General features: G+C 40.6%; 1 protein-coding gene across 2 annotated transcripts; it reads left to right on the top strand.

The window, feature by feature from the left end:
- Positions 1-78779: 78779 nt before the first annotated feature.
- Positions 78780-141962, top strand: EGLN1 (egl-9 family hypoxia inducible factor 1). 2 transcript variants are annotated; one of them, XM_027531119.1, is made up of 5 exons: positions 78780-80047; positions 129610-129729; positions 135635-135771; positions 138336-138403; positions 139419-141962. In XM_027531119.1, the coding sequence occupies exons 1-5, from the start codon at positions 79175-79177 to the stop codon at positions 139481-139483; spliced, it is 1263 nt and encodes a 420-aa protein (XP_027386920.1). In that variant the 5' UTR covers positions 78780-79174; the 3' UTR covers positions 139484-141962. The 2 variants fall into 2 exon arrangements, with proteins under 2 accessions (XP_027386920.1, XP_027386923.1); XM_027531122.1 differs by lacking the exon at positions 138336-138403.
- Positions 141963-144179: the final 2217 nt, after the last annotated feature.

Raw genomic sequence — 144179 nt, 5'->3', positions numbered from 1 at the left:
TCTTGCTGCAGCAGGCAGGATCTAGCTCCCTGGCCAGGGATTGAACCCAGGTCCCCTGCATAGGGAGTGTGGTGTCTTAGCTACTGGACCACAGTCCCAGCCTTCCTCTTCTTACTTGAGGGAGAGGAAGATTTCTGCAAGAGCTTGTGAGACTGTTGACAAATACTGCTGCAGTCATTTTTGGAAAAGACAAGAATCTGTCACAGGCTCCATTTGATAAAGAAACAACTTGGCCGTTTTCAGGTTCCAAGCCATTACTAGGCATCTCTCTTCAGCTATAGTAGGTAAGATGGTCAGTTATCTCCATGATCAGTGTGGACAGGGTCATCTAACATTTATAGGGAGCTAAAGGGGAGGTTTTGATCATTCTTTCTAAATGAAGTAGCATCAAAGCCTAGATATGAAGCAGTTTTTGTCCAAGAGATCAGGGCTTGGCAAATTATCACCTGAGGGCCAAATCCAGCCCACAAACATGCTTCTGTAAATTAGAATTTCAAAATAAGGCATATATATATATATACATATGATTTTATTTATTTGTTCAATTTTGGCTGCTCTGCGTCTTTGTTGCAGGGTAAGGGCTTTCTCTAGTTGAGGAGAGTGGGGGCTACTCTCTAACTGCAGTACACCGGCTTCTCACTGTGGTCCTTCTCTTGTGGAGCACAGGCTGTAGAGTGCTGGCTTCAGGGAATCTTCCTGGACAAGTGATTGAACACATGTCCTCTGTTTGCTCAGATCGAACCCAATCCACCTGTAATGGCAGGTGGATTCTTAACTGCTGGACCACCAGGGAAGTCTTGTAAATAAAAATTTACTGGAATACAGCCATGCTTATTTTTTTACATACTACCCAAGGCTGTTTTCACATTACAATGGCACAGTTGAGTGGTTGCAATAGAGACTGTATGGCAAAGCCTACAATATTTTCTATGTGACCTTTACAGCAAAAGATTTCTGACTCCTGAGACAGAGTGCACACACCTCATCATAGGAACAGGGCAATGCACTTGCCTGTCTCGGATCTAAAAGGAGATTTTCCCAGGCTCCTTCAGTCTCATCTATTTGACTAAGGTGCACTGGGGGAAGGACTAGGAGGATGCTCTGCCTTTAAGGGGTGAGGGAATGGTGGACATCTTGGCCACCAAGTATACGGACGAAGCTAAACGGACCATGGGACAGAGGTAGAGGTCTATACAGATATTTCTTAAGATGATCTCAGGCTAGGTGGAGTCCTATCCACAGATTCCAGATCACTTGTTGTCACATCTAGTTACTGAGAGTAGGCAACAGAGTCAACAGAACAGCTTTTATTGGGTCTGGGGTTAGGCTGACACAGGAACAAATCAAAGAATCACCTCAGAAGACTTCTTTGTAGAGGGATTGGATGGTCAGGTCTTCCTGATCACTGTGCTTTAAGCATACCTATTTCTGGGCTTTTCTTTCTATCTTACACTGATTTTTTTTTTCATCTCCAGTAAAGTCTCTTTCAATAGCATAAAGAGGGAGTCATTTGTCATGGGCTCTCCCTTAATAATAGCAAGTTCATGGAAATAGCTTTTCATGGAAACTGTTTTATGAAAGCATCCTCCAATGTCTTGAATTCCCTGCCTGTAAATATGTTTCCTCTACACTGACGGTTTCTGTTCAGTCCTTATATTCTTTTTGAATAGGTTTCTTTTAAAGAACGTCCATCTACTCGGGGAAGTTCTCTAAGACCATCTATTTTTAGGGCTTTGTTTTTATTTCTAGTTGTGTTTTTGTTAACTGCAGTGGTCAAAAATTGCTATAATTTTTTGTTGTTCTCCTTGTTCATGCCAAGCTCACATCACATCACTTATTTTTTATTGTAGATGGTCTCTATCATCTTCAACTAATGTTGATGTAGGTTTGTAACAAGGAAGAGCAAATCTGCCTCCATATTCAATCCATTCCTTTTTTACTTTAACCTTTGGTGTTGCCTGTGCTTAGTCACGCTGGCTCTGCACCTTCTGTAAAGGAATGTTGCCTATAGCCTGAAATATACAGGAGAGCCTTTTTTCGGGGCTCTGACCTTGAAGAGTCCATTCACATAGAGATAAAAGGTGAAGAACAGAGAATAACATTTGTTGGAGGTTTATAGGAACGTGGTGACCTGACCTACATGGACAGCTGCAAGAACAAAGGATTCAGACACCAAAAAATTTGCAACAACTCTCCTTGCCCCCTCCCTCTCCTTGCCACTGAAAGTGCTTTGCCAAAATCCTTCAAGGAGTTTGAGGGGGCATGTGCCACCCACCTCCTTGCTTTACCCTGCAGTAAATCTTTGTCTCCTCCAGCGTTTCAGCTTGGCCTCACTATGCATCAGTCTCACAATCTTCCATTAGGTAATAATTTTAGCAAAGTCAGTCTAGGAGTCTGTGCCCATGGCAGGTCAATCTGTTGAGGTAGCTGCTTCTCTGAATCCCCCAGCAGTTGCCAAAGTTCGTTTCACTCTGGGTATCTCAGAGGGACTGTCCCTGAGAGGAGCCAGCAGCTGCATGGCATGAGGCTGTTTGGAGCCACAAAACACTGAGTTGTGGTCTATATTTAGAGTCATTTTAGGGTAAGGACCTCCAGCTTGAGCAAGCTGAGAATTCTCTCACCCTGTTTCGGCTCATCCCCTTGTGGGAAGTGAGCTATTTAGCCTGTTCTCCTTTGAGAGGTGGGCCACTCTGTTTGGAGGCCTCCATCTGGGAATGAAAGTGAAATTTTTAGACTACGTCTCCTCTTATTTTCTATCTGTGCAACCATAGCTTAATTTTTGTTTGTGATTCCTGTGTGTACCTGTGTTTTTTGTGCATATGTGTGTGTGTCAGGACTTGCATTGGCCAGTTGAAACTTCTTTGGTAACAGGGCTCATGTGCCACGACAGCAGGGTATCCTCCCCTGTTGCGTTGGGCTTTGCCTGTGGCAGAGCATTGGTTGGGATTTTCCCTTTTGGACTAGCCTTAGTCATTCATTCAGTTTCATCTCTAACAGGACATTGGTTAAGATTCTTCTCTTTTGGACTGACAGGGCACTGGTTGAGAATCTCCCTGTTGGGGCTACGGACCCTAAAAGACCAATGTGAGTTGTGTGCTTAATAATTGATAACACTGGTCGTGAATAATTAAGTATGGATAATCAGAGTTCTGTTCCATATTACAGTCCCCCTAGGGTGAGTTTTGCAAAATTGGGAGATCTTCAGCTATGCTCCCATAAATGAAAGAAAATAATATTTTTATTGTAACACTGTATGATCTCAGTATTCCCTGAGATCTGGAAAACAATAGCCCCTAATGGCTCTGCTATCCATTTCAAATATGATATCAAAGTGTGCCTTTGGGGCTTCCCTGGTGGCTCAGGGGTAAATAATCCACCTGCCAATGTAGGAGATCCAGATTCGATCTTTGATCTGAGAAGATCCTACGTTCTACAGAGCAATGAAGCCCATGTGCCGCAACTATTGAGTCTGTGCTCCAAAGCCCAGGAGCTTCAACTGCTGAACCCATGTGCTGAAATCACTGAAGCCCATGTGCCATAGAGCACGTGATCTGCAACAAGAGCAGCCACTTGGAATAGAAGCCTGCACACTGCAGCCAGAGGATCACTGCCACTCTGCAATGAGGCACAGCGAGAGGAAAGACCAGGCAGCAACGGAAATCTAGCACAGCCAAACACAAATAAACTTAGTTTTTTAAAAGTGGGCCTTTTGCAAAGTAGGCTTTTACACACGTATGTGTCAGTATCTGAGTCCAAATCCTATTCTCTCTTCCTGGTTTTGCTGAAAGTGAGACATGTGAATGTGAACAAACTATAAATATGTAATTGTCTGTTGCTGTTATTTCTTTAGTCTGAAGTGGATATTTGTGAACTGGAAAAAAAAAAGGGGGAAGTTTTTCTAAAATCTGAAGTGGAAAAACCAACAGATCTCTGGTTCTGTCTGTCTTTACATGGGAATTGACTTCTACTTCTAGGTATAGGGGAAGTTGGACAGAGCAGATTTCAGGTTCACATGATCTAGGAAATATTTATTAATAGTACTGAGCCATCTTTTGGTTTGATTAACATAGACATTTGTAAGCAAGGAAAATAATATGATGAAACTTTAAGTAAATGCAAATGAGATAAGAGCTTTTAGGTAAACTCTATAGGAATAATTATGTTTTGAAAACATCTATCTAAAATAGGCTCTCCAGATTTTGGTAACTTCAAACTAAACTAAATTGAGTGGTAGGACTTGATTGACTATCTGGGTCATTTCAAATAGGATAAAATATTGGAACATTAGCTGCTGGGTAGATCTAAGTTTACCTTCCTTTTCCTTGTTAAGAGAAGAAAACCAAAGCGTAAGTTTCCAATCAGCCTATGTGGGTATGACAAACAGTTCACAACGGCTTCCCTCCTAGTTTTCACTTGAAATTAAGGTTTTTGAGAGGGGAGGATTCTAATTTAAACATGTAATTAAAGCTACTAAAAGTAATAAAGGAAACATTTCAGTATACAGCAGGAGAGTAGGATAGGTGTTTTGAGCATGGTTTGGCTGAGATTAGATTAAACTTCACTAGGTAAACGGATTTTATTATTAAAAGTAGACTGGTGCAGGGCTAGATTTGGTTCTTCTCTGCTAAGAGAACAGGTATACTTAGAATGCCACTTGTGATAACAGATTGTGTGAACCTTCTTACCATTAAGTGATCTGTATTTGTTTTTAAATATCCACAGTGACCTATGATTCTATCTGCTAACTGCTGCTGCTAAGTCGCTTCAGTCGTGTCCGACTCTTCGCGACCCCATAGACTGCCGCCTACCAGGTTCCTCCATCCACGGGATTTTCCAGGCAAGAGTACTGGAGTGGGGTGCCATTGCCTTCTCCGTGATTATATCTAACCAAACGTTTTTGAAAACTTTTTATATTTTTGACAAGCTTTCTATCAAATTCTAATTAAAGTTCTTTTGACTTCAGCTAACTTTGGGTTGTTTCAGAGGGCCCATGAGGCATCTCAGAGAAGTGTTAAACTAGAATTGTTTGGTATATTGAATTACATGGGAAGCATTATCAAATGAGTGATAAGCCTCCTCAGAATATATGATATGGATAAATGTTATTAATATAGACAGTCTAGAAAGTTTCCAAAATTTAGATATGTCCTACTATAATGTCATAATTTTACCTGTTATCTTAAAATACTTTACGTCAGAGCAAATTGATTAAGCTTCTTTGTCAAAACATTGTAATCAGATCTTTAACTGTGCCTTTTTAAGTCTTTTATAGACTGATGCTTTGCAAAATTGCTTCAAGAAGATTCATGAAAAAGACTGTTTTTCTTTTAAATCATAATGCTAAACTGGGTAAGATGTTTAAAAAGTCTAGCAAAACCTAGGTTAATTACATAGGATTGAGTAAACTGATAAGTATGGTTATAATTTTTGTTTTATTTGAAATATTATTGGCTTTTAATCTATGTTTTTTAACTGAGCTCTTTACCAAATGTTTCTCTCCCTATCAATATTGAAAGTTGTTTTACTTCTGACTACACTGTTGCCCCAAATGTTCAGGATAGGAAGAAAATTCTCTTATGTGTTTGTCATAGAGCATAGCTACTCGTGAGGTATAACACCATTTGCTTTAAGACTGTTGCTCAAAGCACATGTACGTCTGCTTTGGCCACTGAGGAAGGGAATACATTTGAAAGCCAAAATGGAGTAGCTGTGGTTCAGACATCCAAGGGAAAACTGGGTGGCCATTGTGGTTGTGATTTTAGACAAGTTCCGTATTGCTGAGAACTTGAGTTTTCTGAGCTGTATCATACTCAGGGTTCCACCAGCTTTTCTCAAAGCAGTATCTGCTGGCAGCTGGTAGCTACAACCTTTGACCTCAAAGTCTCCTCTTGTAATTATTAAATTTTTAGACAATAAAATTACCTTAGATCAGATGTTAGCAGAAAAATAAAAGGAGACATGTAGTGGCCAACAGCTCCTGTTATGTAAATGTTAATACCATATCAGAATTTAAAGCCTATTTTTGTAGACAACTGGCTTCCTGGTGACAAGTCTCCCGAAGGTGCCAGGTCCTGACTGGCTTTCAGTTTTATTCTCCTGAATATCTCAGGGAATGAGGTCTTAATCATACAAGAATTGACTCCAGGGCTTAGAACTTGGTAATATTTCCAGTTCAGTGTCCATTCCCCAAATCAAACTAGGGCTATGCTCTATTTCAGCAGGAAGTAGCCAGAATAGTTTTTGTCCCGTTCCCTGAAATATTTGGTGAATGATGAGACAGGATTGAAGGTTGAAACCAAATTCCCCTAAAACTGAATTCCTCTGTCAAGTTTATGATTAATTTGTCTATTCAAAACATTATTCCCCTTCTTGTCCAACACCTGTTCTACTCAAGATTGAGGAGTATGAAAGAAAAGGAGAGAATTGGCTGCATATTAGATTTTTTACTTTAACCTTTGCTGGTCTGTTGCTGGCTCTGCATTTTTTGTAAAACAGTGTTGCCTATAGCCTAAAATATCCAGGATATCTTATTCTCAGGGCTGCAACCTTTAAGAGTCCACTCATATAGAGATGGAAAGTTGCAGGACAGAGTAACATTTGTCTTATTGGAGGTTCACAGGAACATTGTGACCTGACCTACACGGACAGTTGTAAGAACAAAGGATTCAGACCCCAAGAATTTTACAGCAACTAATCACGGCCCTTTCTTAGCTTGCCTTTAAAAGTGCTTTGCTGAAACCCTCTGAGGAGTTCAGGGTTTTGAGGACATAAGCCACCCATGTCCTTCCATGGTCCTGCAATAAACCTTTCTCTGTTCCAAACTCTGATGAATTGGTATTACTTGGCCTCACTGTATGCTGCATACATGAAATTGCATTCGATAACAGCTTCTGCACACAGGACATAAATCGTCTCTTTCCTGATCTCTTAGCCCTCGTTCCAAAGATATGCCTGATGCCCATTCACTGAATTACACCTCTCATTTTCTCTCTTGTTCTGCTGTATTTGCCACCTGATTCAGAATGATGTGGCTATTTCACTTCCATGATGCAATGATTAAAATATTTAATGTCATTCGCCTTGTAAACAAGAGCCCTTCTATGTCTAAGACTTCTGAATGTCTTGAGTTTGTCTTCTGAACTCCAGGCTGCTGCTTAATCCTCCAAACTCCTCTCCAGGCTTGTATTTCTACTTCAGTTAGAAGCAGGACTTTAAACTTTATCTTCTCTTTGTTGCCTCTACTTCATGAGGGATATTTTTATGTTTTTGAAAAAATTTCAGATTTCCATTTAAATACTTATAATACCTGTATAAATTTCTGTCTTCAATATTTTATCCCATTTCTTTACATAGTATTCTTTCTTCATTTTGATATGGTAGGTAGATACTTCAACATGTTTTCTCTGTCTTCTTCAAACCCAAAGATTATATCTTTAATCTCAATCCCTTCATTAGAGATACTTGTATTTTTGTTTATTGGTTTCTTCAAATATTTATTTACTGTTAGCATTCCATCTTTTAAAAAAATTGTTTGTTCTCCAGAATTTTAATCAAACCCACTGATCTTGACTTTCAAATATCCTGGAGTTTCAACTTTTTTTTCTCATCCGGTACATTCGTCTTTAAAGAACTGAAGTTCTTGTCCAGATTATTTCCCACATAGTTAGCTACAGTTTCTCTCTGGACGAAATTTGACTTTGGCATATGGTGTGCTTATGTGTGCCCAGTCACTCAGTTGTGTCTGACTCTCTGTGACCCTCTAGACTCTAGCCTGACAGGCTTCTTTGTCCAGGGGATTTCCCAGGCAAGAGTGCTGGAATGGTTGGCAATTTCTTCCTCCAGGAGATCTTCCTGACCCAAGGACCAAAAAACTGCATCTCCTGTGTCTCCTGCATTGGCAGCCAGATTTTTTTTTACCATTGAGCCACCTGGGAAACCCATATGGTGTATAGCATGACTTTAATCAGAAGGTAGGTTGAAGATCAGTGTATTCATGGCCTGTCTTACAGTCAACTTGTCAACATGAGATGTCTTTATTTTAAGCAGTGGTTTCATGGAATTACTTTTTATTTGTGGCTCAACTGGTAAAGAATCTGCCTGCAATGTGGGAGACCTGGGTTCCATCCTGAGTTTGGAAGATCCCCTGGAGAAGGGAAAGGCTACCCACTCCAGTATTCTGGCCTGGAGAATTCCATGGACTGTCTACTCCATGGGGTCGCAAAGAGTCAAGACACGACTGAGCAACTTTCACTTACCCCTTTTGAGGCAGAATAATCAGGTTATATTTAAGTTTCTTTGAGCTGATTGATTTTCTCTATCTATGAATTTCTTCAAGTCCTCATGATACACATTCAGTTCAGTCGCTCAATCCTGTCTAACTCTTTGCGACCCCATGGACTGCAGCACACCAGGCCAACCTATCCATCACCAACACCCAGAGTTTATTCAAACTCATCTTCATTGAGTCAGTGATGCCATCCAACCATCTCATCCTCTGTCGTCCCCTTCTCCTCCCACCTTCAATCTTTCCCAGCATCAGGGTCTTTTCAAATTAGTCAGCTCTTCCCATCAGGTGGCCTAAGTATTGGAGTTTCAGCTTCAACATCAGTCCTTCCAATGAGTATTCAGGACTGATTTCCTTTAAGATGGGCTGGTTGGATCTCCTTGCAGTCCAAGGGACTCTCAAGAGTCTTCTCCAACACCACAGTTCAAAGCATCAATTTTTCAGCACTCAGCTTTCTTTATAGTCCAACTCTCACATCCATACATGACTACAGGAAAAACCATAACCTTTGTTGACAAAGTAAATGTCTCTGCTTTTTAATATGCTGTCTAGGTTGGTCAGAACTTTCCTTCCAAGGGGTAAGCATCTTCTAATTTCAAGGCTGCAGTCACCATCTGCAGTGATTTTGGAGCCCCCCCCAAAAAAACTCTGCTACTGTTTCCACTGTTTCCCCATCTATTTGCCATGAAGTGATGGGACCAGATGCCATGATCTTCGTTTTCTGAATGTTGAGCTTTAAGCCAACTTTTTCACTCTCCACTTTCACTTTCATAAAGAGGCTTTTTAGTTCTTCTTCACTTTCTGCCGTAAGGGTGGTGTCCTCTGCATATTTGAAGTTATTCATATTTCTCCCGGCAATCTTGATTCCAGCTTGTGTTTTACCCAGCCCAGCATTTCTCATGATGTACTCCACATATAAGTTAAATAAGCAGGGTAACAATATACAGCCTTGACATACTCCTTTTCCTATTTGGAACAAGTTGTTCCATGTCCAGTTCTAACTGTTGCTTCCTGACCTGCATTCAGATTTCTCAGGAGGAAGGTCAAGTGGTCTGGTATTCCCATCTCTTTCAGAATTTTCCACAGTTTATTGTGATCCACACAGTCAGAGGCATTGGCGTAGTCAATAAAGCAAAAATAGATGTTTTTCTTGGAGTAGTTGAAGAAGTCACTCAGTCGTGTCCTACTCTTTGTGACCCCATGGACTGTTGCCCACTCCAGTACTCTTGCCTGGAACATCCTATGGATGGAGGAGCCCGGTAGGCTGCAGTCCATGGGGTCGCTAAGAGTCGGGCACGACTGAGTGACTTCACTTTCACTTTTCACTTTTATGCATTGGAGAAGGAAATGGCAACCCATTCCAGTGTTTTTGCCTGGAGAATTCCAGGGATGGGGGAGCCTGGTGGGCTGCCTTCTATGGGGTCACACAGAGTCAGACACGACTGAAGCGACTTAGCAGCAGCAGCAGCAGCAGATGTTTTTCTGGAACTCTCTTGCTTTTTCGATGATCCAGCAGATGTTGGCAATTTGATTTCTGGTTCCTCTGCCTTTTGTAAATCCAGCTTGAACACGTGGAAGTTCACGGTTCACATATTGTTGAAGCCTGGCTTGGAGAATTTTGAGCATTACTTTACTAGCGTGTGCTGCTGTTGCTGCTGCTAAGTCACTTCAGTCGTGTCTGATTCTGTGTGACCCCATAGACGGCAGCCCACCAGGCTCCCCCGTCCCTGGAATTCTCCAGGCAAGAACAATGGAGTGAGTTGCCATTTCCTTCTGATGAGTGCAATTGTGCGATAGTTTGAGCATTCTTTGGCATTGACTTTCTTTGGGATTGGAATGAAAACTGATGTTTTCAGTCCTGTGGCCATTGCTGAGTTTTCCAAATTTGCTGGCATATTGAGTGCAGCACTTTCACAGCATCATCTTTCAGGATTTGAAATAGCTCAACTGGAATTCCATCACCTCCACTAGCTTTGTTCGTAGTGATGCTTTCTAAGGCCCACTTGACTTCACATTCCAGGATGTCTGACTCTAGGTCAGTGATTACACCATCGTGATTATCTGGGTTGTGAAGAGCTTTTTTGTATAGTTCTTCTGTGTATTCTTGCCACCTCTTCTTAATATCTTCTGCTTCTGTTAGGTCCATACCATGACATACATAATAGAATTCTATGTTAGGCTTCTCAGTAAGGCTGAAGATTTCTGTTTTCCATGGGGTCCTCATTTTTTTGTATTGAACTGTAATGAAACTCTTATTTAAGTAATAGACATCTCTTTGTCTCTGTTTTCCTCTTTCAGGCAAAAAAAGTGAAGGGAATCCTAGGTAGAAGAAAGAATTAACCAAAGACACAGGCATGAGGGTTTCCCAGGTGGCACAGTGGTAAAGGATCCACCTGCCAATGCAGGAAACACAAAACACTCAGGTTTGATTCCTGGGGTGGAAAGATCCCCTGGAGTAGGAAATGGGAACCCACTCCAGTACTCTTGCCTGGGAAATCCCATGGACAGAGGAGCCTGGTGGGCTACAGTCCATGGGGTTGCGATGAGTCAGACACAACTGAGTGTGCACACTATAGCGTGAGGGAAGTGCACTTATTTGTGGAACTCCTATGGGTACAATGGAAGACGTGGTGGGAACTGGGGCTGGAAAAGCAAAGTAGAGCCAGTTTGTGGCGGGTCCAATATAACACCCAAGGAATCTGACTTGTCATGCTGAGTGAGGAACCACCTAAGTTTGTTTATTTGTTTAACCCGGGAGCAGTGTGTGGTTTCCACGTTGAGAAAGATAATCCTGTACTACTGGTTTTGGAAGGTGGATTGATAGTGAGAGATAGGTACTAGAAGCAGGGGCACAAGTCAGGAGATGATTACAGTAACACAGGGGAAAGTCAGCTGTGTCTCAGCTCACAGCATCCTGGAAATCGTGCATGTGTGCTCAGTCACATCTGACTCTCTACCACCCCATGGACTGTAGCCTACCAGGCTCCTCTGTTCATGGGATTTTCCAGACAAGAATACTGGAATGGGTTGCTATGTCTTCCTGCAGGGGACCTTCCAGCCCAGGGATCACACCGTTATTCCCTGCATCTCCTACACTGCAGGTGGATTCCTTACCTCTGTGCCATCAGAGGGGTCCCTATCCTTGAAACAATGAAGGGAAAACTCCAGTGACCCGCAGGAGTGTCCCCACATCAATACCAGTGAGGAGGAAGGGTGGCATGGGAAAGAACTGGGTGTGGATGGAACTCTCAGTAGCCTGACCAGTGTCTGCCTGTTCTTCAAGAGACTATCCTGACTGAACTTGATCTATCTGACCTTCCTGCCTGAACCAGAGTTCATTGATTTCTTTACTATCCTGCACTATTTCTTAAATCAGCATTACATTCATGCATGCCTATGTGCATGCTAAGTCACTTCAATCATGTCTCACTCTGTGCGACCCTATGGACTGTAGCCCTCCAGGCTCCTCTGTCCGTGGGATTCTCCAGGCAAGAATACTGGAGTGGGTTTCCATGGCCTCCTCCAAGGGATCTTCCCAACCCAGGGATGGAATCCATTTCTCTCAGGCCTCTTGCATTGGCAGGAGGGTTCTTTACCAGTAGCACCACCTGGGAAGCCCTGGATTTCTGGAGCTGACAACAGTTTCTTCCCAGTTTCTGCCTGTGCAGCCTGACATTACACCCCATACGAGACCCTGTACGAGTGGTGGTGGGGACACTCAGGAGGTGGCTTGAAGACCCTTTCATAGCTGTGACTGGGAGGGCTTACTTGACAACTAAAGAGATGTGGAGAGATAAACAACAAGAAAATAACCCAATGGCAGCTCTGATGTGTCCATCTCAGACAACAGCATGATTAGCAAAAATCTGAAATAAAGAGTAGACTGGGCTGAAAGCTGTTTGAAACTTCTGGAGTTCGAAGTGCCTGCAGGACATTAAGGTAGCTCTCTGGCAGAGAGCTGGAAGCACTGATAGTGTATTCTCCACTTGAGACTCTTCACCTGCAGCCAAATGCCCCCATGTCATGTCAGACAGTATGTAAAAGCCTAGCCAGAGGCTTCCTGTCTAAAATCCTTACAAAGGGTATGTGACACCCTCTGTTTTTCTTTATGGTCTTTCCAGCACCTCAACTCTTAATTTATATACCAGCTCTTACCTCCTTCCTTGATTTATAGACCTTGCTTATTTGTCAAATTTATCATCGTCTATCCCTAAAAATTGGTGATAATTAAAGTATGCCTATTCCACTCACTTCCAGGAAGTTGTGAGAATTAAGAAGATGAAAATTGCCTTAACTGTTTGTTTCACACACATAAATAATTTTATGAATATTTTTCTATAGGCTGGTGATAATCTTTTTGAAGTTTATCTTAAGTCATATTGCTTTCAGCATAATATTAAATTATTGGTTTGTGTTCAATGCTATATAAATGAAAGGGTATGACTATACCTTTTATTTGTATTTATTTATAGCCTGCCTCAATAGTTCAAATATGGCTCTGTGAATGCATTAAATTTGTGGGGCCAAAGCCAACATGAATCCTTCAAAGTTTATGCTGAAAGCCAAGAAAGAACATGAGATCTTTCCCATCTCAGCTCTGATGGGAAAGATAGAATTGAAATTCACTTAGGAAAGGTCATTCTGAGAGGATGTGTGCATGCTCAGTCCTCTGAGAGGGTGGAAGTACCACATCCAGAAAACCTTTCCGGGTCATTGCAAAGTGGGTGGGTGTGACTTTTCTATGAGCTTCAGGCACTGCATGTACATTTCATTTTATTTTAGCACTACTCACCTGTACTGTGACCACTCACCATACAAGCTCTAGCCCTTGCCTACTTCTTTGATTCCATTTTCCATTTCCTCCCCATATATTGTATATTTTACACTTGGCACTTTAGTAAGGGACTGACATGTTGTATGTGGTGTGACAAATACAAAGACTATTGGAATTGGGACTTTGGGGATTTTCAACTTTGTGTGTGTGTGTGTGTGTGTGTTTGTGTGTGTGTGTGAACAAAGATAATTTCACTTCTTCCTCTCCAATTTGTATGCCTCTTATGTCTTTTTCTTGCCTAACTTCTTTGGCTAGGATTTTCAGAACTATGATAAATAGAAGTGGCAAACATAGGCATTCCTGTCTTATTCGTGATCTGGTAAACTTTTCAGTCTTTCACTGTTGACTATGATTGATGCTGTGTTCATAAGATAATGTTCATTAACATAAGGGAAATCAGCATGATTATATGCAGATGGAATAAGGTTTATATATCTTCTGTTTATTCTGTTAAAAATATATAATAAAATTTACCATTTTAACCATTTTGAAATGGAACAACAGACTGGTTCCAAATTGGAAAAGGAGTGTCAAGACTATATATTGTAACCATGCTTTATTAACTTATATGCAGGGTACATCATATGAAATGCCAGGCTGGATAAAGCACAAGCTGGAATCAAGATTGATGGGAGAAATATCAATAACTTCAGATATGCAGACGACACCACTCTTAGGGGAGAAAACGAAGAACTAAACAGCCTCTTGATGAAAGTGAAAGAGGAGAGTGAAAAAGTTAGCATAAAACTCAACATTCAGAAAATAAAGATCATGGCATCTGGTCCCATCAATTCAGTTCAGTTCAGTCTCTCGGTGCTGTCTGACTCTTCGCAACACCATGGACCACAGCACACCAGGCCTCCCTGTCCATCACCAATTCCCAGAGTTTACTCAAACACATCTCCATTGAGTCGATGATGCCATCCAACCATCTCATCCTCTGTCATCTCCTTCTCCTCCTGCCTTCAATCTTTCCCAGAATCAGGGTCTTTTCAAATGAGTCAGCTCTTCCCATCAGGTGGCCAAACTACTGGACTTTCAGCTTCAACATCAGTCCTCCTAATGAACACTCAGAACTGATCTCCTGTAGGATGGACTGGTTGGTTCTCCTTGCCAGTCCAAGGGACTCTCAAGAGTCTTCTCCAACACCACAGTCCAAAGCATCAATTCTTTGGCACTCAGCTTTCTTTATAGTCCAACTCTCACATCCATACATGACTACAGGAAAAACCATAGCCTTGATGAGATGGACGCTTGTTGGCAAAGCAATGTCTCTGCTTTTGAATATGCTGTCTAGGTTGGTCAGAACTTTCCTTCCAAGGGGTAAGCGTCTTTTAATTTCATGGCTGCAGTCACCATCTGTAGTGATTTTGGAGCCCAAACAAAAAAAAGTCTGACACTGTTTCCACTGTTTCCCCATCTATTTGCCATGAAGTGATGGGACCAGATGCCATGATCTTCGTTTTCTGAATGTTGAGCTTTAAGCCAACTTTTTCACTCTCCACTTTCATTTTGATCAAGAGGCTTTTTAGTTCATCTTCACTTTCTGCCATAAGGGTGGTGTCATCTGCATATCTGAGGTTATTGCTATTACTCCTGGCAATCTTGAGTCCAGCTTGTGCTTCTTCCAGTCCAGCGTTTCTCATGATGTACTCTACATATAAGTTAAATAAACAGGTGACAATATACAGCCTTGATGTACTCCTTTTCCTATTTGGAACCAGTCTGTTGTTCCATGTCCAGTTCTAACTGTTGCTTCCTGACCTGCATACAGATTTCTCAAGAGGCAGGTCAGATGGTCTGGTATTCCCATCTCTTTCAGAATTTTCCACAGTTTGTTGTGATCCACACAGTCAAAGGCTTTGGCATAGTCAATAAAGCAGAAATAGATGTTTTTCTGGAACTCTCTTGCTTTTCCCATGATCCAGCACATGTTGGCAATTTGATCTCTGGTTCCTCTGCCTTTTCTAAAACCAGCTTGAACAACAGGAAGTTCACGGTTCACATATTGCTGAAGCCTGGCTTGGAGAATTTTGAGCATTACTTTACTAGCGTGTGAGATGAGTGCAATTGTGAATGTGAGCATTCTTTTGCATTGCCTTTCTTTAGATTGGAATGAAAACTGACCTTTTCCAGTCCTATGGCCACTGCTGAGTTTTCCAAATTTGCTGGCATACTGAGTGCAGCACTTTCATAGCATCATCTTTTAGTATTTGAAATAGCTCAACTGGAATTCCATCACCTCCACTAGCTTTGTTCATAGTGATGCTTCCTAATGCCCACTTGACTTCACATTCCAGGATGTCTGGCTGTAGGTCAGTGATCACACCAGTGTGATTATCTGGTCCTATCACTTCATGGCAAATAGATGGGGAAACAATGGAAACAGTGACAGACTTTATTTTCTTGGGCTCCAAAATCACTGCAGATGGTGACTGCAGCCATGAAAGTAAAAGATGATTGGTCCTTGGAAGAAAAGTTATGACCAACATAGACAGCATATTAAAAAGCAGAGACATTACTTTGCCAACATAGGTCCATCTAGTCAAAGCTGTGGTTTCTCCAGTAGTCATGTATGGATGTGAGAGTTGTACTATAAAGAAAGCTGAGTGCTGAAGAATTGATACTTTGGAATTGTGGTGTTGGAGAAGACTCTTGAGAGTCCCTTGGACTCTAAGGAGACATATACAGTCAATTCTAAAGGAAATCAGTCCTGAATATTCATTGAAAGGACTGATGCTGAAGCTGAAACTCCAGTACTTTGGCTACCTGATGTGAAGAACTGACTCACTGAAAAAGACCCTGATGCTGGGAAAGATCTAAGGCAGGAAGAGAAGGGACAACAGAGGATGAGATGGTTGGATGGCATCACCAACTTGATGGACATGAGTTTGAGCAAGCTTCAGGAGCTGGTGAGGGACAGAGAAGCCTGGTGTGCTGCAGTCCATGGGATTGCAAAGAGTCGGACACGACTGAGTGACTGAACTGAACTGAAATATACAATACAGTGGCATTAATTACATTCACAGTATTGTGCAACCATCACAACAATTTACAGAATTTTTCATCACTGCAAACAGAAACTTTGTACCCATTAAACAAATCCTGTCTATTTCCCCTCACCTGAGAGCCTGGGAACATTTAATCTACTTGTCTGTGGCCTATTCTAGATATTTAATATAAGTGGAGTCATACAATATTTGTCCTTTTGTGTCTGGCTTATTTCACTTAGCATAATGTTTTCAAGGTTCATCTATGTTACAGCATGTGCCAGTATTTCATTGCCTTTTATGGCTATATAATTCTCCACTATATGTATAAATTACATTTTCTTTTTTCATCTGTTGGACACAGTTTTGCTATTTTGAATGATGTTACTATGAACATTTCGGTATACAAATTCATTAGATAGCCCTTTTTGATTCTTTGCAAATATACCTAGAGGTAGTACTGCTGAATCATGTGGTAATTATGTGTTTAACTTTTTGGAGGAACCTCCAATCTATTTTCCACAGTGGCTGTGCCATATTGTATTCCCATCAGCAATGTATGAGGGTTCTTATTTATCCACAACCTCACCAATAGTTTACTTTTTTCTTTTTATTAGAGACATACTAGTGAGTGTGAAGTGGTGCTTTTCAGTTTGCATTTCTTTAATCACCAAGGATTTTGAGAAACTGTTCACATGCTTTTTGACCATGTGTACAGCTTCTTTGGAGAAATTAACCATTCAAATTTTTTGCCTAGTTTTTAATTGTTTGTCTTTTTATATTTCACTAATGTATAATGATGTTGAACATTTATCTTTTCATGTACTGTGTATATCTTCTTTGGAAATGTGGCTGTTAAAGTTTGTCCCCATTTTTTATTTGAGTTGTCCTTTTCAATTGAAATATAATTGATTTATACTGTTGTGCTACTTTCTGGTATATAGCAAAGTGATTCAGACAGATATAGATATATTCTTTTTCATATTCTTTTCCATTATGATTTATTACAGGATATTGAATATATTTTTCCTGTGCTATACAGTAGGATCCAAAGGATAATACAAAATGTATCCATTTTATACGCAGTAGTTTGTCTTCGGTGATTTACATCATACATATAGCAATGGACAATATATAGCACTCACTGTAGCACACACAAAAACACATTGTGTGTCTGTGTTTGTGTGTGTACACAGAAATGGCTATGGGAATCCCATACTACGTATATACATGCTGTAATTGAAGTCATCATACACTCCTATAATAGGATATACACATATATATCCCATTATATATATATTACATATGTACATATAATGTGTGTGTAGACCGGTAGCTGTATAGCATTGTACATGACTATATATACAATACTTACAGATGTATACACACACACACTATGCTGCTGCTGCTGCTTAGTCTCTTCAGTTGTGTCCGACTCTTTGCGACCCTATGAACTGCAGCCCACCAGGCTCCTCTGTCCTTGGGATTCTCTAGGCAAGAGTACGAGAGTGGGTTGCCATGCCCTTCTCAAGGGAATCTTGCTGATGGAGGGACTGAACTCTGGTCTCCTACACTGCTGGGAGAGTCTTAACTGCTGAACTGCCAGGGAAGCCCACACACACTCTATCTGTATCCATACAGTACGCACTACAGCAACACATGTCAGCTCCAACAGGGACGAAGTGTAAACATCGCATGTGAAAGTGTTAGTCACTCAGTTGTGTCCCACTCTGTGTGACCCCATGGACTAAAGCCGACCAGGCTCCTGCGTTCATGGAATTCTCCAGGCAAGAATACTGGAGTGGGTTGCCATTCCCTTCTTCAGGGGATCTTCCTGACCCAGGGATCAAACCCCAGTCTCCCGCATTGCAGGCAGATTCTTTACCATCTGAACCTCCAAGGAAGTAAACATCTTACATGCAGTTAAGTAATGCTGAAAATTCTCCAAGCCAGGCTTCAGCAATATGTGAACCATGAACTTCGTGGTGTTCAAGCTGGTTTTAGAAAAGGCAGAGGAACCAGAGATCAAATTGCCAACATGCGCTGGATCATGGAAAAAGCAAGAGAGTTCCAGAAAAACATCTATTTCTGCTTTAGTGACTATGCCAAAGCCTTTGACCGTGTGGATCACAATAAACTGTGGAAAATTCTGAAAGAGATGGGAATACCAGACCACCTGACTTGCCTCTTGAGAAATCTGTATGCAGGTCAGGAAGCAACAGTTAGAACTGGACATGGAACAACAGACTGGTTCCAAATAAGGAAAGGAGTTCGTCAAGGCTGTATATTGTCACCCTGTTTATTTAACTTATATGCAGAGTACATCATGAGAAATGCTGAACTGGAAGAAGCACAAGCTGGAATCAAGATTGCCAGGAGAAATCTCAATAACCTCAGATATGCAGATGACACCATCCTTATGGCAGAAAGTGAAGAGGAACTAAAAAGCCTCTTGCTGAAAGTGAAAGTGGAGAGTGAAAAAGTTGGCTTAAAGCTCAACATTCAGAAGACAAAGATCATGGCATCTGGTCCCATCACTTCATGGGAAATAGATGGGGAAACAGTGGGAACAGTGTCAGACTTTATTTTTCTGGGCTCCAAAATCACTGCAGATGGTGACTGCAGCCATGAAATTAAAAGACGCTTACTCCTTGGAAGAAAAGTTCTGACCAACCTAGACAGCATATTCAAAAGCAGAGTCATTACTTTGCCAACAAAGGTCCGTCTAGTCAAGGCTATGGTTTTTCCTGTGGTCAGGTATGGATGTGAGAGTTGGATTGTGAAGAAGGCTGAGCGCTGAAGAATTGATGCTTTTGAACTGTGGTGTTGGAGAAGACTCTTGAGAGTCCCTTGGACTGCAAGGAGATCCAACCAGTCCATTCTGAAGGAGATCAGCCCTGGGATTTCTTTGGAAGGAAAGATGCTAAAGCTGAAACTCCACTACTCTGGCCACCTCATGCAAAGAGTTGACTCATTGGAAAAGACTCTGATGCTGGGAGGGATTGGGGGCAGGAGGAGAAGGGGATGACAGAGGATGAGATGACTGGATGGCATCACTGTCCCTATGGACGTGAGTCTGAGTGAACTCCGGGAGTTGGTGATGGACAGGGAGGCCTGGCGTGCTGTGATTCATGGGGTCACAAAGAGTCGGACATGACTGAGCAACTGATCTGATGTGATCTGATCTGATAAAAGCAATAACTGAAAATAAGCATTACATAGTATGCCAAGGCTCTTTAACAAATGGACCATGATTAATTCTGAACAAAATCTTAATCACCAACAACAACCACATCCACAGCTGCTCTGTAGTACAAATTGTGGCTGCCCTCAAGAGATCACTTGCAATTTAATTCCCTCCCCTGCCTCTACTGTCACCCTAACATTCTGAGGTCACTGTTACTCATTCTTTTTATGAAGATTCCCTAGATCATTCTTATTGGCAAACATGTTTTTGCTCTCATCTTTCTGAAAATCCCTTGCCAGCTTCCACTACTCCCTTCAATTACTGCCCTATTTCTTTTCACTTCAGAGTGAAAATTCTATGCTGCTTCTCTCCAGTTCTCTCTTTCTACTCTCTCTTGAACCTACGACAATCAGGTGTGCATTGTGCCCAGTCCTAAACTGCTCTCCTCAGGGCACAGAATAATCGCCACTTTTTCAAAGCCCCTGGACACCCTCCAGTCTTTATCTTACTCCCCTATCAGCTACATTTGTCATGGGTGGTCACCTTCTCTTCCTTGAGTCACTTGAATTACTCAGCTCGCAGGACATTGCTTTCTCCTGGTCCTTTCCGCAATCTCCTGCCCAATCTTCTTCAGTCTTTTTTTTTTTTTTTTCAGTCCTCCTCATCTCTCTAACCTGTAAATGTAGGAGTTCCCTTAACCACAGTCCTTAGTCTTCTTGTTTTTAAAAAAATAATTTTTATTTATTTTCAGCTGTGCTGCATGGGCTTTTCTCTCATTGCAGTAGTGGGGCTTGCTCTCTAGTTATGGTGCATGGGCTTCTCAGCATGGTGGCTTCTCTTGTGGGGCACAGGCTCTAGGGCGTGTGGGCTTCAGTTGCTGTGGCATGTGGGCTCAGTAGATGCCTCTCCCAGGCTCTAGAGCATAGGCTTAATAGTTGTGGTGCACGGGCTTAGTTGCTCCATGACCTGTGGGATCTTTCCAGATCAGGGATTGAAGCCGAGTCTCCTGTACCAGCAGGCAAATTCTTTACCACTAAGCCACCAGGGAAACCCCTCTTCTCTTTCTTGTTTATACCCACTCACTTGGTGATTTTTGTTGAGTCTCATGTCTTTATATACCATCTATATGCAGGGGATTCCTAATTTATATCTCCAGCCTGGACCTCTCCCCAAGTTCTACCACAGTCCTTGATCCTCTTCTCTTTTTTCACCTTAAAAAAAATTGTTTTTGATTTATCTATTTTCAGCCATGTATGTCCAACTGTATGCTTGACATCACCATTTAGAGTAGTAATACATATATCAAACCTTACAAGTCTAAAATAGATCTCTTGATAGCTGCCCCCCCCAGAACAGCATCTCCAACAGTCCTCCTTACCTCAGCTCATGGCAACTCCATTCTACTAGTTGCTCATGTTAAAAAAAAAAAATGTTGATGTCATTTGAGGTGAACTCAGTGTACTCACTCTCTTTCTCTCATCTCAGGGCTGATCTGTCAGTAAATCCTGTCAGTTCCACCTAGAAAACAACTGGGACACTTCTCACAATCTCATATTCACCACCATGGCTCAGGCCACCACTCTCTCTAGCCCAGATGATTGCGACAGCCTCCCAGGTGTTTTCCCCATGTCTGCCCTTGCCTCCTACAGTCTTTTCCTGCTAAAATGTGAGTCAGACCTTATTACTCCTCTGTTGTAAACTCTCTATGACTTCTCATTGCATTCAGAATAAAAGCCAGAGTTCCTTATAACAACCACCAAGCCCTACACAATCCGGCTGCCTGTCATTGACATCTATGAGCTGATCTCCTATTAGTTTATCCCGTTTTCTCTACCCAGCTACACTGGCCTCCTCGAAACACCAGGCACAATTCTACCTGCTCTTTCCTCTTTCTGGGGTGCTCCTCATTAAATATCTGTATGTAAGCTCCTCACATACATAAATACATACATACATAAATACATAAATCCTTCCGAAGAAATGGAGTAGCCATCATGGTCAACAAAAGAGTCCATAATGCAGTGCTTGGATGCAATCTCAAAAACGACAGAATGATCTCTGTTCAAATCCCAGGCAAACCATTCAATATCACAGTAATCCAAGTCTATGCCCCAACCAGTAACGCTGAAGAAGCTGAAGTTGAACGGTTCTATGAAGACCTACAAGACCTTTTAGAACTAACACCCAAAAAAGATGTCCTTTTCATTATCGGGGAATGGAATGCAAAAGTAGGAAGTCAAGAAACACCTGGAGTAACAGGCAAATTTGGCCTTGGAATATGGAATGAAGCAGGGCAAAGACTAATAGAGTTTTGCCAAGAAAATGCACTGGTCATAGCAAACACCCTCTTCCAACAACACAAGAGAAGACTCTACACATGGACATCACCAGATGGTCAACACCAAAATCAGATTGATTGTCTTCTTTGCAGCCAAAGATGGAGAAGCTCTATACAGTCAACAAAAACAAGACCGGGAGCTGACTGTAGCTCAGATCATGAACTCCTTATTACCAAATTCAGACTGAAATTGAAGAAAGGAGGGAAAACCACTAGACCACTCAAGTATGACCTAAATCAAATCCCTTATGATTATACAGTGGAAGTGAGAAATAGATTTAAGGGCCTAGATCTGATAGATAGAGTGCCTGATGAACTATGGAATGAGGTTTGTGACATTTCACAGGAGACAGGGATCAGCACCATCCCCATAGAAAAGAAATGCAAAAAACCAAAATGGCTGTCTGGGGAGGCCTTACAAACAGCTGTGAAAAGAAGAGAAGCGAAAAGCAAAGGAGCAAAGGAAAGATATAAACATCTGAATGCAGAGTTCCAAAGAATAGCAAGAAGAGATAAAAAAAGCCTTTCCCAGCGATCAGTGCAAAGAAATAGAGGAAAACAACAGAATGGGAAAGACTAGAGATCTCTTCAAGAAAATTAGAGATACCAAGGGAACATTTCACGCAAAGATGGGCTCGATAAAGGACAGAAATGGTATGGACCTAACAGAAGCAGAAGATATTAAGAAGAGATGGCAAGAATACACAGAAGAACTGTACAAAAAAGATCTTCATGATCTAGATAATCATGATGGTGTGATCACTGACCTAGAGCCAGACATCCTGGCATGTGAGGTCAAGTGGGCTTTAGAAAGCATCACTATGAACAAAGCTAGTGGAGGTGATGGAATTCCAGTGGAGCTATTCCAAATCCTGAAAGATGATGCCATGAAAGTGTTGCACTCAATATGCCAGCAAATTTGGAAAACACAGCAGTGGCCACAGAACTAGAAAAGCTCAGTTTTTATTTCAATCCCAAAGAAAGGCAATACCAAAGAATGCTCAAACTACTGCACAATTGCCCTCATCTCCCATGCTAGTAAAGTAATGCTCCAAATTCTCCAAGCCAGGCTTCAGCAGTATGTGAACCGTGAACATCCTGATGTTCAAGCTGGTTTTAGAAAAGGCAGAGGAATCAGAGATCAAATTGCCAACATCCACTGGATCATGGAAAAAGCAAGAGAGTTCCAGAAAAACATCTATTTCTGCTTTAGTGACTATGCCAAAGCCTTTGACCGTGTGGATCACAACAAACTGTGGAAAATTCTGAAAGAGATGGGAATACCAGACCACCTGATCTGCCTCTTGAGAAATCTGTATGCAGGTCAGGAAGCAACAGTTAGAACTGAACATGGAACAACAGACTGGTTCCAAATAGGAAAAGGAGTACGTCAAGGCTGTATATTGTCACCCTGCTTATTTAACTTCTATGCAGAGTACATCATGAGAAAAGCTGGGCTGGAAGAAGCACAAGCTGGAATCAAGATTGCCGGGAGAAATATCAATAACCTCAGATATGCAGATGACACCACCCTTATGGCAGAAAGTGAAGAGGAACTAAAAAGCCTCTTGATCAAAATGAAAGTGGAGAGTGAAAAAGTTGGCTTAAAGCTCAACATTCAGAAAACGAAGATCATGGCATCTGGTCCCATCACTTCATGGGAATAGATGGGGAAACAGTGGAAACAGTGGCAGACTTTATTTTTGGGGGTTCCAAAATCACTGCAGATGGTGACTGCAGCCATGAAATTAAAAGACACTTACTCCTTGGAAGGAAAGTTATGGCCAACCTAGATAGCATATTGAAAAGCAGAGACATTACTTAGCCAACAAAGGTCCGTCTAATCAAGGCTATGGTTTTTCCTGTGGTCAGGTATGGATGTGAGAGTTGGACTGTGAAGAAGGCTGAGCGCTGAAGAATTGATGCTTTTGAACTGCGGTGTTGGAGAAGACTCTTGAGAGTCCCTTGGACTGCAAGGAGATCCAACCAGTCCATCCTGAAGGAGATCAGCCCTGGGATTTCTTTGGAAGGAAAGATGCTAAAGCTGAAACTCCACTACTCTGGCCACCTCATGCGAAGAGTTGACTCATTGGAAAAGACTCTGATGGTGGGAGGGATTGGGGGCAGGAGGAGAAGGGGATGACAGAGGATGAGATGGATGGCATCACTGACTCGATGGACGTGAGTCTGGGTGAACTCTGGGAGTTGGTGATGGACAGGGAGGCCTGGCATGCTGCGATTCATGGGGTCACAAAGAGTCGGACACGACTGAGCGATTGAACTCAACTAAACTCCTCACTCCTCTCCACCTCTGTTCACAAGTCACCTTCCAGCGATGACTTCCCTGACCATTCTATTCAACAATTCAATCTTCCTGAATATTTGTTTTACTTTTGTTTAGCACTATCAGAGTGTAACATGCCATAATTATATTTATCTCTTTCATTGCCTTTCTCACTATGAGTCACATACAAGTGAAGATCATTTTTCTGTTTTATTCACTACTGTATCCCTTGTGACTAGAACAACAGCACATGCTAGGCACACACAAAAATATTTACTGAATAAATGAAAGAAAAAGTAAATTTAAAAAACATTTCACATACATTCGAACCTTATATTAGCAAGTAGACCCACATGAGTGGGATTATAAAAATTATTGTAAAATATTCGTAAATATGTTTATCAAAACAATGACTACCCACACTACTGATTCCAGATCTAATTACACTTAAGGAGTAAAGTTAAATTATAAGTAATTGCTTTATGTTCTGCTTCAGAGCTTCTGAAACGTATAGCATTAGGATGTTGATATTACCTCCTAACCAATAAAATGATGTTGCTTCTTCATGTAAGTTAAACATAATTAGAATCTTTGCTGCTATGCTGCTTAGTCACTCAGTTGTGTCCCACTCTTTGCAATCCCATGGACTGTAGCCTTCCAGGCTCCCCTGTCCATGGGGTTTTTCAGAGAAATATACTGGAGTAGGTTGTCATTTCCTCCTCCAGGAGATCTTCCTGACCCAGGGATCAAACCCCACTCTCCTGTGTCTCCTGCATTGCAGGCAGATTCGTTACCACTGAGCCATTGGGAAAGCCCCAGTTAGAATGTTTAGCAGGCCAATTTTGATGAAGCTGATTTTTCTCTTCTAGTATCAGATTCACTTAATACAAAATGACATTATCTTTATAGATCATTTAAATTTTAAATGGATTACCTTTATAAGATATTTCTAAAACAAAGTCATTTCATCGTTACACCATTACTCATGGATTAGTCAAGATCCACTTGTTCAGTTTAGTTCACTCACTCAGTCGTGCCTGACTCTTTGTGACCCCACAGACTTTAGCACACCAGGCCTCCCTGTCCATCACCAACTGCCAGAGTTTACTCAAACTCATGTCCATTGAGTCGGTGATGCCATCCAACCATCTCATCCTCTGTCGTCCCCTTCTCCTCCCGCCTTCAATCTTTCCCAGCATCAGGGTCTTTTCAAATGAGTCAGCTCTTCCCATCAGGTGGCCAAAGTACTTGAGTTTTGGCTTCAACACCAGTCCTTCCAGGACTGATTTCCCTTAGGATGGACTGGTTGGATCTCCTTGCAGTCCAAGGGACTCTCAAGAGTCTTCTCCAAAACCACAGTTCAAAAGCATCAATTCTTCGGAGCTCAGCTTTCTTTATAGTCCAACTCTCACATCCATACGTGACTACTGGAAAAACCATAGCTTTGACTAGACAGACCTTTGTTGGCAAAGTAATGTCTCTGCTTTTTAATATGCTGTCTAGGTTGGTCAGAACTTTCCTTCCAAGGAGCAAGCGTCTTTTAATTTCATGGCTATAGTCACCATCTGCAGTGCTTTCAGAGCCCCCAAAAATAAAGTCTGACACTGTTTCCACTGTTTCCCCATCTATTTCCCATGAAGTGATGGGACCAGATGCCATGATCTTCGTTTTCTGAATGTTGAGCTTTAAGCCAGCTTTTTCACTCTCCTCTTTCACTTTCATCAAGACGCTCTTCAGTTCTTCTTCACTTTCTGCCATAAGAGTGGTGTCATCTGCTTATCTGAGATTACTGATATTTCTCTTGGCAATCTCAATTCCAGCTTGTGCTTTATCCAGCCCAGTGTTTCTCATGATGTACTCTGCATAGAAGTTAAATAAGCAGGGTAAGAATATACAGGCTTGATGTACTCCTTTTCCTATTTGGAACCAGTCTGTTGTTCCATGTCCAGTCCTAACTGTTGCTTCCTGACCTGCATACAGGTTTCTCAAGAGGCAGGTCAAGTGGTCTGGTATTCCCATCTCTTTCAGAATTTTCCACAGTTTGTTGTGATCCACACAGTCAAAGGCTTTGGCATAGTCAATAAAGCAGAAATAGATGTTTTTCTGGAACTCTTGTTTTTTCCATGATCCAGCAGATGTTGGCAATTTGATCTCTGGTTCCTCTGGCTTTTCTAAATTCAGCTTGAACATGTGGAAGTTCACGGTTCATGTGTTGTTGAAGCCTGGCTTGGAGAATTTTGAGCATTGCTTTGTTAGCCTGTGAGATGAGTGCAATTGTGCGGTAGTTTGAGCATTCTTTGGTAGTTTGAGATCCACTTGAGGAAGTCTCTATTTCTACTTCCCTCTGAAATACAGCATTCATAAAACTTATCAGAGACCATGGGAAATGTCACACATATCTCAATGACATAAACATTGCTGAAGGGTTCTGAAGTATTTTGATTATTTTGAAAATAATTTTAAAATCCAGTTAATAAAGTGCATGCAACATAAGTAGCAAAGGAAATTCTTTTTTTTTTTAAGTTTCTCAATATACATTTTATTTATTTATTTGCTTTGGCCACACTATACCAGGGACCAAACCTGTGTCCCCAACATTGGAATCGCAGGGTCTTGACCACTGGACAACCAGGTAAGTCCAGGAAATTCTTCGGAAAATTTTTTTTAAACACTTTGTTCAAGAAGTAAGTCTTGGGACTTCGCTGGTGGTCCAGTGGTTAAGAATTTACCTTCCAACTCAGAGGATGGAGGTTTGACCCCTGGTCAGGGAACTACGATCCCACATGCTGTGGGACAACTACGCCCGTGGGCTTCAACTAGAGAAGTCAGCAAGTTGCAACCAGAGAGAAGCACCCGCGAGCTACAGCAAACAGCCTGCACACCACACTGAAGACCCAGTGCAGCCAAAGAAAAAAAGGGACTTCTCTGCAGCAACGAATCTCTCATCATCTTCACTTGTTTATTATATTCAGGTGATTGGCATTAATCTTCCCCTTCTTTCTTTTCGCACCTTCATTTTAAAGTCTGAGTGGAAATCGTTGTGTACAGAAGATAATTTTATTTTCATTGAGACCTTTTCAGACTACAGATATCTGCAAAAAATATCAAAGGAATGATCCAAAGCTCCAGCTACTGCAAAGGAAGGCTCTTTGTTGGAAACCTGAATACAGAGAGCATCCGAAGCTATTAATCATTTTCTTAATCCTTTCCACATCCCTGCCAGTGACTCCTAGGATATAATACTAGTAATATTTACTCTAACACTGGCATTACTTTAACAAAAACTCCCTTTATATAATAACATTGACTTAATTGGGAGTCAAGCACTGAGAAATATTTTTGGAGGCCACTGCTTGCAAAAGTTTTTGAAATTGCCTTTTTACAGTTTTTGAAATTGACATACAGAAGCAAAATTTGATCAACAGGAAAGAAATTGTGATGGGCATTTTGCAAGGTCCCAATAGTTCTAACGGCAAGAGAGAAAAGAAATGGTCTAGTGAAAAAGCAATCTGCAGATCGATATGTAAGCATGTAATATCATATCTGTGAAAAATTCAGGTATGCAAAACTATATCCTTCTATCACCTACATCTAATGGTGGTTGTAGCAAGTACGTGGGTAGCAGTTTCCAGAAGCACGCTGGAATTCTTTTGGTACTCTTTTGATGTATGGGTTGGACATTATACATAAGCATTCACAGCATTAAAAGATGTAGACATTATATATAAATCATTCAGATGATTGTAGAAGAAAAGACAAAATGGATCAAAACCCAAATCAAAACAAATTTTTGAAGGTGGCTCTAAGGAATTGGGGCTTCCCTGGTGACTCTGATGGTAAAGAATCTGCCTGCAATGTAGGAGACCGGATTCCATCCCTGGGTCGAGAAGATCTTCTGGAGAAGGGAATGGCTACCTACTCGTGTTCTTGCCTGGAGAATTCTATGGGCAGAGGAGCCTGGCAGGCTACAGTCCACGGGGTCACAAAGAGTTGGACAAGATTGAGTGACTAATACTTTGACTTTCTTTCACTAAGGAATTGATTTGGAAAGCCACTGGAGAGTGCTACAGAGCACTCTGAATTAATTGTGTAAATTGCCTCTTAATTCTTACCACAAGATTGAGGCAGTAATATTATTTCCTCTTTATAGATGGGCAAACTGAGACTCAGGAAGGTGTCTCATCTTCAAATTTTGCATAAATATTAAGGGAGTTTGAATTTGAATTCAGTTCTTTCTCCAAAATCCATTCTTCTCCCAGTAGACCATCTAGTCAAGGCTATGTTTTTCCAGCAGTCATGAATGGATGTGAGAGTTGGACTATAAAGAAAGCTGAGCACTGAAGAATTGATGCTTTTGAACTGTGGTGTTGGAGAAGACTCTTGAGAGTCCCTTGGACTGCAAGGAGATCCAACCAGTCCATCCTAAAGGAAATCAGTCCTGATATTCATTGGAAGGACTGATGCTGAAGCTGAAACTCCAATACTTTGGCCACCTGATGGGAAGAGCTGACTCATTTGAAAAGACCCTGATGCTGGGAAAGATTGAAGGCAGGAGGAGAAGGGGATGACAAAGGATGAGATTACTGGATGGCATCACTGACTTGATGGACATGAGTTTGAGTAAGTCCCGGGACTTGGTGATGGACAGGGAAGCTTGGCATGCTGCAGTCTGTGGGGTCGAAAAGAGTCAGACACGACTGAGTGACTGAGCTGAACTGACTGAATCATGTCAATTCTCTTCTGTGACCATCTACTAAAACATCTTTTGTTTTTAAGTCTTCTAATCCTTTCATTATTTGAACACTGTTATTCTATTACAAACAAATGATTATAATATTGCTTTGTTTTTTTAGATCAAAACAAATGTATTTAATAAATGTTTTACACATTTATCATAGAATCACTGCAGAATAAGAAAAGATTAAAGAAGGAAAAGAGCTGTACATGTCATACCATTTAAAACTATTTACTGTTAACATTTTTGTAAACATCTTTTCAGTCTCTTGAAGATCAGGTTGCAGTATGGTTTTGTAGTCAGGTTTTAAGAATTACTCATTCAATAAGCATTAACTGAATGCTGAAATGTCTGATTATATTACAATATATTGTAAACATCTTCTCATTATTGAATATCTTCTATGGTCACAGTTGTTACATTGTAAAATTTTAAGATAAATTTATTTATTGGAGGATACAAGCTAATATTTTTATATTTAATGAGAAACTCCAGAGAAATTAAATTATTACTTTATGCTGCAGTCCATGGGGTCACAAAGAGTCAGACACGACTGAGGAACTGAACAACAGAGTCTGAGTTTTCTACACAACCATCCATCATAACATTTGTAATTTCTCTGCTTTGAAGCTATTTCCTATGGGTTGCTATATACCAGTGGTTGGCAAACTATGGCCTGAGGGTAAGACCTGACCTACTATCTGTTTTTGTGATAAATGTTATAGAAACTCAGCCACATTCATTTAGTTGCTTGTCTTTTGCTGTTTTAGTTGCTGGCCAACAGTTAATTATTAAATATATTTAATATCCGGGCCTTTACAGAAAAGATTTGCTGATCTACAGTGATCTACACCACTGATACTTCAGTGGTGATTCCTGCTCAAAGCTTCTCTGGCCCATATGATCACAAATCACCATATGTTGGTACTAAGGACACAATTCCAAATAGAGCATCCAGGTCTAGAACATAATGTCAGATGCCCAGATCAGAATCAATCTATGCAACTTCCACCATAAAATCAACAAAATGCAAATAAAACCATACATTACCAGCCTTCGGAATTAGTAGGAGACAGAACAACTCACACTTCTAATTAACTGTAAGTTACTGTTGTTCGGTAGCTCAGTCGTGTCTGACTCTTTGCAACCCCATGGATTGCAACACACCAGGCTTCCCTCCCCTTCACATCTCCCTGAATTTGCTCAAACTCATGTCCATTGAGTCAGTGATGCCATCTAACCATCGCATCCTCTCATGTCCCCTTCTCCTTCTGCCTTCAATCTTTCCCAGCATCAAGGTCTTTTCTAATGAGTCAGCTCTTCGCATCAGGTGGCCAAAGTACTGGAGCTTCAGCTTCAGTATCAGTCCTTCCAATGAATATTCAGAATTGATTTCCTTTAGGATTGACTGGTTTGATCTCCTTGCAGTCCACCCTCTAGAGTCTCTAGAGTCTTCTCCAATACCACAGTTCAAAAGCATCAATTCTTTGGTGCTCAGCCTTCTTTATGGTCCAACTCTCACATCCATACATGACTACTGGAAAAACCACAGCTTTGACTAGATGGACATTTGTTGTCAAAGTAATGTCTCTGCTTTCTAATACACTCTTTAGGTTTGTCATAGCTTTTCTTCCAAGGAGCAAGCATCTTTTAATTTCATGGCTACAGTCTCCATCTGCAGTGATTTTGGAGCCCAAGAAAATAGTCTGTCACTGTTTCCATTGTTTCCCCATCTATTTGCCATGAACTGATGGAACCAGAGGCCATGATCTTAGTTTTTGGAATTTTGAGTTTTAATCCAGCTTTTTCACTCTCCTCTTTCACCTTCATCAAGAGGCTCTTATTTCAATAGAACTCCTGATTCTACAAGCCTCTGGGGGCTAAGAGTAAGGGGACAGTGGCTTAAACAGCTCCATTCAAAAGAAAAGAGGGGAGAAAAGGACTTAAACAAAGCATTGACCAAAGTCACCCCAGGGAGAAATCATTCTACACTGAGTGTCAGAACGCAGGTCTGGGAGGTGATCGTTGATAGTTGTGGGTACTTGAAAGATGTTTGAAGGTGACAGGGCTAAAAGCAGCTGCCTCCAAACAGTGAGAGTGTCTGTGAACAGAGAAGGTGTGGGGCACTTTGGAGACACCACAGTGAGGGGAATAAACAAAGCTCAGGATTTTAAACATTAGGCACACCAACACTCCCATGCTCCTACACTACCATAAACTCATTTATTTAAAAGAAACTGTGTGTCCATATCCTGACTGAACTGGGTATTGACACTCGTGTTAAATGCCTCAGTTCAGTTCAGTTCAGTCACTCAGTTGTGTCCAACTCTTTGTGACCCCATGAATTGCAGCACGCCAAGCCTCCCTGTCCATCACCAAATCCCAGAGTTCACTCAAACTCACCTCCATCAAGTTGGTGATGCCATCCAGCCATCTCGTGCTCTGTCGTCCCCTTCTCCTCCTGCCCCCAATCCCTCCCACCATCAGAGTCTTTTCCAATGAGTCAACTCTTTCCATGAGGTGGCCAAAGTACTGGAGTTTCAGCTTTAGCATCATTCCTTCCAAAGAAATCCCAGGGCTGATCTCCTTCACAATGGATTGGTTGGATCTCCTTGCAGTCCAAGGGACTCTCAAGAGTCTTCTCCAACACCGCAGTTCAAAAGCATCAATTCTTCAGCGCTCAGCTTTCTTCACAGTCCAACTTTCACATCCATACATGACCACTAGAAAAACCATAGCCTTGACTAGACAGACCTTTGTTGGCAAAGTAATGTCTCTGCTTTTCAATATGCTATCTAGGTTGGTCATAACTTTCCTTCCAAGGAGTAAGTGTCTTTTAATTTCATGGCTGCAGTCACCATTTGCAGTGATTTTGGAGCCCCCCAAAATAAAGTCTGCCACTGTTTCCACTGTTTCCCCATCTATTTCCCATGAAGTGATGGGACCAGATGCCATGATCTTAGTTTTCTGAATGTTGAGCTTTAAGCCAACTTTTTCACTCTTCACTTTCACTTTGATCAAGAGGCTTTTTAGTTCCTCCTCACTTTCTGCCATAAGGGTGGTGTCATCTGCATATCTGAGGTTATTGAGATTTCTCCCGGGAATCTTGATTCCAGCTTGTGCTTCTTCCAGTCCAGCGTTTCTCATGATGTACTCTGCATAGAAGTTAAATAAGCATGGTGACAATATACAGCCTTGACGTACTTCCTTTCCTATTTGGAGCCAGTCTGTTGTTCCATGTCCAGTTCTAACTGTTGCTTCCTGACCTGCATACAGATTTCTCAAGAGGCAGGTCAGGTGGTCTGGTATTCCCATCTCTTTCAGAATTTTCCACAGTTTGTTGTGATCCAGTCAAAGGCTTTGGCATAGTCAATAAAGCAGAAATAGATGTTTTTCTGGAATTGTTTTGCTTTTTCGATGATCCAGCAGATATTGGCAATTTGATCTCTGGTTCCTCTGCCTTTTCTAAAACCAGCTTGAACATCTGGAAGTTCACGGTTCACGTATTGCTGAAGCTTGGCTTGGAGAATTTTGAGCATTACTTTACAAGCGTGTGAGAGCAAAAACTTAAACCAACTCCATACAAAGAAACTGTAAGGACATAAAACAAAACAAGCAAACCAAGAATCACTCTTTTAGTTGATGAAAACTCACTCCCCAAAACCAACCAGAAAGTAGTATGCTGTGACATAAAACTATGAATTATATATTCTCAAAAAATCCTGTAAAGATAATTTTAGAAAAACAATTTAGAATCATAATTCAAACACTAATAAGAAATATGGACTCCTTATCCCTTACAAATAAACAAACCAAACCAAAAAAAAAAAAAAAGAAGTGCAATAAGAATTGATCAAATTTAGCAAAGTAATTGAAGAAAAAAGCATAAGATCTAAAAAATGAAAGACTATAAAATGCCACAGAAGAAGGAATTCAAATAAAGATCTGATAAGAAACAAAACATAGAGAACAAATCTATGGACACCAAGGAGGAAAAGGGAGGATGGGATGAATTGGGAGATTGGGATTGACATATATATATACTATTGATAACATGTATAAAATAGACAAGTAATGTATGACACAGGAAACTCCACTCAGGGCTCTGTGGTGACCTCAATGGGAAGGAAATCCAAAAAGAAGGTATATATATATATATATATATATATATATATATATATATATATATATATACACACATATGATTCACTTTGCTGTACAGTAGAGATTAAGACAACATTGTAAAGCAACTATCATGTGTATATGCGTGCTCAATCTTGTCCAACTCTTTGCAACCCCGTGGACTGCCCCCCGCCAGGCTCCTCTGTCCATGGAACTTTCCAGGCAAGAACATCAGAGTGGGTTTCCCTTTCCTCCTCCAGGGAATCTTCCCCAGTTAGGAATCGAACTTGAGTCTGCTGAGTTTCCTTCATTGTCAAGAAGATTCTTTGCCACTGGGCCACCAAGGAAGCCCCCAGAAAACAACTATACTTCAGTAAAAATTAAAAAAATAAAACAATAAAGAAACAAGAGAATGAAACTGAGGTCAAGATATTTTAAAAGGGATTAGAGAGAATATGATGGGAATGGAAAACAGCCACACACAAAATCAACATATACATAACTGGAATCTCTAAGAAGAGAAATGAAACAGTAGAATAACACTAGTGTTTAAAATGAAAAAGACACAACTTTGCAAAAGTGAGAACACTTAAATATAAACATTGAAAAGGTTCAAAACATATGTGGGAAAAATGACCTGTTATGATGAACTCTGAGATATAGCTTAGAAAAAATCAACAATGAAATACTCCAAGGTTTAAAATGCATTTTAAAATGCAGTAAAAATTACTGTACACTAGAAGCTAACACAATATTATAAATCAACTATACTTCAGTGAAAATTATAAATTACTAAAGAAGCAGGGAAATGTAATCCATAAACAAAGAAAAACTAATCCAATTGCAACATACCCATAAACAGTGTGGAACAGACAATCTTTCTTATTTTATTGAAGTATAGTTGATTTACAATGTTATGTTAGTTTCAGATGTACATCAGAATATATATGCGTATTCTTTTTCAGAGTCTTTTCTCTTATAGGTTATTACAAAATACTGAGTATAGTTCCCTGTGCTATACAGTAGGTCCTTGTTGATTATCTTTTTTATACATAGTAGTGTGTATATGTTAATCCCAAATTCCTAACTAATCCCTTCTCCTCTTACTCATTGGTAACCATGAGTTAGTTTTCTATGAGCAGATCCAGTTGTACACTATCTCCAAGAAACATGCTTAAAATATAGAGACATAAGGAAAAGGACGAAAATAATATACCACATGTGTGTGCGTGTTAAGTCACTTCAGTCATGTCCAGCTTTTTGTGATCATGTGGACTGTAGCCCACCAGACGACTCTGTCCATGGGATTCTCCAGGCAAGAATACTGGAGTGGGTTGCCATGCCCTCTTCCAAGGGATCTTCCTGACCCAGGGACTGAACTCACATCTCTTATGCCTCCTGTACTGGCAGGTGGGTTCTTTACCACTAGCGCCACCTTGGAAGGAATACACCACACAAACACTAACTGTAAGATAGTTGAAGTGGCTATTTTAATACCAAAGTAAGCTTTGGGAAAGGTATAGTTAGCAGGAATAAAAGGGGGCATTTCCTAATGATAAAAAGATCCATTCAGTAAGAAGACATACAATGTTAATTGCATATTTAACAGAGCATTAAAATATACAAGGCAAAACCTCAGAGAGAACAAGAAAAACCCATAAGTATAGCAGGAGATTTCAAAATCCTTTCTCAACATCTGATAGTACATAGAAAGAAATTTAACCAAGGAGTTGAAAGACCTTTACATTGAAAACTAGAAGACGCTGAAGAAAGAGATTGAATAAGATACAAATAAATAGAAAGATATTCCATGTTCTTGAAAGAATTAATGTTGTGAATATGTCCATACTACCAAAGACAATCCACAGATGCAGTGTCATCCTGATAAAAATGCCAATGGCATATTTTCACTAAAACAGAAAAAATAACACTGGAGAAGGGAATGGCAAACCACTTCAGTATTCTTGCCTTGAGAACCCCATGAACAGTATGAAAAAGCAAAATGATAGGATACTGAAAGAGGAACTCCTCAGGTCAGTAGGTGTCCAATATGCTACTGGAGATCACTGGAGAAATAACTCCAGAAAGAATGAAGGGATGGAGCCAAAGCAAAAACAACACCCAGTTGTGGATGTGACTAGTGATAGAAGCAAGGTCCGATGCTGTAAAGAGCAATATTGTGTAGGAACCTGGAATGTCAGGTCCATGAATCAAGGCAAATTGGAAGTGGTCAAACAAGAGATGGCAAGAGTGAATGTTGACATTCTAGGGATCAGCGAACTCAAATGGACTGGAATGGGTGAATTTAACTCAGATAACCATTATATCTACTACTGAGGGCAGGAATCCCTCAGAAGAAATGGAGTAGCCATCATGGTCAACAAAAGAGTCCAAAATGCAGTACTTGGATGCAATCTCAAAAATGACAGAATGATCTCTGTTCATTTCCAAAGCAAACCATTCAATATCACAATAATCCAAGTCTATACCTCAACCAGTAATGCTGAACAAGCTGGAGTTGAATGGTTCAATTAAGACCTACAAGACCTTTTAGAACTAACACCCAAAAAAGATGTCCTTTCCATTATAGGGGACTGGAATGCAAAAGTAGGAAGTCAAGAAACACCTGGAGTAACAGGCAAATTTGGCCTTGGAATACGGAATGAAGCAGGGCAAAGACTAATAGAGTTTTGCCAAGAAAATGCTCTGGTCATAGCAAACACCCCCTTCCAACAACACAAGAGAAGACTCTACACATGGACATCACCAGATGGTCAACACCAAAATCAGATTGATTATGTTCTTTGCAGCCAAAGATGGAGAAGCTCTATACAGTCAACAAAAACAAGACCGGGAGCTGACTGTGGCTCAAATCATGAACTCCTTATTACCAAATTCAGACTTAAATTGAAGAATGTAGGGAAAACCACTAGACAATTCAGGTATGACCTAAATCAAATCCCTTATGATTATACAGGGGAAGTGAGAAATAGATTTAAGGGGCTAGATCTGATAGAGTGCCTGATGAACTATGGACTGAGGTTCGTGACATTGTACAGGAGACAGGGATCAAGACCATCCCCATGGAAAAGAAATGCAAAAAAGCAAAATGGCTGTCTGGGGAAGCCTTACAAATAGCTGTGAAAAGAAGAGAAGCCAAAAGCAAAGCAAAAAAGGAAAGATATAAGCATCTGAATGCAGAGTTCCAAAGAATAGCAAGAAGAGACAAGAAAGCCTTCCTCAGTGATTAATGCAAAGAAATAGAGAAAAACAATAGAATGGGAAAGACTAGAGATCTCTTCAAGAAAATTAGAGATACCAAGGGAACATTTCATGCAAAGATGGGCTCAATAAAGGACAGAAATGGTATGGACCTAACAAGCAGAAGATATCAAGAACAGGTGGCAAGAATACACAGAAGAACTGTACAAAAAAGATCTTCACGACCTAGATAATAACGATGGTGTGATCACTGACCTAGAGCCAGACATCCTGGAATGTGAAGTCTAGTGGGCTTTAGAAAGCATCACTATTAACAAAGGTAGTGGAGGTGATGGAATTCCAGTTGAGCTATTCCAAATCCTGAAAGATGATGCTGTGAAAGTGCTGCACTCAATATGCCAGCAAATTTGGAAAACTCAGCAGTGGCCACAGGACTGGAAAAGGTCAGTTTTCATTCCAATCCCATAGAAAGGCAATGCCAAAGAATGCTCAAACTAGCACACAATTGCACTCATCTCACACGCTAGTAAAGTAATGCTCTAAATTTTCCATGCCAGGCTTCAGCAATACATGAACCATGAACTTCCTGATATTCAAGCTGGTTTTAGAAAAGGCAGAGGAACTAGAGATCAAATTGCCAATATCTGCTGGATCATGGAAAAAGCAAGAGAGTTCCAGAAAAACATCTATTTCTGCTTTAGTGACTATGCCAAAGCCTTTGTGTGGATCACAATAAACTGTGGAAAATTCTGAAAGAGATGGAAATACCAGACCACCTGACCTGCCTCTTGAGAAATCTGTATGCAGGTCAGGAAGCAATAGTTAGAACTGGACATGGAACAACAGACTGATTTCAAATAGGAAAAGGAATACGTCAAGGTTGTATATTGTCACCCTGCTTATTTAACTTATATGCAGAGTACATCATGAGAAACGCTGGGGTGGAAGAAGCACAAGCTGGAATCAAGATTGCCGGGAGAAATATCAATAACCTCAGACATGCAGATGACACCACCCTTATGGCAGAAAGTGAAGAGGAACTAAAAAGCCTCTTGGTGAAAGTGAAAGAGGAGAGTGAAAAAGTTGGCTTAAAGCTCAACATTTAGAAAACGAAGATCATGGCATCTGGTCCCATCACTTCATGGGAAATAGATTGGGAAACAGTGGAAACAGTGTCAGACTATTTTTCTGGGCTCCAAAGTCACTGCCGATGGTGACTGCAGCCATGAAATTAAAAGACACTTACTCCTTGGAAGGAAAGTTATGACCAACCTAGAGAGCATATTGAAAAGCAGAGACATTACTTTGCCAACAAAGGTCTGTCTAGTCAAGGCTATGGTTTTTCCTGTGGTCATGTATGGATGTGAGAGTTGGACTGTGAAGAAAGCTGAGTGCCGAAGAATTGATGCTTTTGAACCCTGGTTTTGGAGAAGACTCTTGAGAGTCCCTTGGACTGCAAGGAGATCCAACCAGTCCATTCTGAAGGAGATCAGCCCTGGGATTTCTTTGGAAGGAATGATGCTAAAGCTGAAACTCCAGTACTTTGGCCATCTCATGCGAAGAGTTGACTCATTGGAAAAGACTCTGATGGTGGGAGGGATTGGGGTCAGGAGGAGAAGGGGACGACAGAGGATGAGATGGCTGGATGGCATCACTGACTCAATGGACATGAGTCTGGGTGAACTCCGGGAGTTGATGATGGACAGCGAGGCCTGGCATGCTGGGATTCATGGGGTCACAAAGAGTCGGACACGACTGAGCGACTGAACTGAACTGAATATTTTTGTGAAACCACAAAAGACTCCAGATAGCTGAAGCAATCTAGAGAAAGATGAACAATGCTGGAGCCCTCATAGTACTGGATTTCCAGCTCTATATTACAAAGCTAAAGTAATCAAAACCATACGGTCCTAGTCAACTAGTTTTTGAGAACGGTGCCAAGAACACACAATGAAGAAAGGGTTCTCTATTAAATACATGATGTTGGGGGAAATATTGACAGGCGAAAGAATGAAACTGGACACCTGTATTTCACCACTAATCATCAGGGAAATGCAAATCAAAACTACAATGAGTTATTACCTTACATTTGTTATGCTTTTATCAAAGGGACAGGAGATAACAAACATTGGCCATAATGTGTCAAAAAGGAAACCCTTACTATTGGTGGAAACATAAATTGGTACTGCTGTTATGGAAAACTATATGGCAGTTCCTCAAAAAAACTTTTAAATTGAATTAACATAATGATTCAACTGTCCCACTTGTGGAGCACACATTTGACGGAATTGAAATCAGTATCTCAAAGACATCTGCATACCCGTGTTCACTGCAGCATTATTGCCAATAGCCAAGATATGGAAACAGCTTGTTTGTCCACCAATGAATAGATAACGAAGTTGCGGGATAAATGTGTGTGTGTGTGTGTATAATTCAGCCATGAGAAAGGAAAAAATTCTGCCGTTTGGAGGAACGTAGGTGAACCCTAAGGGCATTATGCTAAGTGAAATAAATCAGGTAAGTCAGAGAAAGACAAATATTGTATGATATCACTTATATGTGGAATCTAAAAAAGCTGAACTCATAAAAACAGAGAATAGTATGGTGGTTTCTAGGGGCTGGGGATGAGAAAATTGGAAAAATGTTTATGGATACAAACTTGCAACTAGCAAGTAATTAAGTTCTGTAGCTCTAATGCACAACAGAGTGTTTATGATCCACAATACTGTACTACAAACTGCAGAGTTAGTTGTCCTCAACACAGAAAAAGAAAGTTCTGCCACGTGGTAAAGGTGTCAGGAGCATTAATCACACTGTAATATATAAATGTATCAAAATAACACACTGTGGGCCTCAAACCTACATGATGTTATATGTCAACTATAATTCAATACAAAAATATACGATGGATACAGAGCCCCTGTTTGAGTTTCCTGAACCATATAGCAAATTCCCATTGGCTATCTATTTTATACATTCATGTTGAGATTTGACAGAAAACAGCAAAATTCTATAAAGCCATTATCCTTCAATAAAAAATAAATAAATTTAAATATATATCTAGGATGGATAAAGCAGAAAATAATAAGACTGTTTACTCACAGAGGCAGGGAGGTGAAGTAGATAGATGGAAGGAATAGGGAGGGATAGACACTTATCTGAATGTAACTTTTCTTATAGTTTCCCTTTTAACACCATGTTAACATTTTACATATCTAAAAAATTAAATCAACAAGGAAATGTATGCAAATAGCAATGAGTGCAAACACAACCAAACAACCCTAGCTGAATTGCAAATTCATAACACAACTGCACTGAAGGGAATAAAAATGAAAACTAAATCAATAACTTTTGAAAATAGTACTTTGACCATTTTCAATCTAGGAGGGAAAAAAGAACTTCAAACAAATCTTGAACTCAATATTTGCTTTTATTTGTAGTAGTAGTAGTAGATGTGTGGTAATTACGAAACTATTTAACTTGTAGCAAATTGTGTTAACATCAGTAGCCACAGTTCACTCTACAGAAGAAAGAATATACAAATAAAGTACAGGGGAAGGAAAGGAAGGACCTTGTGGTATTACATGAGAACTGGAGGTATCAGTAACGAACTCATGATTACCTAGATCTGTGGGCTGAAATGGTCTAGAAGCAATGATTCCCAGGTTGCAATAAGCACATTTAGCATCTGGATCTTGTTTTCCAGATACCATTACTCACTAAAACGATGCAGGGCTTACTGATGAAATGACTGGTACCAGGGTTGAGGCAGGGAACGTGCAAGTTGGGCCTGGAACATCTTGTTGAACCAGAGGGTAATAACATGCTCAAACCAAAAAAAAAAAAAAAAAAAACACACAAAACCCATGCAGCATGGAAAAAGACATAGAAGTCAGCTTGAAGGGACTGCTGGGATATTTCGGGCACAAAACAAAACATCTGGGATACTTTGAGCACAAAATAAATAAGGATTCAGTTCAGTTCAGTTCAGGCTCTCAGTCGTGTCCGACTCTTTGTGATCCCTTGAATCGCAGCACACCAGGCCTCCCTGTCCATCACCAAATCCCGAAGTTCACTCAGACTCATGTCCATCGAGTCAGTGATGCCATCCAGCCATCTCATCCTCTGTTGTCCCCTTCTCCTGCCCTCAATCCCTCCCAGCATCAGAGTCTTTTCCAATGAGTCAACTCTTCACAAGAGTGGCCAAAGTACTGGAGTTTCAGCTTTAGCATCATTCCTTCCAAAGAAATCCCAGGGCTGATCTCCTTCAGAATGGACTGGTTGGATCTCCTTACAGTCTAAGGGACTCTCAAGAGTCTTCTCCAAAACCACAGTTCAAAAGCATCAATTCTTCGGCACTCAGCTTTCTTCACAGTCAAACTCTCACATCCACACATGACTGCAGGAAAAGTCCATAGCCTTGACTAGATGGACCTTTGTTGGCAAAGTAATGTCTCTGCTTTTGAATATGCTATCTAGGTTGGTCATAACTTTCCTTCCAAGGAGTAAGCGTCTTTTACTTACATGGCTGCAGTCACCATCTGCAGTGATTTTGGAGCCCAAGAAAATAAAGTCTGACACTGTTTCCACTGTTTCCCCATCTATTTCCCATGAAGTGATGGGACCAGATGCCATGATCTTTGTCTTCTGAATGTTGAGCTTTAAGCCAACTTTTTCACTCTCCACTTTCACTTTCAGCAAGAGGCTTTTTAGTTCCTCTTCACTTTCTGCCATAAGGGTGGTGTCATCTGCATATCTGAGGTTATTGAGATTTCTCCCGGCAATCTTGATTCCAGCTTGTGTTTCTTCCAGTTCAGCATTTCTCATGATGTACTCTGCATATAAGTTAAATAAGCAGGGTGACAATATACAGCCTTGACGTACTCCTTTTCCTATTTGGAACCAGTCTGTTGTTCCATGTCCAGTTCTAATTGTTGCTTCCTGACCTGCATACAGATTTCTCAAGAGGCAGGTCAGGTGTCTGGTATTTCCATCTCTTTCAGAATTTTCCAGTTTGTTGTGATCCACACAGTCAAAGGCTTTGGCATAGTCAATAAAGCAGAAATAGATGTTTTTCTGGAACTCTCTTGCTTTTTCCATGATCCAGCAGATATTGGCAATTTGATGTCTGGTTCCTCTGCCTTTTCTAAAACCAGCTTGAACAACTGGAAGTTCACAGTTCACGTATTGCTGAAGCCTGGCTTCAAGAATTTTGAGCATTACTTTACTAGCATGTGAGATAAGTGCAATTGTGTGGTAGTTTGAGCATTCGTTGGCATTGCCTTTCTTTGGGATTGGAATAAAAACTGACCTTTTCCAGTCCTGTGGCCACTGCTGAGTTTTCCAAATTTGCTGGCATATTGAGTGCAGCACTTTCACAGTATCATCTTCCAGGATTTGGAATAGCTCAACTGGAATTCCATCACCTCCACTACCTTTGTTCGTAGTGATGCTTTCTAAGGCCCACTTGACTTCACATTCCAGGATGTCTGGCTCTAGGTCAGTGATCACACCATCGTGATTATCTGGGTCATGAAGTTCTTTTTTGTACAATTCTGTGTATTCTTGCCACCTCTTCTTAATATCTTCTGCTTCTGTTAGTTCCATACCATTTCTGTCCTTTATTGAGCCTATCTTTGCATGAAATGTTCCTTTGGTATCTCTGATTTTCTTGAAGAGATCTCTAGTCTTTCCCATTCTGTTGTTTTCCTCTATTTCTTTGCATTGATCACTGAGGAAGGCTTTCTTATCTCTTCTTGCTATTCTTTGGAACTCTGCATTCAGATGTTTACATCTTTCCTTTTCTCCTTTGCCTTTCACTTCTCTTCTTTTCACAGCTATTTGTAAGGCCACCCTAGACAGCCATTTTGCTTTTTTGCATTTCTTTTCCGTGGGGATGGTCTTGATCCCTGTCTCCTGTACAATGTCATGAACCTCAGTTCATCAGGCACTCTATCTATCAGATCTCGGCCCTTAAATCTATTTCTCACTTCCCCTGTATAATCATAAGGGATTTGATTTAGGTCATACCTGAATGGTCTAGTGGTTTTCCCTACTTTCTTCAATTTAAGTCTGAATTTGGCAATAAGGAGTTCATGATCTGAGCCACAGTCAGATCCTGGTCTTGTTTTTGTTGACTGTATAGAGCTTCTCCATCTTTGGCTGCAAAGAACATAATCAATCTGATTTTGGTGTTGACCATCTGGTGATGTCCATGTGTAGAGTCTTCTCTTGTGTTGTTGGAAGAGGGTGTTTGCTATGACCAGTACATTTTCTTGGCAAAACTCCGTTAGTCTTTGCCCTGCTTCATTCTGTATTCCAAGGCCAAATTTGCCTGTTACTCCAGTTTCTTGACTTCCTACTTTTGCACTCCAGTCCGCCATAATGAAAAGGACATCTTTTTTGGGTGTTAGTTCTAAAAGGTCTTGTAGGTCTTCATAGAACCGTTCAACTTCAGCTTCTTCAGCGTTACTGGTTGGGGCATAGACTTGGATTACTGTGATATTGAATAAAGATTCAATGTATTATAAATTACTGAATTAAATAAGATCCATGAATCTATATTGATGATCAAATAAAGAAAGGAAGGCTTCTCCTTAAAGTAAAATGCTCACTAATTAGTGAGGAGGGAGTGGTGGTGTTGGATAAATACTATTTGGTTCAGGCAAGAATTACTAAGGAATGTTCTGTGTAGTTTGATGAGGTCTTAAAAAGTGTCTCCTCACAAATTACTTATTAGTTCCACAGAGAAAAGTAGTAACTGTAGTAGTGGAGACACAATAGTGGAGACAATAGTGGAGATATCTTGACCAGATGATGAAAATTAGTATTATAAGTTAACAATAGAATGACACCATGGATCTCCAAATACGATACACAGAGAAGGACATGACATTACTTCTTTAGTATTTTGACCAGAGAGTCATTTGGAACAAAATCTGAATCTAGATCGAGTCATGAGGAAGACAAATCCAAACTGAAGGACATTCTATAAAATAACGGACATATATTCTTTGAAACAATCCATGTCATAAAAGAAAGTTAAAAACTGAGAACAAAATAAAAATGCCTTTTAAATCTAACAACTGGAAAATCACTGACAACTTTAGTAGCAAAGGAGTTAGAAACGAGATCCAAGTGGGCTCAAAAAGGGAATTAAATGTGAACTAAAAACATAGCATTCAGATAACTCCTATGAGCAAAGGAAACAGGGTTAACAAGGTACACCAAGGGTTTATATAAATGGTTAATAATACACTTTTATGGGGGACCTATTAGGGGGACATATTAGGTTGAATGACATGAACATGCTTTCTTTATGGATCACAAACAGTCAAATATGAGAAATTTCAGGTGCAAATGGTGTTGAAAAACTATATACTTACATTCAAAAGAATAAAATTAGATGGATCCTTTGAGTCCTTTGCTCATAGGAGTTACCTGAATGCTGCATTTTTAGTTCCCATTTAGTTCCCTTTTTTAGGGAATGTTAGCTAGGAAATGATTTCTTATCTATTACACACAAAGGCTAAGCACCAAAAGCAAAAATAGACAGATGGCTCTATATCTCACTAAAAAGCTTCTGCACAGCAAAGGAAACATAAAATAGTGAAAAAGTAGCCTGTGGAATGAAAGAAATATTTGCTGGCTATATATCTAAGGTGCTAATATCCTCACACAAGGAACTCCTGCAACTACAACTCAATAACAAAAAAAGCCCAAATAACCCAATTGAAAAATGGACAATGAACTTCATTTCTCCAATGAAGATATATAAATGACCAATACGTACATGAAAAAGTGCTCAATATCACTAACCATCAGGTAAATTTAAATCAAACCCACAATGAGATATCAAATCAAACCTGTTAGGATGGCTATTATCAAAAACAAAACAAAAAATAATAAGTGTTGTCAAGGATGTGGAGAAATTATAATCCTTGTACACCACTGAGGAGAATGAAAAATGGTGATATCAGTATGGAAAACATTAGAGAGGGTCTTCCAAAAAATTAAAATAGATCCAGCAATCCCACTTCTGGTATATATCCAAAAAATTGAATCATGATCTTGAAGAGATATCTAGACTCCCATGTTCACTGCAGTTTTAACCATGATAGCCAAGATAGGAAAACAATCTAAATAACCGTGGATGAGTGAATGGTTAAAGAAAATGTGATAAAAGCATACAGCAGAATATTATTCAGTCTTAAGGAAAGAAGTAAATCAAGCCTTTTGCAACAATATGGATGAACCTGGAGGACATGATGCCAACTGAAATAAGCTAGACACAGAAGGACAAATCTTACATGATATCCCTTATATGAAGTGTTTAAAATAGTTAAACTCACAACAGTAGAGGGGAGAATGGTGGTTGCCAGAGATTAAGGGGAGGAGGAAACAAGGAGGTATTAGTCAAAGGATACAAAGTTTCAGTTACACAAAATGAGTAAGACCTAGAGATCTACCATACAGCATAGTGACTGTAGTTAACAATACTGTATCGTGTATTTAAACATTTGCCAAGAGGGTAGATCTTAAGTATTCCATCATAAAATATAAAAGTAATAAATAATTAGGGAAGGAGGAGATTTTTGGAGATGGATTTTTTTTACAGCATAATCTGTGGTGATGTTTTCATGGATGTATACTTATATTCAAGCTCACCTTTTGTATATATGAAACATATACAGCTTTTTATGGATTAATAATACATCAATAAAATGGTTTCTTAAAAATACATTATAGAATAAAAATCTATGTCATTTTTTAAATAAAAAGAGAAACTTTGAAAAAAAAAATTGAAAATATTGAAAAGAAAGAAATAGTAAAATGCGGAGATCCAGTCCTGCAAAGTAAAAGGCCATTGACCTCACCTCCCCTCATGAAAACATCAAAACTACATTACATATAGAGTGATCCTCACTGAAATTGATCTGAGGACTAGCAGAACAGCTCCTGTACGATCAAGTCTATAAATAAAGAGCCACACAGAGTCTGGTAGGAATGGAGGAAAAGTGACCTGATTGGGATTCACATCCCTAGTAGGAAACACAGAAGAGGAGGATGTTGCAAGCTCAGGGATCCTTCCTGGGGAGCAAAGGGTTTGAGGCATCTTCCCAGGCATCTGCATCTTCCCTGATGGCTCATCTGGTAAAGAATCTGCCTGCAATGCAGGAGCCCTAGGTTCAATCCCTGGGTTGGGAAGATCCCCTGGAGAAGGGAAGGGCTACCCACTCCAGTATTCTGGCCTGGAGAATTCCATGGACTGTATAGTCACAAAGAGTCGGACACAACTGAACAACTTTCGCACCAGACCTGAGGCCTGACCCGAGGAAGACAAGTACCCTTAGCTGGTTTGAAAGCCAGTGGGGCTCACCAGAGAAACCTGAGCCTCCCGGGCACACACAGCAAGGAGGCAACAGACTGAACACTGCCTGGGGCTCTGGCTGGCCTGCCAGGACCACTCCAGTGCACACCGCACAGCTCACACCAGGCTCCTGCTCAGCCCCCCTTGCTCTGGCATTGCTGCCCACTAACCTTTAGCCAAGGCTTGCACACTAGGGAAAACGTGAAACCAGCACAGTTCAGCCCTAAGCCCTTAAGCCTCAGTGCATCACAGATCAAGGTGGAGACTACCATCACATCCAGGAAAAACCTAATTCCCTCAGGGTTCCTGACCTCACATCTGATAGGACTGGATTGACCACTGAGCACATCAGAAGCTCTGGCTAGCCCCTCTGACCCCAGCCCTACTTCCCACATGACAAAGGCTGCCAGTACACCACACAGAAATATGCATCCCTGCTCACTTCAAATCCAGCTCTTTCACCAAAATTTCTACATACATGCAGACTGCATAGGGCCATTCACATGCAAGGATACACCTTCAAGACCAGAAAGGTGACTGTTTCAACTATTTTCATAAAGACAGAGAAAGTTAAACAGAATGAGAAGACAGAAATATGTTTCAAAGAAAAGCATAAAGAAAAAACCCTGAAAAGACCCTAATGAAGCAGAGATAAATAATTTATCTGATGAAGAGTTCAAAGTAAAAGTAATTAAGAATGCTATTGAACTGAGGAAAAGAACAGATGAATATAGTGAGAATGTTGACAAAGGACTAGAAAACATAAGAGAATCAGTCAGGACTGCCCTGGTGGTCCAGTGATTGAGAATCAGCCTGCCAAAGCAGGAGACACCGGTTCAATCCCTGGTCCAAGGAGATCCCACATGCCACAGGGCAACTAAGCCCATGTGTCACCACTATGGAGCCTGCGCGCCACAGCCTGTGCTCTGCAACAAGAGAGGCCACCACGATGAGAAGCCTGCACACGACAACTAGAGAGCAGCCCCTGCTTGCCACAACTAAAAAAACTGTGTGTGGCGATGAAGACACAGTGCAGCAATATATAAATAAATAAATTTATTTTTTTTAAAACAGCATTGGTCAGGCTGAGGAATACAACAACTGAAATGAAAAAATACACTAGAGGAAACTAATAACAAGTTAGGAGATACAGAAGAACATGCTGATCTGAAAATCAAATAATGAAAATGATCCAATCAGAATAACAAAAGGAAAAACAAATTTAAAAAACAAGAACAGTTTAAGGGACATCTTAAATAACACCAGCTTACTAACATTTCATTGTTAGGGTCCGAGAAGGAGGAGAGAGAAAAAGGAGATAGAAAATGAAATGATGACAGAAAAAGTCCCAAACCTGAAAAAGGAAACTGATATCCAGGTACAGGAAGTACAGGGAATCCCAAACAAGATGAACTCAGAACCATACCAAGAGACATGATAATTAAAAAGGCAAAGTTAAAGGGATAAAGAGAGAATTATAAAGGCAAGAAGAGAAAAACACTTATATACAAGGGGATCCTCATAAAGTATCAGATGATTTTTCAGCAGAAATTCTGTGGGCCAGCGGGAGTGGCGTGATATATTTAAAGTACTGAAAAGAAAAAACCTGCAACCTGGGACATTCCACCTAACACTGTCATTCAGAATTGAAGGAGTGATAAATAACCACCCAAACAACCAAAAACTAAAGGAGTTTGAGACTTCCCTGGTGGCCCAGTGGTTTAGAATTTGCCTTGCAATGCAGGGAATATGAGTTCAATCCCTGGTTGGGGAACTGAGTTCCCACATGCCACAGGGCAAGTAAGCCCAGGCGCCACAACTACTGAGTCTGTAAGCCACAACCAGAGAGGCTGTGCACCATGACAAAAGATCCCACATGGCACAGCAAAGACCAGGCATGCCACAGCTAGGACCCAACACAGTCAGATAATAAATACCAAAAAGATAACTAAAGGAGTTCATCAATACCTAACCAACCTTACCGGATGTGCTGCTGCTGCTGCTAAGTCACTTCAGTCGTGTCCGACTCTGTGCGACCCCACAGACGGCAGCCCACCAGGCTCCCCTGTCCCTGGGATTCTCCAGGCAACAACACTGGAGTGGGTTGCCATTTCCTTCTCCAATGCATGAAAGTGAAAAGTGAAAGGGAAGTCGCTCAGTCGTGTCCGACTCTTAGTGACCCCACAGATTACAGCCTACCAGGCTCCTCCATCCGTGGGATTTTCCAGGCAAGAGTACTAGAGTGGGATGCTGTTGCCTTCTCCGACCAGATGTGCTAAAGGGTCATATTTAAGTGAAAAACAAAAGACTACTGTAAGAAAGAAGAAGTCATTGGAAGGTTTAAATCCCACTAGTAAAGAAAAATATATAATAAAGGCTATGGAACAACTATTTATATAGCTTATACAAAAGTTAAAAGGAAAAGTTATAAAACCAACTAAAACTATAATAAATAGCTAAGGGATAGACATGAAGATGTAAAATATGACATTTAAAAAAAAAACACAAAACGTAGGGGTGGGAGGTAACAAATGTGGAGCTTTTAGAATGTTGAACTTAAATGATAATGAATTTAAAAAGTAGATATAGGTCAATACATATGAACTACATAGTAACCACAAATCAAAAACCTATAACAAATATACAAAATCTAGAGAGAAAGGAACAAAAACATAACACAAAACATTAGAAAACCACCATGGAAGAGACTAAAACAAGAACAGAGAACTACAAAAACAACCAGAAAACAGATAACAAAATGTCAATAAATATACACCTATCAATGATGGCTTTAAATGTCAATGAACTAAATGCTCCAACCAAAAGACTTAGGGTGACTGATTAAAAAAACAAAACTCATTTATATGCTACCTACAAGAGACTCTCTTCAGAGCTAAAGTCACACAGACTGAAAGTGAGAGGATAGAAAAAGATGATGCATGCAAGTGGAAATAAAAAGAAATCTTGGGTTGCAATACTCATAACAGACAAAGTAGACTTTAAAACAAGTCTACAAGAAAAGAAAAGAAAGACATTATATAAAGATAAAAGAATCAACACAAGAAGAGTGTAAAACATTTATAAACATTTAGGAACCTAGTATAGGAGCATCTAAATATGTAAAGCAAATATTAACAGACATAAAGAAATTAACAATAATACAATCATAGCAGAGAAGTTTAATACCCCAATTCATTAATAAACAGATCTTCCAGAGAGAAAATCAATAAGGAAATAGTGGTTGTCTTAAATGACACATTAGACCAGCTTGACTTAACAGATATCTGTAAGACATTCCGTCCAAAACCAGCAGGATACACATTCTTGTCAAGTACACATATAATGTTGTCCAAGATAGATCACAAATAGGCCACAAAACTAAGCTAAAAAATTAAAGACAATAGAAATTATATCAAGAATCTTTTCCTTCCATAATGATATAAAACTAAAAATCAGTTATGTAAGAAAAATGGGAAACCAAAAACATGTGGACACTAAACAATATGCTACTAAACTAATGAAGAAATCAAAGGAAATCAGAAATAAAGAAATCAAAGAAGAAATCAGAAAATACCCTTGAGATCAATGCAAATAAAAGCACAACTTTCCAAAATCTATCAATCAGTTCAGTTCAGTCGCTCAGTTGTGTCCAACTCTTTTGTAACCCCCTGGACTGCAGCATGCCAGGCTTCCCTGTCCATCACCAACTCCCAGAGCTTGCTCAAACTCAGGTCCATTGAGTTAGTGATGCCATCCAATCATCTCATCCTTTGTCGTCCGCTTCTCCTCCCACCTTCCATCTTTCCCAGCATCAGGGTCTTTTCCAATGAATCAGTTCTTCACACCAGGTGGTCAAAATATTGGAGTTTCAGCTTCAGCATCAGTCCTTCCAATGAATATTCAGGACTGATTCCCTTTAGGATGGACTGGTTTGATATCCTTGTAGTCCAGCAACTCTCAAGAGTCTTCTCCAACATCACAATTCAAAAGCATCAATTCTTAGGTGCTCAGCTTTCTTTGTAGTCCAACTCTCACATCCATACATGACTAATGGAAAAAGTAGATGGAACTTTGTTGGCAAAGTAATGTCTCTGCGTTTTGGTATGGTGTCTAGGTTGGTCATCGCTTTTCTGCCAAGGAGCAAGTATCTTCTAATTTCATAGCTGTAGTCACCATCTGCAGTGATTTTGGAGCCCAAGAAAATAAAGTCTGTCACTGTTTCCATTGTTTCCCCATCTATATGCCATGAAGTGATGGGACAGGATCCCATGACTTAGTTTTTTGAATGCTGAATTTCAAGCCAACATTTTCACTCTCCTCTTTCACTTTCATCAAGAGACTCTTTAGTTCCTCTTCATTTTCTAACATAAGGGTGGTATTATCTGTGTATCTGACACTATTGAGATTTCTCCAAAATCCATGGGATCCAGCAAAAGCAGTTCTAAGAGGGAAGTTTATAGTAACAGAAGCATACTTCAAGAAGAAAGAAAAATCTCAAATAAGCAACCTAATCTACCATCTTATGACCAACCTAGATAGCATATTAAAAAGCAGATATATTACCTTGCCAACAAAGGTCCATCTAGTCAAGGCTATGGTTTTTCTAGTGGTCATGTATGGATGTGAGAGTTGGACTGTGAAGAAGGCTGAGCGCCGAAGAATTGATGCTTTTGTTTTTTGTTTTTTTTTTTTCTCGTTTCATACATGATATTTTACATGTTTCAATGCCATTCTCCCAAATCTTCCCACCCTCTCCCTCTCCCACAGAGTCCATAAGACTGTTCTATACGTCAGTGTCTCTTTTGCTGTCTCGTATACAGGGTTATCGTTACCATCTTTCTAAATTCCATATATATGCATTAGTATACTGTATTGGTGTTTTTCCTTCTGGCTTACTTCACTCTGTATAATAGGCTCCAGTTTCATCCACCTCATTAGAACTGATTCAAATGTATTCTTTTTAATGGCTGAGTAATACTCCATTGTGTATATGTACCACTGCTTTCTTATCCATTCATCTGCTGATGGACATCTAGGTTGCTTCCATGTACTGGCTATTATAAATAGTGCTGTGATGAACATTGGGGTACACGTGTCTCTTTCCCTTCTGGTTTCCTCAGTGTGTATGCCCAGCAGTGGGATTCCTGGGTCATAAGGCAGTTCTATTTTCAGTTTTTTAAGGAATCTCCACACTGTTCTCCATAGTGGCTGTACTAGTTTGCATTCCCACCAACAGTGTAAGAGGGTTCCCTTTTCTCCACACCCTCTCCAGCATTTATTATTTGTAGACTTTTGGATCACAGCCATTCTGACTGGTGTGAAATGGTACCTCATAGTGGTTTTGATTTGCATTTCTCTGATAATGAGTGATGTTGAGCATCTTTTCATGTGTTTGTTAGCCATCTGTATGTCTTCTTTGGAGAAATGTCTATTTAGATCTTTGGCCCATTTTTTGATTGGGTCATTTATTTTTCTGGAGTTGAGCTGTAGGAGTTGCTTGTATATTTTTGAGATTAGTTGTTTGTCGGTTGCTTCATTTGCTATTATTTTCTCCCATTCTGAAGGCTGTCTTTTCACCTTGCTAATAGTTTCCTTTGATGTGCAGAAGCTTTTAAGTTTAATTAGGTCCCATTTGTTTATTTTTGCTTTTATTTCCAATATTCTGGGAGGTGGGTCATAGAGGATCCTGCTGTGATGTATGTCAGAGAGTGTTTTGCCTATGTTCTCCTCTAGGAGTTTTATAGTTTCTGGTCTTACGCTGAGATCTTTAATCCATTTTGAGTTTATTTTTGTATATGGTGTTAGAAAGTGTTCTAGTTTCATTCTTTTACAAGTGGTTGACCAGATTTCCCAGCACCACTTGTTAAAGAGATTGTCTTTAATCCATTGTATATTCTTGCCTCCTTTGTCAAAGATAAGGTGTCCATATGTGCGTGGATTTATCTCTGGGCTTTCTATTTTGTTCCATTGATCTATATTTCTGTCTTTGTGCCAGTACCATACTGTCTTGATAACTGTGGCTTTGTAGTAGAGCCTGAAGTCAGGTAGGTTGATTCCTCCAGTTCCATTTTTCTTTCTCAAGATCGCTTTGGCTATTCGAGGTTTTTTGTATTTCCATACAAATTGTGAAATTATTTGTTCTAGCTCTATGAAGAATACCGTTGGTAGCTTGATAGGGATTGCATTGAATCTATAAATTGCTTTGGGTAGTATACTCATTTTCACTATATTGATTCTTCCAATCCATGAACATGGTATATTTCTCCATCTATTAGTGTCCTCTTTGATTTCTTTCACCAGTGTTTTATAGTTTTCTATATATAGGTCTTTAGTTTCTTTAGGTAGATATATTCCTAAGTATTTTATTCTTTTCATTGCAATGGTGAATGGAATTGTTTCCTTAATTTCTCTTTCTGTTTTCTCATTATTAGTGTATAGGAATGCAAGGGATTTCTGTGTGTTGATTTTATATCCTGCAACTTTACTATAATCATTGATTAGTTCTAGTAATTTTCTGGTGGAGTCTTTAGGGTTTTCTATGTAGAGGATCATGTCATCTGCAAATAGTGAGAGTTTTACTTCTTCTTTTCCAATTTGGATTCCTTTTATTTCTTTTTCTGCTCTGATTGCTGTGGCCAAAACTTCCAAAACTATGTTGAATAGTAATGGTGAAAGTGGGCACCCTTGTCTTGTTCCTGACTTTAGAGGAAATGCTTTCAATTTTTCACCATTGAGGATAATGTTTGCTGTGGGTTTGTCATATATAGCTTTTATTATGTTGAGGTATGTTCCTTCTATTCCTGCTTTCTGGAGAGTTTTTATCATAAATGGGTGTTGAATTTTGTCAAAGGCTTTCTCTGCATCTATTGAGATAATCATATGGTTTTTATTTTTCAATTTGTTAATGTGGTGTATTACATTGATTGATTTGTGGATATTGAAGAATCCTTGCATCCCTGGGATAAAGCCCACTTGGTCATGGTGTATGATCTTTTTAATGTGTTGTTGGATTCTGATTGCTAGAATTTTGTTTAGGATTTTTGCATCTATGTTCATCAGTGATATTGGCCTGTAGTTTTCTTTTTTTGTGGGATCTTTGTCAGGTTTTGGTATTAGGGTGATGGTGGCCTCATAGAATGAGTTTGGAAGTTTACCTTCCTCTGCAATTTTCTGGAAGAGTTTGAGCAGGATAGGTGTTAGCTCTTCTCTAAATTTTTGGTGGAATTCAGCTGTGAAGCCATCTGGACCTGGGCTTTTGTTGCTGGAAGACTTTTGATTACAGTTTCAATTTCTGTGCTTGTGATGGGTCTGTTAAGGTTTTCTATTTCTTCCTGGTCGAGTTTTGGAAAGTTGTACTTTTCTAAGAATTTGTCCATTTCTTCCTCGTTGTCCATTTTATTGGCATATAATTGTTGATAATAGTCTCTTATGATCCTTTGTATTTCTGTGTTGTCTGTTGTGATCTCTCCATTTTCGTTTCTAATTTTATTGATTTGATTTTTCTCCCTTTGTTTCTTGATGAGTCTGGCTAATGGTTTGTCAATTTTATTTATCCTTTCAAAGAACCAGCTTTTGGCTTTGTTGATTTTTGCTATGGTCTCTTTTGTCTCTTTTGCATTTATTTCTGCTCTAATTTTAAGATTTCTTTCCTTCTACTAACCCTGGGGTTCTTCATTTCTTCCTTTTCTAGTTGCTTTAGGTGTAGAGTTAGGTTATTTATTTGACTTTTTTCTTGTTTCTTGAGGTGTGCCTGTATTGCTATGAACTTTCCCCTTAGGACTGCTTTTACTGTGTCCCACAGGTTTTGGGTTGTTGTGTTTTCATTTTCATTCGTTTCTATGCAAATTTTGATTTCTTTTTTGATTTCTTCTGTGATTTGTTGGTTATTCAGCAGCGTGTTGTTCAGCCTCCATATGTTGGAATTTTTAATAGTTTTTCTCTGTAATTGAGATCTAATCTTACTGCATTATGGTCAGAAAAGATGCTTGGAATGATTTCTATTTTTTTGAATTTACCAAGGCTAGCTTTACGGCCCAGGATGTGATCTATCCTGGAGAAGGTTCCATGTGCACTTGAGAAAAAGGTGAAATTCATTGTTTTGGGATGAAATGTCCTATAGATATCAATTAGGTCTAACTGGTCTATTGTATCGTTTAAAGTTTGTGTTTCCTTGTTAATTTTCTGTTTAGTTGATCTATCCATAGGTGTGAGTGGGGTATTAAAGTCTCCCACTATTATTGTGTTATTGTTAATTTCTCCTTTCATACTTGTTAGCATTTGTCTTACATACTGCAGTGCTCCTGTGTTAGGTGCATGTATATTTATAATTGTTATATCTTCTTCTTGGATTGATCCTTTGATCATTATGTAGTGACCTTCTTTGTCTCTTTTCACAGCCTTTGTTTTAAAGTCTATTTTATCTGATATGAGTATTGCTACTCCTGCTTTCTTTTGGTCCCTATTTGCATGGAAAATCTTTTTCCAGCCCTTCACTTTCAGTCTGTATGTGTCCCCTGTTTTGAGGTGGGTCTCCTGTAGACAACATATGTAGGGGTCTTGTTTTTGTATCCATTCAGCCAGTCTTTGTCTTTTGGTTGGGGCATTCAACCCATTTATGTTTAAGGTAATTACTGATAAGTATGATCCCATTGCCATTTACTTTATTGTTTTGGGTTTGAATTTATACACCATTTTTGTGTTTCCTGTCTAGAGAATATCCTTTAGTATTTGTTGGAGAGCTGGTTTGGTGGTGCAGAATTCTCTCAGCTTTTGCTTGTTTGAGAAGCTTTTGATTTCTCCTTCATACTTGAATGAGATCCTTGCTGGGTACAATAATCTGGGCTGTAGGTTATTTTCTTTCATCATTTTAAGTATGTCTTGCCATTCCCTCCTGGCTTGAAGAGTTTCTATTGAAAGATCAGCTGTTATCCTTATGGGAATTCCCTTGTGTGTTATTTGTTGTTTTTCCCTTGCTGCTTTTAATATTTGTTCTTTGTGTTTGATCTTTGTTAATTTGATTAATATGTGTCTTGGGGTGTTTCGCCTTGGGTTTATCCTGTTTGGGATTCTCCAGGTTTCTTGGACTTGGGTGATTATTTCCTTCCCCAGTTTAGGGAAGTTTTCAACTGTTATCTCCTCAAGTATTTTCTCATGGTCTTTCTTTTTGTCTTCTTCTTCTGGAACCCCTATGATTCGAATGTTGTAGCGTTTAATATTGTCCTGAAGGTCTCTGAGATTGTCCTCATTTCTTTTAATTCGTTTTTCTTTTATTCTCTCTGATTCATTTATTTCTACCATTCTATCTTCTAATTCACTAATCCTATCTTCTGCCTCTGTTATTCTACTATTTGTTGCCTCCAGAGTGTTTTTAATTTCATTTATTGCATTATTCATTATATATTGACTCTTTTTTATTTCTTCTAGGTCCTTGTTAAACCTTTCTTGCATCTTCTCAATCCTTGTCTCCATGCTATTTATCTGTGATTCCATTTTAATTTCAAGATTTTGGATCAATTTCACTATCGTTATTTGGAATTCTTTATCAGGTAGATTCCCTATCTCTTCCTCTTTTGTTTGGTTTGGTGGGCATTTATCCTGTTCCTTTATCTGCTGGGTATTCCTCTGTCTCTTCATCTTGTTTAAATTGCTGAGTTTGGGGTGTCCTTTCTGTATTCTGGCAGTTTGTGGAGTTCTCTTTATTGTGGCTTTTCCTCGCTGTGTGTGGGTTTGTACAGGTGGCTTGTCAAGGTTTCCTGGTTAGGGAAGCTTGTGTCGGTGTTCTGATGGGTGGAGCTGTATTTCTTCTCTTTGTTCAGTCGCGCTGTGGGGAGGGAGGGAGGGATGCTGCAAACAAATAACACTGGCGTGCGCTCACAGTGCCTCAGCCACACTGGGTCTGCCCCCGCTCACGGCGCGTGTAGCCTCCCTGCCCACACTGCTCGGGCTCTAGGTTGTTCCGCCGGGAACAATCCGAGGCTGGCCCTGGGCTGCATGTACCTCCCAGGTCCAAGCCGCTCAGGTTCAGGCACTCGGGCAGTCCTCAGAGGCGCAGACTCAGTTGGGCCTGAGTTTTGTGCTCTTCCCAGGTCCGAGCAGCTCAAGTGATGAGGTGTTTGGTGAGCGCCAATGCTGCGACTTATCGCCTCCCCGCCACTCGGTTATCTGGGTGTAAAACCGGCGCACCTTCTCAGGCAGATGTTAACCGTCCAGACCCCCAAGAAGTTTTAGTTAGCAAAGAAGCCTGCTTACAGTTTTATAGATAATGTCTCTCTGGGGCTGCGATTGCCCCCTTCTGGCTCTGGCTGCCTGTCACCGGAGGGAGAAGGTCTGCAGCCAGCTATCTCTGTTCAGTTCTTTGTTCCGTGCGCGGGCCTGGCGGTCTTAGGTTAGGGCTGGCTTTTCGCGTGGTAGATATCCCACAGTCTGGTTTGCTAGCCCAAATTATTTCGCTCAGATAGTGCTCAGGGTATTCAGGCCAGATTCTTACTCTAAGCGATGCAGCCCGCGCTGCGGCTCCCTGCCCAGCCCCCGCTTGCTAATGGCGTGTGCAGGCGTCTGCACTGCTTCTCCGCTGGGGGAGTTACCGTAGGACACGAAATCTTCGAGTTTTAATTGTTTATTTATTTTTTCTCCCCGTTATGTTGCCCTCTGTGCTTCTAAAGCTCGGCACAGATTAGGCAGTGAGAAGGTTTCCTGGTGTTTGGAAACTTCTCTCTTTTTAAGACTCCCTTCCCGGGACGGAACTCCGTCCCTCCCTCTTTTGTCTCTTTTTTTGTCTTTTATATTTTTTCCTACCTCCTTTCGAAGAGTTGGATTGCTTTTCTGGGTGCCTGATGTCCTCTGCTGGCATTCAGAAGTTGTTTTGTGGAATTTACTCGACGTTTAAATGCTCTTTTGATGAATTTGTGGGGGAGAAAGTGTTCTCCCCGTCCTACTCCTCCACCATCTTGGCTCCTCCCCCCTCGAATTGATGCTTTTGAACTGTGGTATTGGAGAAGACTACTGAGAGTCCCTTGGACTGCAAGGAGGTCCAACCAGTCCATCCTAATCGAGATCAGTCCTGGGTGTTCATTGGAAGAACTGCTGCTAGAGCTGAAACTCCAATACTTTGGCCACCTCATGCCAAGAGTTGACTCATTGGAAAAGACCTTGATGCTGGGAGGGATTGGGGGCAGGAGGAGAAGGGGATGACAGAGGATGAGATGGCTGGATGGCATCACTGACTCGATGGACGTGAGTCTGAGTGAACTCTGGGAGTTGGTGAGGGACAGGGAGGCCTGGCATGCTGCGATTCGTGGGGTCGCAAAGAGTTGGACACGACTGAGTGACTGAACTGAACTGAACTGAATCTACCATCTAAGGGAATTAGGAAAAAAGAACAAACAAAGTCAGCAGAAGGAAGGATATAAGATCAGATAGGAAATAAAATAGAGATCAAAAATAAAAAAAAAGACCAATGAAAATAAGACCTTTTTAAAAAAAAAAAAAAAAGATAAAATTGATTCAGTCATGTTTATTAAGAAAAAGGAATCAGAGGAACCAGAGATCAAATTGCCAATATCCATTGGATCATTGGAAAAGCACGAGAGTTCCAGAAAAACATCTGCTTTACTGATTACACTAAAGCCTTTGACTGTGTAGATCACAACAAACTGGAAAATTCTAAAAGAGATAGGAATAACAGACTACCTTACCTGCCTCCTGAGAAATCTGTATGCAGGTCAAGAAGCAACAGTTAAAACTGGACTTGGAACAATAGACTGGTTCCAAATTGGGAAGCAGTCAAGGATGTATATTTTCACCCTGCATATTTAACTTATATGCAGAGTACATCAGGCAAAATGTCGGGTTGGATGAAGCACCAGCAGGAATCAAGATTGCCGGGAGAAATATCAGTAACCTCAGATACTCAAATGACACCACTGTTGTGGCAGAAAGTGAAGAAGAACTAAAGAGTGTCTTGATGAAAGTGAAAGAGGAGAGTGAAAATGTTGGCTTAAAACTCAACATTCAAAGAACTAATATCGTGGCATCTAGTCCCATCACTTCATGGCAAATAGATGGGGAAACAAGGGAAACACTGACAGACTTTATTTTATTGGGCTCCAAAATCACTGCAGATGGTGACTACAGCCATGAAGTTAAAAGATGGTTGCTCCTTGGAAGAAAATCTGTGACCAACCTAGACAGCATATTAAAAAGCAGAGACATTACTTTGTCAACAAAGGTCCATCTAGTCAAAGCTGTGGTTTTTCCAGTAGTCATGTATGGATATGAGAGTTGGACTATAAAAGCTGAGTGCTGAAGAATTGATGCTACTGAACTGTGGTGTTGGAGAAGACTCTTGAGAGTCCCTTGGACTGCAAGGAGATCAAATCAGTCCATCTTAAAGGAAATCAACCCTGAATATTCATTGGAAGGACTGATGCTGAAGCTGAAACTCCAATACTTTGGTTACCTGGTGCAAAGAACTGTTTCATTGGAAAAGACCCTGATGCTGGGAAAGATTGAAGGCGGGAGGAGAAGAGGATGACAGAAGATGAGATGGTTGGATGGCATCACTGACTCAATGGACATGAGTGTTTGAGCAAGCTCTGGGAGTTGGTTATGGAGAGGGAAGCTTGGCATGCTGCAGTCCATGGGGTCACAAGGAGTCAGACATGACTGGGAGACTGAAATGACTTGAACTGATTAAGAAAAAGAGGACCTAAATAAATAAAATAAGAAATGAAAGTGGAGAAATACTAAGCAATATATCACAGAAACACAAACAATCATAAGAGAATACTATAAAGAGTTGTATGTGAACAAGCTGGACAATTTAGAAGAAATGGATAAATTCCCTGGAACATAAATCTTCCAAGACTGAATGAGGAAGAAATAAATAATCTAAACAAATTACTAGCATTAAAATTGAATCAGTAATCAAAAAACTCCCAAGAAACAAAAGTCCAGGACCAAACAGATTCACAGGGGAATTCTACTAAACAGAAGAAGATGAGTTAAAAAGCTATCCTTCTCAAATTGTTTTAAAAAAATATAGAGGGAATACTCCCAGATTGATTCTACAGAGTCAGCATTACTCTGATACCAAACCCAGACAAAGACTCTACCAAAAAAAAAAAATTAAAGGCCAGTATCCATGATGACCATAGATGCAAAAATTTTTAACAAAGTATAAGCAGATAGAATTCAATAATATATAGATCAGATCAGATAAGTCGCTCAGTCGTGTCCGACACTTTGCAACCCCATGAATCCCAGCACACCAGGCCTCCCTGTCCATCACCAACTCCCAGAGTTCACCCAGACTCACGTCCATCGAGTCAGTGATGCCATCCAGCCATCTCATCCTCTGTCGTCCCCTTCTCCTCCTGCCCCCAATCCCTCCCACCATCAGAGTCTTTTCCAATTCAGTCAACTCTTCACATGAGGTGGCCAAAGTACTGGAGTTTCAGCTTTAGTATCATTCCTTCCAAAGAAATCCCAGGGCTGATCTCCTTCAGAATGGACTGGTTGGATCTCCTTGCAGTCCAAGGGACTCTCAAGAGTCTTCTCCAACACCACAGTTCAAAAGCATCAATTCTTCGGTGCTCAGCCCTCTTCACAGTCCAACTCTCACATCCATAAATGACCACAGGAAAAACCATAGCCTTGACTAGATGAACCTTTGTTGGCAAAGTAACGTCTCTGCTTTTGAATCTAGGTTGGTCATAACTTTCCTTCCAAGGAGTAAGTGTCTTTTAATTTCATGGCTGCAGTCACCATATGTAGTGATTTTGGAGCCCAGAAAAATAAAGTCTGACATTATTTCCACTGTTTCTCCATCTATTTCCCATGAAGTGGTGGGACCGGATGCCATGATCTTCGTTTTCTGAATGTTGAGCTTTAAGCCAACTTTTTCACTCTTCGCTTTCACTTTCATCAAGAGGCTTTTGAGTTGCTCTTCACTTTCTGCCATAAGGGTGGTGTCATCTGCATATCTGAGGTTATTGAGATTTCTCCCAGCAATCTTGATTCCAGCTTGTGCTTCTTCCAGTCCAGCGTTTCTCATGATGTACTCTGCATATAAGTTAAATAAGCAGGGTGACAATATACAGCCTTAACGAACTCCTTTTTCTATTTGGAACCAGTCTATTGTTCCATGTCCAGTTCTAACTATTGCTTCCTGACCTGCATACAGATTTCTCAAGAGGCAGGTCAGGTGGTCTGGTATTCCCATCTCTTTCAGAATTTTCCACAGTTTATTGTGATCCACACAGTCAAAGGCTTTGGCATAGTCACTAAAGCAGAAATAGATGTTTTTCTGGAACTCTCTTGCTTTTTCCATGATCCAGTGGATGTTGGCAATTTGATGTCTGGTTCCTCTGCCTTTTCTAAAACCAGCTTGAACATCAGGAAGCTCACGGTTCACATATTGCTGAAGCCTGGCTTGGAGAATTTTGAGCATTACTTTACTAGCGTGTGAGATGAGTGCGATTGCGCAGTAGTTTGAGCATTCTTTGGCATTGCCTTTCTTTGGGATTGGAATGAAAACTGACCTTTTCCATTCCTGTGGCCACTGCTGAGTTTTCCAATTTTGCTGGCATATTGAGTGCAGCAAAACTTTCAAATACCTTGATCAAGTGGGATTTATTCCAGGGATGCAGGCATGGTTCAATATCTGCAAATCAATCAATTAAATACAATGCATTAACAAAATGAAGAAGAAGAAGAACAACAAAATCACATGATTATCTCAATCAGTTGAGTTCAGTTCAGTCGCTCAGTCATGTCCAACTCTTTGCAACCCCATGGACTGCAGCACACCAGGCCTCCCTGTCCATCACCAACTCCCAGAGTTCACTCAAACTCCTGTCCACTGAGTCAGTGATGCCATCCAACCATCTCATCCTCTGTCGTCCCCTTCTCCTCCTGCCTTCAATCTTTCCCAGCATCAGGGGCTTTTCAAATGAGTCAGCTCTTCCCATCAGGTGGCCAAAATATTGGTGTTTCAGCTTCAGCATCAGTCCTTCCAGTGAATATTCAAGACTGATTTCCTTTAGGATGGACTGGTTGGATCTCCTTGCAGTCCAAGGGACTCTCAAGAGTTTTCTCCAACACCTCAGTTCAAAAACATCAATTCTTCAGTTCTCAGCTTTCTTTATAGTCCAACTCTCACATACATACATGACTACTGGAAAACCATAGCTTTGACTAGACGGACCTTTGTTGGCAAAGTAATGTCCCTGCTTTTTAACATGCTGTCTAGGTTGGTCATAACTTTCCTTCCAAGGAGTAAGCGTCTTTTAATTTCATGGCTGCAGTCATCATCTGCAGTGATTTTGGAGCCCCAAAATAAAGTCTGCCACTCTTTCCCCATCTATTTGCCATGAAGTGACGGGACCAGATGCCATGATCTTAGTTGTCTGAATGTTGAGCTTTAAGCCAGCTTTTTCACTCTCCTCTTTCACTTTCATCAAGACGCTCTTTAGTTCTTCACTTTCTGCCATAAGGGTGGTATCATCTGCCGTATCTGAGGTTATTGATATTTCTCCTGGCAATTTTTTTCCAACTTGTGCTTCATCCAGTCCAGTGTTTCTCATGATGTACACTGCATATAAGTTAAATAAGCAGGGTGACAATATACAGGCTTGACGTACTCCTTTTCCTATTTGCAATCAGTCTGTTGTTCCATGTCCAGTTCTAACTGTTGCTTCCTGACCTGCATACAGATTTCTCAAGAGGCAGATCAGGTGGTCTGGTGTTCCCATTTCTTTCAGAATTTCCCACAGTTTATTGTGATCCACACAGTCAAAGGCTTTGGCATAGTCAATAAAGCAGAAATAGATGTTTTTCTGGAACTCTCTTGCTTTTCCATGATCCAGCGGATGTTGGCAATTTGATCTCTGGTTCCTCTGCCTTTTCTAAAACCAGCTTGAACATCTGGTAGTTCACAGTTCACATATTGCTGAAGCCTGGCTTGGAGAATTTGGAGCATTACTTTACTAGCATGTGAGATGAGTACAACTGTGTGGTAGTTTGAGCATTCTTTGGCATTGCCTTTCTTTGGGATTGGAATGGAAACTGACCTTTTTCAGTTTATCTCAATAGACACAGAAAAAGCACTTGGAAAAATCAATATTCATTCATGATAAAAAAAAAAAAAACTTTCAACAAATTTGGTATAGAGAGAACATATCTCAACATAATAAAGGCCACCTATGACAACCCACAGCTAATATCATACTGAACAGTAAAAACTGCAAGCTTTTCATCTAAAATCTGGAACAAGACAAAAATGCCCACTCTTGCCACCATTTCCTACTAAGTAGAGTCAGGACTCTGAAAAAATGACTGATTCCAGGTCAGGGACAGTAAATGCACAAGATAAGTCGGGCCATCTTGTGCCGGAAAGCAAGAAAGTTATCAAAAATTAAGGTGAACAAATCTAAAATACATAGGGAACCAACTTAATAATTTTTCATTGACCAAAATGGGAAAATTTAATCATCAAAAATAATAATTAAAGCAATTCAAATATATGAAAATCAGTGCATTCACAATAATATTTAAAAGCCCTCATTTGTCACAACTGGAAGTTGCTAGAACACCAGTTCATTATTCTGAAAATTGATAAATAAAAAATAATCATTGATTCTATTTTCCATCTACAAATTGTTTTCAGGGCAACCAAAAAAAATGATGAAAAAGTTCTATACGGTAGGATTTTAGTTAGCAAATTCAGAAGGAATGATAGATTTAGAAACTCTTTTTTTTTTAACTTCTAAAGAAATGTTGACAAAATGTGGTCCACTGGATTGCCACTGAATGGCAAACCACTTCACTATTTTTGCCTGAGAATCTCATGAATAGTATGAGAAGGCAAAAAGATATGACACTGAAAGATGAACTCCCCCACGTCAGTAGGTGCCCAATATGCTATTGCAGAAGAGTGGAGAAACAGCTGCAAAAAGAATGAAGAGACAGAGCCAAAGTGAAAACAACAGCCAGCTGTGGATGTGACTGCTGATGGAAGTAAAGTCCGATGTTGTAAGGAACAATATTGCGTGGGAATCTGGAATGTTATGTCAATGAAACAAGATGAATTGGAAGTGGTCAAACAGGAGATGGCAAGAGTTAACATCCATATTTTAGGAATCAGTGAACTAAAATGGACTGGAGTAGGTGAATTTAACTCAGATGATCATTATATCTACTACTGTGGGCAGAAATCCCTTAGAAGAAATGGAGTAGCCCTCATAGTCAACAAAAGACTCCAAAATGCAGTACTTGGATGCAATCTCAAAAACAGCAGAATGATCTCTGTTCATTTCCAAGGCAAACCATTCAATATCACGGCATCCAAGTCTCTGCCCCAACTAATAATGCCAAAGAAGCTGAAGTTGAACAGTTCTATGAAGTCCTACAGGACCTTCTAACACCAAAACAGATTTCCTTTTCATTACAGGGGACTGGAATGAAACAGTAGGAAGTTAAGAGATACATGGAGTAACAGGCAAGTTTGGCCTTGGAGTACAGAAGGAAGCAGGTCAAAGGCTAACAGAGTTTTGCCAAGAGAATGCACTGGTCATAGCAAACAGCCTCTTCCAACAACCCAAGAGACAACTCTACACATGACCATCACTACATGGTCAATACCAAAATCAGATTGATTATATTCTTTGCAGCCAAAGATGAAGAAGCTCTATACAGTCAGCAAAAACAAGACCAGGAGCTGACTGTGGCCCAGGTCATGAACTCCTTATTGCCAAATTCAGACTTAAATTGAAGAAAGTAGGGAAAACCACTAGACCATTCAGGTATGACCTAAATCAAATCCTTTTCCATTATACAGTGGAAATGACAAATAGATTCAAGGGATTAGATCTGATAGACAGAGTGCCTGAAGAACTATGGAATGAGGTTCGTGACATTGGACAGGAGACAGGGATCAAGACCATCCCCAAGAAAAAGAAATGCAAAAAGGCAAAATGGTTGTCTGAGGATGCCTTACAAATAGCTGTGAAAAGACGAGAAGCAAAAGTGAAAGGAGAAAAGGAGATATACCCATCTGAATGCAGAGTTTCAAAGAATAGCAAGGAGAGATAAGAAAGCCTTCCTCAGTGAGCAATGCAAAGAAATAGAGGAAAACAATAGAATGGGAAAGACTAGAGATCTCTTCAAGAAAATTAGAGATACCAAGGGAACATTTCATGCAAAGATGGGCACAATAAAGGATTGAAATGGTATGGATCTAACAGAAGCAGGAGATATTAAGAAGAGGTGGCAAGAATACACAGAAGAACTACACAAGAAAGATCTTCATGACCCAGATAACCATGATGGTGTGATCACTCATCTAGAGCCAGACATCCTGGAATGTGAAGTCAAATGGGCCTTAGGAAGCATCACTACGAACAAAGCTAGTGGAGGTGATAGAATTCCAGTTGAGCTATTTCAAATCCTGAAGATGATGCTGTGAAAGTGCTGCACTCAATATGCCAGCAAATTTGGAAAACTCAGCAGTAGCCACAGGACTGGAAAGGTCAATATTCATTCCAATCCCAAAGAAAGGCACTGCCAAAGAATGTTCAAACTATCACAGAATTTCACTCAACCCATGCGCTAGCAAAGTAATGCTCAAAATTCTCCAAGCCAGGCTTCAACAGTAGGTGATCTGTGAACTTCCAGATGTTCAAGCTGGATTTAGAAAAGGCATAGAAACCTGAGATCAAATTGCCAATATCCATTGGATAATAGAAAAAAGCGAAAGAGTTCCAGAAAAACATCTACTTCTGCTTTATTGATTACACCAAAGCCTTTGACTGTGTGAATCACAAAAAACTGGAAAATTCTTTGACAGATGAGAATACCAGACCACCAGACCTGCCTCCTGAGAAATCTGTATGCATGTTAAGAAGAAATAGTTAGAAATGTACGTGGAAAAATGGACTGGTTCCAAATTGGGAAAGGAGTACATCAAGGCTATATATTGTCACCCTACTTATTTAACTTATATGCAGAGTACATCAGGCGAAACGCTGGGCTGGATGAAGCACCAGCTGGAATCAAGATTTCTGGGAGAAATATCAGTAACCTCAGATACTCAGATGACACCACCATTATGGCAGAAAATTAAGAAGAACTAAAGAGCATCTTGATGAAAGTGAAAGAGGAGAGTGAAAAGTTGACTTAAAATTCAACATTCAAAAAACTAAGATCATGGCATCTGGTCCCATCACTTCATGGCAGATGGGTAAAAAGGAGAAACAGTGAGAGACTATTTTCTTGGGCTCCAAAATCACTGCAGATGGTGACTGAAGACATGAAATTAAAAGACGCTTGCTCCTTGGAAGAAAAGCTATGACCAACTTAGACAGCATATTAAAAAGCAGAGACATAACCTTTGCTGACAAAGGTTTGTCTAGTCAAAGCTATAGTTTTTCCAGTAGTCATGTATGGATGTGAGAATTGGACTATAAAGAAAGCTGAGCGCTGAAGGATTGATGCTTTTGAACTGTGGTATTGGAGAAGACTCTTGAGAGTCCCTTGAACTGCGAGAAGATTGAACCAGTCAATCCTAAAGGAAATCAATCCTGAATATTCATAGGAAGGACTGATGCTGAAGCTGAAATTCCAATACTTTGGCCTCTGATGCAGAGAACTGACTCATTGGAAAAGACCCTGATGCTGGGAAAGAGTGAAGGCAGGAGAAGCGGATGATAGGGGATGAGTGGTTGGATGGCATCATTGACTTGATGGACATCAGTTTGAGCAGGCTCTAGGAGTTGGTGACAGACAAAGAAGCTTGGCTAGCTACAGTCCATGGGGTCGCAAAGAGTTGGACTCAACTGAGTGACTGAACTGAACTGAACTGAAAGAAATGCTGGATCTATTCACAATTATCAATTGCTAAAACAGGTGAAAAGTTGATGAAAAATATTCTAAATAGGAATGAAGCTGGTATCATTTAAATCCAGGAGCCATATTTCATCATGAAACATGAAACTATTAGACATTATGTTTCCAACAGGTGATAAAATAGGAAATACATACCAAGCACTATGACGTATTCTTACATAAAATATAGAGCCTAAATTTAATAAACATTCCAGATCTAACTATCTAAAAAAATAAGAGGAATATCATAAGGAAACAATCAGCTGTAAATTCAGGGAATATTCTACAGTGCAAGTGATATTATTTCTCCAGTAAATTAATGGTATGGGAAAAAATGGCAGGGTAGTAGTTAAATTGAGTAAAAGGAACTTAAGACATGACAGTCAAGTGCAAGGTGTAAACTCTGCTTAGCTCTTAAATAAGATAAAGCAACAGTAGAGAGAATCTGTGAGACAATCATATGAATTCTAATATTTGCTGGATGATGGGTCGTATGAGGAGATTTTCTTAATTTTGGTGCGTCTGATAATGATATGGGGATATGATTTTATTTAAGTCCTTATTGGACATGCATACTGAAATTGAGTATGCTTTATAATACCTTAGCCAGAAAAAAAAGGATAAAATTGGAAAATACTATGAATTAAATGCCAACAAATTGCACAACTAGAAAAAATGGAAAAATTCCTAGAAACTGACAACCTACCAAGACTAAATCATGGAGAAATAGAATATTTGAACAGACTGATTATTTGTAAGGAGACTGAAACAGTAATCAAAAACCTCCCAACAAACAGAAGTCTAGGATGACATCTCCCTGGTGTATTCTAACAAGCACTTAAATAAGACTTATTACCCATCCTTCTCAAACTCTTTAAAAAAAATGAAGAGGAAGGAACACTTTCAAACTCCTTTTATGAAGCCAAACAAAAACCAGACAAGGATATCACACAAAAAAGAAAATTCAAGACCAATATCCCTGATGAACATAGATGCAAAATCCTCAACAAAATATTAGGGAACCAAACTCAGCAATACATTAAAAGTATACATCATGATCAAGTGAGATTTATTCCAGGGATGCAAGGATGGTTCATTGTCCACAAATGAATCAATGTGATACATTATGTTAACAAAATGAAGGATAAAAACCATAAAATCATATCAGTAGATGCAGAAAAAGCTTTTGACAAAATTCAACATCCATTCATGATAAAAACTCTCAAACTGGGTAGCAAGGCAAACATCAGTTCAGTTCAGTTCAGTTGCTCAGTTGTGTCTGACTCTTTGCGACCCCATGAATTGCAGCACACCAGGCCTCCCTGTCCATCACCAACTCCCGGAGTTCACTCAAGCTCATGTCCATTGTAGATGCCATCCAGCCATCTACATCAACATAATAAAGGCTTACATGAGAAGCCCACAGCTAACCAGTCAATCCTAAAGGAAATCAACCCTGAATTGGAAGGACTGTTGCTGAAGCTGAAGCTCCAGTACTTTGGCCACCTGATGTGAAGAGTTGACTCACTGGAAAAGACCCCAATTCTGGGAAAGATTGAGGGCAGGAGGAGAAGAGGGAAACAGAGGATGAGATGGTTGGATGGTATCACTGACTCAATGAACATGAGTTTGAGCAAATCCTGGGAGATAGTGAAGGACAAGGAAGCCTGGCATGCTGGAGTCCATGGGGTCACAAAGAGTCGGACATGACTTAGCAACTGAACAACAACAAGAGTAACAGATAACATCATATTCAATGGTGAAAAGTAGAAAGCTTTTCTTCTAAGATCGGAAACAAAAAAGGAATGCTCACTCTCATCACTTTCATTCAGCAGAGCATTGGAAGTCCTAGCCACAGTAACTGGGCAAGAAAAAGAAAAGGAATCCAAATCACAGAGAGTTCTCTATTTGCAGATGCCATGATATTATGTATATAGAAAACTCTGAAGACTCCACCAAATAACTATTAGAACAAAGAAACCAATTCAGTGAAGTTTCAGGATACAAGATCTATATACATATACATCAGTTTGTTTCTATACACCAATAACAAACTATCAGAAGGAGAAGTTAAGAAAACAATGCCATTTAAAATTGCATCAAAAAGAATAAAATGCTTAGGAATAAATTTAACCCGGAGGTGAAAGACTTATACACTGAAAACTGTAAGATATTGATGAAAGAGACTGAAGAAGATACAAATAAGTGGAAACATGTTCCATGCTCATAAATTGGAAGAATTAGTATTTTCAAAATGTCCATACAACCCAAAACATTCTACAGTTTCAATGTGATCTCTATGAAAATTCCCATGGCATTTTCCCACAGAAATGCTCCTCAGTCACTCACTTGTGTCACTTTGTGTCCCCATGGACTGCAGCACGCCAGGCTTCCTTGTCCTTCACTATCTCCCAGAGTTTGCTCAAACTCATGTCCATGGAATCAGTGATGCCATCCAATCATCCACTTCCTTTCCTGCCTTCAATCTTTCCCAGCATCAGGGTCTTTTGCAGTGAGTCAGTTCTTTCCATCAGGTGGCTGAAGTATTGGAGTTTCAGCTTCACCATCAGTCCTTCCAATGAATATTCAGGATTGATTTCCTTTAGAATTGATTGTTTTGATCTCCTTGCAGTCCAAGGGACTTTCAAGAGTCTTCTCCAGAACCACAATTGCAAAGCATCAATTCTTCAGCACTCAGCCTTCTTTATGGTCCAACTCTCACATCTATGCATGACTACTGGAAAAATCATAGCTTTGACTGGACCTTTGCTGGCAAAGTGATGTCTCTGTTTTTTAATATGCTGTCTAAGTTTATCATAGCTTTTCTACCAAGGAGCAAGCGTCTTTTCATTTCATGGCTGCAGTCACCATCCACAGTGAGCCCAAGAAAATAAAGTCTGTTACTGTTCCATTTTCCTCCCAATCTATTTGCCATGAAGTGATGGGACCAGATGCCATGATCTTAGTTTTTTGAATGTAGAGTTTTAAGCCAACTTTCCCGTCTCCTCTTTCACTTTCATCAAGAGGCTCTTCAGTTCTTCTTCACTTTCTGCCATAAAGGTGGTGTCATCTGCATATCTGAGGTTACTGATATGTTTCCTGGCAATTTTGATTTCAGCCTGAGCTTCATCCAGTCTGGCATTTCACATGGTGCACTCTGCAGAGAAGTTATAAGTCACTGTGCAGGAGGCTGCCATTAGGCCCACTATTGAGCCACCAGGTGGGGGATATACCAACTGCAGCACCATTACACCAAAGCAGTTCTCACACTGTTGTGAAAGTTCTAGGCTTCCCATCCTGGATATCTGACAAAGGGACTGGGAAGCCCCTGGGAATCTGACTTTGAAGGTCAGTAGGATTTGACTGCAGAACTTCCACAGGACTGGGGAAACAGAGACTCTTAGAGGGCACAAACAAAACCCAGTGTGCACCAGGACCCAAGAGACAGGAGCAGTGACCCCACAGGAGACTTCCATAGAAACAGAAAAAAACAAATCTAAAATTTGTGTGGAACCACAAAAGACCCTGAATAACCAAAGTAATCCTGCGAAAGAAGAACAAAGTTGGAGATGTCACAGTTTCTGATTTCAAACTATATTGCAAAGCTATAGTAAACGCCAACAACTAAAAAACAAACAGGCCTTGAGTGAAGGGGTCAAAAGGTAAAAGGAAAACAGATCTTTCCCTGAAATGCGAAACTGTAGAGAAGGAAGTGGCAACCCAGTCCAGTGTTCTTGCCTGGAGAATCCCAGGGACGGGGGAGCCTGGTGTGTTGCTGTCTATGGGGTCACACAGAGTCGGACACGACTGAAGTGACTTAGCAGCAGCAGCTCCAGTCAATTTAACTGTATATCCTTGGGTTAGTTGTTCGGTTGCACAAAGATTGAATTTTCTCTTATGTAAAATGAAAGTCCTAACAACATCGAGAGCATCAAATGAGAATTTGTATGTGCAAGTCCTTTGTGAAGTGTAAAAAACTACATTAAGATTAGTGGGGTGTTTATTTACACAAGCTTTTGTATTCACACATTTTGTGAGAGAAACGGGATTTCAGATGATCTTTGTTGAGTGAGTAGGAGTTAGATTTGCAGAAAAGAGATCAGTCAGCTGTGGGGAAATGGTATGATATAATAATGAGTAATTTAAAAAAAAGAATGAGCTGAGAAAATATTTTAATAAAATAAAATAATGACTAAATATTAATAAGAAGGAATGTAATGGAGGAAAAATCTTATTTTAAACTATGACTACTTTTGCCTCCTGAAGGTGGAGGAAGAGTGTATAAATACCATATGAGTAGGAATATAAATCGCATATCATTTTCTTCCATATGAAAGGGTGAAATTTCAAATTCATCCAGTTCTGGGCTACTCAAGAGAAGTCCCTGAGTATACTGCCTTAGAGATAATGTTAGTGAGCAGCCTGATATCTGAAGGCCAACCCAGAGCCCAGGGATTAAGCTATATAACAAGAAAGTTCCATTTCCTGCAGAGTTTAGTGTGAAGGGTACCCTAAAATGGAGTAGCCAAAACAATGTGAAAAGACTCCCAAGGAGGAACAGAAGAAAAAGACCTTTAAAAAGAGTTGAGTTTTAAAAAAAATTATTTTATTATTATTTTTTAAATATAAATGTATTTATTTTAATTGGAGGCTAATTACTTTACAATATTGTATTGGTGTTGCCATACATCAACATGAATCCGCCACAGGTGTACATGTGTTCCCCATCCTGAACCCCCCTCCCACCTCCCTCCCCGTATCATCCCTCTGGGTCATCCCAGTGCACCAGCCCCAAGCATCCTGTATCCTGCATCGAACCTGGACTGGCGATTTGTTTCTTATATGATATTATACATGTTTCAATGCCATTCTCCCAAATCATCCCACCCTCGCCCTCTCCCACAGAGTCCAAAAGTAATCGAGGGTCTTTTCAGAGCAGAAGAAAGAGAACAAGGAAAAGAGTGAGAACTTTAGATTTATGAGAGCAGAAATTCAGAGTCAAGGATGGTTGTAAGAATGAAAACTGTGCTCCCCCTGCCCAACTTCCCCCATCTTTTTGCTCCTGCTCAGAGATTTGCAGACCCCTAGGGAGGGAACTGGACCTTCCATTTGATGTGGGTAGGACTGTCAAGCATATTTAAATAAGAATGTCTCCTGACAAAGAGATGGGATCAGGGAAAATGTATATAAAAGATGAAAAATACACACAAACATATAGTATTAGCATAAAAACAGACACATAGGTCAAAGAAATAGAACAGAAAGCCTAGAAAGAAACCCACATATATGGTCAATTAATTTATGACAAAGGAATCAAGAATATATAATGGGGAGAAGATAGTCTCTTTAATAAGTTGTGTTGGGAAAATTAAACAGCCACATACAAAAGAATGCAACAGGACTCCTATCTTACACCACACGCAAAATTAGCTCAAAATGGATTAAAAACTTGAATGTAATACCTGAAGCCATAAAACTCTCGGAAGAAAATACGGCAGGGGGGCGTTCTCTGACATTTGTCTCGGCAGTGATTTTTTTGGATTTAACACCAAAAACAAGGCAACGGAATAAAGTAACACATGGGACTGCATGCTTACTAAAAAGATCTGTACAGCAAAAGAAACCATCGACAAAATAAAAAAGCCTTTACAGAATGGGAGAAAATATTTGCAAATCATGTATCTGATATGCTATATATATTACAGAAAAAGAATAAACAATTCAACTAAAAAGTGGGCAGACGGTCTGAATAGCCATTTTCCCAAAGAAGACGTACAGTTGGTCACAGGTATATGAAAAGGTGCCCAACGTCACTGATCATCAGGGAAACATAAGTCAAAAGCACCATGAAATATCATCTCACATCTGTTAGAACAGCTGTTATCAGAGACAAGAAATGCGTGTTGGCGAGGATATGATAAAAAGAGAACCTTTTGTGCACTTTTCATGGGGATGTAAATTGGTGCAGCCACTGTGAAAAACTGTATGGCGGTTCCCCAGAAAAATAAAAGTAGAATTTACAAATGATCTAGCAATTACACTTCTGGGTATTTATCTGAAGAAAAGGAAAACACTACCTGGAAAAGATATGTGCACCTTCGTGTTCATAGCAACATTACATAAAATTACCAAGATAAAGATGCAACCTAGATGACCATTGATAGATGAATGACAAATAAAATGTGATGTATAACTATAAATATATATATGTGAATATTATTCATCCATAAAAATAAAGTATATTTTGCCTTTTACAATAACACTGGTGGACTGCAAGGGCATTATCCTGAGTGAAATGTCAGAGAAGGACAAATACTGTGTGATTCCATTTGCATGTGATTTCTAAAAAACTAAAATAAAAAACTGACTCACAGATACCAAGAAAAGATTAATGGTTGCCAGAAGTGGTAGGTAGAGGGTAGGTGAAATGGTCCAAACCTGTAAACTTTCAGTTACACATAAGTAAGTCTTGGAGCTCTAATGTACAGAATAGTGTCTATAGCTAACAACACTGTATTGCAGGTTTAAAAGTTGGTAAGAGAGCATGAGAAACGCTGGACTGGAAGAAACACAAGCTGGAATCAAGATTGCCGGGAGAAATATCAATAACCTCAGACATGCAGATGACACCACCCTTATGCTAGAAAGTGTGGAATGGAAGAGCCTCTTGATGAAAGTGAAAAAGGAGAGAGAAAAAGTTGGCTTAAAACTTAACATTCAGAAAACTAAGACCATGGTATCTGGTCCCATCACTTCATGGCAAATAGATGGGGAAACATTGGAAACAGTGTCAGACTTTATTTTTTTGAGGTCCAAAATCACTGCAGATGGTGATTGCAGCCATGAAATTAAAAGACTCTTACTCCTTGAAAGGAAAGTTATGACCAACCTAGACAGCATATTCAAAAGCAGAGACATTAGCCAACAAAGGTCTATCTAGTCAACGCTATGGTTTTTCCAGTGGTCATGTATGGATGTGAGAGTTGGACTGTGAAGAAAGCTGAGTGCCAAAGAATTGATGCTTTTGTACTGTGGTGTTGGAGAAGACTCTTGAGAGTCCCTTGGACTGCAAGGAGATCCAACCAGTCCATTGTGAAGGAGATCAGCCCTGGGATTTCTTTGGAAGGAATGATGCTAAAGCTGAAACTCCAGTACTTTGGCCACCTCAATTGAAGAGATGACTCATTGGAAAAGACTCTGATGCTGGGAGGGAGGGATTGGGGGCAGGAGGAGAAGGGGACGACAGAGGATGAGATGGCTGGATGGCATCACTGACTCGATGGACGTTGAGTTTGAGTGAACTCCGGGAGTTGGTGATGGGCAGGGAGGCCTGGCGTGCTGCGATTCATGGGGTCGCAAAGAGTCGGACACGACTGAGCGACTGAACTGAATTGAACTGAAGAGAGTAGATCTTAAAAGTTCTCACCACACACAAAAAATTGTAATTGTGTGGGATGATGACTGTTAGCTACACTTACTGTGGTAATTGTTTCACAAAATGTACACATATTAAGTCATTATATTGTACATCTAAAATGAATACAATTGTCATATATCAATTATAACCCAAAAAAATAAATTTAAATAAAAAGATGAAATGGAGGGAATTCCCTGGCAGTCCAGTGGTTAGGACTCCACACTTTCACTGCCATGGGCCTGAGTCCAATCCCTGGTCAGGGAAACAAGATCTCCCAAGCCACACAGTGCAGCCCTCTCCCCAAAATAAAAGGCAAGGTAGGGAGGCCACAAGAGTATAAAAATGTTGATAATTGTTGAAGCTGATAATTATTGACCTAATTAGGACTGAGGTTGATTATACTATTATCTCTATTTTGGTGTATGTTTATGTTTTTCTACAAAAAAAGTTACAGAAAAAATGGAGCTGTTTTTAACCTGGGATGGTGTAAGTTACTGATTGGGACTACATTAAAAGGTGGTTCAACATTAAGGTAATGTTTGTTAACAGCAAAAACACAACTCACAGTGTAATTACATCAACCGATTATATTTACTCATATTTTATAAATAAATAAGTGAATGAAAGTGAAAATCACTCAGTTGTGTCGAACTCTTTGTGACCCCCTTTGGAATTCTCCAGGCCAGAATACTGGAGTGGGTAGTCTTTCCCTTCTCCCGGAGATCTTCCCAACCCAGGGATTGAACCCAGGTCTCCCGCATTGCAGAATTATAAATCATAATGAGCAATGGTTGTAAAGTTTCACGTTATATTTCCTGAGATGAGATGATTGATTATTAACTGGATTAGTGGGTAAGTTTTAAATCATTAGCTGATAAGGTGGGTGATAGATAAATTTTCCTGCGTATACAGAAAGTCTATCTAAGTATTTTATTTCATAAGGAAACAAGCCCGGTGAGCAGTAAAGCTGGTTCAACTACGTGGAAAAACTCATAGCTCATGTGTGCCACTGGCAGAACCCCCAGTACAGGGAAGAGCAGGTGCTGTTTTCCAACAACACCTCCTTGTGTGTGTCCCGATACTATAGTTAGAAAATGGCTCGAATTTTTAGTTGCTTTTCCCAGAACTCAAAGATCGCTTTCCTGTTTATCTTGGTGGGATGCCTATATTATACTTGTGATTTTTCTGCTCTCTGTAACCTATTAAAACAAGATTGTCACAGATGGGAAAACAAGAGGTCATTAGTTAATAATCAGATGTTTGATTTCCTGAGCAGAAAAGACACTCTGTTGTGCATTTTAAACATTTTTAAAGGAGAAATAGGACTAGTCCCTTGACGACAAAGCCTGTTCACTGGGTTTTCCTCAAGAGTCAACATAGTCGCTCTAAATTCATTTCCTCATTTAACTCTGTCCTTTGCATTTAACCTCAGCTCTGCCTCTTTTTTTTGTTTTTGGAAGACTCTTGTCAGTTCATAGAGGTTACTGCTTTATAGTTTCAGTAAACATTGCCAGAAGAACACAGGAAAACCAAAGAGGTGTTGGTCCAAGTTGGTCTGATATGGTGATGACAGCAGTTCTACTTTTTTAATTCTTCCTTCAATTTTTAGAACAGTTGATTTTGATTAGGTTGGGGGAAGGGAATGAGTTGTACTAATTCCTGGCTTGGGGAAGACACAAGCTCTTGTTCTCCCTGAAGCATTAGGTAACACTTCTAGTGCTACTCACCTCATTGCCTTACTCGTTTCATTTTCTATAAATGGACATAAGAATAGTCCTCATCTCATGGTCATTATAAAGATTAAATGAGTTAATACTTGTAAAATGTTTAGAACAGAGATTTTGGCACAAAGTACCCTCTATAGGGTTTATAACATAAATTCCTGCATGGCAGTGTAGATCTTCTCTATAATATTTGAATAAATGACAACAGCTACATTGTTGGGAGTTCTAGGATCTCCTTGGTGAACAGGTCATTCACTGGCTATTGCATGGTCAGCAGATAGTTTGGTGAAACTTCACTAATTTGGAATGAGTTCACAGATTATTAAACCCGAGTAAGTGAAAACTCTGAAATCACTGATCTTTGCAAATATTTGAAACATTTTATATTCGTTCTACTCATGGAAATGTTGAAAGTGTCACATTTGACTAAGTATCTTCAACATACATACATGTTTATCAACATACATACATACTAAACATACATGTTTAGTTTGTGATTTTGTATACTTAATTGGAACAAAATGAAAGCTAATAAAGGTTTTGATATGGACAGCTATTAAGTAGATATCAGTGAAATATATGGAAAAAGAACACATCAGTTCAGTTCAGTTGCTCAGTCGTGTCCGACTCTTTGCGACCCCATGAATCCCAGCACGCCAGGCCTCCCTGCCCATCACCAACTCCCGGAGTTCACTCAAACTCAACGTCCATCGAGTCAGTGATGCCATCCAGCCATCTCATCCTCTGTCGTCCCCTTCTCCTCCTGCCCCCAATCCCTCCCTCCCAGCATCAGAGTCTTTTCCAATGAGTCAACTCTTCAATTGAGGTGGCCAAAGTACTGGAGTTTCAGCTTTAGCATCATTCCTTCCAAAGAAATCCCAGGGCTGATCTTCAGAATGGACTGGTTGGATCTCCTTGCAGTCCAAGGGACTCTCAAGAGTCTTCTCCAACACCACAGTTCAAAAGCATCAATTCTTCGGTGCTCAGCCTTCTTCATAGTCCAACTTTCACATCCATATATGACCACAGGAAAAACCATAGCCTTGACTAGACGAACATTTGTTGGCAAAGTAATATCTCTGCTTTTGAATATGCTGTCTAGGTTGGTCATAACTTTCCTTTCAAGGAGTAAGCGTCTTTTAATTTCATGGCTGCAGTCACCATCTGTAGTGATTTTGAAGCCCCCAAAAATAAAGTCTGACACTGTTTCCACTGTTTCCCCATCTATTTCCCATGAAGTGATAGGACCAGATGCCATGATCTTCCGTTTTCTGAATGTTGAGCTTTAAGCCACTTTTTCACTGTCCTCTTTCACTTTCATCAAGAGGCTTTTTAGTTCCTCTTCACTTTCTCCCATAAGTGTATGTGTCATCTGCATGTCTGAGGTTATTGATATTTCTCCCAGCAATCTTGATTCCAGCTTGTGCTTCTTCCACCCCAGCGTTCCTCATGATGTACTTTGCATATAAGTTAAATAAGTAGGGTGACAATATACAGCCTTGACGTACTCCTTTTCCTATTTGGAACCAGTCTGTTGTTCAATGTCCAGTTCTAACTGTTGCTTCCTGACCTGCATACAGATTTCTCAAGAGGCAGGTCAGGTGGTCTGGTATTTCCATCTCTTTCAGAATTTTCCACAGTTTATTGTGATCCACACTGTCAAAGGCTCTGGCATAGTCTATAAAGCAGAAATAGATGTTTTTCTGGAACTCTCTTGCTTTTTCCGTGATCCAGCAGATGTTGGCAATTTGATCTCTGGTTTCTCTGCCTTTTCTAAAACCAGCTTGAACATCAGGAAGTTCACAGTTCACGTATTGCTGAAGCCTGGCTTGGAGAATTTGAGCATTACTTTACTAGCATGTGAGATGAGTGCAATTGTGCGGTAGTTTGAGCATTCTTTGGCATTGCCTTTCTTTGGGATTGGAATGAAAACTGACCTCTTCCAGTCCTGTGGCCACTGCTGAGTTTTCCAAATTTGCTGGCATATTGAATGCTTCTTTGAATGCCATAGACCTAATAGGAAGTTTCAAAGATACAGCTGGACTACTTTTTAATATCTACAAAAAATTAAATTTAGAAGAATCAAAGTCTTTGTAGAATAATTATCTTAGTAAATGTGAGAATTGTTAAGAATCAGTTATCATTATTATGCAAAAGGAAGTCAAAGAAGTTTTAGATTTCACTTGTATTGAAATTATTTTATTTTTATAATTCACATACATCAAAATGTTAAAAAAGCTAACTTTTAAAAGCCATTTTTAAGAATTTCTAAATTAATCTATTTGAAATCTTGATTAGTGCAATGGCCAGGGCTCTGCTTAGTCGCTCAGTCATCTCTGACTCTTTGTGACCCCATGGACTGTAGCCCACCAGGCTTCTCTGTCCATGGGATTCTCCAGGCAAGAATACTGGGTGGGTTAACATGCTCTTCTCCAGGGGATCTTTCCCACCTAGGGATCCAACCCAGGAATCCCATGTTGCAGGCAGATTCTTTACCATCTGAGCAATTCCTTTTTCTTCTTTCCCATCCCACCCTACCCGGATCTCTCTCTTAAGGCATTTACTCTGAACTCCAGGTTGTCATTATTTGTTTACATTTCTGCCTCCTGCATTGAACTATATACCTCCTGAGTGTATGTAGAGTAGCTATTTCACTGGTGTGACACTGGACTCTCTGGCAGGCAGCATTCTCCTAGTACACTGCCAGGTTTCTCTGTACCTGGAATTCTCCAGGCAAGAACACAAAGTGGGTAGCCATTCCCTTCTCCAGGGGCTCTTCCTGACCCAGGGATGGAACCTGGGTCTCCTGCATTACATGCAGATTACCACCTGAGCCGCAAGGGAAGCCCAATACACTGTTAAACAGTCGAATCAGTAATATATGAAACAATGACACTTTATTTAATAAAGCTCTGAGAAAAATTGGATATACATCTGAGATAGATCCAAGTATTTATTTTTTACAGAGTTGGATTTTTAGTTTGGTTTGGAATTTGAAGCTGTGGACAAAATACTTACTTGAGTATTCCAAAGGTCAAGCTAATTGCAATTACTTTCACCAGATTGGATCCCCAATATACTGTTTACTTATACAGCAGAATTTAATGACAGTTTTAAGTTCTGTGTAGTTGATCAAGAGTTTTTGGATTCAGACCAGTTTTTCTAAAAATATTCTATAAAGTGAATTATAATTCCTTATGGTCTTCTGCTTTTAACCTCACACATTTCAGCTCTTGTGTTGTTCATCTCAAGGACTGCTGGAGTTACCTGCAGTCTATTCAAATGATACACAAGTCTAACACAGCACTTCCCACATTAGCATGTGCTCAAAAGACTGTAAAAATCTAAATCACAGCCCTTTTTATTCTAAAAATAAATGGCAGGCAGAAAGAAACACCCTTGGCTTATTTCTGGTAAGGTTTTTATGTTCTATAAAAGAAAGAATTGTATTCATCAGCATAGCAAATATTTTAGTAACATATTTTTGTTTAAGAAGTCGTAAATGTAGTAACGCCCGCCGCCCCCATCCACTTTTCAGGAGTCGTTGCAGCAGTCTGAGCTTCAGTGCCTGAATGTGGACACTGAAGTGAACATTGATTACCTTAATTAACCAGGTAGCCAAACATTTTTTTCACGAGGTTTTAAACTCGGCAAGATTTCACAGGGCTTAAAAATGATTTTTTAAAAAAATCACACTTCAGTACCTTTAAATTTGGCTCAAAATGGGCGCAGGGGCTTGGGTTGACACCACACAGGTTGACACCATACATTTTTGCTTTTAACCATTCCAGGCCTTCTTGAAATACAATACACCTTGTTTTACATCTTGTTTACAATACACCAAGGAAAAGGAGCCTTGGAATCTTGCAGAATCTGATTCCTGGATTCAGTTTCAGTTCTGCGTGACCTTGGGCAAGTTTCTTTACTTCTCTGAATTTCCGTTTCCTCCGACGCGACTCGACGATGGCAACAGCCACCTTGCAACCTAGTCTGGAGCGCGCCTGGAACACACCCAGTTGGTCCCACACAAACAGCAGCCATATTAAGGCCGCCCAGCTCCGCGGCGATTCCGCGGCCGCGCTCTGCCCAGCAGGTGTAGGCACCGTGCGGGGCGCGGGCCCTGCTGCGGCGGCGCGGCCCCCACCCTTCCGCCGCTCGCAGGCCTGCCCCTCAGCGTCCCAGGCTCGCTCGGGGCGGGGTCAGCGGGGGCGGGAGGGGGGCCGGAGCCGGCTCTGAGGCCCGGCTGGCCGAGTGCGGGAGCGCGGAGGCGGCCCCGGCGCCGCCCGGGCCCAGGCGCGAACGCGCGGCGGCTGCTCCTTCGGCCCTCCCCTCGCCCTGCCCCGCCCCCCGCCCGCCCGGGTCGTCGCGGGGCCGTGGTGTACGTGCAGAGCGCGCCGAGCGAGTGGCGCCCGCACGCCCTGCGCTGCTCCGCCGGCCGGGCCCGGCCGCCCGGAACGCTGAGGCGGCGGCGGCCAAGGTGGCGGGTCTCGCGCGCCGGGCCCGCGTGCCCGAGCGGAGGTCGCCGTCCGCCGCGCAGGCCGCGCTCCCTCAGCCCGCGGCAGTGATGAGGCGCTGAGGCGGCGGCCGGCGCTGCGCGGCGCGACCAAAGGACGAGGAAGCGGCCGGGCCGAGGGCGCGGGCGCCGGTCTCCTGAGGCGAGGGGCGGCGGGCGCATGGCGCAGTGACGGCCCCTGCTGCTCCGCCCGCTCCCCGGCCCCAGGGTAGGCCGTCCGGCCGCCACCCCTCCTGCTCGGCCGCCGCCTCCACTGCCGCCGCAGTCGCCGCCATGGCCAATGACAGCGGCGGGCCCGGCGGGCCGAGCCCGAGCGAGCGAGACCGGCAGTACTGCGAGCTGTGCGGGAAGATGGAGAACCTGCTGCGCTGTAGCCGCTGCCGCAGCTCCTTCTACTGCAGCAAGGAGCACCAGCGCCAGGACTGGAAGAAGCACAAGCTCGTGTGCCAGGTCGGCGAGAACGTTCCTGCCCCCGGAACGGGCGAACAGCAGCAGCCGGGCCCCGCGCCGCTGCCCAGGGCCACCGGAGCCAGGGAGGCCAGGAAGGCGGCGCCGCGCCGGGATCGAGCCGTCGAGACCGCGGGCCCGCGGGCCCCCGGAGACGCGGCCAAGGCAAAGGCGAAGGCCAAGCCCACGGCCGACCCCGCGGCGGCCGCGTCCCCGCCCCGCGCGGCCCCGGGTGGTCAGGGTCGGGTAGCGGCGGCTGCCGAGGCGGAGCCCGCGAAGGAGGACCTGCTGTCCCGCTCGTTGCTTAACACGCCGGGCGACGGGCTGAGCCACGGCGGTGGCCTGCGGCCCAACGGGCAGACGAAGCCGCTGCCGGCACTGAAGCTGGCGCTGGAGTACATCGTGCCCTGCATGAACAAGCACGGCATCTGCGTGGTGGACGACTTCCTCGGCAAGGAGACCGGGCAGCAGATCGGCGACGAGGTGCGCGCCCTGCACGACACCGGCAAGTTCACGGACGGGCAGCTGGTCAGCCAGAAGAGCGACTCGTCCAAGGACATCCGAGGCGATAAGATCACCTGGATCGAGGGCAAGGAGCCCGGCTGCGAAACCATCGGGCTGCTCATGAACAACATGGACGACCTGATCCGTCACTGTAACGGGAAGCTGGGCAACTACAAAATCAATGGCCGGACGAAAGTAAGTGTGTGCTAGGGGTGGGCGCGGGGCGAGGAACGCAGTTTGTGTGTGTAAAAGGGATTTCCTTCTTGTGCAGCAACCCGTGGAGAAAACGGATATCATCCACCTACTACCGGTTCACGCACTTGGTCTAATTGTCTGGTCTTCTGTCTAAATTTAGGCTCCCCTTGAACGCTGCTGTTTTGTCTCCTCCATTACACTGTTTTAGTCGCTTCAAACGTCGCAGGAGTTGTAGCCGCGCGATGGGGATTATCGGAGTGCAACCCAGAGCAAGTGCTGGGTTCTACCTCCGGCTGATGTTTGCATCGGCTCTTCAAGTCCCCATGCGCTTTGAACCACTCATCAGACTCTGGCTTACACAGTCCAAGGTTGTGTGTTTAGTTAAGAATCTGCCAGCTGACCACAAAAAGGTACATTTAAAATAAGCATGTAGGCCAAAGACTCCTTGCATTCAGGAAGAGCTTGGCTTCTCCCCTCCCCCTCTTAGAGCTCGCATCCATCTCCCTGTCCCTACTCTTTTGAAACCCATTACTTAACAGGAGAAGAAGTATTTCCGTTTTCAGACCTCTCTGTGTAGGTAGGTTACATTTTTAGCATGGGTTTCCTTTATTTGCTTTTGTTAGTATAATCCCTTCTGTTGAAAAAGAACTGTTTAGCTTTCTGGAAAAAATACGGAATTGGATCATGAGGGAGGGCTCACTCTAACGTCTCAATTTGATGAAATCTCTTTGTTTTCTCTTGTAGATTTTTCCCTAACAGATTCTTTCATTCCTACCTGGTCTAATCCCTCTTCCCTCCTCAGTGCAGTAAATGATAAACTCTTTCCTTCTTTATACTCTCCGTTTGACTCCCCAGGTCTTAGTCTTTTCTTTGTATCCAGTTCCACTCCAGGCCACTCTACTCCACCTTCTTCCACCATCCATCTCTGTCCGATATTGTGAGTTTGAGGAGATTGTTTAAAGAGGTCATCACACGTGGGTGTTTATACACAGACACTGAATCTTCCCAGTAGTTCTTTTGTGTGTGTCGCATCATCTGTTTTGGCAGTCATTATGTGTGATTCAAGGCTGAGCATAGGCAATAAGGAAAGTTCTAAACATGAAAATTCGGTGAGAAAATACAATATAAAGTCGAATTTGTGAACTGCTGCTTCGCTGTTGGATGAAGGCACACGTCTTAATATCATACAGTCTCAAAGAAAAAAGTTGAACGCTTACTAAACTTTAAGCTGGAAGGAAAAAAGGGCCTGATTAAACCTCAACTTTGGTCTTTAATGAAATTTTCATTTATATGCATGTATATTTTTCAACTTTATTATGGACCAAATGTGAATATAGTCATGAACTCTAGAGCAGGAGCAGCTTGAAGGTGTATTAATGTAACAGTGCAAAACTGACCCAAGTATGTATGTGGTTGGGGCACAAGCTTAATGTGAAGTCATGAAAAAGATAGTGTCCTAAATCTTCCTTGAGCTGCTTTCCTTAGTTAATTTAGCTTTCCAAATTAAGCTAAATCCTCTTCTCTCCGATCTTCCTGTTTTTAACTGTCCTTCTCAGGGAAGGAATAGCAGTCAGCCCAGCTGTTACAAAAGTGTCTCCTAATGGGAGGCTGTTAGAAAAGAGCTACCCCCTTCCTGGGAGTGCTTGTGGCTGAAGGGCCATTGAGGTTTTAAATCACCTGACTACACAGATCATGTGAAGGAAGGATGGATTTTAAACTCTTGAGATTTGATCTTAGGCTTGCTTACCTTAATTTTAGAGACACAGTTTCAGGATCTGTGAATAGTCTCAGGGACTCCCTTTCATTGTACTTCTTGGATGAGAGAGGTTTTGGTAATCTTGTTGGTGTGTGATTTTAAGCATTCCTAAAAGAAATTGAAGATGCTTACTTTCAGGAATGGGAAGGTAGTCAAAGTACCAGCCACCATATAATTAGCACTTAGTGTTCTGTTACCAGATTAGGCTCAATACAGACATGGTCGCAGTAATTTTAATCCTATGAAGTAGGTAGTATTATTCTTACTTTATGTTTGAGGATGTTTTAGCTTCTAGCTGGTGAAGACCTACCACTTAAAATAACCTAGCTGGGATTCAAACTTAGGTCATTCAGACATCAAGCCTGGTGCTTTTTCTATCATACTGGATATGGGGAGGATATTAAATGAGAAGATACAGATTGCTTAGCACACTATTGGAACTAAAATTTGGTGTACATATTTTGTGAGAGCATTAGCCTTGTATGTGAATAATTGTAGTTTATATTAGCACTATATAAACAGTTTTAATAGGTGACTATACAGTATTTGTTTCAGGTAGTGACTGAAAAGCCAGTTAAATTTATCTGCCTCATCATGCTTATTTCAGTATCTCTCTCTCTCTTTAAAAAAAAAATTAGTTTTGGCTGTGCTGAGTCTTCATTGCTCTGCGGGCTTTCTCTGGTTGTGACGAGTCGGGGCTACTCTAGTATTCATTGCTGTGAATTCGCTTGTTGCAGAGTATGGCCTCTGGGGTGCGCGGGCTTAGTTGACCCATGGCATGTGGAATCTTTCTAGACCAGGGATCAAACCTGCATCCCCTGCATTGGCAGGCAGATTTTTTAACCACTGGACACCAGGGAAGTCTGTTCGGTGTAACTCTTAAGAGAGGCATAATATATATGGGTGCTGGATATTCAGAACGAATAACAACAACAATTTGATTGCAAGAGAGGGTCTTCAGTTAAGTATTTTATTATCCTTTACAACATTATGGTGACTCTGAAAGGTACTTGCCTCGAATATGTGGTATTTTTCTCAGATTTTCACAGCAGCTCTGTAAAATATTTAGGTTGTTGGTGTATTATACCTGTTTATAGATTAGAAAAGTGAGCCTCAGAAAAGTTAGGTCATTTGTTGGAAATCCTGCAGCGTGTGTGTGTGTGAGTGAGTCTCTCAGTTGTGTCCGACCCTTTATGATGCCTTGGACTGTAGCCTGCCAGGCTCCTCTGTCCGTGGGATTCTCCAGGCAAGAGTACTGGAGTGGGTTGCCATTTCCTTCTAATCCTGAAGCATACCAGGACTTAAATTCAGGTTTTCTGACCAAGATTTTATATTCTTCATTTACATTATCTGTTCTGTATGGTCTTTGTATATGTCAGGGCGTGCTGATGAGATGATGTATAACTTATAATTGGCTGTGGCTCTTTTGGTATTTTTTTCAATGTCTCCCAAGTTTCTGCTTCCGGTATGCTTATCTGGCCACTGTTTGTCCAGCTACTTTAAAAGAGGACTGGAAGGGAAGGATGAAAAAAGTACAGGAACATGAAGGAGAAAAAAAGGAACATGATGGTAGTCACTGAGTTCCAGTTTCCATTTTCTCTGGTCCTTTCTTGGGATTTTCCTCCTTTCTGCCCTTAAACTGCCCTTTAATCCTTTAATTAATGGATTTTAATGCTTTTTCATACCCTTTCTTTCGTCAAGACGACTTGCTGTGGTGTCCAAGAGGAGGGAATCATGGCCAGCTGATTGTGAAGGGTAATGTTGTGTGGGCTACAAGAAATCATAGGTTCCTTTAACTTGTGGGGTAGAGGAAGAATAATTCAGAGGAATGCAAGTCCTGGGGAAACGAGGAACTGTTCAGTAGGAGCTTCTTAACCACTATGAAGGAAACCATTTGCCTGTTAAAATAAAACTGCCAGGATCGTATACGTATTTTTCTAATTTTGTCTAAAGCTTACTCTAAGGAATGATAAAACAAGACCATTAACCAGCAGATTGTATTCCTGAGATTTTCCACCAGTCCCACAATTAATTGGGCAGCTCTAGCTGATGATGGCACCCCACTCCAGTACTCCTGCCTGGAAAATGCCATGGACAGAGGAGCCTGATAGGCTGCAGTCCATGGGGTTGTTGAGGGTCGGACAGACTGAGTGACTTCACTTTCACTTTTCACTTTCATGCATTGGAGAAGGAAATGGCAACCCACTCCAGTGTTCTTGCCTGGAGAATCCCAGGGACGGGGGAGCCTGGTGGGCTGCCGTCTATGGGGTCACACAGAGTTGGACACGACTGAAACGACTTAGCAGCAGCAGCTGATGATGGCTTTTAGAGCAAAGGACCGACCTGATCCTTTATCATCACTACCACAGAGATGTGGTGTCAGTCCTTTTAGATACTACAAAGAAAACCAAACAAAACTGCAGTGTATGGGCTCAGTAGTTGGGGTTCCCTGGCTCTAGAGCGTAGACTTAGTAGCTGTGGTGCATGGGCTCAGTTGCTGTGGGGAATGTGGCTTCCTCCTGGATCAGGGATCAGTGTCTCCTGCATTAGCAGGCAGAGTCTTTACCACTGAGCCACCAGGGAAGCCCCTGAAAGAATAGTCTTAATAGGTTATGACAAACAAGTTCAACTTTGTAGGAAATAGTTTTGTATGGTGAAGTAGTTTACATATAGGGTTCAGTTCAGTTCAGTCGCTGAGTCGTGTCTGACTCTTCGCGACCCCATGAATCTCAGCATGCCAGGCCTCCCTGTCCATTACCAACTCCCGGAGTTCACTCAGACTCACGTCCATCGAGTCAGTGATGCCATCCAGCCATCTCACCCTCTGTCATCCCCTTCTCCTCCTGCCCCCAATCCCTCCCAGCATCAGAGTCTTTTCCAGTGAGTCAACTCTTAGCATGAGGTGGCCAAAGTACTGGAGTTTCAGCTTTAACATCATTCCTTCCAAAGAAATCCCGGGGCTGATCTCCTTCAGAATGGACTGGTTGGATCTTCTTGCAGTCCAAGGGACTCTCAAGAGTTTCTTTAATTCTAAAGGAGTTTCATTTTAAATTAACAGATTGTTGTTTAAATGTGTATAACTCTTCCCTTATCTACTATCTAATAAGCCTCAGAAACGTCCTGAAACACCTTAGTCACCCAGGAGGAGGCCATCTGAACTCAGAAGGATAGTGGACTTTGTGCTGCGATGACACCTGGGTTGCATCCTGGATCTGCCAGTGTTTCTGTGTCCTTGAGCCAGTTGCTTAAGCTTTCTGAGCCTCAGTTACTCCATTTGGAAAATAGTGTTAAATGATGCCTGCCTTTTCTGTCTCTCAGGCTTCCTGTGAGGAGTGTGTATAATCAAGCCTGTAAAAGCACTTTTTAAATTGTAAAGCACTATGCAAAACTCTTTAACTTTTCTTATTAAAAAAAATTTCTCCTTTTCTGATTTCTTTCTTTAAAAGAGTTCTGTGCTTTTCTTGTCTTTCCCTCTTTAATAAGCTGGAGGAAAAAAAGACTTAGAATGATCACCCATTTTTGACTTCCCCCTACACACACACACACACACACACATACACACACACACTCTTTTTTAAAGAGAGGAAATAAGTCCCGGAGAGGTTAAGTGACTTGTTCAAGGTCAGAGGGCTGGTGAGTGACAAAACTGACTGACTTTTTGACTTACTTCATTCTTGTATCTGCAACTTGATGCCACATCTCCTATAAAAGTTAACTATTCCCACTTAACTAATTTTGGCGTGTTTTGTGCCATTTTTGAGGCTATGCTTGAACATTTATGACTTCCTTCTCCCTTTTATTCCCATCACTCTACGGTTTGTTTGGCTTATCTTATAGTCTAGTTAAACTTTCCTCCTCTCTCTAACTCCTCCCTGACCGCCCTAGGTGTTCTTTATCCACCTCTTTTTTTTTGCTCTGCTGTTAAAGCCGTTTTCCCTGAAGCAGGCCTACTGTCTCTCACTTCCTTAGTTGGAACTGTCTTCCTGCTCTGTGTTTCTGATTTATGTGTTCATTCTCTGCTTTCCTTTCCCCCTTTTCCCCTATCAGGCATGAAATCTGTCTTTGTTCATCTTCTAGCACGTTTTCTGAAGCCTGAGCCTTCCCAGTATGCCTTTGGATTGATGTTATCAGCTTAGTTGTTTTTATTTAATTTTTCTCTTTAGGCTTTTAAAGCAGCACCCACTGTTTCAGTCTGCCTTTCATTTGCACACATTCCTGGACAGCGTTTCATAGATGCATTTTAATGCTGCATTTGTATTCTACCTCCCTTTCCACTTTGCCCTGTGTCTGCACTTGAAACATTGTTTGTGACTACAGGATGGCCTTCAGATCATATTGAACCATATTCATAGCTTGTCTTTGACTCTTTCTGTTCCAGCTAAAAACTTTCCATTCTAAGAAACAGTTAAAAAAAAAACTGACAAATGATTAACCAAAGTCTTCCCTTACTTTGGTTTGTTTCATACCGTATTTCTTAATCCAGACTCTTTATTTTCAGAACCAAGTCACAGTTTTTATTTCTTTTTTAAAAGCGTGCTTATTTCTTTTTGGCTGTGCTGGGTCTTGGTTGTTGCACCCGGGCCTTCTCCAGTTGTGATGAGCAGGGGCTTGTTGTAGCTGCGGTGCGTGGGCTTCTCACTGTGGGAGTTTCTCTTGCTGGGGAGCACAGCTCTAGAGAGAGTGCTCAGCAGTTGCGGTGCAAAGCTTCTTTGGTCCGCAGCATGTGGGATCTTCCCAGATCAGGGATTGAATCCATGTCCCCTGCATTGGCAGGTCGATTCTTAACCACTAGACTCCTAGGGAAGCCCCACAGTTTTATTTCTGAAGAGCTTGGATAGTATCTGTACCCTTTGTCTGTTTGCTCATAGAAATCACTATAAAATTTTCTTAGGTTTGGATTTTTCATTTTCTTTATTTAGTGTCCCCAGTCCAGTTTCTTTTCCAAAGCAAAATACATGTACTCTTGGCTCCTCCTTGTCATATTCTCTGAGTCCCGTCTTGATAATCTTTTCATTTGTTTGTTGATTCACCAGATAATATGAAGTAAGTACTTTCTATGCACAGGTGCTATCCTCAGGGCTAGGAGTACCTGAACAACGGGAACAAAAATGCCCCCATTCTCATGGAGCGTAAATTCCCCTTGAGGTGTGGGGTGGGGAGAGGGAGTTAATAAAGAGATGTGTAAGTAAGTACATGATATGTTAGATGGTAAACATTAAGACAAGAAATTGAACCGGGTAAGGACTGAGTGATGATCAAGGCGGGTATTTTTTTACGTAGGATTGGTTAAATGATATATTTATAAAAGACTTGAATGAGGTGAAGGGGGCTGGGTTCTAGGGAAACATGGGAGAAGAACATTCCAAGTAAAAGTATTAAATAGCCAGAACAGTGACCCTGACGTGAAACGTGCTTGGTGTGTTCAGAAAACAGTGAGGAGAAAGTCACTGCAGTCACAGTGGAGGGAGAGGGGGAGGGGGCATGATAGACGTGGTCAGTGAAGAGGGGGCTGGGAAACAGGGTCATTTATGGAATATTTCGACTCTAAGCCATGGCGAGAGCCCTGGGTTCTATCCTGGGTGCTGTGGAAGGCCACTGGAGAGTTTGTTCTGGAAGATCTTGGTGGCTGCTGTGTGAGAGTACACACAGAACCAGGAAGGAAATTCTTGCAGTAGCCTTGGCTCTAGGAGGTGGTGGCTTTCGTTAGTAGCTGCAGACCTGCGAAGAATTAGTTGAATTCTGGGTATATTTTGAAAGTAGAGTCAGTGAGATTTGTTTATGGATTAGATGGAGGAAGGAGAGAAAGGAAGGAGTTGAGGACGTCTCCAGGTTTTGGCTTGAGCAATTGGAAGGAAATAATTACTGTTTTATCTTGCTCTGACTCTCCTGCATTTCTCCTCTTGCCCCACTTTTTAACCTTCCATTTATAGCAGAAATTGTTGACACTTATTTCGCAGCCAAAGCCAGAAGAAAAAAGTTCCATGCTCTACTCCACATTCCTTTAAGCTGGCTGTGCTCACTGCTACCGCTGCTGACCTCCCAGCGCCATCCTCCCCTTTCCAGAGGCTTTCTGGCATCTTCACCCTGTGCTCCACGTGCCCGCCCTGGGGCTGCTGTGGGATCCTTGCAGGACGTCTTGAGGTGCTTCTGGTGCTGTCCACAAGTAGGGTTGTGCTCACTCAAGATGGCTTGTAGATACAGATCCACATAAAAAGAATTGTATAGATTCTGAAATTTAGGGAAAATTGTAGAAAATTGGATGGTTCAACGTGAGAGACAAGCATGCTGCTGCTGCTGCTAAGTCGCTTCAGTCGTGTCCGACTCTGTGCGACCCCATAGACGGAAGCCCACCAGGCTCCCCTGTCCCTGGGATTCTCCAGGCAAGAACACTGGAGTGGGTTGCCATTTCCTCCTCCAGTGCGTGAAAGTGAAAAGTGAAAGTGAAGTCGCTCAGTCGTGTCTGACTCTTAGCGACCCCATGGACTGCAGCCTACCAGGCTCCTCCATCCATGGGATTTTCCAGGCAAGAGTACTGGAGTGGGGTGCCATTGCCTTCTCCGGAGAGACAAGCATAGATTTAGATTAAACTTCAGAATAAAATTAGGAACAGAACATCTTCATTTAAGCCTGCTCTTGGAAGTAAAGTCACTGTAGAAAATTGAGGGAGAATGACCATAAAATATCAAAAGTAATTCCTGATATATTGGTGCAAACAACTATTTTCTGCCTTTTTGCTTCCCTTCTCTCTCCTCTCAGTACATTTGTGAGTTCTTTGACTGCTTTATGCTCCCACAATTCAGATCTTCCACATTCCTTTGCATCTAGCTTAAGTCCCGTTCCCCATCCCCGTTGTCTCCCTCAACTCTGAACCTCCATTGATCTTGCTTTTCTCAAAAACTTTATATATCTTTTATTCCTGAAGTATCTTCTTCAGAAAGTTCTAAGGACAAGGTACTGTTTTATACTCTTCTGTCTTACACAAGACAGAAAACCTTTCATTGTTCTTGTTATTTATTACTCACATGTTAACATTCAGTGAATTGCCCTCAACCTGTACCTCTCTCCTCTGCTGCCCCTCTTTCCATGTCATCTGACTACAGTCAGACTTTTTGAAAGTCTATGAGCATTTTCAGCCTATTGTGGTCAACTCTCCTTTCTATGCTTACTATGCTATTTCTAGTCCCTATTTTCCAGATAAAAATAACCCAGGCCAACATGGCCTGAACTATTTTTAACTGCAAGTACTGGGAGAAAGTTCTGAAAGTGAAATGAAGTTATAGCCACTGTGGTAGAACCCTACACATCCATGAATCTCATGGGGAAAGGCATGTACATCTCTCTTCCTTCAACCCCCAGTGAGAATCCCCAGGGAACATGTGTCACTTTAGAACAAAGCTACATAGTAGACGTGACATTGAAAGTGACCTGTCACACGCTCCTCTTGAAGCTTGTGCCTAGCAAGCTGACACAGAGCTCATCATGTTTATACCATGGGATTGATGTGCAAAATAAGTTTTTCAAGAGCAAAATTATCATAGTTTTGATTTGGTTTTAGTATTTGGTAATTTATTCAGAATTTCGGATCACATTAAAGGAGGTTTAAGAGTTTTTTTTTTTAACAAGAGAAGGCATGAGTGAGTTAAACAAGATGAGAAATATTTCTTTATGATCAGAAAATCTGTGGGTTTAGCCACGTTCGTGTGTTTAGTCAGCTTCGGGGAGACGGTTGATTTGCTTGTGTTAAAGGGGGCGGTGCACATGATAGAGACTGTGCGGTATAAAGGTCATTTGAGTTTGGTCTTGAAGTGCATTCATACATTTTATGCTTAAAAAGAATTTCACTTTCCAATTTTGCTTAACTGTGGTATTTAAAATGTATTTTCATTCTCTGAGAACAATTTTTTAGGTGGAAGAAAGAAGCCAGATGATGTACTATTTCACCACAGATAATACGTGTGCAAAGAATGGGCATAGTTGTGGATGATTACATCCAGAGTATTTGGAATCAAATCTCTAAAACAAAATTTCAGCTAAAAATCATGTACAGTAATAAAATAGCACCCTCTATAATAGTTTACAGGGTTTTTTTTCCCCCCAAGATGATTATATACACTTGTTTGTAGCTTTGTTTTGTATCTGGACCCCTTTAGGTATCTAATGGTAGCCATGCACCTTCTTACTCTAAAAATGAACATACACGCCTGTTTTGCTTACACTAAAGCCTATCCATAGATCCTATAGTAAGAATCTCTGTTTTAAGACGAGTTCTAAAGAACAAAACAAAACATTTTTAAGCATTTCATGTCTGGTTATGGTTTATTCGGTTGCTGTTGTTGCTCCATGTCCACAGAACTATGCTTTGAATCCCCTCCCCTATCCCATGATAATAGTCAATTTAAGTTATAGAGACCCAGATAAAGGATCTATATTATAACTTAAATCTAGTGGTGTATTTCGGACACGACTGAAGCGACTTAGCAGCAGTATTGGTGTATATGTACAGACTTCGGAAAGATGTTTGCCTTGTACTGTCTGGCTGTAAAACAGAACAGAATTAACTGGTGTGTACCAGGATGGAAACCATGACCTCAGCAAGAATGCCTTCGCAGAGGACACACCTCCACAAGCACGTCTGCTAGGTTATCCTTGCTTTAGAATTTTGGATGTGCAGTTTCGGCATAAAAGACTGAGGTTATTACCAACAAATAATACTGGATTAGGATTCTTTCTCTTCTTCTTTCCCTTCACACTTTACACTGTCTTGTTTCCTACTCCCACTGAATACGTTCATGTATATTTCACTTTTTTTTTTTTTAACTTGTAACTGGCATGTCAGTAAGATTAAATCTGAATTTTTTTAAAAATAGAAACTGTGGTAGTAATAGAGCACTAGGGCTGGGAGTGGGGAGCAGTACCCTCATAACAAAAGTGAAACTAGGACTCATATTGGTTGGTTTTGTTTTTATTAAAAATAGATCCTATAACTGTTAGATTTGAAGGATCTCTTGATAGTTTTGGTAGAAAATATTTTAAAGATGTGTGAGAATAATTTGTCCATCTTGTTTTGAGGAACTGTGCTTTGGTGTTGCATAATAACTGTGAACTTGGTCTCTGATATATAAAGATTCTCTCAGGTGTTTCTTTGTCTTAGAAGTGTCTGGGGACAGGGGTGACTGCTGATAGAAGCCAGGAGTGGGATTCGGACCTGCTCGCAAAGCAGTGCTTGTCGTTGGGCTCTCTGAGCCCTGAGCAAGTCACTCAGCACCCCTCCCAGCCTCTTTGTCTCTGAAATGGGAATAATGCTGACCTGATTAACAGGAGAAATGTTGAATCATTGGTGATTGTAAGAAGCTTTTTTAAAAGGTGACTGACTATTTCGCTCTCTGCAGTGCCTTTTTGATCACTAAGCCTTGGTCTTGGCTCTCCTCAACTCTACACCTTTGCCCGCATTCATTGTGTTGGTAAACCTTTCTTGTTCATTTGCTTAGTCGTGTCTGATTCTTTGCGACCCCATGGACTACAGCACACCAGGCTTCTCTGTCCTTCACCATCTCCCCGAGCTTGCTTAGACTCATTTCCATTGAGTTGGTGATGCCATCCAACCATCTCATCTTCTGTTTTCCCCTTCTCCTGCCTTCAATCTTTCCCAGCGTCAGGGTCTTTTCTAATGGGTCAGCTCTTCAAATCAGATGGCCAAAGTATTGGAGCTTCAGTTTCAGCATCAGTCCTTCCAGTGAATTTTCAGGGTTGATTTCCTTTAGAATTGACTGGTTTGATCTCTTTGCTGTCCAAGGGACTTAGCATCATCTTAACATCACATATTCAAATTCAGTTTTAGATTAACAATTCTTAACTTGCTTTTAATGAGATTCATACGTGCCTGCTAAGTCTCTCCAGTCGTGTCCGACTCTGTGGGACTCCATGGTCTCTAGCCTGCCAGGCTCCTCTGTCACTGGGATTCTCCAGGCAAGAATACTGGAGTGGGTTGCCATGCCCTCCTCCAGGGGATCTTCCTGACCCAGGGAGTGGACCCGAGTCTCATGTCTCCTATGTCTTTTTCATTGGCTGGTGAGTTCTTTACCACTGAGCCACCTGGGAAGCCCTTTTAATGGGATACCAGAACCATATTTTTAATTAAAAGAAATCTGTTGTTACTTAGGCAGTTGGCTCATAGCCTTGGCATTGTGGAAACAGACTGGTCAGTTGATAAGGGCACCTTGAACTGAAGGAAGTTCAGTTCAGAAGTTGTGTTATGTCATGGGTAATGAAATAACTCAGTCTGAAGACACCTGTATCAAAGGCTCTTTCTCTCCATGTTCTCCCCTTTAGCAGAATGAAGTCAAATGGCAATGGATATTTTATTTATAATCATTAACTGAGTCATTTAAGGTGCATTTAAAAAATTGAAACCTTTAGATGTTAATTTTAGAGGTAGTCATGCATACAAATGAGCAAGTGCCTATAAAGTGATTGGATCATGTCTCACACAAATAAATTTATACTTATTTTATTGTTATTATTGATATAAACATAGGTTAGATCATTTTGTAATTTGTTGACAGTATTTATCTTATTTGCCATATAGGCTATGGGGCTTTTAAAACAGTCTAAGAAGGTAATTCTTCCTTCTCTAAAATAATGAGGGGGGTTTTTGGAGTAAGCTATTTTTCAGTCATGCTTTATGTCTTTTTTACGTTTAGTAATATTATTTTTTGGCTATTATCATTTTGTAGAATTACTTTGGTGTCTGCACTGTTGAATTTAACTCATAATAATTGTGCTTCTAGTGAAAAATGCATTTTAAGAAGCTCATGTTATCCTCGATTTAAAAAATTGCTTATATTTTTCATATTTTTTCCTAAAATTGATCATTTTTAACAGTTGGAACATGAAACCAGTAAGATATGAACTATTCTACTTACATATTATAGGAAATAACTTTTTTATGTTGACACTAGACAAAATTATTTGTTTACAAATAAAATAAAGCTTATTTGGAATAGAGAATTGAGAGGAGAGTGAAGTTAAATTGCATATGTCCATAGCTGTACTTCTTTTTTAAAGAAACATATGCTATCTAGATATAGAAGAGTGATTTCTTTGAATTTTACAGTACTTTTTATAATTTAATATATTTAGATTAAATACTTCATAATTCCGTGCTTGCTATCTTTCAGTTTAGAAATTGCTGTATATCTTAACTGTAAAGATCTTACATATGAAAGAAAGATTGCTGCTTTGGCACTTTATATGTTGTCTGATAATAAAAATAATGAATTGCTTCAAAATACATGAAGGCAAAACTAATAGAATAGAAAGGGACAGTAGATAAAAATTATAGGTAGAGATTTCAATACTTCGTTCTAGTAATTGTTAGAACCAAGCAAATAGATTATCAGCAAGCATGTATAAAATATTTGAATACTGTCAGTCACCTTGACCTAATTGACAACTATTGAACACCCCTCAAAATTACAGAATAAAATACTTGCTTTGTAAGCACACATGGGGAATAGGCCCTGTGCTGCTGCTGCTGCTAAGTCGCCTCAGTTGTGTCCGACTTTGTGCGACCCCGCAGACGGCAGCCCACCAGGCTCCCCCGTCCCTGGGATTCTCCAGGCAAGAACACTGGGGTGGTGCCATTTCCTTCTCCAATGCATGAAAGTGAAAAGTGAAAGGGAAGTCGCTCAGTCATGTCTGACTCCTAGCGACTCCATGGACTGCAGCCTACCAGGCTCCTCTGTCCCTGGAATTTTCCAGGCAAGAGTACTGGAGTGGGGTGCCATTGCCTTCTCCAATAGGCCCTGTGCTGAGCCATAAAACAGGTCTCAGTGGACCTGAAAGGATTGAAGTCATTTAGAGGCTATTCTTAGACCACAGAAGAATTAAGGTAGAAGTGAGATTGCAAATCTCATATATGTGGAAATTGAAAAACATATTCCTAAAAAGTCTATAAGTCAAAGAAGTAATAGATGTAGACATAGAGGTCAATGGGCAGGAATAAGAATCTAGAAATAGACTCACATTGAAAAATATCAGTTGGTTTTTTGTTGTTGTTTACAAAAACACTAAGCAGGATAGTATTTTTTTTTAATGAATGGTTTTGGAATAGGTGGATATCTATATGGAAAAAGTGAACATGACCTTTACGTCACTTCATGCACAAAGAGTTAAGTCAGAGTGAATCACTGACCTTAATGTAAGACAGATATTTTTAAAAGAAGATAAGAGAAAATCTTTATGACCTTGAGATAGGCAAATTTCTTAAGGCAAAAAAAAAGATGAACCATAAAAGAAAAAAACTGACAAATTGAACTTAAAACATTAAAGCAGTTTGCTTATTGAAAAACACCATTAAAAAAAAAAGACAAGCCCTTTTAGGAGAAAAGGGTTTTATATAATATGTTTTATATATATAGAACATATCTGACGTAAAATAATAATATGTTTTATATTTATAAAACATATCTGACAAAAACTTTTATCTGTAATAAAGGAAACTTTCATTAAACTCAATAACAAGGAGGGAAACAGCCCAACAGAAAAATAGGCAAAAGATTTGAAGAGATAATCCACAAAAGAAAATATGGGAATGACCTAGTACTTGAAAAGATTCTCAACATCATTGGTTATTAGGGAAATGAAAATTAAGGCACAGTGAAAAAGCACTGTACATACACTATAAAATGGCTAAAATTTAAAATACTGACGATACCACCTTTTGGCAAGGATATGAAACAGCTGGAATCCTTATACACTGATCATTCATTCATCACTTGTAGGGATACAGAGTGGTATGACCACTTTGGGCAACAGGTCAGCCACTGCCCCAAAAGTTAAATACATATAGACTCATCATATGACCTTAACTAAGTATCTAAGGATTTCACTTGTAAGTATCTCCTAAGAGAAATAAAAATATATCCAAAGATATGAGTGTTATTCATTATCATCAAAAATAGGAAACAACCCAAAATGTCCATTATCTGGTGACTGGATAAATAAAATGTGGTACATCATACATTGGGATACTCTTCAGCCATAAAGTGAACTACTCTTTTATGCAACAACATGGATGAATCTCAGTAGCATTGTGCTCAGTGAAAGATTGTACCATAAATTATTTAGCTCCTTGTGATCAAAGTTTGGGTTATTTCTTATTTTTTGCTATGACAATTCTGCATCAGATATTCTTAAGGGGAACCTTGTGCATTTTAGTAATGTTTTTATAAGAAAAATTTCTAGAAGTAATAATAGAATTGCTGAGTTGAAGATTTTTATTTACTTACATTGCCAACATTTACTTAATGTTCATTATGTACCACACACTATTATAAGTGCATGGTACATAATACTCCTTCTACCCAGATTTTCTTGTTTAATTTTTACAATAACTGTATGAAGTATAGGTACTATTATTTTCCTTATATTACAGTTGAGGAAACTGAGGCACAGATTAAAAAAAAAAAAAGTTCCAAGTCACACAGCTAGGGACTTACAGAGCCAGGGCACAAAGTGGGATGGTCTGACTCCAGAGCTTGACCTCCTACATACGACATGTGAAGTAGTTTTCTATTTATGCATGTTTTAGGGGAGTTGTATTTACTTTTAGGTTTCCTGCTTGAACTTGCACTATGTATTACAGAAATTTCTTAATTTTAAAACACTGGGGATGAGGCAAGCCTTTCTTTTTCCTTACTGAAATAATTTCAGAAATGCACTATTGGAATGTTGTTTAAGATAGACAAAATCATATTCACAAAAAATACCAATTGTTCACTTCAAGGAACACTGTTTTTATAGTGTACAAACATAACGTACAATTCTTTGGGCAGGTTAGTTTTTTCATGTAGATCATAAAAGATATTGGTCAAGTAGTAAAATTAACCTTTACTTAGATTTTTGTTCAGTCATGCTGCTGCTGCTGCTAAGTCGCTTCAGTCATGTCCGACTCTGTGCGACCCCATAGACGGCAGCCCACCAGGCTCCCCCAGGGTTCTCCAGGCAAGAACACTGGGGTGGGTTGCCATTGCCTTCTCCAATGCATGAAAGTGAAAAGAGTCGTGCTGGATGGTAGCACACCGGGCCTCCCTGTATCTCGCCATGGGGAGGCCTGGCGTGCTCCATTTTCAAATAGGCCATATATGCAGAAGATGTAGTTCCTTTAAGTGTGTAAGCTTTGCATTGGAATCGTGTTAATGTCAGCAACCCACTATAAATCTTCTGAATCAGAAATTTTGAATCCTAGGTGAAGGCCAGACAACTTCTTAAAACTGAATAGAGTTTCTAATTCATTTTTGGGTCCGAGAAAACTTATATAAGGTATATTCTTGATCAGTAAGAGAGATTAAAAAAAATGTGACATGTCATATCTCAGATACCCAAGGGACATTTATTAACTATTCTAAATATCTCTTAACAACCAATATGTTAGCAAAGAAAAGAAGTCTTTTGTTGATGAAAGCAGCTGGTTTACATTTCCTTGATTATATTAATCCCATAAATTAATGTTCTCACCTTTTTTCTCCCAGGGCTTTTACAAGTAGGTGATGGTATCTGCCTTCACTTGGTCATCACTTATTTATTCCTTAACCTACTTGTAACATGACATGTGCTTTCAAGTGATGTTCTAAAAGGAAGGAATGTTTTTAAGTTATTACTCCTCTATTATATGAGGACCTGTCCTTTGCTCTCTCCTGCCTTTATTCTCCTTTGTTACTCTGTAGCACTTGACTGGAGGGCGTGTGATATAACTGGTGAAGAATGAAGGGTTCAGTCAGAATGCCTGGATCCTAAGCCCTCCTCTGCCATTGGTTAGTTGTGTGATGCTACCAAGTTACCCACCTTGTTTTCACATTTGTTTCATGGGATAACAGTAGTACTCATGTCGTGATTTTGGCGAGGACTAAATGAGCATGAAAGCATGAAAGCAAGAGTATCTCAAGAAAATTAGAGATACCAAGGGAACATTTCATGCAAAGATGGGCTCAATAAAGGACAGAAATGGTATGGACCTAACAGAAGCAGAAGATATTAAGAAGAGGTGGCAAGAATACACAGAAGAACTATAAAAAAAGATCTTCATAACCCAGGTAATCACAATGGTGTGATCACTGACCTAGAGCCAGACATCCTGGAACGTGAAGTCAAGTGGGCCTTAGAAAGCATCACTACGAACAAAGCTAGTGGAGGTGATGGAATTCCAGTTGAGCTATTCAAATCCTGAAAGATGATGCTGTGAAAGTGCTGCACTCAATATGCCAGCAAATTTGGAAAACTCAGCAGTGGCCACAGGACTGGAAGAGGTCAGTTTTCATTCCAGTCCCAAAGAAAGGCAATGCCAAAGAATGCTCAAACTACCTCAAAATTGCACTCATCTCACATGCTAGTAAAGTAATGCTCAAAATTCTCCAAGCCAGGCTTCAGCAATACGTGAACCATGAACTTCCTGATGTTCAAGCTGGTTTTAGAAAAGGCAGAGGAACCAGAGATCAAATTGCCAACATCTGCTGGATCATGGAAAAAGCAAGAGTTCCAGAAAAACATCTATTTCTGCTTTATTGACTATGCCAAAGCCTTTGACAGTGTGGATCACAATAAACTGTGGAAAATTCTGAAAGAGATGGGAATACCAGACCACCTGACTTGCCTCTTGAGAAATCTGTATGCAGGTCAGGAAGCAACAGTTAGAACTGGACATGGAACAACAGACTGGTTCCAAATAGGAAAAGGAGTATGTCGAGGCTGTATATTGTCACCCTGTTTATTTAACTTATATGCAGAGTACATCATGAGAAACGCTGGACTGGAAGAAGCACAAGCTGGACTCAAGATTGCCAGGAGTAATAGCAATAACCTCAGATATGCAGATGACACCACCCTTATGGCAGAAAGTGAAGAGGAACTAAAAAGCCTCTTGATGAAAGTGAAAATGGAAAGTGAAAAAGTTGGCTTAAAGCTCAACATTCAGAAAACAAAGATCATGGCATCCGGTCCCATCACTTCATGGGAAATAGATGGGGAAACAGTGTCAGACTTTATTTTGGGGGGCTCCAAAATCACTGCAGATGGTGACTGCAGCCATGAAATTAAAAGACACTTACTCCTTGGAAAGAAAGTTATGACCAAAAACTGTGGTGTTGGAGAAGACTCCTGAGAGTCCCTTGGACTGCAAGGAGATGCAACCAGTCCATTCTGAAGGAGATCAGCCCTGGGATTTCTTTGGAAGGAATGATGCTAAAGCTCAAACTCCAGTACTTTGGCCACCTCATGCAAAGAGTTGACTCTTTGGAAAAGACTCTGATGCTGGGAGGGATTGGGGGCAGGAGGAGAAGGGGACGACAGAGGATGAGATGGCTGGATGGCATCACTGACTCAATGGACGTGAGTCTGGGTGAACTCTGGGAGTTGGTGATGGACAGGGAGGCCTGGTGTGCTGCGATTCATGGGGTCGCAAAGAGTTGGGCACGACTGAGCGACTGAACTGAAATGAGCATGAAAAGTGTTGTAGCTGGCATGTGGTAAGCTATCAGAATTCTCACCTGTTGTTATCCACCCATCCCTTTTTCTTTCTCCTTCCTTGGCTGACTTGATACTGCACTGCCCTGGCTTTCTGTAATTCTCAAACTATTCCTTCTCTGCTGGCTTCCTTCTAAGTGCAGGTACTTCCCTCTCTTTGGCATCAGCATTCTTCTCTTTACACGTAGTATGGAGATTGGGCACTGGGTTTGCGATCAAGTAGACCTGGGTTTCAGTTCTACCCCTGCTGCTTATTAGCTGTATGACCTCCAATTTTAACCTGAATCCTTTCTGAGCTCATGTTTTTGTTCTGTAAATTAAGGGCAATTCCTTTTTTCAGGATTATTGGGAAGATTAAAGGTAACAGAATGTTCAGTATAGGGCTGAGCTGATGGATCTGCTGCTTCTGCTGTCATTTCTAGCTTGCTGAACTTTTGATTCTTAATTCTGTTTCCCAAGTTAGATATTCTTCTCCCACTGTGTACTTTCTGTATGTCTTACTGGTATTTTAGAGTTTTCCTATCTGATATCAAATTACTCCTCTGTCATCTTCCCTGGGAAACTTGCTCTTTATTGTGTGTTCCATTTTTCGGCCATCCTCCCAGTCATGGTACCTTAGCACTGGATTGAATCATACTTCGTTTCATTCTGTATCTGCTTCCTCTTCCAGTTGGGGTTCCATTCTCACCAACACTGAGCTCAAACACCCATCTTTGGCTTTCAGTTCACACTGTCTTTTTGTGTGTTCTTTTTCCTAATAGCCATATATGTCATCTCCCTGTTTCCAGTATTCCATGTTCTCCCTAATCTATCCTTTATTTTATCTTTACATTCATCCTCCTAAAGTGGGGGTCAGCAAGTTTTTCCAAAAGGGTTATGTGTTTTAGGCTTTGTGGGTCAAACATTCTTTGTTGCAGCTACTGAACTCTACTGTTTAACAGGAAAGCAGCCATAGTCAATGTGTAAATGAATGAGCATGGCTGTGTTCCAGTAAAACTTTATTTACAAAAATAGGAGGTGGGCTAGCTTTGGCCCTTAGGTCAGAGTTTGCTGATTGCTATCCTAAATGACAACTCAGATTATTGTCAGTGCTTGCTTATATGACTTCAGGCATCCTGTAGCTTGAAAAATAAAACTGAATTCCTTAGCTTAGTGCTTGAGATCCGCCGCCTCAAGTTAGCTTTATTTCCCTTTACTCCTTGTACATTGTTTATTTTAGCAAATGGAACGACCTGTTCTTTGGACATGCTATGCTTAATTAGGGCATCTCATGGTTCTTTTGTTGGTTAAGGTCTTAGAGTAAGCACTCTGTGTGTTCTTTTAAATTTTTCTCCCTCCCTACCTTTCTTTCTTGAAATAATTTCCTTTAAAAAATACTGCCAGGTAGAACAGTCTTCCTAGCGACCTACTTTCCTAGTCTTATCTAAAGTATTTTGGTTTTAAGTGTTTTACATCTCATTGTTTGGAGAAGAAAAATATGATGCAAGGTTTCAGAAATATTAATTCTCATACCAATTGCTCTGAATGGTAGTTCCTAACACTTTCTTAGTCATTCTAATGTGTGTGTAAGGGATACAGTGGTACATGGAAGTTCTTTAGGAAAATAGCTTTAGATCTGATGGGCTTAGAGCTCCCCTGGTAGCTCATCTGGTAGCTCATCTGGTAAAGAATCCACCTGCAATGCAGGAGACCCCAGTTCGATCCCTGGGTCGGGAAGATCGGCTGGAGAAGGGATAGGCTACCCACTCCAGTATTCTTGGGCTTCCTTGGTGGCTCAGCTGGTAAAGAATCTGCCTGCAGTGCAGGAGACCTGGGTTCAGTCCCTGGGTTGGGAAGATCTCCTGGAGACAGGAACAGCTGCCCACTCCAGTATTCTGGCCTGGAGAATCTCATGGACTGTATATAGTCCATGGGGTTGCAGAGAGTTGGACACGACTGAGCGACTTTCACACATAGTGAAGGACTTAGTGTCAGTTTCTTCAGAACCTGTTTTGACCTCTGTATAATAGTATTCTATTGTGCCTACCTCAGCCTTTGAGATCTTCATTTTTTTCTCTCAAAATATACCAGTATATTCTGAAATATTTGGAAATAAATTGCAGGCATGATACATGTTCCCTTAGTACATTCTTTTATATAAGCACACAACTATAATCAAAATTAGGAAACTAACACTGATATAATTCTATTATTTAATATACAGATCTTATTCTGATATGGTAGCTTATTCCAGTATTGTCTGTTGTAACAAATGAAAATCTTAGATCATGCATTGCATTCAGTTATCATGTCTTTTAAGTCTCCATTGATCTGAACTAGTCCCTCAGATCTCCTGTTTTATGACTAACATTTTTGAAGTGTACAGGCCTGTTATTTTGTAGAATGTCCTTGAGTTTGGGTTTCTCTGACATTGTCTAACCATTAGATTAGAGTTATTTGTCTTTGTCAGGAATATTACTCAGGTGTTGCTGTGTTCTTCTCAGTGCCTCTTACCAGGAGGCAAGTGATACGGATTTGTGCCTTTACTGAAGAACATCTCTGTTTGATCTTGTGTATCTTCTTTAGGGCTTGAGGGCATTCCATATCAACTTGGTGAACACATCCCTTATGAGCCCTTGGAGCTCTTCCTAGCAACATTCTAATTCCTTCAGTTAATATTTTTTAGTACTTTCTCTAGACGTGTGCTGGGGGCATAAAGACAAGTAAAACACAATCCTCGTCTTAACTGTACTCATGGTGTAATGCAGGAGTCAGCAGATTTTTTTTTCCCAAAGGGCCAGATAGTAATTATTTTAGGCTTTGTGGGCTATGTGGTCTCTGTTGCAACTACTCGAATCTGTCGTAACACAAGTGGCTAACCATGGAATAGGTTGCAAAATGAAAATGACTATTTAAGATAAAATGGAGCCTTGCAAGAAATGTCTTGTTTATAGTGAGCTTCTAAGATCTATATCAGCAAACCCTTCTGCTGTTTGCTGGAAAACTTTGACAAGCACTGCTAGGCATTTGGAGCCATGCAAGGGTTAGAGGCAGGCAATGACATTAGATTTTGATTTTAGAAAGTTAACTTGGATGGAATATGGAGAATGATACAGAGCAGGTCACGGCAGTCCTGGAGGCAAGGAGAGGAGTCAAGAGGCTGTTAATAGGAATCCAAGGAAAAGATTAAGGACCTCTTTTAAAATAGAATTAATAGAGGTAGAGATATTCATACATACATAGCAAAAGATGTTTGATCTGATTGATGATATAAGCAAGGGCAGTGGAGGAGAAGAAGTAAAAAATGATTTCTGAGCTTCTCTAGGGAAATTGGTTGACCGAGGACGCCACTTGGTAAAGGAAGGATATATGAAGAACAGCAACTTGAAGGCCAGGGAAGACAGCCAGGTAAGTTGTTTTGGAATTGTTGAGTTTAATAAGCCTGTGTAGATACAAGTGGAAATTGTTTTATAGGTCTAAGACTGCAGAGAGCCATCTAGACTAGGATGGTTAGCATATAGACCTTAGCCGAAGCCACAGGATTGATTGAATGCAGTCCCCTGGAGAAAGCATTTTTTACAGCAATGGTAGTGCTAATTACAGAAGCCTTGTGGGAAACAAAACTCTTCATTGGTGGAGAAAGGGCATGAGAGGAAAGTGTATTGAAAGAAAAGGAAGGAAACCAGAAGACAATGGTGTTTTAGAAACCAAGGAAGAATAGAAAATTGATAGTATCAAGTACTGCAAAGAGGGTTAATTAGGATTAGAACTGATGGCATGCAATGCTTTTATTAAAAAGGTTGGGGGGCATAGTTTGGGACTTCACTTGTGGTGATTTCAGTGAGTTGAATGGTAAGTGAGAAGATGTAGGCAAGGACCAGTCTTCTTGAACTTGAATCAGTGAGTCATTTGAATATTTTGTTAAAGTAGAAATTCTGAAATCAGTGAGTCTGGGTGAATCCCAAGATTCTGCATTTCCAAGAACTTCCCAAGCAGTGGAAATGCTGCCATTCTGAAAACTACACAGACTTAAAGTTAACAGATTGTACATTGAAGGCATCCCAGGGCACTGTAGCTAACTCACAGGGGTGCATGACTATTTTTAAATTTCAAGGAAAGTACAGTAGTATCTCTTGGACACCACACTGTATTCCTTTTGGTGCTGTCATACCTTTGTGAAGCTGGGTTTTCAGTGTTTACTCTTATTTTAAAAAAAAAGGAAAAGTAAGTACTGCCTAAAAATCAGTGTGAAACAGGAAATGAGGCTGATTCCACAGTTTGAAAAATTATGTAGTGCCCGACAGATGCTAAATTATTAGGATTTAAGTACTTGCTAAGTAGTTTGGCCCGTATTCTTTAATAAAGTGAACCATCAGATATTTCTTTTGGCCTATGAGTGCCATGAAAAAATTACTGTGACACTAATTACTCTTGAACAAAAAAAATTTGGAAACTGTTGGTGTAACTGTTCTTCATAGAAACTTATTGTGGAGCAGAGCAACTGGAGATTGGATGGTAGCTGAGAAAGGGCTTTATTTTAAAGTATTGATAGAAAAGACAGGTATGTTACCTGCTGGGGGAGGGAGCAGCTGAGAGAGAAACAGATCTGAAGATACGGCAAATAAAGAAAGGTGTTAACTTGGAGTGAAAGTCTCTGAAGAGATGAGACAGGATGGAATCTGGACCCTGCTTTCCCAAACCTTGGAGAAGGAATGGCAACCTACTCCAGTATTCTTGCCTGGGAAGTCCCATGGACAGAGGAGTGTGGCAGGCTTTTTAAATCCATGGGGTCGCAGAGTCAGACACAACAGTGACTTCACTTCCACTTTCCCAAACCTTGCTCCAGACGTGCAGCATTGGTTTGCTCGAAGAAGTGCAGAGTCTCACATCCCACTCCAGACCTCCTAAATCAGAATGTGAATTTTCAGTAAGATTCCTAGGTGAGGAAATGCATGTTAAAATTTCAGAAGCACTATATAGGCAGGATTATCCCTCCATAGGAGAAAGAACGACCCTTTTTAAAATTCCATCAGCACATGTGTGTCTTGTACACACCAGCCATTCTGACTGAGGAAAGTGAGTTAGTGAGGCCTATAGATTTACATACTTTCTAAGAAGCCTGAGACTAAGAAGCTGAAGCTTCTACCTGATTGCCTTAATTACCTCCGGTAAGTAGGAAACATCTCTGCATCTATGGAATGGAAAAGTTAGAGCTGAAATAATGGCTGGAAGAGGTGAGTTACAGAATAACCATTTTGAGGAGTGCAAACAAATTGACTAGGAATGTAGAAATTGGCAAGCAATTCTGAAGGTCTGGCTGAGGTCAGAGACTACTTTTAGTTGTTCAGGTGCTTGTCTGCATGGTTATAACCTTTTCCAGTGGTGCTGAATAGCTTGGGGTATAAATTTGTTCGTTTGCAGGGTGAGGTTAAGGGAAAAATAAAAGGGCTAACCAAAACTCTATCCTGGATAAAAAAGAAAGAAATCACAAGGAGAAATATGAGAAGGTGGGTAGAAGGATTGGAGGTCTCGAAAGCCAATGAAAAGGTCACACATCCTGGGTTTGGAGGAGTTTGGCCCTATTCCTGTCTACCAGGAAGAGGTAAATTCTTTTTTGTCAGGCTGTAGAGATTGATCAGGACTTGGTGAGTGATTGGCTAACAGGGAAGAATGACTAGAATGACTCCTAGAGTTCTGGTTTTAGAGACTGCTTTACAGTACACTTTTATTAATGAGGAATTGCTCTCCAGTGACATTGCTCTGCAGTGAAGCAGGTTTTTTTTTGGATGGGGAAGTGTGGAGTCTACCCGTGTACTTTCTGACTCTATATGAATTTGACTCTTCTAGGTATCTCATGTAAGTGGAATCATCATACAGTATTTGCACTTCATGTAGATGGGAATGCATTTTTCTTTTTAATTAATTTTTTTTTATTGAAGGATAATTGCTTTACATAATTTTGTTGTTTTCTCTCAAACCTCAACGTGAATCAGCCATAGGTATACATATATCCCCTCCCTTTTGAACCTCCATCCCATTTCCTGCCCCGTCCCACCCCTCTAGATTGATACAGAGCCCCTGTTTGAGTTTCCTGGGCCATATAGCAAATTGCCATTGGCTATGTTATTTTACATATGGTAATGCAAGTTTCCATGTTACTCTTTCCATATATCTCACCCTCTCCTCTCCTGTCCCCATGTCCACAAGTTTATTCTCTCTCTGTTTCTCCATTGCTGCCCTGTAAATAAATTCTTCAGAACCATTTTTCTAGATTCCATATATATGTGTTAGAATATGATATTTATCTTTCTCTTTCTGACTCCCTTCACTCTGTATAATAGATTTTAGGTTCATCCATGTCATCAGAACTGACTCAAATGCGTTCTTTTTATGGCTGAGTAATATTCCATTGTGTATATGTACCACAACTTCTTTATCCATTCATCTGTTCATGGACATCCAGGTTGCTTCCGTGTTCTGGCTATAATAGTGCTGTGATGAACAGTGGGATACATGTGTCTTTTTCAGTTTTGGTTTCCTCAGGGTCTATGCCTAGGAGTAGGATTGCTGGGTCATAGGTTGGTTTTACTCTTAGTTTTTTAAGGAGTCTCTGTACTGTCTTCCATAGTGGCTGTATCACTTTATATTCCCACCAGCAGTGCAAGAGTGTTCCCATTTCTCCACACCCTCTCCGGCATTTATTGTTTGTAGACTTTCTGATGAGGGCCATTCTCACCAGTGTGAGGTGACACCTCTTTGTGGTTTTGATTTGCATTTCTCTAATAATGAGCCATGTTAAGCTTCTTTTCATGTGTTTGTTAGCCATCTGTATGTCTTATTTGGAGAAATGTCTGTTTAGGTCTTTTTCCCACTTTTTGATTGGGTTGGTATTGAATTGTATGAGCTTCTTGTATATTTTGGAAATTAATTCTTTGTCAGTTGTTTCATTTGCTATTATTTTCTCCCATTCTGAGGCTTCTTTTTTCACCTTGCTTGTAGTTTCCTTTGCTGTTCAAAAGCTTTTAAGTTTAATCAGGTCCCACTTGTTTGTTTTTATTTCCGTTACTCTAGGAGGTGAGTCATAGAGGATCTTGCTTTATGTTATCAAGTGTTCTGCCTGTGTTTTTCTCTAACAGTTGTATAGTTTCTGGTCTTGTCTTTAATCCATGTTGAGTTTATCTTTGTGTATGGTGTTAAGAAGTGTTGTAATTTCATTCTTTTACATGTAGCTGTCAGTTTTCCCAGCCCCATTTATTGAAGAGGCTGTCTTTACCCCATTGTATATTCTTGCCTCTTTTCTCAAAAATACCCACAGGTGCATGGGTTTATTTCTGGGCTTTGTATCTCGTTCCATTGGCCTGTATTTCTGTTCTTGTGTCACTACCATACTGTCTTGATGGCTGTAGCTTTGTAGTAAAATCTGAATTCAGGAAGGTTGATTCCTCCAGCTCCATTTTTCTTTCTCAAGACTGCTTTGGCTATTCAGGGTCTTTTGTGTTTCCACATGAATTGTGAGATTTTTTGTTCTAGTTCTGTGAAAAATGCCATTGGTAATTTGATAGGGATCACATAGAATCTGTAGATTGCATTTGGTAGTGTAGTCATTTTCACAATATTCATTCTTCCTACCCAGGAACATGGAATATCTCTCCATCTGTTTATGTTGCCTTTGATTTCTTTCATCAGTGTCTTACAATTTTCTGTGTACAGTTCATTTGTCTCCTTAGGTCAGTGTATTTCTGCAATGGTGAATGGGATTGATTCCTTAATTTCTTTTTCTGATTTTTCATTGTTAGCATATACAAATGCAACTGATTTCTGTGTATTGATTTTGTATCCTGCAACTTTGCTAAATTCACTGATTAGCGCTAGTAATTTCTGACACTATCTTTAGGGCTTTCTATGTACAGAATCATGTCATCTGCAAGGAGTGAGAGCTTCTTTTCTGATCTGGATTCCTTTTATTTCTTTTCCTTTTCTGATTGCTGTAGCTAGGATTTCTAGAACGATGTTGAATAACAGTGGTGGAAGTGAACACCCTTGTCTTGTTCCTGATCTTAGCGGTAATACGTTGTTTTTCACCATTGAGAATAATGTTTGCTGCAGGCTTGTCGTATATGGCCAGTACTATGTTGAGGTAGGTTCCTTCTATGCCCATTTTTTGAAGAGTTTTAATCATAAATAGGTGCTGAATTTTGTCAAGGCTTTTTCTGCATATATTGAGATGATCATGTGGCTTTTATCTTTCAGTTTGTTAATATGGTGTATCACATTGATTGATTTGTGTATACTGAAGAATCCTTGCATCCCTGGAGTAAACCCAACTTGATCGTGGTGTACGAGCTTTTTGATGTGTTGCTGAATTCTGTGTGCTAACATTTTGTTGAGGATTTTTCCATCTATGCTCATCCGTGATATTGGCCTGCAGTTTTCTTTTTTTATGTTGTCATTGTCTGGTTTTGCTGTCAGGGTGATGGTGGCCTCGTAGAATGAGTTTGGAAGTGTTCCTTCCTCTGCAATTTTTTGAAAGTTTCAGAAGGATAGGCATTAGCTCTTCTGTGTTCGATAGAATTCTCCTGTGAAGCCATCTGCCGCTGGGCTTTTGTTTTTTGGGAGACTTTTGATCACAGCTTCAATTTCAGTGCTTGTAATGGGGTTGTTCATAATTTCTACTTCTTCCTGGTTCAGTCTTGGAAGATTGAACTTTCTAAGAATCTATCCATTTCTTCCAGGTTATCCATTTTATTGCCATATAGTTGTTCATAATAGTTTTTTACAATACTTTGTATTTCTACATTGTCCATTGTAACCTCTCCTTTTTCATTTCTAATTTTGTTGATTTGATTCTTCTCTTTTTCTTGATGAGTCTGGATAAAGGTTTGTCAATTTTGTATATCTTCTCAAAGAACCAGCTTTTAGTTTTATTAATCTTTACTATTGTTTCTTTCATTTCTTTTTCATTTATTTCTGCTTGGATCTTTATGATTTCTTTCCTTCTACTAATTTTGGTTTTTTTGGGTTCTTTTTCCAGTTGTTTTAGGTGTAAACTTAGGTTGTCTATTTTATGTTTTTCTTGTTTCTTGAGGGAGGATTGTATTGCTATAAACTTCCCTCTTAGAACTGCTTTTGCTGCGTCCCAGCGGTTTTGAGTTGTGCTTTCATTGTCATTGGTTTCTAGAGATTTTTTTATTTCCCTTTTGATTTCTTCAGTAACCTCTTGGTTATTTAGAAACGTCTTGTTTAATCTCCATGTGTTTGTGTTTCTTACAGGTTTTTTTCTTGTAATTGATATCTAGTCTCATGGTGTTGTGGTCAGAGAGGACGCTTGATATGATTTCAGTTTTATTAAATTTACTGCGGCTTGATTTGTGACCCAAGATGTGGTCTATCCTGGAGAATGTTCCATGTGCACTTGAGAAGGAGGTGTATTCTTCTGCATTTGGATGGAATGTCCTGAAGATATCAATGAGATCCTTTTCATCTAATGTATCATTTAAGACTTGTGTTTCCTTATTAATTTTCAGTTTTGATGATCTGTCCTTTGGTGTGAGTGGGGTGTTGAAGTCTCCTACTATTATTGTGTTACTGTCAATTTCTCCTTTTATGTCTGTTAGTGTTTCTCTTACGTATTGAGGTGCTTCTATGTGGGGTGCATAGATATTTACAATTGTTATGTCTTCCTCTTGGATTTATCCCTTGACCGTTACGTAGTGTCCTTTCTCATCTCTTGTAATCTTCTTTATTTTAAGGTCTATTTTGTCTGATATGAGGATTGCTTCTCCAGCTTTCTTTTACTTCCCATTTGCATAGAATATATTTTTCCATCCTCTCACTTTCAGTCTATGTGTGTTTTTAGGTTTGAAGTGGGTTTCTTATAGACAGCATATATATGGGTCTTGTTTGTATCCATTCAGCCAGTCTGTGTCTTTTGATTGGAGCGTTTCATCTATTTACATATAAGGTAATTATTGATATATATGTTCCTATTGCCATTTTCTTAATTGTTTGGGGTTGATTTTGTAGATCTTTTTTCTTCTTTTGTATTTCTTGACTGTATAAGTCCCTTTAACATTTGTTGTAAAGCTGGTTTGGTGGTACTGAATTCTCTTAACGTTTGCTTGTTTGAAAAGCTTTTTATTTCTCTATCAATTTTGAATGAGATCCTTGCCAGGTACAGTAATCTTGGTTGTAGATTTTTCCCTTTAAGTACTTTAAATATATCCAGCCATACCCTATTGGCCTGCATAGCTTCTTCTGAAAGATCAGTTGTTAAACGTATGGGGTTTCCCTTGTATGTTACTTGTTGCTTCTCCCTTGCTGCTTTTAATATTCTTTCTTTGTGTTTTGTCTTTGTTAGTTTGATTAGTATGTGTCTTGGCATGTTTCTCCTTGGGTTTATCCTGTATGGGACTGTTTGTGCCTCTTGGACTTGATTGACTATTTCCTTTTCCATGCTGGGGACATTTTCAACTGTAATCTCTTCAAAAATTTTCTCATACCATTTCTTTTTCTCCTCTTCTTCTGGGACCCCATGATTCGAATGTTGGTGTGTTTGATATTGTCCCAGAGGTCTCTGAGACTGTCCTCAGTTCTTTTCATTCTTTTTACTTCATTCTGCTCTTCAGAAGTTATTTCCACCATTTTATCTTTCAGCTCACTGATTTGTTCTTCTGCTTCAGATATTCTGCTATTGATTCCTTCTAAAGTAATGCTCAAAATTCTCCAAGCCAGGCTTCAGCATTACACGAACCGTGAACTTCCTGATGTTCAAGCTGGTTTTAGGAAAGGCAGAGGAACCAGAGATCAAATTGCCAACATCTGCTGGATCATGGAAAAAGCAAGAGAGTTCCAGAAAAACATCTATTTCTGCTTTATTGACTATGCCAAAGCCTTTGACTGTGTGGATCACAATAAACTGTGGAAAATTCTGAAAGAGATGGGAATACCAGACCACCTGACCTGCCTCTTGAGAAATCTGTATGCAGGTCAGGAAGCAACAGTTAGAACTGGACATGGAACAACAGACTGGTTCCAGATAGGAAAAGGAGTATGTCAAGGCTGTATATTGTCACCCTGCTTATTTAACTTATATGCAGAGAACATCATGAAAAACGCTGGGCTGGAAGAAACACAAGCTGAAATCAAGATTGCGGAAGAAATCTCAGTAACCTCAGATATGCAGATGACACCACCCTTATGGCAGAAAGTGAAGAGGAACTCAAAAGCCTCTTGATGAAAGTGAAAGAGGAGAGTGAAAAATTTGGCTTAAAGCTCAACATTCAGAAAACGAATATCATGGCATCCAGTTCCATCACTTCATGGGAAATAGATGGGGAAACAGTGGAAACAGTGTCAGACTTTATTTTGGGGGGCTCCAAAATCACTGCAGATGGTGACTGCAGCCATGAAATTAAAAAACGCTTACTCCTTGGAAAGAAAGTTATGACCAACCTAGATAGCATATTCAAAAGCAGAGACATTACTTTGCCAACAAAGGTTCATCTAGTCAAGGCTATGGTTTTTCCTGTGGTCATGTATGGATGTGAGAATTGGACTGTGAAGAATGCTGAGCACTGAAGAATTGATGCTTTTGAACTGTGGTGTTGGAGAAGACTCTTGAGAGTCCCTTGGACAGCAAGGAGATCCAACCAGTCCATTCTGAAGGAGATCAGCCCTGGGATTTCTTTGGAAGGAATGATGCTAAAGCTGAAATTCCAGTACTGTGGCCACCTCATGTGAAGAGTTGACTCATTGGAAAAGACTCTGATGCTGGGAGGGATTGGGGGCAGGAGGAGAAGGGGACGACAGAGTATGAGATGGCAGGATGGCATCACTGACTCAATGGACATGATTTTGAGTGAACTCCGGGAGATGGTGATGGACAGGGAGGCCTGGTGTGCTGCGATTCATGGGATCGCAAAGAGTCAGACATGACTGAGTGACTGAACTGAACTGAGAGTATTTTTAATTTCAGTAATTGTGTTGTTTGTCTCTATGTTTATTCTTTAATTCTTCTAGGTCTTTGTTAATTGATTCTTGCATTTTCTTCATTTTGTTTTCAAGGTTTTTGATCATCTTTACTATTATTATTCTGAATTCTTTTTCAGGTAGTTTGTCTGTTGCCTCTTCATTTATTTGGACTTCTGTGTTTCTAGTTTGTTCCTTCATTTGTGTAGTATTTCTCTGCCTTTTCATTATTTTTAACTTACTGTGTCTGAGGTGTCCTTTTCCTAGGCTTCAGAGTTGAATTCTTTCTTCCTTTTGGTTTCTGCCCTCCAAAGATTGATCCAGTGGTTTGTGTAAGCTTTGTGCAGGGTGAGATTTGTTTTTCCTCTGATGGGCAAGGCTGAGTGAGGTGGTAATCCTGTCTGCTGATGACTGGGTTTGTATTTTTGTTTTGTTTGTTGTTTAGATGAGGCGTCCAGCACATCTGGAGGTTGGGTGATGCCGAGTCTTGTATTCAGGTGGTTTCCTTTGTGTAAGTTCTCACTATTTGATACTCCCTAGGGTTAGTTCTCTACCCCACTCCAGTACTCTTGCCTGGAAAATCCCATGGATGGAGGAGCCTGGTAGGCTGCAGTCCATGGGGTCGCTAAGGGTTGGACACGACTGAGCGACTTCCCTTTCACTTTTCACTTTCATGCATTGGAGAAGGAAATGGCAACCCACTCCAGTGTTCTTGCCTGGAGAATCCCAGGGACGGGGGAGCCTGGTGGGCTGCCATCTATGGGGTCGCACAGAGTCGGACACAACTCAAGTGACTTAGCAATAGCACTAGGGTTCGTTCTCTAGTAGTCTAGGGTCTGGAGTCAATAATCCCACTACAAAGACTCATGGCTTGATCTCTGGTCAGGAACAAAGATTCCACAAGTGGTTTGTTATGGCATTTAGTGAGATTAAAACAAATATCCAAAAACGAGAAAAGGCACTTAAAATCAGGCAAATAATAATTTAAACAATCAAATATACACATATACATATACACCCTTTTACATATACACTGTTTTGATCAAAGTGAAAACAGTCCAGCAAAAATGAAGTACAGTAGATTGACCCAGTGAACAAAAGAAATCAAAAATTATATTTATCAGTTACGAACAAAACTAAAGCACAAACTGGAAAACAAAACTAAAGCAAGGTGCTAAGTGGGGAATAAAGCAATGAAAACAAAACTAACAAATATATTGAGAGGAAAGGAAAGAAAGAAAGGAAAGATATGCAAAGTTAAATAGAGGTAAATGAAGATTTATATACATTAAAGATTAACTGCCAGGAGAAAAGGACAGTAAGAAAGGCAAACAAAGGAATAAATTTAGAAAAAATATAATAGGTTTAAAAAATTAAAACTTAAAATTATAAAAAAGAGAAAGGAAAAAAATGGAAGAAGAAAGAAAAAAGGGGAAAAAAAAGGAAAACTCCACAGAATTGCAAAAGCCCAACGTAGAGGCAGAGGTTTATAACAACAATAAAAACTGTGACTGAATATACACATATACATATACACCCATATGCAAAATTAAAACAGTCGAACAAAAATAAAGTACAATAGATTGACCCAGCGAACAGAGGAAGCCAAAAATGACATCTACCAGAACAAAACTAATAAAAGCACAAACTGGAAAACAAAACTAAAGCAAAGTGCCAATTGGGGAATAAAGCAGTGAAAACTAAACTAACAAATATATTGAGAGGAAAGGAAAGAAAGAATACATATGTAGAGTTAAATAGGGGTAGATAAAGAAGATTATATACACTGAAGATTAACTGCAAGGGGAAAAGAAGAGGAAAAACAAACAAAGGAATAGATATAGAAAAATAATAATAGATTTAAGCAATTAAAAAGAGGAAAAAGGAAAACTCCACAGAACTGCAAAAGCCAAACGTAGAGGCAGAGGTTTATAACAACAATAAAAAATGTGACTGAGGGGAAAAAGAAAAAAGCTCAAAAGCTTAATTAGATTTCATAGTGCCAATAAAATTGACGACTACAACAGAGGCGGGGAAAAAAATCCAAAAGAATCTACAGAACAAGTCAAAACATAAGAATAGTAAATGTTTTTCTTGAGTCACTGCTGTCAGAGTCCCTTCCCCTCGCTGGGAGTCACAGTCCACCTCACCTCCCTAGGATGCTCTCCAGCACTGTGCTAGTCTCTGGACCTGCTGTGGGGGCAGCTCAGATTCTAGTCTGGTCCTACTTCTGTGTGTTCTTGCCTCCAGTGTCTGCAGCTATCAGAGCTAGTGCAGTTTCTTTTCTGGAAGCTCTCAGTGGCCTTTTATCTGCCTAGTTGATTGTGTGGATTTAATCTGCAGCTTGTGCAGCTGGTGGGAAGGTTTTGGGTCTTCTTCCTTAGCCACACTGCCCCTGGGTTTCAATTGTGGTTTTATTTCCACCTCTGCATGTGGGTTGTCCACTGGGGTTTGCTTCTGAGGCTGCCCTGGAGGACTCAGGTTTGCCCCTGTGGGGGCCAGGTGTGGAGATGGTGCAGCTGCTTGGGTTGCAGGGGTTCTGGCACCATCAGACATTCAGGGGAGTTGGCAGCTAGGGCAGGAGGAAATACAGTGCTCTAGAAGGGTATGGCAACCAGTATTGGCCCATACACTCCAATATCCTTGCCTGGAGAACCCCCCTCCCTGACAGAGAGGCCTGGCAGGCCACAGTCTACAGGGTCACAAAGAGGTGGGCATGACCAAAGCGACACTGTATGCATAGACTGCAAGTCTTTTTCTGCCTGTGGCAGCTCTACCCCAGTTAGAGTTGAGCATGAAGGTGGCACAGCTGCTTGGCTTGCGGGCAACTTGGTGGCACCAACTGTGCAGGGACACGGACTGCCTCCACCGCAGTTATGACCCTATCAGAGTCTTTTCAAGCCTCTTGTAGCTGGCCATCACAAGGCCTCTTTGGCCAGTCTTTCTCCGTAGCTCTGCCTGTTCAGGTACTTAGAGGGCTCCCTTGCCTGGGGTCCTTCTCTGTTGTTCGGTGCGTCAGGCACATAGAGGGGCCCCCCTGACTGAGGTCCTACTCTGCCTATCGGCGCATCAGGCACTTAAAGGGGCACTCTGGGTGTGGTCCTGCTCTGTAGTTCAGTGCCATCAGATGTTTGATGGGGCCAGCCTCTCTATTGTTCCCCTGCCAATGTTGGCGTGTGGGGAGAGAGGCTATGGTGATGGCTCCACCCTCTATGTGTGACTCAGCAGTATCGCCTTGCCCCCATGGCTGCCCGGCTTTCTTCCACAGGTATTTCCCACCACAGTCTCCTCCCTGACATCCCCTTGATCCGTCTCTCCGAAGTCAGTAGCAGCCCTCGCCCTGGGATTGCTCCACAATCCCCAAACTTCAGCTCCCAGCTGCTGCTCCTTATAGAGGACCTGCATCCTGTCCGGGGTATGTATGGCTGCAGCAAGGACTGTCTGATTCTCATTCTATTAAGGCTGCCACAGATCAGCTGTTTCAGTCTCAGCCTTGAATGTTTCTCCTCTGACTCAGACAATTGCCCTGATGTGGGGATTGGACCCCTGCTTCAGTTCCGCCACCCGCCAAGGGCAGGTCCTGTCCTACAAACACTCCTGTTTTTCTCCCTAGTTCCTTCCTCCTACCGAGTTTTGCATGATCCTACACATTCTTTCCGCTGGTCAGGTACTCCTGTCTGCTCTCCGCTGGTGTTCTGAATGCACTTCCGTGTCTGAAGGTGTATTCCTGATGTATCTGTGGAGAGAGATGTGCTCCACGTCCACCGCCGCCGCCGCCATCTTGTTCCCTCTGGAATGCATTTTAAGGTTAACTTAATATATGTCATACAAACAGATTGTACTTTTTTTCACTCTGGGCTGTACAGTAGGCTCTTACTAGCCATCTGTTTTATGTGTCAGTCCCATTTTCCCAGTTTATCTCTCCCTCCCTTTCCCCCGTTGGTGTTCATATGTTTGTTCTCTACATCTGTCTCTACTTCTGCTTTAGGCTTATCTGTATATACATTTTCTTTTTAATTCACACAGTAGCCTTTTGAGATTATATACAGACACCCCTCCTTATCTGCAAGTTCCCCATACATGGATTCAACCAACTGTGGATCAAAAATATTGGGAGAAAAATCCAGAAAGTTCCAAAAGCAAAACCCAAATTTGCTGCAGTGCTGCTTACTTAGAGTTGACCATCAAACAACAAAGGTTTACACAACACAGGTCCACTTCAGTGCCCTTTTTGTCATTAATAAGTATTGCAATAGTGTACCATTGGCGGGCTTCTCAGGTGGCCTAGTGGTAAAGAATCCACCTGCCAGGCAGAAGAGGCGAGTTCAGTCCCTGGGTTGGGAAGATCCCCTGGAGAAGGAAATGGCAACCCACTGCAGTATTGTTGGCTGGAAGATCCCATGCGCAGAGGAGCTGGCGGGCTACAGTCCATGGAGTTGCAAAGAGTCAGACACGACTGAAAGGCTAAACTGCCGCCACCACCACCATATTGTCAGTAGTTGGTTGAATCTGTGGATGTGAAACCTCGGATATGGAGTGCTGACTGTAAGTTATACTTGGTGTTTGGCTGTGTGAAGGGTTGGTGCCCCTAATCTCTGTTCAAGAGTCAGCCATGTTTACATAGCGTTTACATTGTATTAAACAGTATAAGTAACCTAGTGAGTGAGTGAAGTCACTCAGTCATGTCCAACTCTTTGCAACCCCATGGACTACCAGGCTCCTCCGTTCATGGGATTTTCCAGGCAAGAGTTCTGGAGTGGGTTGCCATTTCCTTCTCCAGGGGATCTTCCCAGCCCAGGGATCAAACCCCGGTCTCTTGCATTTTAGGCAGATGCTTTACCGTCTGAGCCACCAGGGAAACAAGTAATCTAGAGATGATATTAAATGTATGGAGGATGTATAGATTATTTGTAGATACTCTGCCATTTTATATAACGGGCTTGAGCATCCATGATTTTTGTATCCGAGAAACAAATCACCATTGATATTGAGGGACAGTTACACTGTTGGTGTCTCCACATGTAGCTCCTAAGTAGTGGAGCTGAAACTTGAATACAGGTTGGCCAGCTGCAATCTTAATATACTTAGTCATTATACTATAAGTTTTTTATCTCCTCTATACTACCATAATATTTTATTTGTGTTTTATTTTTCATTGTATTTTTTACATTTTGTCTACTATCGTTGGGGAATTACAGCAGTTTGCTGCTGCTGCTAAGTCGCTTCAGTCGTGTCCGACTCTGTACAACCCCATAGACGGCAGCCCACAGGGCTCCGCCCTCCCTGGGATTCTCCAGGCAAGAACACTGGAGTGGGTTGCCATTTCCTTCTCCAATGCAAGAAAGTGAAAAGTGAAAGTGAAGTTGCTCAGTCGTGTCTGACTCTTAGTGACCCTATGGACTGCAGCCCACTAGGGTCCTCCGTCCATGGGATTTTCCAGGCAAGAGTACTGGAGTGGGGTGCCATTGCCTTCTCCATTACAGCAGTTTAGAGTATAGTGAAGACCTAGGTTACCCCATTCTATACATTAATAACATGCTTAATAAACATTTGTTAATGTGACTTAACATTTACCTTAAATGTTATAGTGGGGCTTGCTTGTTTTTTAAAAAATTAAATTCTTATTTTTAAAAATGTTTTTGTGATGTGTGTGTGTGTGTGTGTGTGTGTGTGTGTGTGTTTATTTTGGCTGTGCTGCATGGCTTGTGGAATCTTTGTTCCCCAACCAGGGACTGAACCAGGCTGCTTGGCAGTGAAAGAACAGAGCCCTAGCCACTGGGCTGCTGCGGGATTCTCTGTGCTTTCTATTTTAATCTCACACGTGGCTTTTTACAATCAGCCCCAGAACACTTTCTTTTTTTTAAGACTTTTTATACCATTCTTGACTATGTAAAATTCTAGTTGAATTGTTGCATTTTAGTGTATCTCTAGAGATAATGAAACTTTTTCTGTTAATCTTGGATAAACCTTTCTAACAGTAGTTTCAGCATCTTATCAAGTATTTCTATAAATACTTTTCAGAAAACCAAAGCAAAATAAAACTAATAGTGCTTCTCCAGGGCTTTTGTTATCAAAGTAATTTATTTGAGGTCACCCTGTTTTTTATTACAATTGGGTATTCACAAAACTGAGACAGTATCCTAAGGTGTCCTTGTGTGAGCTGTGTATTTTAAGCAATGAGTGTTCTGTACTAACAAGGTTTGCATTTTTAGAGTAATAAAAGTTATCAAGTACTGTTTAATTTTGGCATCCATTGTTCCATACTTTGTTATGCCAGTTATATTTCTTTTAATCCCATCTATTTAAAATGTTTGCTGTATGTCTTTATAAGAGATGCAATGTAGGATTGGAAATCGGGAGACCCAGATTTTATCCTTTGGCTCTCTAGTTAGATGAATCTAACTGAAGAATTTGGGCCGGATCTTTACGGTCTCTTCATTTTTAAATTCTGGAGTTTATTTATTTTAAGTCTCTGCTGTATCAGAAGTAGTGCCAGATGGAACACACAGTCTTCAAACTAGATTGGAAGGTTATGGCAGTCCAGATTCCTAGTTCCAGAGACTGAGAACCCCGGCACGGTGATGTGGTCCATGAGCCCCACAGCTAAGTGGGAGGTGTGGCGGGGATGGGGCTTTCCCATCTCTGCTGCTCCACACTTTGCTCAGAATAGTTGTACCTGGTGTTTATTTGATTAAAGAAACACTGATTATCTTATACAACTTCCCTGGTGGCTCAAATGGTAAAGCGTCTGCCTGCAATGCGGGAGACCTGGGTTCATTCCCTGGGTTGGGAAGATATCCTGGAGAAGGAAATGGCAACCCACTGCAGTATTCTTGCCTGGATTATTTTATACCTATGAGGCATTTTTATTAGGAATGTTGCTAGCTGCCAAGATGCATAAATGAGGGAATATGGAGCCCAGCAAATCTGGGTCCACAATCTAGCTGCCCGCTTAGTTCTGCGTCCTCAGGTAAGTAGTTGTAAGGATTAAATGAGCTACTAAAGATTATACTTAGCATGGTGCCTGGTATATAGGAGGCCATTGTAGAGATTATGATGGAGGTAGAAAGGGATTAAGATTTACAGAACTCTTTCATCTGTTGTCTTGCTTGGCTCACATCCTGTGAGAGGGATAATTCTGAGTTCTCCAGTGAGGCAGCGGCTCTGAAGGTGTGGGGCTTCTCCTGCGCCCTGCAGCTGTTGGTCTTAGCCAGCACTGTTGACGCTTTGTGTTTCCCAGGCAGTGTTTAAGTAATTTTTGTGTCCTAGCTGATTTGCCATGTAAGTCAGGTGTACTGTTGTTATTTTTACTGTACAGACAAGAGAAATCAGGCACACAAAGGTTTGGTTAACTTTCCAGTGACTGAGCCTGTAGAGTTGGGATTTGAGTGCAGGCAGTTTCTGTGTCGTTCCTTTATTTTGTGTGGCCTTTTGGGATGGTAAAGAGCCATGTTGCAAACTGGAAAGCTCTATGTACGATGCAGTGCTGTTTTATCTGATGTGGAGATTACAGTCCACTGGGGATATGTCTTCTCCACGCTAAACCTCCTCACTTCTCCCATCTGCTAGACGTTGCCCTTAGCATTTCCGCCTTTTTTTTCCCTTGATAATACTGCAGCTTGTCAGTAGTCTTCCTCTAATGTATCCCCAGAAATGGATACAGTAGATCCATTATACTGCTTAGATATGGCCTGAGTAGTACAGAATCTAGGAACCATTTAATGTTGCTTACTGTTGTAGTGGCTTTTTAGCAACGTAGTAACTGGTTTAAGTTTATGGTCAACCTAAACTCCTGGATTTGGGGAGGTTTTTTTTTTTTTAAAGCTATCTTCTGGAAATTGTCTTATCCCCATTTTATAGTTTTACTCTGCCTTCCGGCAGTTACTAGAATTAAATGAAAGAGTGAGTATAAAGTTCTTGGCACAGTGACCATCAGGTGGTGATACCTCAGTAAATGGTGGTGGTTTTCCTGTTACATATATTTATCTAAATTTTTCCTAGTCAGAAGTTATATGGATAGATTCTTCTGTTTTTGTGATTCAAGATCATTGGTAATGATAAAAATTTGTGATCAAGTTGCTGAGCAGCTATATTTGAGTAGAAATAAATGTAAGTGAAGTTAAGTTTAAGGAAGGATTGTAGAGAAATGGGAAGTAACATTTGAGAATCATATTCTCATGCTTCTGCTGTTCGTTTTAAATAATATTAGGTAATTTTGGTCACTGTCGTTTGGTTTTACATGTTACATGTGTGGGAGAAGAAAAGTTTGTATTATTGCAGTACTATCCTCTGCAAAGCCTTTTGAAATATATAATGTCTAGGACTTCCCTCATGGTCCATTGGTTAAGAAGTTGGATTTCCACTGCAGGGGGTACAAGTTCAATCCTTGATCAGGGAACTAAGATCCTGCTTGCTGTGTGGTGCGGCCAAAAAATAATGTGATGTTTACACCACTCCCCCCCAAAAAAATCATTGATAAAAATATAGATTAACTAGAGGCTGAGACATAACAGAATCTCCTTCCAGGCAGACGGAGACTTAGATGTGGGATTTTATCTCACATCTAGAGATGGGGGAGAAGCAGTCTCTTAGGTTTGTATAGCTCACGTCTCGACATCATATCAAATACAGAAGAATGTGTGTGTGTGTATGTAATTTTTGTCATCCCTTGCAAGTGGAAAGCTATTGAACTTCAAATTTATTTCTTATAACCTAACAATATTTCTGTCAACCTTTAGCATAGATGGTAAAACTCAACTTCTATTTTAAATATAAGTTATTTACATTAATCCCACCACCCCCTTAGTCATTAACTAATTTATTCAACAGGTAGTTGAGCACTTGTCTTTGGCACAGATTAATAAAGCCTGATTCATACCCTGTAGGAATCCAGAATCTGATTGGGAAAATCCAGAAAATAAGTATTATAATGGTGTCTGGATACGGTAGTTCATAAACAATTAAGCAGCTATCTTTAGAATGAGCGAAGAACAGTAAAGAACATAACTCATTCAAGGTGATGAAAGTAGAATAGAGACTAAGATTATTTGAATTGGGCCATTATTATTTTCTAAGACCAGATCTGGCTCTTACACTGGTTACACTCTTGGGCAGTGGTTTGGAGAGGCAGAACTTAAAACAAGGCCCAGATAGATTTCCTTGTAAAATGTGGATAGTCACTGCCTGACTCACGGAGCCGTGGCAGGACTGACATGAGATGTCCTGTAGACGGGTGTTCTCTCCCGGGAACACTTGTCCTCTCACAAAGCCTGCAGCCTGAGTCTCTGTCAGTCACACCACAAACGCTTTTCAGAAGTGCTTGATTGTCTGCCTACAAAGAGAGTTGCGCTGTTATTGAAAAAATCAGCTCGTTATTAGAGTTATTGATCTCTTAAGTCTTGAGTTATATATTTTTATAACCATGCGTTACATGTTCTTATGAACAGAATGCTGACTCTGTTAAGTTTTAAAATGAATAAAGCATTTAGTGACTACTAAATATCTCTCTAAGCATTAAGGCTCAGGCTAAGTTTAAACATTTAAGTACTGCATTTGAGCTCATTCATTTTGGAAATTTTCTTTAAAAAATCAGATTTTTGTTGTTACTGTTGCATTGATTCTACATCAAGAAAATTAAAACCAAACATTTTGATAAACCATAATGAAAAAGAATATGAAAAAAGAATGTATGTATGTATATAACTGAGTCACTTTGCTATACAGCAGAGATTGGTACAACATGGTAATTAACTGTACTTAAAAAAAACAAAACTACAGGATTTGTAATTTAAAAAATTTTTTTAAACTGTTTTTTCTCCTTTATCGAGTAACACAAAGAGGAAATGGCTAGCTGTGTACCAACTCTGGTAAGAGAAGCAGACTCATTATGTTGCAGTTGTACTTTGGTGCTACTCTGTCACCTACTCAAGTGAATGAGAACCTGCTGAGCTGATCGTGTCACTTCGTCACTCAAAACTCCTCGGTGGCTCCATTACCCATGAGATAAAACCGAGTTAATTTAAAGAATGCTGACCTTCTAGGAAGCAACTTCGGATGTGTCCAGCCCTGTCTGTCACACCCCTTGCTCACACTTTGGCCCCCCCTCCCCCCAGTCGCAGTTTATACAAAGCGCACACCTGAGCACATTCACCGTGCTCTTCCTCGTCTTTGTTTGTGACTTCTTTTCCTGGAATAGTCTCACTCTCCTCTCTGCCTGGTCAATTTATATTTTTCTTTCAAGACCCATTTATCAAGAAGCTTTCCCCGATCCCAGCTTCCCCTAATGGTTGGTTGATTGAAATGGTGAGTTTTCCTTTTCTGTTCCACTGGACTATACATTCTTCACAGACTGTCTTCCTGCCTCCGAGCAAGTGAACTCTTTAAGTCTCAACATGTTCAAAACTGGACTCCTCACAAGGCCCCTGCACTGAGGCTGTGCCACCTGTTGTCTTTGTCCATTTAAGGTAATTTCAGTTTTTCAGCTTCTCAAGCCAAAAACCTTAGAGTCATACTCTCTCTCTTACTCTGTACCAGTCCTTGTGGGAATCCTGCTTATGATTCCTTCAGAACAGGTTGAGGATCCAGTCACTTCTTAAGACTGTGATCCAAGCAGTCAGCATACTTCATCTGATTTATTGCGGGGAAAGCTTTCTCATTCATCTTCTGCCTTCCACTTGTGCCAGCCTTGGTCTGTTTTCCACATCAGGGGTTGCAGACTTCTGCGAAAGGCCAGGTGGTAAAAAATTTGAGGCTTTGTGGACCATACCCTCTATCACAGCTACTTAATTCTTTTATTGCCTGAAAACAGCCATAGATAATAATACATAAACAAACGAGTGTTCCAGTGAAACTTGACTTACAAAACCGGGCAGTGGGTAGTAGTTTTCCAGCCACTCTCCACATGGCAGCCAGACTGCTCAAAGCCCTCCAGTGACCTCTCTCTTAGTCCTTTCAGTGGTGTCTAAAGCCCCAGCTCTTCCCCTCTCTGACCTCATCTTGCACTGTCCATGGCTTTGCTCTCTCATCTCCAGGCACACTGACCCTCCTTTTCCTCACACAGGCCAGGCCCACCACCTGGAACATTCACTCCTCATCTCCTTCAGGTCTGCTCAGATGGGTCTGCTGGACCCACCCCATTAACACCCCAGCGTTGTATTCCCCATTCCTGCCTTGTGTTTTCAAAATACTGATCTTCTCACATACTATTTATTATGCTCTGTGTTAACTTAATTTTTTTGTTTGTCCTCTCTCCTCCTACCAGAATATGTTCCCTGAAAGCAGTCACTTTTTTCTCTCATTATTGTATCCCTAAGATCTAGAACAGTACCTGACATATGCTCAGAAATGCTCAGAAAAGATTTGTTGAATGAATGAACAAATAGTGGATATTTTTGAGGTTGTTGTTTTTTAATGCACTCTTCCTTCTCTGTCACTGCACCAAGTCCTGACTGTTTCACAGTCTTCATTTTGCCTTAATTCCCTTGTGCTTCAGTCCTGTGCCCCTCATCCGGGCTAGCATCTCTTGTCTATGTGTCAGTAATCTCTAATTCCAGGTCATCCACTCCATCCCCTATGAGTAGCCTAAGTGATGTTTGGAGAGTTGAAATATTTTTTTGCTACTGTTATTTGAAATTTGTTACTGTTGTTCAGTCACTCAGTCATGTCCAACTCTAGGTGGCCCCATGGACTGCAGCACACCAGGCTTCCCTGTTCTTCACGATCTCCCTGAGTTTGCTCAGACTCATGTCCATTGAGTTGGTGATGCCATCCATCTCGTTCTCTCTCACCCCCTTCTCCTCTTTGCCCTCCATCTTTCCCAGCATCAGGATCTTTTCCAATGAGTCATTTCTTTGCGTCAGGTATCCAAAGTATTGGAGCTTCATTCAGCACCAGTCCTTCCAATGAATATGCAGGGTTGATTTCCTTTAGGATTGAGTGGAAATTTGGGCCTTTGTTAATCAGAATCCTATGGAGTGCTTGTTTAAAATTCTGAGATCGCAGGCCTCATCCCATACTTACTAAATCAGGATTTCAAGTATGGCGTTTGGAATCATAGTTTAAGAAGAAGACCAGGTGATTCATTTGGCTTCACTGACTTGTAAAAAAAAAACTGAACATCTGGCGAGAGCCTTTCTGCTGGCCCCTGCCCAGCTGTCCTTCCCTGTCTCCCACAGCCCTGGTGGGGACTTCATCTTCCAATGGTACTTACCTGGTGGTGGTCCTCTCAGGGTGCCATATTTGTTCATGGTTTTTGAAAATACTGTTTCCTTTACTTGAAAACTCCCTCTACTCTGGAAAAGTTCTATTACTATCCTTCAAAATTATGCTCATTTGTCACTTTCCCTATAAAATGTTTTCTGATGCCCCATTCCCATTAAAGCATTAATCATCCTTGCTGTCTGGGTACCTTGTGTAAGACCCTGCTTTGTTTATTACACTGTCCTGGATGCCTTTGCGTGACTGTCTCCCTGTTACGACCTACCTGAGCCAGTTCAGTTTAGGTATTAGCTTCTCTTTGAGAGATAATGCTCAAGTTTGCAGCTTCAGATAAATGAGCAGTGTTGACCTAGTCCTGCTAAACAGCTTCTAGATGGCATGTTACTATGAAAACAAAACTCAGAGCTCTGCTACACCCACAAAAGTAGTCTTAGAGACTCTCCATTTTAGAAAGCTTAGGAAAGGTTTATTCTAGGCAGAAGTGCTAATCTGGTTTTAGTATTCATTTTAACATAGGTAGGATCAGACAACAAAATTCCCTTGTAGGGGACTTATCACAGAACCTGTAGGAATCTTAAGCCCTAGGGAACCATCCCAAAGAGAATAGGCTCCTGGGTTCATTAGACTCCTATGTATGTACTCATGTAAGAGCAGTGGTCCCTGTGTGGTATCTAACCAAACCACATAGCTTATTCACCGCTCTTCTATACTGTCATCATTTCTAATACCTGTTATGCTAATTACCAACATCTGTCGATTTGAAAAGAGATAAGGATCGAGGGTTTACCTGAGGTTTTTGATTAGAAGCTTTCATCATTAATCAGTAACTCTGTCCTGGAGTGGTTTTGCAGATGTTCACTAATGATCCAGGATGAATAATAGGACCCTCTAATTCAAGTCCTCCATTCCATCAAAGCAAATCAACACTCTCTATGCTGAAATAACTTACATAGTTTAAATCACACCTCTCTTCCAGACTCTGGAATTTCAGGAAGCAGGTGTTGAACTTTTCATCTCTGTATCCCCAGGCTTAGTGCACTGCCTGTTCTGTGGGCCTTAAGAGGTGCTGAAATTATTGTTGGTAATGTTCAGCAGCTGGGGGTTTTGTTTGTTTTCTTTGTTTGAATGCTAAATTGCAAGCTTGCCGGAGAATTATTTTATTAATAAAACAAGTTTGCCACAGCTGTCAGAGACCGTGTCTTAGCAGAGCGCCTTCCTGCCGGGGCTGGAATGCAATAGTGTCTCTCCTGGAGATCAAGCTGAGGCCTGCCTGGACCCCTGCCTCCTTGTGGGGAGAGGTTGCTCGGTCCTCCTCCTCAGGTGCTGTGGGTGAATGGCATAACTGCAAAGCCTGGCCTGGGGACCTGAGGAAGGGCTGTGCAGAGCTGGTGAGCTTGCAGCCGAGGCTAACAAATCACAGGTCTCCTCTGACAGCAGAGCCAGGCAGCCCAAATATAAACTGCTCCACAGACCAGTTCCTGACATGTAAAGTAGAATTTTATCAATTCCTTGCTAAAAGGGAAGAGTGCAGTAAGGCCTCATTAAAGATGAATACACTACCTGTTGAAACATTGCTCTTAAGTAAGTTGATTTTTAAATGTATATTGGAGTTGTTTTCTCTCAGGCTAGAATTAGGGCCCAAGAAGGAAAATAGTGTGTCTGGTATTGAATTAAACAGCCTATCATTCTTGGGCTATTTAAGGAGTAATTTGTAGCAATACTATTATATTATCTTTCCTTTTTCCCCCTGCATTTCATTCCGATGAGTATGGTCAGAGGAGTCTCTTGGACTTTTTAAAACTTTAATTTATAATTAATATGATTATACTCGGCCTTTGTATACAAATTATAACTAGCTCGTATTAAATATTCTATAGGAATATAAAAATGTTGAAATTGTCGTTTTATCATATGATAGAAGATTTATACTTAAAGATCTCTCAAAGATCAAGAGAGAAGTGATGAATAACCCATTAGGAAAGTGAATAAAGGATGTGAGTAAGCAGTTGACAAAAGAATGAAACAGCAAGTAAAAATATGAAAAATCTCATAAATTGGGATTTCCCACCAGCTCAGATGGTAAAGAATTTGAGAATCTGCCTGCAATGCAGGAGACCTAGGTTCAATCCCTGGGTGGGGAGGATCCCCTGGAGAAGGAAATGGCAACCCACTGCAGTATTCTTCCCTGGAAAATTCCATGGATAGAGGAGCCTGGCCAGCTACAATCCATAGAGTTGTAAAGAGTTGGACACAACTGAGCAACTAACACTGTATGTTATTTATAACATTAAAGTTTAGCAAATAAGTCAAGAGATTTAAATTTTTAAATGCCTATGGATTGTCCTTCCTTATCACCTCTGTTTAACAGGCTAATTAATACAGTGAACAAAATTCATAATTTTACAAAGTTTTTAGTTATATCTTTTAGGAAATAAGATTACCTAAACAAGTATAATTGAAATCTGCAGTTTAAGGAATAAGATTATAGTAGATACCAACTCGTTTTTAGTCTAGTTCTTGCAATGATATGTGTCCCCCCATATTTGAGCTAGAGTTGCGTAAACCCGAATGATAGTGCTCGTGGTGGGTACCTGTGCTGTGGGAATGGAGGAGGAAGAGACTTCAGAGCAGTAATGCAGAGTTGGAGGAGACCTCCCAAAGCGCGTGGGACAACTGAACCTCGTGCATGCACGCGTGTGTGCGTGCATGTGTATGTGTCCGTCTGTTGTTGTGGCCAGTGGGGAGTCCCTCAGGAGCCGGCTCCTGGTTCACCTGAACTCTTCACTCGGACTGAACACAGCCTTTCTGGAAGCAGGAACTGAGGAGGACGTAAAGCAGGCGGTTTTCTCCTCCAGACTCCTCAGCATCTCTGTGACGTTTGGCAAGGTTTTCATTCTCATTATAGCTATGTTTTCTAATCTCCAAAATGAAGAGATTAATTGGACCTACCTCATAAGTTTGTTGTGAGGAGTGAACGGGATGATCCTTGCCTGGCTTATGGTGAGTGCTTACTAAACGTTAACTGTCTGTGTCTGCAAAGGGCAGAGGGCTGTAGACCTGGGACAGTATATTTTAATAGAATAAATTTTCAAATAGTAAAGCTTTTCCCCACATTCCAGGTAAAAAATAATACTTTGTTAGCCATAAAATTTTACTTTTCTTAGCTTTGAATCAGTGTTTTAAAATAATTCAGTTCAAGAAGGAAAAAAAGTGAGTTTCCTGGTTCAACTTCATATTGAATACAAGCCTTCCAATGCCAGAAATAAATGTCTTCAGATTCCAGAGAGGTACCACAAACCTCTTCCTTCCTTTTATTCTTAAGAGTAAAAAACAAATTTATGGTTTTTCTTATCCTAAGAACATCTTCAATCATGTATATTTTCATGTCAAAAAGGGAAAAAAATAGCATTTAATTGTTTTGCTTATGTTTAAATAGGTTTTTCCCAACGAGAAACTGAAATGTTTAAAATTGGTGTCTCAAAGACATGTCAGATTAGGAATGTGCCTCAGAATGGTAGAGCAGGCAATTGCATTGTTTCTTTTTCAGGCAATGTCGAGTCTTTTCCACTGTCTTCCAGCCTAGCCCTCATGGGAGTGTGAGGTCATGTCTGCTACTCCTCAGAAAGGATAGAAGAATACCCAGGGAGTAGCACTCCAGTCCTCCTCAAATCTCTAGAGATAGTTGTTTTACTTGATAGACTTCAGTGACTTTCCTTATCCTTAGGACCACTATATACAGTGTAAATCTCTTGAAACAATTTTATCCTTTATACGTATGCCTTCTTCCTCTGCTGAATTTTCTGCTGTCTTTATAGGTATAGGTATGTCTTAATCCATTTGGGCTGCTATAGCAAAATAACACAGACTGAGTAGCTTATAAACACGGAAATGTATTGCTTACAGTTCTAGAGGCTGGCAGGCTCAAGATCAAGGTGACCATGCTCGCCACTGTCTGGTGAAGCCCCTTTCCTGGTTCATAGCCACTTCTGGCTGTGTCCTCGCAAGGAGGAAGGGTCAGGGTTACTCTCAGAGCCCTTTTGTAAGAGCACTTATCCATTCATGAGGGCTCCCTGCTTGTGACCTCAGTGGCTCTCAAAGGTTCCACCTCTTAAATATTCGGGGCTTCAGAGTTTCAGCCTATGAATCTATGCAGGGATGGAAACATTCAGATCATAGCAATGTCCTTTATCTTACTTACATAATCTTTCATATAAATCCTAGAATAAGGAATCTGCCTTCTTCAAAGCTTTCATTGTAGCCATCCCTGCACAAGGACCACAGTGGCTCACTGTTGCTCTTCCTCTGCTGAATTTTCAAGATTTCATCTTATTTGTGCCAAATTAACTTTACCTGCTTAATTAGTTATTAAGTGACAAAGCAGACCATTATAAACGACCTTGCTGTCACTCAGCTGTTTCCTGTGTTTGCCATGCCCGTACTGTTGGTTTTTTTATCCCTTTACCTTTCCAAATCACACCTGTCCTTTAAAGGTGAGCCAAGGTCATGTGTAGCTCAGAGCCTTGTCCTTTTATTTTATCCCACATGAATAATTCCTTTCTTCCGAATTCCTTTTCTGTTTCTTATCTGTACTATTCAGTTTATCAGTTGATTTGCAAGTGCCTGGTGTTTTCTTTCTTTCCAGCTAAGCCCTTTCAGACATACCATACTGACCCTTTTTGTAGTGGGATTTTGTAGGTATTTCATAATACTTTTTAATACTGCTAATGACTTCTAGACTAATAATGGTCTCAAGCAGGTAAAACCAGGTGTGGAATGAGTTGTTATTGTTTTACCAAGAGATTAAGAGAAGATGAATTTATTAAAAGTATTGTGAACAAGAACCTGTATATTAAAAAAAATCAAGAATAGCAATAGTCTTTTTTACACAAATATATATATATATATAATATACCTAGAAAACAAAATTATCAATTAAGACATAAAGCATAAATGTTATATAAAACCTATAAGCACTGTGTAACATTTAAGAAACTTAAAATTTTGATAGTCCAAATTGTAGCTAAGGATAACTTTGTTTAAATTCACATTTCTTTAAATGTGAATACTTATTTTAAACATAACAGCTTCTAGATTTCATGAGATTTTATAGAAATGTCTTTTTATGTTTTTTAGACTCCAAGTGGGGAGGAGTTTCAGGACATGCGTGAATTGCTCAGTGCGTTTCATTGTGTCGTGTTTAGGCCATGCAGATATTTGAGTGAATTCATTACCCTCCCAAATCTTTGCATGTTTCCTGCAGTATTTATCTTTCCCCAGAAGCTCTAGGAGTTTGACTCCTTCAGGTTTCAGGTTTTCCAAGGTGATCTGCTTTTTCTGGCTGTGCTTGGTTTTCCCTTCTCCTCTTAGAGTCTCTAGTTGTAGGCACAGAAGGGCTTGTCTGTCTTCTGGGAGTAGGATCCTCTTGCTTCTTTCTCTTTTATACATTACTCGTTTTATAGCCACCTGCATTTAGCTCTGATTATCAGTAGGCCTTCTAGTTTGCTGGGTTGTGGGGTTTCTCATCTTATCCTTTTTACAGTTGTAATAATGTCCTGCTGCCTTTGCTATGGCTGCTATAGACAGGTTGAGTCAGCAAACAGGCAGGCCCTGTGTAGCACTGACTCCCTTCCCCTGCCTTCCTTTCTCTTCACTCCGTGGTGTCCCTGTCACCAGAGCAGAGCTAAAGGGCTCTAGGGAACAGCAGACAAGGCTCCGGTGATAATGGCCCCTCAGATAATACATTTAGGTGGAGGTAACTGAGCTACTTCAGGATTATAAAATTTAATTAATACAGTTGTTTAAAACTTTTATTACATCTTTTATTTTTTCCAAAAAGTCTCGCTTGGAATTCAGTGGAACCAGATAAATGGTATCCCAGTTGAGGGTTGGGGCAAGACCTGTTTGTTTGGTCTCTTGTCATTTTATGGGTCTCTGGGGTTGCAAAGAGTCGGACATGACTTAGCGACTGAACAACATTTTTCTGGACTGCCTATCAGTCACCCCTAGGTACCGCCATAGAACCCTAAAGGAGAACAATGTAGAAGAGCCTAACACAAACTTCTCATTCTGAAGCATAATCATAGTGTCTTCAGTTTTGTTCTACTCTGGAATATCTGGCTTATCAGGACCCCTGCTGGGAAGCTCCTCTTGCACCCTGTGCATGGTGTTAACTCTTTCACCTAGTATTTCTGGGTTTTTTTTTTTTGTTTTTAGTAAATACTCCATTCATTCAGTTACATAGGCTGGAAACAGCAGAATCATCCTTCACTCTCCTTTTTCTCCACTTCCAGTCCATGAGCAAACCCTGTTGGTTTTCTGCCTTCACAATACATCCTACCTTGCCACCTTAGTCAACCTGGTTTTTGTTTTTCTCCTGGAAACAAACTGCAATAGCCAGCTAGCAGTCTTCTTTTTTCACTCTCCACCCCCTGACCCCCAACACACACGAGTATAGCGGTGTGTTACATGAATAACATAGTGTAGTGTCAGTAACTTGGGTTCTGAAGCCAGATTGCCCACATTCATACTTGATCTCCTGTCATGTGTCATTAAGAACATTAACCGTCCTGGGCCTCAGTTTCCTTAACAGAGGGGCGTGTTACATGCTAATTTGTCATTTAGTCTCATTAATATTAAATGAGTTAATGTTCAGCATTGATCTTCTAAATTGTGTCTTTCCAAATTGGTTCCACTCAGAGACAGTGTTGGAGGTGGTTTGTGACTGTCAAATGGTAACATAGATGTTCTGTGGTGAGCTCAGGGAGAATGGCCATCTTCCATGGAGCAGGACAAAGCCCACTTGATCTTGATTATCAGCATGAATAAAGGTCACAAAAGAGAGGCCTTTCTGCAGTCTCTCTGATCCTTCCATGTCAGCTCTTCCCATCACTGTGAGACAGTTCTCCAGACCTTGCATTGTTCACCAGCCTACCCTGTGCTTTTTATACACATAAATGTAGAAGGTCTTTACTTCTTCTTATCTACAAACATGATTTTTTACTAGAGAAAGAATTTAAATGTAAGTCAGAATAGCCAAAAATCAGAGATCTTTGTTATAAGCTGTTTTCCCTTTTTACTCATAGTTGGACTATTAAATTTATTATTATTATTATTATTATTGTTACAGGCCATGGTTGCTTGTTACCCTGGCAATGGAACAGGTTACGTACGTCATGTCGATAATCCAAATGGAGATGGAAGATGTGTGACATGTATATATTATCTTAATAAAGACTGGGATGCCAAGGTATGCCACCTAATTGAGCATTTATTTTTTATCTTACAGGTGTTCTTTTCTCACAAATACTCCTCATAGGTGAGACTGACTTTAAAATGTGGAACAGTTAAACATTTCTCCTTAGATATGCTTTACTGTAAGGTATTAGGGGTGGATCTTTATTAAAATGAAACAGATACTAATATAGCTCAAAAAGTAGATTCCCTTATTTTGGATATTGAAGCATTCATCCAAAATTTAACTTTTACAGAAGTATCTTTTGTTAAAATAATACCCAAAACACTTATGAGAATTTTTTGCTCTATTACGACTTTTGAGGGAGATTATGTATAAATGATTATTAAGAATTATTTGCTATTTAACGCCTACATTTTATTTTTTGCATTGTTGCAGAGATGTTGTTTGGCATTGAGTTGTTAGACTGTTGGAGACAGGACTTCTTTCTCTGATTATGAAGTTTATCAATACTGACAGATTCTATGGTACAGTCAGAATGTACAATACACCTAATCTCTGTTGTTTCAAAAATATATTCCCTGAATATCAGCCTTAGTTTCACTTAAGTTTAAAAGATTTAAACTTCAGAAATGTGTCATGTATGATTGCATTGGAGATTGTATAAACTAATTTTGGTTGATTTCTCTAAAATCTTTTTTATTTACATATATTGAAGCAAAATAGAAAAGTGAACATAATATATAGCCCAGTGGATTTTCACAGAGTGAACACACTTGTGTAGCCATGGTAATTTTTAAAAATCAAATAACCTTTAAAACACCTTCCTTCGCCACACATACATATGCATAAATGAAAATCACCAGGTCCTAAATGTCCAAAAACTTAGTCCTGTTCTAAAAGCATATCCTAAAACTTAGTGATCCAGTAATCTTTCTGTACCATACTGATTTAAAGAATATCCTCTGTCCTTGATACTCTTGTAGAAAACCTTAAAGACTCCATACAAAAACTATTAGAACTAATAAATGAATTCAATAAGGTGGCAGGGTATAAGATTGATATATAGAAGTCTGTTGCATTTCTTTATGCCAACAGTGAAAAGAGAAGGTAGAAAAAATCCTGTTTAAGATCACGTCAGAAAATATGTATCTAGAAATATACCTAATCTATATGCTAAGGCTTATAAAACTCTGATTAAGGAAATCAGTGATGATGCAAAGAAAAGGGAAGATATCCCATGCTCTTGGATTGGAAGAATTAATATAGTTAAAATGGCCATACTACCTAAAGCAATCTACAGATTTAATGCAATCCCTATCAGATTACCCATGACATTTTTCACAGAACTAGAACATGTAATCCTAAAATTTATATAGAATTGCCAAAGCAATCTTGAGGAAATAGAACAAAGTTGGAGGCACAGCCCTTCCAGACTTCAGGCAGTGCTGTAAATCTATAGTAGTCAAAGCAGCATGGTATTAGCACAGACACAGACATGTGGATCCATGGAATAGAATAGAGAGCTCAGAAATAAATCCACACGTCTACAGTCAATTAATCTTTGACAAAGGAGGCAAGAATTTGCAATGGAGAAAAAAACAGTCTCTTCAGCAGATGGTGTTAAGAAAGCTGGACAGATGCATGTAAATCAGTGAAGTTGCTATATTTTATATACACACACACACACACACACACACACACATAATAGAACACTCCTTCACACCATACACAAAAATAAACTCAAAATGGCTTAAAGACTTAAATATAAAACATGACACCATAAAACTTAGAGAACATAGGCAGTATATTCTCTGACATAAATTGTACCAGTGTTTTCTTAGGTCAGTCTCCCAAGGCAATAGAAACAAAAGCAAAAATAAATACGACTTAGTCAAACTTAAAACAAAAATACAACCTATAGACTGGGAGAAAATATTTGCAAACAGTGTGACTGACAAAGGCTTAATTTCCAGATACACAAACAGTTCATACAATTCGATAATGACAACAAAAACCCAGTCAGAAAATGGCAGAAAACCTAAATAGGCATTTCTCCAAAGAAGACATTCATATGGCCAATAGACAAGTGAAAAAATGCTCAACATTACTAGTTATTAGAGAAATGCAAATCAGAAGTACAATGAGGTAACACCTCACAAAATGGTCAGAATGGCCATCATCAAAAAGTCTACAAATAATAAATGCTGGAGAGGGTGTGGAGAAAAGGGAACGCTCCTACACTGTTGGTGGGAATGTAAATTGGTGGAGCCACTCTGGAAAACAATATGGAGGATCCTTTAAAAACTAGAAGAGTTACCATATGATCCTGCAATCCCACTGCTGGACATATATCCAAAAAAGATGAAAACTCTAATTCAAAAAGATACATGCACCCCCAGTGTTCCTAGCAACACTGTTTGCAGTAGCCGGGACATGGAAGCAGCCTGAGCATCTACCAGCAGATAATGGGCAGAGAAGTCCTTACAAGGGAACGCTATTCAGCCATGAGAATGAAACTGCCATCTGCAGCAACACGGATGGTCCTAGAGATTATCATGCTAAGCAGAGTAAGTCAGAAGAGAATGACAAATATTATTATGTATGATTTATGTGTACAATCTAAAAATACTACAAATGAACTTATTTACAAAATATTTAGAAATAGATTCAGACTTAGAAAACAAACTTGTGGTTAACAAAGGGGAAGGTGGGGAGGGATAAATTGGGAGGATGAGATTAAGAGGTATACACTACCATATATAAGATAAACAAGGATTTACTTTTAGTAGAGGAAGCTGTATCCAATATCTTATAATAAACTATAGTGGAAAAGAATTTTCAGGAAAGAGTATAGGAAAATACATATATATGTGTAACCAAGTCACTTTGCTGTACCTCTGAAACTATTACAATATTGTCAATCAACTATACCTCGATAAAATGAATAAATAAAGAACAAGTAACAAGGCTTTCCTGGGGGCTCAGCGGTAACAAATCCGCCTGCCAATGCAGGAGACACAGGTTCAATCCCTGGTCTAGGAAGGTCTCACGTGCCGTGGAGCACCTAAGCCCGTGCAACTCCTGAGCCTGTCCCCTGGAGCTGGGGAGCCACAGCTACTGTGCTCATGCGCCCTAGAGCCTGTACTCTGCAAGAGAAGCCACTGTAATGAGAAGCCCACGCTCCATAACTAGGGAGTGGCCCTCACTCTCCACAGCTGGAGGAAGCCTGTGCACAGCAGCCAAGACCCAGCACAGCCAAAGATAAAACGAATGAATTTTTTTTTTTAAAGAGCAAGTAACAAATGCAAGAATATTATAGAAGTGTGACAAGCAGTTAAAAATAAAAAATATTGTTGTTTTTTGAAAAGAAAGAATTTCCTCTGTCCTATACTCTAAGTTCAAAATGGAGGTAAGTTTTATTGCTAGTATATTTTGAGGTTTTTTTGTTAAAACTTTCAAAGTTTGAAATCAAGAAATTGTTAATTCACCTTGAGCTCAACATACAAAACAACTGGTGTAAATTTAGTTAAAACTTAACATTTTTTTTTCACATTTTGTAAATCTCTAGAAAATTAGAAATATGTTTGATCAACTCTTCCACATTTTGTTAGAGTCTAGGTTCTTTCTAGGCTGATCCTTTATATGACCTATCTAAGGTCATCAGTATATAATTTTTAAATTAGTACATAAGCAGAGAAAAGTCTTCAGTGCTTTTATATGTAAAACTGAAAACTTTCCTTGCAAGATTTTGCTCTGAATAAGTACACTGTACCAGAGGGTGCTGTGGGCACTGGAAACCGAGCAGAAATGGAGCTCTCCCTCACAGAGCTGGGCTCCAGTGGAGGGTGCAGACCAGATGGACTGGTGATTACAGTTGGTTATACCAAGTGCGGGACAGATTGCTGTGGGAACACATGGCAAGGCTACCTGATGCGGGAGTCAGGGAACGCTTCCCAGAGGAAAATCAGTTCAGTCGCTCAGTCGTGTCTGACTCTTTGCGACCCCATGAATCGCAGCACACCAGGCCTCCCTGTCCATCACCAACGCCCAGAGTTCACTCAGACTCACGTCCATCGAGTCAGTGATGCCATCCATCTCATCCTCTGTCATCCCCTTCTCCTCCTGCCCTCAATCCCTCCCAGCATCAGAGTCTTTTCCAGTGAGTCAACTCTTCACATGAGGTGGCCAGAGTACTGGAGTTTCAGCTTTAGCATCATTCCTTCCAAAGAAACCCCAGGGCTGATCTCCTTCAAAATGGACTGGTTGGATCTCCTTGCAGAGGAAGATAGGAAGCTTTAAAACCTATCTCTATTCCCATTGACTCCAGGGGAAGGACAGAGAGAAGCAGGAAGAGAAAAGAAGGTACGCTGTCTGTCACAGTCTAGACCCCCTTTAGATGTTCACAAGTGCCCTGGGAGCCTCTCAGGGCAATGCTTGAACCTGCAGAAGGCGGGCAAGGGCACCAAGTAGCTTGAATCTAACTCACTTGACTATGAGCCTGGTGAACAGCTTCTCTGACTGTTGTGGAACTGAGGAATAGGCTCAGCCTCCACAGTGTCTTGATCAAGTATCAACATTCCGTTCAATTCAGGAGTCTGCTTGTTAGGAGTTTAGTTTTTCAAGAGTAAAGAGTTACTCAGTTGGGTGGGGGTTACCTTGCTTAAGTCCTGCCAAGATTATAATCACCACAATGACATCTGTCTGAATTGTTCCCTACTTGGGAAATAGATGGGGAAACAGTGGAAAGAGTGTCAGACTTTATTTTGGGGGGCTCCAAAATCACTGCAGATGATGATTGCAGCCATGAAATTAAAAGACACTCTTTGGAAGGAAAGTTATGACCAACCTAGATAGCATATTCAAAAGCAGAGACATTACTTTGCCAACAAAGGTCCATATAGTCAAGGCTGTGGTTTTTCCAGTGGTCATGTATGGATGTGAAAGTTGGACTGTGAAGAAAGCTGAGCACCGAAGAACTGATGCTTTTGAACTCTGGTGTTGGAGAAGACTCTTGAGAGTCCCTTGGACTGCAAGGAGATCCAACCAGTCCATCCTAAAGGAGATCAGTCCTGGGTGTTCATTGAAAGGACTGATGCTGAAGCTGAAACTCCAGTACTTTGGCCACCTCATGTGAAGAGTTAACTATTGGAAAAGACCCTGATGCTGGGAGGGATTGGGGGCAGGAGGAGAAGGGGACGGCAGAGGATGAGATGGCTGGATGGCATCACCGACTCGATGGACGTGGGTTTGGGTGAACTCTGGGAGTTGGTGATGGACAGGGAGGCCTGGCGTGCTGCGATTCATGGGGTCGCAAAGAGTCGGACACAACTGAGCGACTGAACTGAACTGCAGCAAGGGCCAGCAACAGATCCTGGAAGAGTCGGTATCAGAATGCATGGGGAGTCCCTCTGGTCTCCCGTAGAGACAGATACCTACTGGGGTAAATGGTAGTGGCCCTCTGTGGACGAGTTCAATTATATAGGCCCAGTGCTGATGATAAATGACACTTTCTCCTGATAGATTGAGTTCCTTAAATAAGACTGCTCTATTAATATTATCTGTTGAACTTTTAAAATATGGTGAACTATTTCTTTGACACAATCATTTGTAGTAATTTTCTTCAGAATGATTTGAAAAAAGAGTAGGTAAAGCAAGTCATCACCGTACATAAATAAGGAATGCTTACTAGTTTTTCAGACTTTCAAGTGTCACTTTAAGACTTTTGAGTTCAGAGAATATTCATCTGTTTCATCAAATATTTACAAAATTCCCTAAAACAAGGAATGAATTTTTCCTTGTATCTCTGCATGTACTTGAAATCTCAATTCCAGACATTATTAATTGAGATGTTATGTGAACAGTTAAGACTCGATTTACTGAAGTGGTCTTTTCCCCCTAAATTTAATTTTGTTGCATTCTTGGTTGCTCATATTTACATATTTGGCTCCTTTCCTAGGTAAGTGGAGGTATACTTCGAATTTTTCCAGAAGGCAAAGCCCAGTTTGCTGACATTGAACCCAAATTTGATAGACTGCTGTTTTTCTGGTCTGACCGTCGCAACCCTCATGAAGTACAACCAGCATATGCTACAAGGTAGTATTCCTTTAAAGGAAAAAAAAAATTGGTAAAGAGCATAGTAAGATAGGAGGGGCTCAATAGCATAAACGTGAACGTTTTCTAATGAATATCTTCCTGTCCTTCAGTTACCTTTATCATAAGGCTTCAGTCATGACTGTTTTAATCTGAATGATTTTATAAGGGTGTTCACAGTTAGTCCCAAATGTCTTTGAGTCTCTGTGCAGCCCCTCCTTGTCTAGGGTGAGACAGGGAGGCTCAGGGTTCTTGTCTTCCCAGGCCTGTCTCCTTGGTTTGTGCATCTCTTAACTAGTATCCATTTTCAGACCTGGTGAGAGTATTCACGTGGGGAATAAGGACTAGGCAGAGAAGAGAAAGGGCAGCTTTGTTAAAGGGGGTCCAGCAGAAGTGGGGGGCAGAGGGATGGTATGGAAAAATGATACAGGGTAGAAAAATACATAATCAGAGAGTGGAAGTGTAGAGAAAAAAGAATACAGCAAAGAGAAGTAGAGAAAAGGTGTGTTAAAAAAAATTACCCTTCTGCTTTAATATACAGCATCTTTTAGGCTTATACTGTTTTTTGCATTTTCTGCTTTATACTCTTTCTACAAGGTTTCATTTTCTAAACCAATTTTTTACTGTATTCTTAAAGTTTTTTTTTACCATTTACCATGACCTAATTAAAATATGTAGACTATTAAAATGGAAGATGTTACATTGTTAGCAAAATATATATTTGTTTAAAAAAAAAAGCTGTACTTTTTCAATACCTGTTTTTCATTATAGAAGGGATTTGGGACATTATAGTGAATTACTGGCACACAGTGGCTTAGATCTGGTGAGATCCCTTAGAAACACAGGAAGAGCTGCCTCTTGACAGTGATGTTGTATTATTTCATGAGGTTCAGACGGTGAAGGTTTTGTCACCTGTCCCTCCTTCCTTCTTTCTGAGCCGTGTTGCCTCAGCCCTTATGCATCTTAGTGAGTAGCGGGCTGAGTGGTGTGACTTGAGGCCGTAAGAGCTCTTGGGTGGAACCCGGGGATCCCATCACATCGCAGACTCTGTCCTGGATCCTGTCTCTCCTTCCATCACCCCAGTGCCCATCTCAGCCCCAACTGCTTCTTAAAAATCATTTCTGAACTTGAAACTGCTTCATTGATCTTCCTTTGTATTGAGTCTTGAATGTGATGTGGTGTATCCTTTCTCAGTGGAGATAGAGTGAACATTTTAGGTAATGAATAGATGCCATGCAATTATGGGTCGCTCCAGGAGTTTGGAGGAGGAAAAAGTGGTCTTACATTGGAATCGATTGGTCTAGTGTAGCTGCTGGGCCTGGAGTGAGGAGAAGCAAGGAGTAGACAGTATTGGCAAGGCTGGGAGGAAAGGGCGAGGCTGTGGAGTCAGAGCAGAGGCAGATATGTGGAGGAGGAATCTAAAGAGATAGGGGATGAGGCAGGAGAAACAGTGATGTGTGGTGGTTTACAGCTGTCTTCTGGGAAGGCCTTGGACAGTGCAGGGACCTGATGCAGATAGCTGAACTCTGATTACTGAGGAACTAAGAGTTTGGGGCGGGTGCAAAAGACAGAGGAAAATATTTGTGTACCTTCCCCATTGCCATGGCCACCTGTGTGATAGGATAGGGGCTGGATCTCTGGAGCCGAGCTTGACCTCGGCTCTGTCCCTTTCCAGCCTCCCAGGCTCTGCCTCTGCTCTGCCTTTGACTCTTGACTGCAGACAGTTTGCTGGTTCATTTGATCAGTATTGTTTTTTCCCAGTGAATACAGGCCAGAATCTGCAGGACACTTTACTGATTGCTGCATTCTTCTAAGGAGCTGATCCTTTCCAACATGCTTTCACTCCCTGTGGTGTTTGCAGATTTTCTGCATTTTTAGTACCAAAAAGTGTAACTAAGCGCTTTGTGGTCTTTATTAAACGAGAGTCTTCATTCATTTGTCAAATGAGATGTTCCAAATGATTGAAATTTTCAGAAAAATGAAACAAGACATAGTACAATTGTTTTGATTAAAATCCTAAAAAATTCTTCGCATGATCGAACTTTCTTGATGACTCCAGGTTGTAAAATTATAAACGCCTGTCATGACTCTTTGTTGTTACGAGTGTAGTGACATCCTCTGATGTTGCTGAGAGTGCCCACTCTCCCCTGCTCTGCAGGCCTCTGCTCTGGTGTCCTCCTGTTTCTGTTCTTTTCTTCTGGAACGCTATTGATAACATGCTTTTTCTCTGACAGCCACTCTTTCCTTCTTGGTGTCTGTTTCTAATCTGCTATAGGCTTGCAAAACAGATAATAAACCGGTTATGTAGGTACTAAGAAAACCATAAAAAGTCACAAACTCTGCAGTGTTAATTTGAGCTAGTCCTGCCTCTGTGTTATGCTCTTGACCGTTGGGGTTCTTGGATAAGTGGGTTATCCAAGTGATACTGTGCCCACGTATCACCTGATGTCATTCACTCCAAGTTAGGTGTTGTTTTGCCATGATGAGTTTTACTAGATCTTTGCAAGAGCATTCCCTTTTTTCCTCCCAGTGTGCTCATTCTTACCCTGTTCTAAATTTTCTTTTAGGTACGCAATAACTGTTTGGTATTTTGATGCAGATGAGAGAGCGCGAGCTAAAGTAAAATATCTAACAGGTAAACATTTGGGGCCTGGGTACCCTAGAAGGAAGAGACTCCGCAGCCAAGCGGTGCTGTCCACGAGCCAGAAGCCTTGCTCTTTGTTTTTGTCAGATTCTTAATTCCTCTATTTAGAAGAAGGCTGCTCTTAAGTCACCTTTAACCATCAAAATTGCCCAAAGGTGAGGCAAGTTTGAAACAGAGCAATCTGGGGAAATGGTTTGAGCAAACTGAGTTTTCTGTGATTATCCTTCTCAGTCATAGGCTGTCTTCATCTCATTCTCCCCATGGAAGAAAGGTAATATCCTTTCCTCTTTAGATGTATATGCTCTGGAGAATAATCCAGAACTCCCACGTTAAATGTGGATATGAAGAAAATTAACGCAAAGGAGATGAATTGAGATGCTGTAGTCAGTGGATCTGACAGGCATGCGGAGTCCAATCTGCAAGTGGCGTCTAGTCACCCCCGCTTGTGGATGCCCTCCTGGAGCACTTGGGCCTGAGGTTTCCAGCAGATGGACTGCCGACCTGTCTCTTCTTTAACCCCACTTTGTATCTCACAAATCTGCTCCAGTTCACATTACTGATTTGACTACCTGTACTGTCACCAGCCATGGATAATCCCACATCAGCCTTCTATAAAACTATAAAAATTGAATATTCACGAGTTTCTGTTTATTTTCAAAGTCACTGTTGTGACAGAAGCCTAGTAGTGTGCTTTCAGTGAGGCTGAACACACTGCTATTAATATTTTATAGCAATTCAGTTTGTTTTTCAAAAAAAAAAGACAAAAATCATTATCCCTGTGTAGAAAGTGGTTTTTCCCATTGAAGGTTTACTAGTCCAGAGTCCCTGCATTTACCGTAATCAACCCTGAGGGTAACTTTTGGGAATCTGGGTGTGATGACTCTCAAATGATGTGTGTTTGCAAGTTGAAATGCTGTGCACACTGTTAGGAGCTCAGTGGGATGCAGGAACAGAAGCTCTCTGGTACTTAATGAATGAATGAATTTTTTTTTTTTTTACTTTGCAGGTGAAAAAGGTGTGAGGGTTGAACTCAATAAACCTTCTGATTCGATCAGTAAAGACGTCTTATAGAGCCTTTCATCAGCAATACCCCACTTCACCTACAATAATTATTGACGCTCTTTGTTAACTTGTGAATACAAATAAATGGGATAAAGAAAAATAGACAACCAGTTGGCAGTTTAAGGAAACAGAAACGACTTTTTTGTGTTGCATCAAAACAAAGATTTTGACTGTGTGGCTTTGTACTGCATGATTGACTCCAGACCTGTGATGGGAGGAATATGAGTTACCAACTGAAAGTGGTGTTTACATCTGGACATGAAATAAGTGCCCTAGGTAGAATTTTTTTCATTCTTATATTTTACCAGATCTGTCATCTAGCTGAGTTCATTTCATCTCTCCCTTTTTTTATATAGTCAAGTTTGAATTTGAAATAATTTTTGTATAATCAGGTACAATTTATCAAAACTGAATTGAGAAAAAATTACAGTATTATTTCCCAAAATAGCATCAATCTATTTTTGTAAACCTCTTCGTACTATTAAATTTTGCCCTGAAAAGCCTCTTATAATGATTGTTGCCAGTGACTAATGATTAATTTTGTTTTTACTTAAAATAAGAAAAGGAGCACTTTAATCACCAACTGAAAAATCAGATTGTTTTGTAATCCTTACACTAATTTGAACTCCTAAAAGACTGCTGCTGCTGTTTTTCTGACATTGTTAATAGTGAAACATAACAGTAAAACCGTCACTGTTTACTTTACCATTTACTACCAGTAACTTTTAGTTCATGTTTTATAAGAAAAATACACAGTAAAAAGGTTTTATCTTTTAAGTTACATTAAAAAAAAAAAAAAAAACACAAAAAACTACAGTGACTGGCACTAAATGAACTTGAGGTTCTCCTCAGCATCAAGTTCCCAAGATAAAGGGCTTTCTTCTGCTTTCAGGTACAGCCTATAGATGTAGAACGTACTGTCCCCTTTCCTAGACTTTTCCTTGTGCTTCCCGTCAGGTTGATTGTACTTTTGAGTTTTGCTGTTTTCTTCCTACTTCTGTGCCCATCTGGCCAGCAGATCAGAACCTCATTCCTGTTGGGTAGCGTCAGGGGGAGACTGTGCCTCCAGACCGAATGGTGTTGTTACAGACTTAACATCAGTGACTCCTCAGGCCACTGCTGGTGCACTCCCTAGAGGCGGTGCTCTCCGTCAGTACTGAAAGATGGATGTTCGGCTTAAAAATCAAAGCACGAAGCAAAAAACCAGATAACTTCTATGAGTCTTCTTTTTTATTTTTCAGAAAAAAGAGGGAATCCTACAAAATCACGTAAGTCCTCCCAGACTTGAGTTACGTAACACCTCAGTTAGGATGGATGTCTTAGACTTGAGTTTCCTAGGCTGTTTAGCAAAGCCCAAAAGGTGGTATCTGTATTTTGCATGAATTATGGGTGTAAGACCTGGCCCACTTCAGTTTTCTATCTCTGTCCTTGATCTTCTTTGCCAAAATAATGTGAGTGTACAGAAATATTTCTGTATATTTCAACCTATGACAGTTTTAGCATCTGTATAGTTTGTATTCAGTTAGAGACCTTTTCTATGGAAAGCTCAGTAATTTTTATTAAAAGATTGCTACTGTTCATGTAAAACATGAAAAAAAGTTGTTTAGTGAACTGGCAGCATGGATTTAGGGTGGGATTAAATATTCAGTACTGTGATCTCACTTCGGAGAGCTTGCAGGAGACAATTGTAGTGATTGCTGGTTTTCCTCACCCACTGCAGTTTTGTTCTACTTCCTTCCTAGTCCCGGATAACATTAGTACAATGCAGCATCTCAACAGTAAGTGCCTCTGCCCCCGCTCTCCCCTCCCGCCCCAGCCTGGTCTGCAGTGCGGTGCACTGCCTTAGGCCACAGCTCAAAACCGCTATTATTTTTAGGTTGAGTAGAAATTATGTGATGTTGGTGGGAGGTTTGTTTGTCAAGGTGTACAATAACAGCCTTTTAATCTGGGAGCCCCTGTGTCATTCAGATATGTATTTCTGCAGTTGTGCAAAGTGTCCGATTCTACTGTCTGTGGGTTGTGCTTGCCTGACAGGTTTTAAATTTTGTTGTGGGTTTTTTTTGTTTGTTTCTGGAAAAGTTTATAATTTCTTGGAGATTGTTGTGAAAGGATGGAGAAATCAGGATAGCCATTTCTTTTAATATCCATTTAAAATCTGTTCTTTTCATGTTAGTGGGACTGTTAACTTGTCACCAAGCAGGACTCTATATAAAACAAAATTTAAAACTATTTGTGGCCTATATGTGTTTAATCCTGGTAAAAGATAAAGCTTCTAATACTGTTTTTATTCAACATATTAACCAGCTGTAAAACACAGACCTTTATCAACAGCAGGCAAAGAATTTCAGGATTTACATACAGATAGACTATAAAGTCATGTAATTTGAAAAGCAGTGTTTCATTATGAAAAAGCTCTCAAAATGCTTGTAAAGCTAATCTAATTAAACAGATGTATAAATGTTCTTGAAAAAAATTATGCTTATTTCCACCTGTCTCTTGTTGTTTTTGATTCTTTATCATATACTACTGACTTTCTTAATGGGCTCCTCCATCAGATACTGTGTTTTTCTCTCACTCATCTCTGGCTTAGCCCAGAGCATTTGGTACTACTTTTTATAAATGATAACAAGGGAAAGAGAACAGCAAACATGGAGTGTGACAAGTTCAGCAATCCTGGGAGTAGCTGGACTGTCCATGGGATCCATGAGCTCTGTGTTTGTATTCTCAACATTTAGGTTCTTGCCCTTTTGATAGGATTTTTTTTTAATGACTCTAATACACTATTGAGCCAATCTGTGTTGCTCCTCTGCTGCAGAAACAAAGGGCCATGAGGTTTATCTCTTAACTGTCACAGGTATCCTGTGTGTATATATGCAGAAAAGTATAATCGGTGTGGTCATGAACTAAAGAGCTGTTTACAACATGAGGTCAATATACATATTCATTTACCTCTTATTTAAAATATTTTTTGGTGTGGTGTTTTTGTTATGTTTCAACCTATCTTAGGGCTTCCCTCAATAGCTCAGTTGGTAAAGAATCCGCCTGCAGTGCAAGAGACCCTGGTTCGATTCCTGGGTCGAGAAGATCCACTGGAGAAGGGAAAGGAACCCCACTCCAGTATTCTGGCCTGAAGAAGTCCATGGGGTCACAAAGAGTCAGACACAACTGAGCGACTTTCCCTTAGGGCATTTGTAAAATTCTACTAAAATATAGCTGAATGGATTAAAGGGGAGGGCCAGTGTGAGTTAGGGATGAAAACTGATTATTTTTGGTGTTGTGGCAAAAAGAGCACAGACAGGATTGACAGATCTGTTTAGTTCTGATGCAACCACTGAATTGTGTGACCTTCGGAGCCTTTTGCATCTGAAAATAAACACAGTGGCTCCAGTCTTACAGAGAGTTAGTTGTGCACAACCCAAGTGAAACACAGAGTATTCTCAAGATGCAGAGGGTCTGAGAATGTGAGCTCTATCTTGGTTGTGGATGGCAATTATATGTAGTTATGCCATATATTTAATAATTGTACCTGGGTTTTTAGAAGTACCCAGTCTCCACTGCTTCAGGAATAGGCTCTTAGGCCTCTTACTGTCAAGAATGCACTCCCCAGATTCTGCTGTTGATTTTAAGGCAGAGTCTTTTCATGATCAGTTCAGTTCAGTCACTCAGTCATGTCCGACTCTGTGACTCCATGAACTGCAGCACTCCAGGCTTCCCTGTCCATCACCAACTCCCAGAACCTAGACTCATGTCCATTGAGTCAGTGATGCCATCTAACCATCTCATCCTCTGTCATCCTCTTCTCCTCCTGCCTTCAATCTTTACCAACATCAGGGTCTTTTCAAATGAGTCAGCTCTTCGCATCAGGTGGCCAAAGTATTGGAGTTTCAGCTTCAACATCAGTCTTTACAATGAACACCCAGGACTGATTTCCTTTAGGATGGACTGGTTGGATCTCCTTGCAGTCCAAGGGACTCTCAAGAGTCTTCTCCAACACCACAGTTCAAAAGCATCAATTCTTTGGAGCTCAGCTTTCTTTATCGTCCAACCGTCACATCCATACATGACTACTGGAAACACCATAGCCTTGACTAGTTGGACCTTTGTTGACAAAGTAATGTCTCTGCTTTTGAATATGCTATCTAGGTTGGTCAGAACTTTCCTTCCAAGGAGTAAGCGTCTTTTAATTTCATGGCTGCAATCACCATCTGCAGTGATTTTGGAGCCCCCAAAATCAGCCACTGTTTCCACTGTTTCCCCATCTATTTCCCATGAAGTAATGGGACCAGATGCCATGATAGTTTTCTGAATGTTGAGCTTTAAGCCAACTTTTTCACTCTCCTCTTTCACTTTCATCAAGAGGCTCTTTAGTTTTTCACTTTCTGCCATAAGTGTGGTGTCTGCATATCTGAGGTTATTGATATTTCTCCAGGCAATCTTGATTCCAGCTTATGCTTCCTCCAGCCCAGCATTTCTCATGAGGTACTCTGCATATAAGTTAAATAAGCAGGGTGACAATATACAGCCTTGACGTACTCCTTTTCCTATTTGGAACCAGTCTGTTGTTCCATGTCCAGTTCTAACTGTTGCTTCCTGACCTGCATACAGATTTCTCAAGAGGCAGCTCAGGTGGTCTGGTATTCCCATCTATTGAAGAATTTCCCACAGTTTATTGTGATCCACACAGTCAAAGGCTTTGGCATAGTCA

The sequence above is a fragment of the Bos indicus x Bos taurus genome, chromosome 28 (genome assembly GCF_003369695.1).
Source record: "Bos indicus x Bos taurus breed Angus x Brahman F1 hybrid chromosome 28, Bos_hybrid_MaternalHap_v2.0, whole genome shotgun sequence".
Lineage (NCBI taxonomy): Eukaryota > Metazoa > Chordata > Mammalia > Artiodactyla > Bovidae > Bos > Bos indicus x Bos taurus.
The sequence above is the reverse complement of the archived record's forward strand: the minus strand, read 5'-3'. Positions and strand labels throughout refer to the sequence as shown.

What these genes read in the sequence shown, in the direction of transcription:
- EGLN1 (XM_027531119.1), top strand. Translation starts at nt 79,175, where the DNA reads ATGGCCAATGACAGCGGCGGGCCCGGCGGGCCGAGCCCGAGCGAGCGA. An exon ending in AAATCAATGGCCGGACGAAA is followed by an intron (nt 80,048 to 129,609) that starts GTAAGTGTGTGC and finishes TTATTGTTACAG; the next exon opens with GCCATGGTTGCTTGTTACCC. An exon ending in ATAAAGACTGGGATGCCAAG is followed by an intron (nt 129,730 to 135,634) that starts GTATGCCACCTA and finishes CTCCTTTCCTAG; the next exon opens with GTAAGTGGAGGTATACTTCG.